This window comes from Onychomys torridus, chromosome 11 (assembly GCF_903995425.1).
Source record: "Onychomys torridus chromosome 11, mOncTor1.1, whole genome shotgun sequence".
Classification (NCBI taxonomy): Eukaryota; Metazoa; Chordata; class Mammalia; order Rodentia; family Cricetidae; genus Onychomys; species Onychomys torridus.
The window spans coordinates 40,700,559-40,842,028 of record NC_050453.1 but is presented as its reverse complement, the minus strand read 5'-3'; the positions used below and the strand labels follow the sequence as shown (position 1 = coordinate 40,842,028).

The window sequence follows — 141,470 nt, the reverse complement described above, 5'->3', positions numbered from 1 at the left end:
TGGACTGTCATGGTTTAGACAGATTTTCTGGTGTGACATCTAGTGTTCTTTCCACCTATCATTGTCATGGCTAAGATGGAGTTTTGGAATGGGAATTAAATAGTATCTTAGATTCTTTCCAAAAAGGAGGTATCTGGAAATGACTAGATGGCTGTCACTTCAAGGAGTTATGGTCCACTGGATTTTAATGGCTTAAAAGAAGGTTTTGGAGCAGAGTGATTGCTTTAGGTTTTAAAATTGAGCCTTGTTATCTGACTTGAATATGTCAATCAAAATGTCCATGTGTGAAGCATACCCAATACAAAATTGAATCATTTCATTAAGTTGGACTTTCTGTGAATGACTTGTGAGGTCTACAATAGAACAGATGAATCAAGCAATTCCTGGGTACTTTAAAAAACAATATATATGTATATACACACATATACATACATACATACATACATACATACACTTTGAAAGGATTAGTCATAGAAAGAAAGGAGAAACACTACATACAAATAAATAAGCAGTGGACACTCCCTGTCTGACCCAGCTGTCAGCTGTCACCCTATTATTAATTTTGTTGTGTGAAACAATTTTATGTATGAGTTTTCAGCTTGTGGGCTTTTAAGAAATTGAGTGGGTGAAATATCTAAACCTCACCTCTTGAGTATGTTAGGAAAAAAAACCTTTCTTTTCTATCTTGTATACTATAAGAGAAGAGGCTAAAAAGATACCATATATAAGAACTATACATGGAGAGATGAAAAGACACACATGCCCAAAGTCATCCTCTGGCTCTTCTGAAAATGGAGTGGACTTCATTTTCATAAGAGAAATATTATCCTTTTAGTAATCACCTTTTATGCTTAATATAAAAATACTCTTGGAACAATAGAATTTTAAATATTCTTTAGATAAAACTGGGATGTTTTGTGTTGGTGAAACATCCTGCTAAGCACAGGCCCCTGTACAGGTAAGAGAGACATCCTGCTAAGAACAGGCTCCTGTACAGGTAAGAGACCTCACCTGCAGGGGAAGTGACACACAGGTGAGATCATACAGCTCTCACAGAATGCCCCACTCTGCCAGCATCACAGGGAGAAATCTTTCTAAATGGTAATTGTTTTTGAGATTATAGCTACATCATTTCCTTCTTCCCTGATCTCCATTCAAACCCTTCCATATATCCCTCCTTGCTCTCAAATCATGACCTCTTTATTTTAACACATGCATGATGCACACATACACACATACATACATACATGCACACATACATATATACATGTATAAATGAATAAACACACCTTGCTCAGTCCACAGAATGTTACTTTTATGTATGTGTTTTCAGGGCTGACCATTTGGTGTGGGATGACCAACTGTGTGCTTTTACCTGGGGAAGATGGTTTTTCCTGAGCTCTGCATTGTCTAGTTGCTTGTAGATCTTTTGGTAGGGTTGAGACCTCATGAGTTCTCCCTCTTTTAGTTAGCAGGCCCGTTGGTGTCAATCTTGTTCAGCTCATCCTTAGGCAGTCATGTTGGTGACAGAAGGACTACTCTGACAATCCTTCTAATACCTACCACTCTAATACCAAAGCCAGGCAAAGAAACAACAAAAGGAAACGACACCACCATCCCTGATGAATGTAAACTCAAAAAATGCTCAGTAAAATGTCTGCCAATAGAGTACTGACACATCCAAAAGATTATCCACCATGACCAAGTTGGATTCATCCCTGAAATGCAGAGATGGTTCAACATATGCAAGTCAATGAATATAATAAGCCACATGACTGGACTTAAAGACAATCACATGGTTATCTCAACAGATGCAGAAACAGTCTTTGATGAAATCCAATTGCTTGCATGATGGGACTACAGGGGCACACACCTCAACATAATAAAAGCTATAGATGAGAAACCCACAGCCAACATCATCCTAAATGGAGAAGAGCTTGAAGTGAGGAATGAGCCTGGGCTGTTCACTATCCCCACACCTCCTCCATATTGTGCTCAAAGCATTAGCTGGAGCTGTGAGGCAAGGGAAGAAAATCAAGGGGCTACAGATAGGAAAGAGTTAAACAATCCTTGTTTACATATATGAGAAATGCCAGATTTTACCAGAAATCGTCTAGAAACAACACACAAATCCAGGGTATGTTTAAGGAAGAGCACCTTGTTCTTTAAAAATGTGAAAAGGACAAACTGGGGAGATGGCCCAGTGGGTCAAAGTGCTCGGTGTGCAAGTGTGAGGAGTTGGGTTCAATTCCCAGAGTTCACATGTGAGTCAGATATATAGAGCAAATGTCTGTAATCCCAACCTTGCTACCAGGAGATGGGAGGTGGAGATGGGAATTCCCAGAGGCTTTTGGGACAGCTGATCTTGTATTCAAAGCTAAAATAAAACAAAGTGTAGCAGGAATCTTAGAAAGTTCTTATTGAACCTGAGGCCAGTTATTGGGGTGAATGCTGGAAGATCAGAGAAGCAGAACAAGCCACAGATTCCTTACCTTGCCAGTTCCTCAGCTGGTCTTGTTTCCTCACACTGCAAGCTTCTGAGTCCTCATCCAAATGAGTCTCAGCTGAACTGTTGCTCGGAAGCCTAACCGCTTAACCAGCCAAATGCTTAACTAGCTTAGTTCCTGGTCCTCACGCCTTATATACCTTTTTGCTTTCTGTCATCACTCCCTGGGATGAAAGGCTCACTTTCTGGGGATTAAAGGCGTGAGTCACCATGTTTGGCTGTATCCTTGAATACACAGAGATTCCCTAGCTCTGCCTCCTAAGTGCTGGGATTAAAGGTGTGAGTGCCACCATTTTCTGGCCTCTGTATCTAGTGGCTGTTCTGTCTCTGATCCCAGATAAATTTATTAGGGTGCACAATATTTTGGGGGAACACAATACCACAACAAAGGCCTTGTCTAAACTGAGGTGGGCACACGCACACATACTTCATCCTTTATTTCAGTTCTCTGAGCTATTGGACAGACATCGAGAAAAAAAAAATTCACTGGGTTGTCACCATCACAGATATTTCATTGGGCATGCAGCTCACATTAGTTACTGCATTAAGCAAGGTGTGGTTGGCCTTGCCGTGCAGAGGTACCAGTACATGTTAAGAACATGCTGGACAAACAGCATAGATGGGAGGGTAAAAGTTATAAAGCTACCACTTTCCAGTCTTCTGTTTTCTGTGTGCTATCCATAGATGTCCACACCTATGCCAGAAGATGCTGTCATTCCCATCATGTAGAGGAGGCAACTGATGCTCAGAAAGCATTGATGCCATCATTTGCGCGCATAGAAAACAGAAACGTCAGGATGGCCATCCAAGTTGGTGAGGTCTTAGAGGGTAGTCTTTCTGGAATGGCCAGTGTGTAAATTGAGGCAGGTGGGACTGGTCATGGTCACTGTTCAGATGTGTGAGGATTTCCTCAGTCCCTCTCCTCAGCAGCTCTTGGGTGACTTTTGCTGGGGAGACAGGAACAAATGCCTACCCACCCCAGATAGGGCGAAGATGACAGATCTAAGAAACAATCCCACCCAAGTCTAGCTTGGTGAATTCATGAGGCTATGGGGGTTAAATACCAAAGCATAGGTGAGGGGCTACTTACAGGATTATAGATGTCTCCAAGGTAGCTGTATTTGAAAAAACAAAATCCCATCTCAGCATTGGTGGTGGCTCACAAAAGCTGGCAGTTCCACTGAAGGGTCTCCCTCTCCCAGTAAAGTTTTACTGTTTATGTGGCCACAGGAGAAGGCTCCTGAATTTCATAACTTCCTGAATCTTTCAAGTCTCCCTCCTTCTTTCAATTCAGAAGAAATAGCTGGACAATGGCAGCCTGGGGGTCAAGGTCACCACTGCCTTTCTTATGGTTGGTGTGTTATGCACAATCATATGAGTGCAGGTATCTGCATGTATGGTGTGTATGTGTAGGCCAGAGGACAGGCTAGGGTGTTAGTCTTTACCATCCATGTTGTTTGACAGGGGGTTTTGTTGTTGTTGTTTGTTTGTTCACTTCGCTAGCTGGCCTCCAAACTTGTAGGACTTCTGTCTCTGCTGCCATCCTGACATAGACGTGCTGGGCGTACAGACACATGCTACTACATTTGGTTTCACTTGGGAATTTGAACTCACATCCTCATACTTAGGTAAAGCACTAAGGGCTCTCCATACCGAGGCATCTCTCCAGCCCAGGTATTGCTGTTCCAAATCACTGTTGTTGGGTGAAGGTATGAAGTAAAAAGTACGAAGCTCCCCAGCCTCTGGACGGTGTTTGGAGACGGTGTTTGGAAAGCAGTTAGGGCTAGAAGAAGTCTCAGAGTGAGATCCTCCTCATGAGCTCTGTGGCCTAATTCATACAAAGGAAGAGAGAACGGTCTTTTCCCTCTCCTTGCCGGAAGGGCACAGAAAATGAAGACAAATACCTGTACAGCACAAGGAGAATGAAATGGTCGACAAGTTCTTCTTGGACTTTCAACCTCTAAAACTGAAAGGAACGTAGCCTGTTTCAGCCACCCAGTCTAAGGTGTTTTTATGACAGCCTCCTAAACTGACATGGACTCTGGTTTCTCTTCAGGTTGTATGAATATTTTACCTTTTTTACCAAACTGACAAAGCCACCCACTTAGCACACAACCGACCAGCCCCACATGTTTATAAACTTCCTCTTTTCGGTCACAGGAAACAAATGTTACAGGAAAGAAAACAAAAATGATGCAACCTGTCATCGCTGTGTGTAGTTTCAGGTCACCTTATGGTCTATACGCTCAGACTACGATCATGAGATGCTCTGACAAGGGGCAGAGCTGCGTGGGAAGAAACCAGGTGGTTGGGTTGTTAGAGACCCTAGAAAACCATGAGCAGATTGGATGTAAACAATATTTATTTTTATTCTTAAGGTAGCAAAAAACAACGCCATCAGGGTTAGGGATTTAGCTCAGTGGTAGGCGCAAGGCCCTGGGTTCTATCCTCAGCTCCAACAAACCAAACCAAAGAACAATAACAACAACAACAACAACCCCCCCCCAAAAAAAAAACCCCATCATCACTATGCTAGTCATCATATTGCCTTTCCACACTGAACCCCTGAGTCCCAAGGGAATTTGCACTCTACAGTAGTGTGAACACCAACCTACAAGAAATATGGAGATTTTCCCTTTCTGTTTCCTCAAAAGGCTCCCTTGTCTGAGTATCAAGAATGTGCCCTTTTCTCCTTGGTGTATGTTTTATAACATTGAGGTCATCAGTGTTTCGTTTACACCTTTAAACAGAGACCCATCGATAATGACTCTCATAGGCGGAAGGTTTGCTTCAGGTGTGTGTGGGCCTTGGTTGCTGGGCAGGCCAGGGAGTAGAGAACTATGTTGTGAGTCATCTACAGAACTGGGCTATCCTGCCCTCCGTGTTCAAATACTCCGTGTTCAAATGCATCACAGGGTGAAAATCAGGTCCTGACCCCTGACCTCACAAAACCTGGCTGGGTGTGGGGCTGGGATGAAGATGCTAGCAAAAGTACATTATAGAGATGTGCCAGTAAAGATGCGGCTTGCTAGATGGGAACAATGTGCAGGAAGAAACTCTAACCAGGCTAGAGATGGGGTTGGGTAGTCAGGGCAGATGGAAGCTAATGTGGCAGTCAGCTGGGCTGCAGCAGAGGGAGCTGATTAAGTGAAAACCCGAAGGAAGCAGAAGAATAAGATGCAGAGGTATTGGAGGGATCAAGGAGTGGGAACAGCGAGTTCAAAGGTCCTGGGCCACACACACACCTGACCTGCTCATGGAATACAAAAGTGTGGTGATCACATGCAGAGGGTGTTTAAGAGAGGCCCACAGCAGCGAGGACAGAAAACCAATGAGCTTGGGCTTTGTGTGATGTGAGATAAGAGCCCTTGGTGGACTGTGGGCAAGAGTGCATCTGTTGAAAAGCAGGATACATTGAAATCTCAAGAGAATCACAATCTTCATTGTGAACAGACTGCAGTGGGCAGGTATGAAAACAGAAAGGTCAGTTAGAGATGGAAGATGGTTCATGTGGAGGGGTTTGTTTGCTTACGCTGGATGAGAGAAGGGGCGTTGAGTTCTAGCAGTCAGACTATGGATGTGTTTGGAAGAAGGATGTGTTAGTAGGATTTGCTAATAGAGGCACGGCTGCAGGAGGGATGAGGAGTGTGGGTCAGTTGTGGGCATCCTGGCCTGAGGGATGGGGGCAAGTGGACTGAGGCTAAACTGCATGGAAATGGTTTTGGAAGAGTACATGTAGAGGAAAGACCAGGGCGTCCATTTGGGATATGCTGAACGTGATTTTCCTACTAGATAATTAAGGGCAAAGGCCATTTGAGACATATCAAGAGCTCAAAGACAGACTGGCTGGGGATGCATGAGTCAGCTAATGATGCATTAAAAGCCTGTGTCAAGAAATGGTTGTTGAGAGAGTGAGTGCAGATAAATCCCAAAAGAAGTGGAAGGCAAGTAATGTTGTTCCTTCTGCTGGCATCCCTAAGTCCTCCCCGTCTGGCTGCAGAGAAGGTTGAGATAAGATTCTAGTGGCTGACTGACCAGGGACCTGGTTCAGACACGCAGTTCTACTATGTAAAGTAAGAAGAGAGGAGAGAATGAGGGACCAATGGCTTCCAGCCCAGAGGTTTATGGTGCATCTAATGAAAAGAATAAGCAGGAGACCAGGAAGGAAGTGGTAAGAACCAGAAGAACAGGAGAAAGATGCCCATGGCTGAGCTCTGGGACCAGAAATGCAGGGTCCAAAGGCACCAGGGGATTAAACAAGATGTGATGAGCCACGGGCAAGCGTGATATATTTTATTTTCTCTAGACAAAGGCACATGCCCTCGGTCTTAAGGACATTTCTACAGAGTCACACAAAAGTGGCATCTTGCCAGAACTGGTTACATAACCAGTTATTTAACAGTAACATTTTTTTTTTTTTGGCACACTCATGGTTCCCCAGATATCATTAGCTGCCATCCTAACAAAGTCATTCTGGATATCCATACCCGCTGTTGTCTAAACCCTTATGTGGCTCTTATGGCCATTATTCATTTTTGGTGCCTTGTGGATGCATGGAAACTGCCCTTAGAAGGTTCACCATCTAATCAGGGAGGTGGTCTGTGAATCATAGTAGCCATTTGGTGCGGTGGGTGATATCCTAGGGGACAGAAACAAGCTAGGGTCTCCATCTCCTGGTGTGGAACACTAGGAAGGCTCTGAAAAGAAAACAAATCCTTAGGAGGAGTAAAGGCAGAAGATTTGCAGTGCAAAGCACAGTTTGGACTGACTGAGATCGGTGCAGTGGGTGAAGGAGTAGGGACCAGGTCCTTTGGGGCCTTCGATACTGTGCAAAAAGACTTTGGGTTTCATCTGCGAGCAACAGGGAAAGTTCTGGGTCTTTAGTATAGAAGTGAAACACTCACCTTCACCTTTAGGGAGGAGGAGATGGGAGGAGGTGGGGAACAACATCTCAGGCTACTTTCCTTGAGTTCACAGAGAAGGAAGTATCCACTTCTACTAAACCCAACATGTCCTATGAAATGGGCACCCTGGTGACTTTTGGCTCTTTGTCTAGAAGCTTGAATGAGGCCAATGGCTGTGTCTGCATAAGTTAAAGCTTATTTATAGCCATTGTTGTCCAGAAAAGGGTCAATATAAAATAGACTTTCAGTCTTGTGTGATCGGACGGCTCAGTGTATCTGTATCTCTGTGTGGGTCAAACAATGCACTCAGAAGCATGAGTGCACTACACATTGGGATACAATCACTGGGTCACTATATTTTTAGGGACAATCCTTTCTCCATTTCCCATCCTACTCTATCATCTTTATGTCGATCTGACTCTTCTGGACCCTCAGGGCCAGGTCCACTGCTTAGGCTGGGACCAGCACCTTAGTGAAGCCATCTCTCATATTTTTAGGATCAGAGATCTTAACACAGGTGAGTCCATGTATACACTCAGTCATGGCTATGGGTCATGTGGCTCTTCCCACAGAGCTATTCCTTGACACTTAGAGACTCCTGAGAGAGGCTTTCTCAGTGTAGATAACCGTTCTGCCTCCCTCAAGCCATCCTCAGGGCAAGCCACTGCCAACAGCCAGTGACCATGGCTCCTGAGCTACTACTATCCATGATACCTGTAGCTCTGCCCCCCTGGTTGCTCTGGTTTTCTCCTGTGTCAAACCAGAATGAGAAGAAGGTTATACTGCAACCACATTCCAGGTTCTCTTTTTGGAGCTGAAGACGCGGCATTTTTTTAGGCATGGGAATGGTACTGGTGGCTGCTGGCTGGAGAACGTATTTCCAGGTTCTTGACATCTTGTTCAAAGAACTGAAGAAACATACACAAATAGCAAAGTAGCAAGATTCCCCCCCCCCCAGAAGCAATGTGAAAGTACAGAGTAGTAAGTTTCAAGAGATCAGGCAGCTCTGAGCAAGATTTACTCAGGAGCCCCTGGTCACTGCCCAGGGCTTCCTTTTGTGGGCTCAGGAGAAAGAATGGTTGCAAGGGGCGGGGTGTAGGTGACTGTGTTTGGATGACTAGGCTTGGGTTGTGCACATCTTTGTTCACTGTGCATATTCTTTCCCATGATGCAAGTGATTGTCATCATATGCATTCCCAATCATATACACAGGCATAAGACAGTAAATACGGAGTTTCCCTAAAAAATACACTAAGAGGGAGGGCATGGTGGCTTTATTCCAGTACTTGGGGAGCCGAGGCAGGTGCATCTCTGTGATTTTGAGGCCGGCCTGATCTACATAGTGGGTTCTAGATACACAATGAGGTCCTATCTAAAAAAAACAAAAACAAAACACCAAATCCCCTCACAACACACCAAACTAGTCCAGGCTGGATCAGCCCATTGCCTCTAGCTCTGGGATGTGTTCCAGGATGTATTTGACCACAAAAGGGTGCTTACTAAGGAACTGTTAGGGTGAAGGGGCCATTGCTTTGTTGGGAGAAGGGTGAGCATGTAACTTGATCCAGGTAGAGGGGTCATGGGTTGCCAAGTGAATCCCTTTACCTGACTCAGGGATGGGCTGACCATGAACTCTTGCTGTTAATACATATGATGCTATTCAGAGTGGGAGTCTGCAGTCCAGCAGGCTGAGGCTTATGAAATAGGCTCCTAAGTGCCCTCTTATAGGAAGGCCAGTTCACACTGTGATAGGTAAAGCCATGGTCAGTGGTTTAGCATATTGCTAAAAAAAAACCGTTGTTCTGGAGAATATGCCTGTTCTCAGTTCCTTTTCAGAGCTGTGACCAAGAACTTAGAGGTACTTTTTGTCCTTAATTTTGCCAGAGAACCCACTTCATACTGTCACTGTTGTTGACAAGTCACTGTGCTGGCAGAGGAATGCCAAGAGCCTGTCCCTTTGTATTTTCAGATGCTTCTTGCTGGGATATATACCTGTTCCATGTAGCTCCATTCTTAGTACACAGACTAAGGAGAGTCTTAATGAATAATGAGAGCCTACTAATAACCCAGGAGCCCCCCAGACCCCTAACCATCCTTTACCTCAGGGTAGATGGGGAAGGGCTGTATTTTAACCTGTACCATGCCTTGAGTCAAGTGGTCCTTATCCAACCACACCAGGCCTAGGAATTTCAGGTGGGTCTGAGTTCTGAATTCCAGAGCTTTATTGGAGTTGACAGCTCACCCTGTCATATAGAGGAGCATGCAGTCTCCCATGAGTCTCCTCATCAGCTAGCATGACATCCTTAATATGATGGAAGCAGATAATGTCAGGAGGGAATGAGAGAAGGGTGAGGTCTGCTACCAGCCATCAGGGTGTAGCAGTGACAGGTCTGTGTAGGCATACCAAGGCATGCCTGGACTGTTCACTGCCTTCCCTCCCGGGTAAACACAAGCTAGTTTTGCAGGTCTGTAGTTATTCTAGTTGGATTTTAAATTTTTTTATAACAGCCACCCAGAGCTCTTGAAGGTACTGAACATGCCATAAAATCTCAACCTCTTTTAAATCTTTTATGGTCTTTCCAGTCTCCACTGTGTACCTGACAGCTCACAGCACCTGCTATCCACCGCCTCCCTGGAAGCCGTAAAGCTGACATTTCCCCATCAATATTGCCTATACTACCTGAACTTTGAGTCCAACTCCACCCCTCCCAACTCCCCAATCCCAGAGTTCCTCAGTCTTTCTCCAGAGAAAAACCATCCCCGGAGAGTTTTCCAGGACAGGGACATTGGTACCAAATTCGGAGTGGGGGTCCTCTGCAGAGCAACAATGCTTGTTGTATCCTGGGGCCCTTCCCTTGTTTTTGAGGAGCCAGGAAACAGAGATACTTGTCTCTAGACATCCCTACAGCCCTTATTCAGGGTGACTTCTGTCCCATCTCCAGTTGCAGAGGACGAAGGGCTTTATCCTCGTAGCCAGCAGTGATTGCCAGAGGGAAGAGATGGGGAAGAGAGGTTGTTCGGATTTTCTCCACGAAGCCACCAAGATGTTAGTAGCTTTCTCTCTCTTTTCTTGGGTGGTGCTGGCATGAACCAAATAATAGACCATCTGCTTGATATCCTAACTGGCTCATTTCTTTCTTTCTCATTTTCATTTGCTCATTTTTTTTTTCTTATCAGATCTTGTGACAATATGCCCTCTGTCCTGAGCACATTTCCCTTCTCCCAGGCCAGCAAACAGCCTTGCCTACATCTTAAATATCTCACTCAACAACTGGGCTAATGAAGCAGAGAAAAGGGACATACTATTCTTTTCAAAAGTAATTTCTAATTTATTCTTTGGCAATTTCATGCATGTGTATAACATATTTTGATCATATTCATCTCCCATTCCCCCCTTATTTCCCTCTCACTCCATTCTGGTATCTTTCTTCTTCCCAATATACATCCCTCCTACTATTATGCATTTTTAATAACCCAATGAGTTTAGATAGGGTTGCTTGCATTGTATGGGCGTGGGGTTATTTACTAGGTCATGGGCAACTTAACAGTGGCTATGCCTCTGGAGAGGACATACCATTCACGAAGGGGTGCCATTTTTATTTTTTATTTTTTATCATTCTTGTGTAAAAATGAGCTATATTGGGTCCTTGAAACTTTTGAACATGAGTGATTCACTGTACGTCTAATTTCCAAGGAATGCTGTGGGATTCTGTAGTGCTGTTCTATGGACTACATTTTCCTGACAGTTCTTTTGATTTGATCATGCCTTTCTGATGGATGATGCCATTCTGTATTCTGTGAAAATGTGTTGCTCTGACTGGTTGATAAATAAATCTGCTTGGCCAATGGTGAGGCAGAATAAGGTTAGGCGGGACATTCTAAAGAAAGAGAGAGAGGAAGGAAGAAGACAGAGCAGGGGAGACACTGCTAGCCGCTGCCAGGTAAGCCACAAGCCACGTGGCAAAGTAGAGATTTATAGAAATGGGTTAATTTAAGATATAAGAACTAGATAACAAGAAGTCTGCCATGGCCATAGTTTAAAAATACTATTAGTCTGTGTATGTTTATTTGGGTCTGAGCAGCTGTGGGACCTGCAGGTGAGAGAGATTTGTCCTGACTGTGGGCCAGGCAGGACCAGAAAAACTTTCAGCCACACCTTTCTCATGCTTAAGCTAATTCAGTCTATAAGCGGATATTTCTTTGGGTCTGGTAGAGATGTGTAGGTGTTTTCTAAGGCCCTAGTACAGTGGTTCTCAACCTTGTTAATACTGGGACCTTATAATACAGTTCCTCATGTTGTGGTGGCCCCCCAACCATAAAATTATTTCATTGATACTTCATAACTGTAATTTTGCTGCTGTTATGAGTTGTAATGTAAATATCTGCTATGTAGGATATCTGATATGTGACCCCCGCAAAAGGGTCTTTCAACCCTCAAAGGGGTCATGACCCACAGGTTGAGAACCACTGCCTTAATAGCTGTACTATTACTAATTCTCTCAGATTCATTTCTGATGAGAAATACTACCCCCTATCATGCCACAGACTCTCTCCATGTGGTCAGACAGACTCTCACAGGGGAGTTTGGAAGTTGTCAAAATATCTAACAGTTCTGCAGTGGCAAGGTCCCAGTCTTAATCCTAGTTTCTTGAGATGGACAGCTCCTTCATATAAATATCATGTCCCTTTGCTCGGGCTCCTAGGCAGGAGAGTCTCTAACCCCAGCCACTTCAATGGCAGGTTGTTCCTCACTCTTCCAGGCATTCAAAGTCTTTGCGTGTCACTGATCGTGAAATGGTTGGTTTTGTCTGTTCTCCCTTCCAGCTCTTCCCTGCAGTCACGTGAAATGATAGGCTAAGCTTCCCCAGGCAGGCTAGAAAGCATGAGAGAGGGAGACAGATGCATGTCTTTTGCAGATTGCTCGAATTTCTTTGCTCTCTCTGCAGTAGCCACTGGGCATTGATGTGCACCTGACCAGCCTACAGCCATGGCCACCCTGTGCAGTGGCAGAATGCTGCTACCCTTTCTTTCCATGATAGCTGAACAGTACTCAGCAAGATGGCTGCTTCTAATTCCACGGCAATGATAGGGCATCCGATAGCCACAAGGCAGGCAGAAGACACTTAGCATATAGCATGCTCCTCCAAACACAGCTCAGATGGCAAGCCTGAAATTTTCCAGGAAGTTTTCTTTCCCCAAACTTATTTGCCTGGTCTACCGGATGGCTTCTTCCCACATGTTCTGTAACAACCTGGTTGCAGTATGTAAAAACCAGCCCCCAAGTGAGGCTGAAGAAAAGAGGCAGACAGATATACAATTTATAGGCATGTCACTGATAAAAGACAGGTCCTGGGCAGCAGCAAGACCAAGTAGATCCGTGTGATTTGAACAGAAAAATGAGAGCTTAAAGGTGGTCAGGGCAAGAGTGACCTCATCCCATCCTGAATGTGTCTGGTTTATCTCAAGAAAGAGTCAGGCAATTTGTTGGCACCAAGGGCTGGTTGTAAAGCTCCATATACTGATCTAATGGTTCTGTGTATTTGTAATACGCTGAGAAACTATTCAGGGGAACTGACCAGAGTTACTAAGGAGCAAACCTGATGGCTATGTTCCAGAATAGACACAGTCATAAGCCCAAAGTCCATTTCTTATATGCCAGCAATGAGCAAGCAGAGCTGCAAATGAAAAACCTGGTACCATTAATGCTAACATCTCCTGATGTTAACATCCTAGTTACAAATATTAAAGTACACAAAAAGAAGCATATGGGGACAACTCTGAAGTCAAGAAAGCAAATTATCCCTTGTTCATGAATAGGCAGATTCAGCATTGTAAAATGTTAAAATTTTGACACAGTACAAATATGGTTAAGACAACAGTTCTTTCTTTGGCCTTTGTAAACAGTCCTTTCACTAACTAGCAAGGGGTTACCCTAAACTGAGAACATCACCTCTCTCCTTCCTGTGTTTCCTTGTGGTCTCCATCCTTCCCCACATCCGCTTACCCCATGTAGGGTTCTACTTCTCGGTATATCAGTGACTTTCTCAACTTTTGGACAGATCATAGTTATAAGCAAAACCAGAATGGATCCGGAATCGTCAAATGAGGTCATCAAATGTCCGTTTAGACCAACACCTAACACAGTGACCTCGTTTTATACAAACCATTCTCCCCCAACCCTTCCTTAAGATGCCGATTCCTCCTCTTTCCCCATGGCCTTACTTTACCCACAGGCATCCAGCACTTGTGGCTCTCCATCACCCTTAGAAAATCCAGAACAGTGCCTCAGAAGACAGGCTCGGAGAAGGGAAATGACCAACAAAGCACAGCCGTCCATGTTGAGCACCCTACCTCAGCTGCTGCTCTGGTGTTAGGGGTTCAAACTCTCAGGCCCATGCTACTTTTGGAGCATTGAGAGATCAATTATAGATCACTAAATTAAATTTGAATATCAAGCCAAAAAAACCCAAGTAATTCTTCTAGTATGGTTATTTGTTCATATAGCATTTGGACATGCTGAGGCTAAAAATTACTCATTGCTTATCTGAAATTTATATTTATCCAAGTTTCTATGTTTTATCATAGTTGTGAAAAAAAATCTGAGAACAATTTAAAGGGGTATTATTTAACCTGGCTCACATTATTTTTTTCATTTCATTCTCATTTATTTTTTTAAAGATTTATTTATTTATTATGTATACAGCATGTATGACTGCAGGCCAGAAGAGGGCACCAGATTTCATTACAGATGGTTGTGAGCCACCATGTGGTTGCTGGGAATTGAACTCAGGACCTCTGGAAGAGCAGTCAGTGCTCTTAACCTCTGAGCCATCTCTTCAGCTCCTCATTTATTCTTTTTTATTTTAAACTTTTTAATTTTTCTTTGTGTCTTTCACATCATGCATCTTGATTCCATTTATTTTTCTGCCCCTTTGTATTCACCCTCTGCTTTTACAACCTCTCCTCCCAAATAAAATAAAATTTAAGAGAGAGAGAAAAAAAGAAAAATCTCATCTTGGAAGCTGTAGTGTGACACCGTGAGTCACACAGTAAACCCTTTAGTCCATACATGTTTACTTGCAAGTGTTCATTGCAAAAAGTCATTGGTCTGGTTCTGGGCCTCTGGTTTCTGCTACACTATCAATACTGGAATCTCACTGGGACTCCTCTTGGGTATCCTGTTGTTGTCCTGTGTCATGTAGAGCTTTGGGTCTACAGGATATGACCCTTCCCATGCTTCAGCAGATCACAGATGGGGTGGATGTTAGGGTAGGCCAACTCATAACCCTGGTTCTGGGCCTGGGTAGTTGCAGGGTTGGTCAGCCTGCCAGCTCTCCCTGTCCTCACCACCAGCTCACCCTTTACAACAATAAACAAGGAGTGGGACCCAGTCTCCTGCTCTCATGCCCTCAGGGTCAGCTTGCCCACACCTACACTACACCATCAGGGCCTGTAGATGTAACCGTCTTGTTAAATAAGAAACACAGAGCCAAATGCAGAGCTAATAGCCCAAGATGTCAGAGCAACAGCTGCTGAGAGCTAGAAACCCTTTCTTACCCTTCACTGCCACTGATGTCCTTCCTTTCTGTAAGAGGCCTACTTCCTGTGTTTTTCTCTTTTTTATAGACTTTCTGTTCTGCCTTCTCATTGGTTGTAAACCCAACCACATGACCTCCTCATCACTACCTGTCTGTACAGACCTCCAGGTCTTCTATGGTTGGTATTGAGATTAAAGGCGTGTGTCTCCATGCTGGCTGTATCCTTGAACATACAGAGATCCGCCTAGCTCTGCCTCCCAAATGCTGGGATTAAAGGCGTGCACCACCACCACCCAGCTTCTGCTATGGCTTGCTCTGACCCCAAGGCAACTTTATTAACATACAAATAAAATCATAGTTCAGAACAAATAAAAAAAAATCACCATAAGGGCCAGCTCTAATGTACTGCCCAAGTGAGGTGCAGGGGCCACTCTCCAGAGTCCTGCGGCTGGTGAGGACAGGGACAGCTCTCCTGCTCTTATGACCTCAGGGCGAGGTCTCCCACCTGCCACAGGTGGAAAGGGGGGCATCTCTCCCCACCCAGGCCACCATATGGCAGATGAGGGGCAGGGCCAGATCTCCCACATTCTTGGCTTGCCCAAGCCCTGTCAACAGAGTCAGCTCTACTGTGATGCCCAGACAAGGTGCAGGGCCTGCTTCTCCAAGGGCTGTATCTGGTAAAAGGGAGGGTCAACTTCCTAGCCAGCAGCAGGTGCTAGGGGAGAGGGAGGAGGACATCTTTCCCTCACCCTTATCATCCCACTGCAAGGGGGGTGCAATACCAACTCTCCCATTCTCATGCTCTCAGGGCTGGCTCACCCATGCCCTTGTCTACGGGGTCAGCTCTGCTGTGCTGCCTAGGCAAAGTATAGGACCTAGTCTCCTTAGTGCTTCAGGCAATGAGGACAAGTTCTCCACAGTGTTGCAGTCAGTGAGGGGTGGGACCAACTCTGTAGTTTTCCCCTCAGTTTTTGGTGATATCAGGAGCCAAGGACATTAACACAGACCATGGCTGCAACAGGGTCATGAACCCAGACATGGCTCTGCATGGCAATCAAGCCATCCACTTCAGACTGCTCCTCATCACTTTCACCTCTTCAGATATGTCTCTGTCCACAGTGCATGAATCATTCTGTCTCTCTCTCCCATACCAGACTATACATTTGCTCACCATAATAGTACCAACTGCCTGGTACCTTGTGGTGTGTTTTTCTCTTCAGATTTCAGGGTGGACCATCCCAGGCATGTGGGTCTCCATATCCTGCTCCCTGTCCCATAGTTTTAATGAGTTAAGTTCACAGTTGCTTAGCCCAGGTTGGGCAGGACTTCATGGTGGTGGGAGTGTGTGGTGGGGAAGCATCCTCAACTCATGTCAGAGGGAAGCAGAGAGAGTAAGTGCAAGAAGGGGCCAGAGGAAGCTAGATTTCCAAATGACCTACTTCCCCCATCCAGGCCCACCTTCTAACCTTCTACCACCTCCTGATAATGGCACCAAGTAACGGGTTCATCGGTGGACTGACCCCTCATCAGGTCAGAGCCCTCAGGATCTACTGGTGGCTGGGAAAGCCATCACACCGATACAGAATTAGAGGCCTTTCTAGTCTCTAAGGTTGCTCTCAATCCAATCAAGTAGACAAGATTAACTACCACACTAGGCGTCCTGCCTTTAAAAAAATGAGAAGGGGTATAGGGATTAAACACAGGGCCTTGTTTTAAGTGCAGGGCCTGTATGTACTAAGCAAGTGCTCTGCCATTGAATTACCTACTTTGACTAGTTTTTTTTTTTTTCCCAAATGATTTGTAATGGTATGTATTTGTGGGGCACAGTGAGATATTTCCACTCACATATACAATATGCATGGTCTGTATCAGGTCACTGTCATGTCCATGACCTGATATTTATTATTCCTTTGTTGGGAACATTCAAAATCTTTCCTCCTATTTAGAGGTATGTTGTTATCAGCCATAATTACTATGCCGCCTTATGGAATTTTGGACCTTTTTCTTTTGATTGAACTGCACCCTTTGTTCTAACCACTTTGAGTCACCCTGACTTCCCAGCTTCTGGTAACTGATATCTTATCCCTTATTTCTGTGAGCTTAGCTCCTTTCATTTCAACATATGAGTCAGAATGTAAGATAGTAAATAGGGTGTATCCTTTATTCTGGCTAATGACCAACAACCCTGATTACTGTGTCGGGGTGAGGGCTGGCACCTCAAGGTGCTGTACACACAAGCCATTCCCCCTTGTTGAGGAAATATCTGGGTCCAGTGGCAGTGGAACAAGACACACATCATCACACCCCTCCTGTTGCTCCGCGATGTGCACACCTGCCAAGTCTTCTCTGGAAGTGGAGGTATATCCTTCAGTCTCTCTTGCCTTTCTTCTCTCTATCTCTTTTGGTCACTCCTTAATCTGAATGGGCTGTATGATTGGACTATAAAAGTACCCACCGAGGAGACAGTTCTTGCTGTTTCCTCTTTGCTGATCATTGATTGATTTTCTGGTAATAGGTCAGGAAACTCTATGGTCAGAAAAAAGCAGAAACATGACTACCTTGTTTATTTTTCTCTACTACATTCCCAGCAGTGAGCTCATTTCATTGACTCGTGTATTCAGCACCTATTTATGGGGAAACTATTAATGTGTTGCTCTGTCAGGTACTGGAGGTACAAAGAATAATAGGACATGGCCTTTGCCCTACAAATTATACAGCCCACACTTACAGGCAAAGCTATAGGAGTTTATCTCTCTGTTAATGATCAGTGAGAGAACAGCCCAAAGATCTTTCTCTCAAGTGAATGAAACCATCTTCCCTTTCCTTAAGTGAGACTCATCTGCTGCCAACATGTAGTTCAGCTGTGTTTTAATCTACCTGGAGGGCATTTATCACGTGATCCCAAAGTTGGCATTTTACTAGATCCCCATTAGTCATCTTGTGGGTATCCTCACACCCTCTTCAGTCTCATGTTCAGACCTCTTGCTCTTTTTTGATTAAGTTCTTTCCTGGGATCTCAGTCCCAGTAACCAGGCTCTTCTTCATTCCTTGTCTGTTATGAGCTATTGCAGGCCATGATGCAAACCCAACCTATAGCGATTGATAATTCAGATGCCAATCACCAGAGGAATATGTCTCTGATGGAGCAGAGTCCTATCCAGGCTTGTGGGACCACGGACTCTGGAAACTGTTGCTCCTGTCTGTAATTTCACATGTGCAAAAGCAGCTGTGGTGTCTCCCCAATACCTGCACTGTAGTGTGTAATTTCATGTGATATGTATATGTAATCTCACAATTGCATCTCAATCTTACGGGCACATACACCTGTGGATAGTCAGGAAGATGACTTCTCATTAAGCTGCATAATTCTGATATATAGAAAACATACTAGAATATGCTTCATAACTAGACCTGTTGTCCTACAAGGACGGTAAGACACTTGGAACCCTGCTTTGTTCTTTTAACTCAGACTAACATAGGAAAACAACAATTTCTCTCCAGTCTAAGACAAGCTACATACATTTTGCTGATTTGATACCTCAGAGCAGTTTCAAACTAGACTCAATGTTTCTGTAAATGGATCATAAGTTAAAAACTTTTACAGATATGCACAAGGTCCGAGTCACAGATGTCTAACCGAGGTTATTAACACAAAGCGACCTAATGCCGATTCTTTACTTGTCAAGTCTGGCTGATAGCACAGACCACGATCACTCCCAGTGTGAAACCCTTTAGTGGCTTGTCTTACTGGGCACTGTGCCCCTGGCTTCAGGTCACAGTTTGTACACAAGGGACCTTGAAGTTAGGTGTTGCCATGGTTACTCATTCCCCTCACATACAGCCTTTATAGCTTATTTAGTTTTTTTTTTTTTTTTTTAAGTGTTGCTGTTGAAAATGTATATAAACTGTGGAGAATTAGAGCAGGGGAGATAGAATTGGAACTAAAGAGAACTGGAGCTAGAGAGAACTGGAACCAAAGATTTAGAACTACAGAATTGGAACTAAAGAATCAGAGCTAGAGAATTAGAGAGAATTATAACAAGAGAATTAGTGAATAGCCCTCAGATCATGTGTGAAGTATTATAGATAAGAAAGTTTTCTAAGCTCCTCACATTTAAGAAGCATTATCTGAGTAACCCTGGGTGGCAGTTCTGGGAGCTGGACTCCCCAGGCTGCTGAAATTGCTGGGGATCTTAATCTTATCTGATTTTAACAATTAGAATTCTGTTTCATTTTCATTATTCTTGTTATAAATTGAAGTCTTGTTCTTAAGATTAGCCCTGTAAGGCAAGGTAAGCTTCATTTCTTTTTTCTGAGTCTTTCTTGTGCTGAATCCTTGCCTTGGATGGGCTGTCTTGGGGGCTTTGAGGCACTCTACCTGAGCCTTACCTGTCTCTGATCACCTCTGAGGCCAAGTGTGCCTATTATCTTTCCCTGCCTGCTTCAACCCCAGTCTCACCAGATGGCTTCAGTCCCAGGGGTCATAAGTCCTGTTGTAACATCATAATGTGTTTCATCTTTTGGAAAAGTTTAGGGTAAAGACCATCAGTACAGGACACATTTGTGGGCATTTGAAAGGATTCTCTAGTAAGCTTTGTAATTCTGTATTGTGTAATCCCTATAATCATTGAGCTAGGTGTTCAGTTCCTGCCAGTTGAAGGACTCACTTCTAGTGGTACTCAGTAACATCTCCATCCATCCATCCGTCCATCCATTCATCATGAGGCTTCTTAGCTACACTGAGCCAGGATTTGTACAAGGTTATGGAACTGTAGAGAATGTCTTAGGCCCAGGTCAGGTGACTTAACCCACCAACTCATATGTCCCCCATCCCCAGCCTCAGGGAAGGCACAGGGGCCATCTCTCATACTCTCTGTCCACATCTTACCCATCTCAGTCTGGTCTTGCTGTGTCTGGGCTGCACCTCTTACTTGATCTTTGCAGATGGTGTCAGGACATTTCATTTCTGACCAAAAAGGGATCTGTCAGTGTTTGAAGGCTGCTGAGAAATGATTTGCCTCTGTTCTGGGCCTGATTTGATTACTTTTTCTTTTTTGATGTAGGACAGTTTTGGTCTGAAAGAGATAAAAAGGGGGAGCAGGGTGAGGATAGGGAGGTGGTTCAGTTGGCAAAGCGTTTGCTGAATAAATATAAAGACCCAAGTTTGGATTCTAAGCATCCATGTCAAAAGCCAGGTGTGATAGTGTGTGCCTGAAATGCCAGTGCTGGGGAGACAGAGACAGGATGATTCTCAGGACCCATTCACCAGCTAGGTTAGCTGAATGGGTGAACTCCAAGTTCAGTGAGAGACAGTATTGCAAATAAATAAATAAATAAATAAATAAATAAATAAATAAATAAATAAGGTGGAAAGTGACTGTGGAAGATACCCAGTGTTGACTTTTGGCCTCTACATGCACACCCACAAGTGACAATGTGCACCTGTATACAAATGCATGTATACATGAAAATGTACACATATATGAGAGAGAGAGAGAGAGAGAGAGAGAGAGAAGAAGAAGGAGGAGGAGGAGGAGGAGGAGGAGGAGGAGGAGAAGAAGAAGAAGAAGAAGAAGAAGAAGAAGAAGAAGAAGAAGAAGAAGAAGAAAGCAAATAAAACAAATGAAATTATACAAGTGCTGGTGTGTTGTAATTTGAAATGCCTGTTCTGTTGGGAGGTGAGCAAAGACCCCTACAGAAATCTCCCTCCCTGACTTCTGGGACTCCAGGTGTACTAAATTTCACTTGGTTCTATATGCAGGGCAGTGTCGGAACATGGAGTTGGACTCTGGGAAGGTTAATCCTGTCACCTATTATGCTTGTAGACAGAACATCTCTAGGCCAAGGATTTCTAGCTCATACCTACCTCAGGCCAGAAGGACCCAACTGCAGAGAAGAGATGGCACGTCGGCTTGGCTGGGTGAGGTTGCTAGATGAAGCTTAATACAGATACAAAGGAGAAAGTCAGAATTCATGGCACACTCCACATTCTGCCAAAAGAAAGACTCCCTCCACCCACTGCTCCTCCTGTACTCTTTCAGGGATCAACTGCTGTGAATAGATCAGATAAAAATTTGGCTTCTTATTCATATTCATTTCTAGATTAGGTTATTTTCTTGTCATTTGAGAAAAGATTTTTATTTAACAGATTATGTTTTACAGTGTATGTAAAAATATACATAGGCTTGGAAGAGAGAGGAAAAGGAGTATATGCAGTTATATAAAGAAATAGATAGTTTTAAAAAATAAAGTCTTTAAAGAGTCAGTAAGAGTAATATAAAAGTTAATCCATGTAAAGAGGAAAATCACACAGAGTCTGGATTATATTGTCTTTGGGATTTTTAACTACAGAAAGACATTTGATTGTAAAAGCTGCTGAGTTAAATCAGTATATATATCTTGACTTAAAATTTCATACCTAAGGATATGTTGCTTTGGAAAAGAGGTTCTGCTTTTGTTTCCACAGAAGATGAGAACCTGTGGATTGCTTCCAGGCTAATATGGTTTGATCAGCCAAGACCCCCTGAGAGGTCTCCAGATGAACCAACATCCAGAACAGCTTCAAAGCAACTATCTCAAAGGATACAGTGTCACAGACAACTCTAGTCAGGACTTGACCATAATCCTAAAATTTTCTTTGTGCCCCTATAAGACTACCAGTGCCCCCAACCAGCAGGAGGTAGCCTAGAACACTATACCCACATTCCCCCAAAATGGATTATGGATGTTTGTCTTTGTTTAGATTGTTGGTTACAAATTATTATTAGTCATAGTCAATCTCTTTCTAAAAGAAGAAAGGGGGATATACTATAGAAATGTAGGATATAGATATGGTAGGATGAAAGGGTAGATTATCGAACCTACTTTTAAAGAGCGACAACTTGTTTAAAATATTTACATTGTTACGGATTTAGTTTATTGATACAAATTTAAAGTTAATTTTGTTATACTGTATGTATTTTTTATACAACTCATTTAAAATTGTAATGTATCATTAAAAATACAGATTAATAGTTAATCATTTATGATAATCAAACTTATAATCATATTAGTTGTTTTCTAGGTATACAAAGACATATTTCAATTAGGTAGGTAATCTTCAAACACTTCAAAGACTTACAGAATATGCCATTTAAAGTTTTTTTTTTTTTTTTTTTGGTTTTTTGAGACAGAGTTTCTCTATGTAGCTTTGTGCCTTTCCTGGAACTGTCTTTGTACACCAGGCTGGCCTCAAACTCACAGAGATCCATCTGCCTCTGCCTCCTGAGTGCTGGGATTAAAGGCATGCGCCACCACCACCCAGCAAACTGTTTTAAAAACTTAGACTTTCTGGACAATGAGACCCATCTGCTCCTGGCAGTACTGACTTACTTCAAAGAGGAAGATGAGCATTGAAGACACTCCATATAAGTTTATCTTCTTCTAGTCAAAAATAGCCATTTGGGCAAGAAACTGCTTTTGCCTGGACTGCTGATAATATGTCATATAAACTGGACATACAAGACCAATAGAAAAATGACCACTAAATTTGCCAAAATAAGGCAAAATGGTCCTTCAGATTCCTGCTTCATAGAGGAGACTTCCAGACATTCTACAGAGAAAAATGACTGAGAGACTCTAGGCCTATAGGCTAAAAACAAATAATCCAACTTGCAGAGGAACTTTAGGTGACTGTCCAGGCAGGCAGCTCTCTCTGTCATTCTAGATTTTTGAAAGCTGCTTACAATGCATTTCCTGTTTATTAGGTAATATTATATCCTTTGGGGGTCTTTGATGTAGTTGAAGACTAGACTAGATAGTTATAATTATAGTTTTCTTTAGTCATGAAAAAAGATAAATTAGATATGAAACCTTAGACTTACAAATATAGGATAGATAGAATATTTGATTTTGCCAAATACAAAGCTAGATATAGTAACTATAATTCTTATGTGATAACTGTTCTATTATATTTAATTTTACTATGTTAAAGTTAAAAGCTTCCTTTTTGATTAGACAGAAAAAGGGAAATGTTGGGGGATATCTTTCTGTATGCTGTGAATATAAGTTGTTCCCATTGGCTAATAAATAAGCTATTTTGGCCTATGGCAAGGCAGCTTAGATCCAGGCAGGAAATCTAAGGAGAGAGATAGAAAAGGGAAAGGCAGGTCAAGGGAGATGCCAGCACCACCAGGAGACACAGGATGTGAAAGTACCCTGGCTTCTGATAGATTAATAGAAATGGGTTAAGTTATAAGAGCTAGTTAGCAAGAAGCCTGCCACAGGCCATGAAATTGGTCATTAATATTAAGCATCTGAATGATTATTTTATAAGCATCTGAGGGACCATGGGGCGGGTGGGACCTGAGGAACCTGCTGGCTACAAGACTGAACCACTCTCCAGCTGACCAGGAAACCTTTGCAATCGGTGAAGCTCCCACTCACAGTTTTGGATTGAATTTGTCACTGCCTGTTGAGGTCGAAACCATTCAATACCTCTGAGCAAGGTGAACCTTAAGACTGCATGGTCACCTAGGAAGAAAGAAGAAACACATTAAAACTCTACAACATTAGCCCCCCCGCCCCCCACCCCCAAAATAAAACCAGTCTTCTCCAGCAAAGCTCTTGTTACACCCACAGGTTCTAATGTCAATGATGGAGCATTACTGAGAGGCGGCAAGCCTTTGTATCTGCGATGGGGGTCTGGGCTGAGAACCAGAAGCAGGACTCAGGGCTTCTCAGTTCATGTGACTCTCATTTTCTCTGATGAAGTCTAATGAACTGGGTCTCAATTCCCTGCTGCCCCTAGAATCCTATTTGCAGAAGCTAGCCCTTGTTGGCACATTTTAGAGGCAGAAAATTCCTTGGACTTTTCCTTTCATGAGTTGCCAGCTTAGCTGGGTGGGTTCTTGCTGTGAGGGGGGGGGGGCTCCCCTCTGCATCTCAGTGCAGACCAGGCCTCTACTAGGTCTCTTTTAGCATAAGACTTAGCTCCAACGTTACATTTCTGGGGGCCAAGATTTCCATGACCAAAAGCAACTTGGGGAGAAAAGGGTCTACTCCATCTCACAGCTCACAGCCCACCGCGAAAGGAAGTCAGGGCAGGAAATGAAGACCGGAACCTGGAGGCAAAAACTGAAGCAGAGGCCACAGAGGAGTGCTCCTTAGTGGTTTGCTTAGCTTACTTCCTTATACTTCCCAGGCCCACTTGTCCAGGGGTGGCACTGGCCCTCGTGTAGTGGCCCTTCAGAAGCAATCATTAATTAAGAAAAGGCTCTACAGACTTGCCTACAGGCAGTCCAGTAGTATTTTCTCAATTGAGGTTTTCTCTTCCCCGATGACTCTGGCTTGTGTCAAGTTGAAAACAAACAAACAAACAAACACCCCCCAAACTAATCAGCACAGTGACTAAGAAAACACTACCTGAGGATGAGAGGACTAATGAGGTAGAATGCTGTGTGTGTGTGTGCGTGTGTGTGTGTGTGTGTGTGCACAGTCCTCCCCGTGTGTGTGTGTGTGTGTGTGTGTGTGCGCGCGCGTGTGTGCACAGTCTTTCCCGTGTGTGTGTGTGTGTGTGTGTGTGTGTGCGCGCGCGTGTGTGCACAGTCTTTCCCGTGTGTGTGTGTGTGTGTGTGTGTGTGTGTGTGTGCGCGTGTGTGCAGTCCTCCCCGTGTGTGTGTGTGTGTGTGTGTGTGTGCGTGTGTGTGTGTGTGTGTGTGTGTGCACAGTCCTCCCCATGTGTGTGTGTGTGTGCACAGTCCTCCCCGTGTGTGTGTGTGTGTGTGCGCGTGTGTGTGTGCGCGTGTGTGTGTGCGCGTGTGTGTGTGTGCGCGTGTGTGTGTGTGCGTGTGTGTGTGTGTGTGTGTGTGTGTGCACAGTCCTCCCCGTGTGTGTGTGTGTGTGTGTGTGCACAGTCCTCCCCGTGTGTGTGTGTGTGCACAGTCCTCCCCGTGTGTGTGTGTGTGTGTGTGTGTGTGTGTGTGCACAGTCCTCCCCGTGTGTGTGTGTGTGTGTGTGTGTGTGTGTGTGTGTGTGTGAATTGAGCTGATGACTTTGGAGGGTCAGAGTCTATGACAGCAGGGTGAAGGAACAGCAGAGAGCTCACATCTTAATCTACAATCCTGAGGCAGAGGCACACTGGGAATGGTGAGTAACACACTTCCTCCAACAAGGCCACACCTCCTAGCTCTTCCTAAACAAACAGTTCCGCCCACCGGGGGACCAAGTACTTAAAAATATGAGCTTATAGGGGCCAATCTCATTCAAACTACCACATACATGTGGCATATACACATGTATGTACACACACATACACACATGTGTACACGCATGTGTATATACACATATATACACACATATGTATCTATATAAATATAGATCAATAAAAATATATCTCAATAATTATAGCACCCAGAGATAATCCTACCAATACCTTTAATTTCTACATTTCTCTAACATTTTCCTAAAACTGTGTGTATTTGTGTATATATGTGTACGCATGAAAACATGCACACTTATCACCATGTATCTAGTTTTCACACCTAGCTCTATAAAATAGATAAGTCTTGAATGGTAGGGTATCCATGGTGATAGATGGATGAGCAGAAGCCCAAGAGGTCATCACTTCCAGGCGCTCAGCATGTGGGCTGGGACGGGTGTGCCCAGCAGCATCCTGGGAGGCCCTCCTAGGGCATTCCTGGATAGCACTCATGTTAGCACGAGTACTCCTGTTTCTCAGAGGGCCAAGTTCAGATGCTGACCACTGCACTAGCCACTACCTTTGTGCCCTGGTAGATCTTAGAGTTAGCCCTTCAGATCCGTGGTCTCTCTTCACATGTCTCTGGCTGGAGAGATGGGGCTGTGGGTCCGAGGTGGACTTACCTCCGCTCCATGGTGGGTACTTGTATGTAGTCTTGGGAGGGGTTCTTCCATCCTTAAATTTCTTCCCCATGTACTCGATATAAGAGCGTGTTGCCCGCCAGTTACAAAACCTGATGGAAGAACGGCTTCTGGTCACACAGAATGGCTGGACCAGTCCTCCCAAACTGTGGGGTGTCTGACACAGAGATCGCTGTGCTGGGATTGCTGCCTACTGAAGACATTCTCTGTGTCCAGGCCCAGCCCCAGTAAAGGACTGACCTGCACACTGTGTGGGAGACTTCCTTCTGGAACCATCGTGGATGGAGTCTGTGGAGAAGCCACTATGCTCAGGCCTGGGTGGTAGTCAGCTATGTTCACCTGAGTGTCAGACTGCACAGTCTCTGTCTAATCCCTACCACATCATCAGGGGACCTCAGTGGGGTCTCCACGCTTCCTTTCCTGAGAGCCATGCTCCTTCCCTGATCCCAGCAGGTCTCCCCCGGTAACTGCCTCCTCAGCGCCGTGCACTTACTGTCATTGAGAAACCTTGCTTCTCTGATGCTCCTGAAATATTCATCACTCTCTCTCTGGCCCCTTCCTCCCAGGACTCCTTAGTTGGTAAGACTAGGTTTAATAGTCTGCACTTGTGCTCCCTTTGCTTGACTGGGGGGGGGGGGTATGGTCCTTGCCGGCGCCCGTCTCCCTGCTCCCCAAGGGTCAGACTATGTTACTATGGTTGCTTTGCTCTAATGTGCAAAGATGCATTGTTTATGGAGGCAAGAGAACAAAAGGCTGGAATCCTGGTCTTATCACTTTCTAAGTGATGCTAGGCTAGTACCCGAGCAACTCTGAACCTCAGTCTCCTCATGTGTAACCTGGGGACCACAAAAAATGCTTTGTCTCCACCTTCTTCTCATGATGCTGAGTGTTCGTATGTGACGAGACACAACACCACAGCATGCACAGTGCAAGTATCAGTAAGTATATAAGCGGTGAAGAGTCAACTCCAGAACCTCCACAAAGCAAGTCTAAGTTTCCTAAGGACATAGTAGGGGCAGGGAAGCTGAGCACTGAGTTAAACAAGGAGACACACACAGTTTCTAGAAGTTTCTGATGCCTCCAAAATCGTCAAGGTAAGTTTCTATGAAGCCCTGGATAGGAAAAGTAGAATTAAGTTCTGAATAACAAATGGTATCCAAAAGGGTTCATTGCTCATCTTAAACCAAGATTTTGTGTTTCTTTCAATTTTGGATAAAACAACTTGTCTTAGGGTAAGCAACCTTTATAACTTTATTATTCATTAGATACTTTACTTTTATTTTATGTGTAGGGGTGTTTTGCCTGCATGTATGTCTGTGCACCATGTGCATGCCATACCCATGAAGGCCAGAAGAGGGCATCAGATCCTCTGGAATTGGAGTTACAGACCGTTGTGAACTGCCATGTGGTGCTGAGAACTGAACCTGGGACCTCTGAAAGATCAGTCAGTGCTCTTAACCACTGAACAATCTCTCCAGTCTCAAATATTTGTTTTTAATATTTATTTTTTGAGATACTACAATTATATCATTTCTTCCTGCCATTTCCTCCCTCCAAATCCTCCCATATATCCCTCTGTCCTCTCTTCCAAACTCATGATCTCTGTTTTCATTAATTGTGATTGCATGCATATATGTATATGGACATAGACATATATTGTTAAATATAATCTGTTCATTCTGTATAATATTACTTGCATGTTATGTTTTCAGGGCTGATCTCTTGGTGCTGGATAACCAGTTGGCATGCTCTTCCCTGGAGAAGACTACTTCTCCTGCACCCAGGCGTTCCTTAGTTGCCTGGAGTTCTTTGTGCAGGGTTGAGGCCTCATGGGCCCCCATCCACTTTAGCATGCCTGTTGGTGTTGTCCTTGTTCAGTTCATGTTTGAGCGGTCATGTTGGTTAGTTTTTATGGGTGTGGCTTCTGATATTGCTAGGAGACATAATCTCATAGAAAACTTCACCTTTATTTTAATTGAAGGGCACATTTAAAAACTGCTTTTTTTGTTTATGTTTATGTGTGTGTGTGTGTGTGTGTGTGTGTGTGCGCGCCTCTTTGCCTGTCTGTGCTCCATATGCATAAATGCTTACAGAGTGGGCAGCAGAGGGAGTTATATCCCCCAGAACTGGAGTTGTGGTAGATGGTTGTAAGCTGCCTAATGTGGAACTGATTTTAGGTGTTCTAAATGCTTTTAACTACTGAGCCTTCTCTCCAGCCCCAAGGTCACCTTTTTTTTTTTAAATAAAGAAAAAGGGAAGCCTACCAGCCAGAGTCACAATATGATATAAGCGTCATCATTAGGCTTCTTTGGTGGTCTGAATGAAAATGACCCCCAAAGACTCATAGGGAGTGGCATTATTGGAGGCGTGGCCTTGTTGGAGGAGGTGTGGCCTATTCCTAGTTTTAAGAGGAACTGTCACAGGGGTGGGCTTTAAGGTTTCAGATGCTCAAGCCAGGCCCATTGTCAATCTCTCTTCCTGCTCCCTGCCAATCTGGGTGTAGAATCTCAGCTACCTCTCCCATATCATGTCTGCCTGCATGCTGCCATGCTTCCTGCAGATGATAATGGACTAAACCTCTGAACATGTAAGCCAGACTCAATTAAATGTTTTCTTTATAAGAGTTTCCGTGGTCATGGTGTCTCTTTACAGCAATAGAAACCCTAACCAAGACAGCTTCTCTAGGAAAATTTTGGCCAACTACTGTTTCACTGAGGCTGCAGGAAACAGAAGAGGGATCTCTCTGATAGAAGGCCAGAGTTTGATAGTCAGCCGAGACATCTCAGGCCAGATGCTAAGCACAACTCTTGGCGGGACAGGTTATGAACCAGGACACTGTTATGAACAGTCTGAAGGTGTTCTGTTCATTTCAGTTTTGAATTTTGGCCCTCATAGGCTCCTTGTCATGTTTCCATTTTGAGTTAATTGCTACATTGGTCACTGGGATCTGGGGAGAGAGGTCCCATGAAACTGAATATTTGATTTTTCTCCAAGTAACTGTGCCCCACCCAAGTGGTGATTTTGAGAACTGGATAAAATGGTAAACTGCTCTGATCTGCTTCCTCCATGATGTTCTTTATTATACCAAAGCCTTGGCAGACTTTGTCCCTCAGGAGCTGTGGTCTACCTCATGCTTAGTGGAGAAGTCTGGGCTTAAGTACATATCATGCCCCCAACCCAAGAAAGCACACAGAGAGGTGTGGAGCCAGCATTCTGGTGTGGGTTTCTTCTGTCTGTCCCTTAGTTCAGTGTGGGATAGAGTGTAGTGGGTAGGGTAAGAGCCGACATCTTAGTTCCTCACAAAACTGGACATTGTGGGACATATGAAGACAGGGAACTATTGGACTTGGTAGTCACTGGGTGAGAGAATTTAAGTACCTTTTCCAGAAGTACATAACGACAGGGAAGATGGATATGATAGCCCCATGGAAGATGGTGCGGTCTAGGTGGCCTTCCGTAATGGCAGCAAAGATGATGTCCTTCTGAGACTCAGAGATGTTCACCTACCCATAGGATGGGGTAGGAGTCACTGTTAGAGGCTCTTGGAAAGTAAAATGACTTCTCTTGACCCCTAACGTCCCCTGAAATGCCATCTCCCCAGAAGTCAGTTTCCTGTGCATTTGCTAAGCAATGGGCATCTCGTTGACCTAGGACTTATGAGGAACCCAGCAATTCAGTTTTAGGGTTTTTATGGGGGAAAGGGTCAGAGTGGAGCTGGAGACCACCTTACCCTCAGCTTTGGAGGGACATCAGAAACCAGGAAGAGCTTTAGAATAATGTTAAGTTTAGAGCGCATCAGGATGACGTCATTCTCATTGTACGCTCTGTTGATCTGCAGCACGTGAGCTGAACTCACCAGGTCGTTAAATCTACGAGAGAGGCATATGGAAGAATTCAACAAGAGAAGACAAAAGCAGGTGCTGGCTAGGATGCCTGGCTCAAATCTATTTCTGGCAAGAAAAGGGCAGGGCTGTTTCTGAGCCAGATTGTGATGTCATTCACACAATCTCAACACTTCCATTAGCAAACACTGAGCACAGACCACAGGTCAGGTTGTATGCCAAGTGCTCTGTCTAGGACATTTCTTCACCACAATCCCCACCTCCACCCCCCCCTCTTCATTTCACAGTCCCCTCCTAGTCCGGAAGTGTGTCTCACCGATGACTAATTCAAGAGCTTCAGATCTGTTCTGCTGTTTGCCCTTTGCTGCTGGCTGGAGGCCAACACTCAGATGCAGGTGGATTCCCTTCATGGGGAGCACCTTAGGCAATGGCTTAAGACTACACCTCTGTGGTGACAGGGAGCCACCAAAACATTCCCAGCAGGAGAATAACAATTGGTTTCATGCTTTTTATAAGGGTTTCCAGTTGCTCTACAATGGTGGTTCTCAACCTTTCTGACACTGCAACCCTTTAATTCAGTTCCTCGTGTTCTGGTGACCCCCAACCATACAATTACTTTTGTTTGTTACTTCATAACTGTAATTGGCTACTGTTATGAATCACAATGTAAATATCTGATATGCAGACCCAGTGTGGTCGCAACCCACGGGTTGAGAACCACTGCTTTTCAAAGACGAGTTTGCAGAGGGAGAACTAGGAAGCAGAGAAGAAGGGGGAGAGACCAGGAGCAGCTGCAGAAGTCGCTGGGGACTGACTACTCTCTCTCTTCATTTACCATGGCTTTCCTTAACAACCTTGTTATCTCACTAACCCCCCCTCATCCTTCAAAGCTCAACCTGTCTCTTGGCTCCATGTTGGGGGCTAGCTTGGGCTGGAGACAGCTGGGAGGTTCTGATGATGGGAGTGGATATTTTGCTCCTTACCTAGCCAGACTCCTGCCAGACAAGGCCAGCTATGGACCGGCACCAGGGCCTGGGTGGTGAGAGGGCGTGGTCCGGGAACTGGCACTAGACATTTCCCCCGGATGAATGTAGTCAAATATTCCAGATGCTGAGATGTGAAATGCTCTGAGTGCCACCCCAAAATGTCGCTTGCTAAAGGGGAAATTGAGATATTCTGAGCTTCCTGCAATTCTGCTGTCTGAGGAATGTTCTTTACTGACTTTGTTTTTGCTTCTCAGTTTGAGGGGTATAAAAAAGAGCTGTGCTGTTAATACACTCTCTGGCTTGGGTCAGGCTTTGCAGTCCTCCCGAGCCTAGATCCTTTCATTATCTCTTTATTTCTCTTTCATTCCTGGTCCTCCCACTGGGGATCCCAGTGTGGAGCCCCGATAAAGCTGGTCCAGGTTAGCTCCAAGACACCATGCCTGAGGACTCACCATCGTTTAGCTATATTGCCTGTGCCCAATTCTACCTAGTACCCGTCATCGCAAGAGACGTCCCCACCTTGTATGCGTGTCCTGTCTGCATCCTGAGTCTGTGGGCTGACAGACATACATGTCTGTGATGACAGAGCCTGTGCTCAATAAGAAGACAATTTAGAACGGAGCTGAGTGTCTCCATGGAGTACAGCGGGCCACAGTCCCCTGATATGTTAATACTGGATATTCTACATTTCTGAGAGTCTCATTAACTGGCATCCCTGGCATGGCGAGAATAGACTGGTATACGCTCCTTAGTCCATTCCTCCACTTCTCCCAGTGGAAATGTTTTCTAGGAGTTACTATTTTTTTTCCAAATAATTTTCTCGGTTGTACTTTTTACTCTAAGTTTTAACTCATTCATACAACAGAGCAGCATCTAAAAATAAAAATATTTATTGTTTCTATGAAAATAAGTTAGAGCAGAGCACGCTGGCGTACACCTATAACTGCAATCTTGGGAAACAGGGAAGTCTTGTGTTCAGGTCAGCCTGGGCTACAGAGTCAGACCAGTTGGAGAGAGAGAGAGAAAGGAGGAGGAGGAGGAGAGAGAGAAGGAGACAGCGAGGAGAGAGCAAACATTCTCTGAGATGTTGTAACAAAGATAAGTATTATAGCTTCTGTAAATTTAAAAAAAAAAAAAGTTCAGTCAGGTACAGCAAAGGAAATTTAAATCACTGAAAAAAGCCAATTTGAGAAGTAGGAGGATTTGACCAGGAACATAGCTCAGTTCTTCAGCTCTTGCCTCGCAAGGGTGTGGCCCTGGGTGAGATCCTGTGCCTACAAAATACAGACACAAACAAACAAACAAACAAAATCCAGAAGTACTGAGTTATTTCCGAGTGACCTTTACAGTTTTGTTCCACTTTGGTATTGGGGGGTAAGTCTGGCCTTTGAAGCCTGAGCCATCTCTCCAGCCCGCGTTTCACTTTTAAGAAATTGAAATTAGAGTTGGTTGGACATTATTTGGAGCATAATTTAGAGTTTATACAAGAAAGATACATTGGCTCTTTATTGGTAGGTTGACTTTAAATTTGAAATTTGGCCGGTGAGTGAATATGCATTAACACATCTGACTTATCTGACTTAAAAATATCTACTTAATGGTTCATGCACACCCATGTACCGCCCCCCCCCCCCCCCCCCCCCCCACACACACGCACACAAACACATGCTTTCTCTTATAAGAGTCTCTGGTTTTAAGCGAAGAACTGTTGGTCCATGGGTGTTACCTGAGTAACAGGAGACAACTTCTGTCATATTTATAAATAGAGAAAACAATCCGGTTACCATCGATAAGTGAGTGGCTTATAACCTTTGGATCTCCAGAACATTGAAGAGAGAGACCTGTAGGACCCAGAGAAAGGTGGAAACTGACAGGGTAACAGAAGCCCCAGAGTCTGTCAGGACCATCTTCTCTGGCCGAGCTGAATCACTGCTTCAAACACATGCCAATCACTGAGGCTCTGAAAGGTCAAGGCTCACTTTTGCTGGGAGGTGTGTGTGTGTGTGTGTGTGTGTGTGTGTGTGTATTAGAGAGAGAGAGAGAGAGAGAGAGAGAGAGAGAGAGAGAGAGAGCTGTGACTTCCTCCATCACCCTCCACCTTGGCTTTTGTTATCATCTCTCACTGAACCTGGAGCTCATCTCTGGCCATGCTACTTAGCCACCAGGCCCCAGGGAAGCTCCTGCCTCTGTCTTCTCAGCACCAGAATTGTAGATCTGCACGCTGTGCCCAGTTTCCCCTCACCCCACTCCATAAGTTCTCATACTTGGGAGGCATCTCCCCAGCCCCTGCTGGGAAGTTTTAAACGTGAAATCCACAAGAAGAAAGAAAGATGAGAACTTACTTCTCCATTTCAGAAAGGAAATATAGATCATTAATGGCAAAATTGATAGTGATAACTCTGTGTCCATATATCCGGCGTTTTATAAGGGCTGCTTCTCCGTTCTCCTGTTCTGTGCTCCGGGCTCCAGGGGAAACGGGGGTGTGACGTATTGGTATGGTAGTGGGTGATGCAGAGAAATCTATTAGAGAAACAACAAGGAATTATAATCTGGTTTCATCATATTTCTCTCAGGTCCTTCACCCTGGGCGTGCCTCTCTGGACTCATGTTCTGTAGCTGTTATAAGTGTCATGCCCTACACCTGGGTGCAGCCTCTTATTCATACTCGAATGACTGCTGAAGAACTCACCTGCTCAGGTGTGTGACAACACTCCTATCAAAAGATATTAATAAACTAATTCATTACAAGAGCAATTGAGTGTTGAAGGTTGTTTTCATGGCACTTGCCTAACAGAAACATTCATGGCTGTGACCATGCTAATCTAGAAGGCTTTCTGCAGAGACAGTAAAAACGGTGCATGCAGACGTGACTTTTCAAATGGGAGTGTGATTCTGATGGACGGTTACTCAGTTTATCAGGGAGGAATCAATGTTTAGCATGTAGGTGGGAATTTGAAAAACAACAAACATCTTAACTAAAGAAATGTTTGTTAAAGGGAAGGAGAATAGAAAGTGAAAGCAGAGAATGAAAGATCTCAAATTCACGGTTCCGAGGGACCACCAGACAGACTCTTGGGGGCTAGACTTTTATCAGGAGAGTTATCAGCACCTCACGTGGGGAGAGATGGCTAACAATATGGTGAGGACCCTAAGCAACTCAGGCCACGGTGCCATGGGCAGAGGGCACTGAGGGGGAGCTCTAAGGAGAGTTAGGGTTGGAGTTTTAAAAATACACCATAATCTATGTTGGTAAGAATATGAAGGAGTATACATTAGCACAGTGGTTCTTGAAGGTATTTCTTCCATAGGAGCACTGTACATCTGAGTGAATGTTAGAGTCACTCAGAAGTCCAGAGAGACATGATCTGTCACTGCCAATTTCTTCCATGGTATCTCAGGTACTTCCCCCATCTCAACTCTAGTCCAAGCAGCCTGTTTGAAGTTTCTGGGTTACACTATCCTTCTTTCTTGTTTTAGGGTTCTGTGCATACTCTCTTCCCACTATACCTGCTTAATTTGCTCATTCCTGAAAACCCAACTTCATGTCATGTTTTCAGAGGTGTTCCTCCCAGACCATTGCCAGTACTAACTAGGTAGGGTCCAGCTACAACCATTATTGAAGTCACTCATTGTCCTTACAAAGTAGGGACAATAGACTTGCTAGTTATTCTGTTGCAAAGTACTGCTAAGCATAGTTCTCCTCACTTAGGCTTCACCACAGCTCTGTGAGAGAAGGATAGTTATGCCCATTCTAAAGGTGAGGAAATAGAGGCATGCAGTGGCCTTTTAAACTCATACAAGTAAAAGTGGTAGGCATGATCTTTACCACCGAAGTCTCAGCACCTGGTGAAGTGCACCCTAAGGCATTCTTAGCAATGGTCATGAATGAATTAGTGGATGAAGCAGTTGAATAAATCTATGCAATGGACACTTTATGCCAGTCAAAAGCTGAGCAGATAGAGGTCTACTGTCAGAAAGTGATGTTCAACATAAAACGCTAAAGAAAAAGGCAAATTATAAATGGAAAGTTTATATATGTACGTATACACACACACACACACACACACACACATACACACACACACACACTTATGCACATCATCAGATTGTAGGCTACAACCAGAATGTAAGCTTCAAAGCACTGGTGATGTTCTCTCTAAAGATTTTCATTTCTGTCCTACATATTCTTGTAATTTTGTTGCCTCTTTGTTACTAACATGTAGTAATTACACAGCTAGGCAAACTGTAGAGTCATTTTAAAAGACCAGATAAAACAGCATAAGGAAGTCATTTTACCAAGAGTGAGTCCTCGCGGGGAAGACAGTCAAGCTGTAGGAGATGGCAGCACACATAAAAGGGCAGCACAAAGCAGGAGTGGTGGGTTGTAAAAACACAAAGCACATGAAGTTGGGAGAGGCTGGAGAGGAAGGGAGTACATCTGAGAGGGACCAGCAAGAGGCTAATGATCAAAATATAGTGTACACATGCCCACAATTCTCAAAGAGTTAATAAAAGCATTACACATTTAAAATGTGAGCTTTCTAAGTGCCTTTGTTATCATCCACATTTGCTGGCTCTTTGAGAAGCATCACCGTCCCGGCAGGCCTGGCCACCCAGGTTCTGTAGTGGTGTTCACTGGGGCTGATGCAGGCCTGACACAAAGCCTTCTGCTTGAGTTCTTGCGTGGGCTAGCCATGATGGCAGGGGAGTGACTCACTCTCCTTGGTGTTGTACATTTCCAGGCGGATAAAATCTAGAAGCTGTAGGCGTTTCTTGGGATTTTTCATGAATCTGCGGTAGCTGCAAAAACTCCTGATGAAGCTGATCATTTTTATCCATCCTTTCCTCTGGGGAAGGAAAGGGGCATTCATTAGCATGGCTGCTGTTGGCCAAGAACCTACCATGTGCTGCAGACCTGCTATTGGTTACAGGTAGTGTCCTCCCTTCTCCAAAGGAACACTTTTTTTTTTTGAGCTCCCATTTCAAGGGTGAGGATACTCGTCAGTCTGCCTGAAATGAAGTGGTTGGTGAATCGAGGAACCCAGCTCCAATCAGTCATGCCAGAGCCTTTGCTCAAACTCCTACCACACTGCCTTCCAGTAGCGAGGGTCAGCACTCCAAACAGGAAGGAACAGAGGACCCAGACTAGTTTCTGCTCACAGGAGGAAGTGATGGCTTAGCAGATTGTAAAGTGTTACAGAAATAGAGAAATGAGTAAACTCATTTTCTAACCCTTAAAAATGTACACATACCCACTCCCACCCGCCTGTCCCCTCCCCCATGTAAGCAAATGGATTCTGCTTCTACACTCCTTTAGTAGGCACAAGGAGGCTGTTCTCCAGTTCATTTGCCTCTGGAAACTTTGAGACTTCAAGCCAAAAAGCATCTTCTTGATGGGAGTGCTCACTCCTGTACCACAGTTCTTGGAGAGAGATCAATGCAGACATGGCTGTAGGGAGCCAGTGGGGAAATACCAAATTTACACTGGATTTGGGGACTAGAGACTTTCAGAGTAGAGCCTAGCTTCTCCTTAGATATGTAATTTGGGCCAATTTACTTGCTCTGCATCCCTGTATAAGACAAAAACAAGGGCCTTCCAGGTTGTGGTAAGCCTTAGTGTGTGTGTGTGTGTGTGTGTGTGTGTGTGTGTGTGTGTGTGTGAAAAAGTGTGTGGCCCACAGCAGGCGGTGAGAACATTTGGTGTCTTTCTATCTGACCTGGAAGAGCTGAAATTCAAACAAAGCTCTCTGGTTCTCCATAGATTCTTTCCAACATCCAGTCACTCATTGTGACCTGGCAGATTTGGTTCACACACAGAAGGGATGGGGAAAGAAAAAAAAAGCAGCACATTTCTGTGTCTACAGTATTGGGGTTAAATCTAATTTTCAGCTATATCTTAATTTCATCTTTGGAGTCTGATAGAATTAGCCTCAAACTTTTCTGTCAGACCAACTCAAACCACAAGAAAAGACCTCCCTGAGTACCATTTCCATCTCTTTCTCCTTTCTCTCTTGCCACAGGACAAAGGATAAGAAGGGTAATTGTGTTGGGAAGAAGGAATGGGCATTCTCGGTGCCAGACATTAACATTATCTCTCTGGGGATTGCTGGTCGGTGGGACACTTGGTCCAGGCCTATGCAAGGGGAGGCTTACGTTGCCAGTGACTGGATGTATAAGTCAGACTAATCTTGGTGTAGAAAGATTAGAGGACTATTTGGCTGATGGCCAACCCACACCCTCCCAGTAAGCACTGGCAGCAGAAACACTAACACATTCATTTCAGTGTATCTAACCCTGTGCCTGTCACTTAGCTGGTGACAGAGGGGCAGATCAGAAAGGGATTTCCCAGCATACTTTTTCTGAGCCTCAGATTATCCTTTGTAAAATGGGGCTTAAAACGCAACCCTGCCCCAAGAGTGATTCTTCCAGTGACATATCCACTGGCCCCACAGAGGTCATCTTTCCACTAGCCAACAGTGTCTGACAATGGCTTTTCTTTCCTCCTCACTGACCTGGGAATCCTGCAGGTGGATCGTTGACTTGGAGGGCTTCCTAGGGGGAGAATGTGTTTCACTTTCCAGCTCCAAAGGACGTGGTGGGAACATTTCTTGATACTCTCTAAACCTACCAGAAAGGAGACCGAGAATATCAAAGAAACAAAACCATGGTGCACGAAACACACAAAACAGTCTTGTTTCAAGTTGGCATCTACATTCCTCTTGCTATCCCAAATCTTGTACAGAGTCAGTCTGTCTTCTTAACACTGTATTCTTCCTTATCCTCTGTGTGTGTGTGTGTGTGTGTGTCTGTTTGTGTGTGTCTGTTTGTATATGTGTCTGTTTGTGTGTGTGTATGTATATGTGTGTGTCTGTGTGTGCATATGTGTTTGTGTGTGTGTATTTGTGTCTGTGTGTATATGTGGGTGTGTGTCTGTGTATGTGTGTGTTTGTGTGTGTATGTATGTATATATATATGTGTGTGTTTGTATGTGTGTCTCTGTGTGTGCATGTGTTTGTATGTGTATGTGTGTATATATGTGTGTGTTTGTATATGCATGTCTGTGTTTTTGTGTGTGAACATTTGTGTGTATTTGCATGTGTTTGTGTGTGTATTTGCATATATGTTTGTGTATGTGCATATGTGTGTCTGTGTGTATGTATGTGTGTGTGTGTGTGTGTGTGTGTGTGTGTGTGTGTGTGTTTTGCACTGGTGTTGGCAGGCAGGAGATTTCAAAGTAACTTTGGCGTTTCTCTTGGAGGAATACTCTGGCAGTACAATGTGAAGACTAGGAGACCTTTGCTTAATGTGGCTTTTCAAAGCCAGGAAGCAACTCCAGAAAGGAGCCACCTTCTCTGAGCATGCTTACCACTTTTCTTCGAGAGATTTCATGACGTAGCCCTGGAGCATCAGCAGTGTGGAGGTGGTGATGTTACGCATGTGAACAATATCTTTCAGAAGAGGAGCATCGCACTGCAGTAGTTCTTCTAAATGACAAGAAAGAGAGAGAGGGAGAGAGTGTCACTTCTGTTTCCTGCTTGGCCATTTCATGTGAAAGTCTCACGGCCCTCTGTTTTCACTCGGGCTTCACTCTGAGCCTTCTACAATCTACAGATCTCTAAAGAATATTTCAAATGTTAAGAGAAATTGTTTTTGTAGACAAAATACTATCTTAGTCCCATTTCAAAGACAAAAGCTTAAAGGGAAATAAAATCTTAAATTTTAAACCTGTCTCTATAGCTGGGGTGAAGTTTTTTAGTTTAGGGGGAGGCTTAGGAGGAAAGGAAGAAAACGTAATCTTTGGGTGCAGAAGGAGGGCCCAAGACACAAATACCAGTGCCGAGTGCAGCGTGGTGCTCCTTGTGTTCAGAGGCCGGAAGGCTGGCTACTGAGACTTGAAAGTGTATCAGAGGAACATCTAGACGCTCCTTTCTCTTTGAGACCCCCCAAATAACTATATATAGAACTCATGCTGAAAGTCAGTAAATAAGTATTTCTTATATGTGGCAATGCATTATGATAAAATAACTCTTCCATTCTAAAAGGCGGGAAGGAATGTTGGTTGGGCTGCACAGTCAGAGTTAACAATGTACCTGAGGTCACTTAAGGCTTAAGACTACTAGAGCTGTGTACTTGGGCTGTTAACCTGCCCTTAGGGAACACTGTAACAACTAACCTTCCTTGTCTTAGATTTCCCATGTAATTCATTTTAACAAGGGAAGCTAATACACAGTTGCAGTCTTACACATATACTCTGCCATGCTCCTGTCCCAAGATTAATGCATGTGTGTATGTATGTTATGATAATCATTTGCTGAGGACAGAAAAATAGGACCAAACCAGCTTTATAAAATAAATGTCCACTATAAATGTTGGAGCAATGTATGGATATTGCTTATAGCGTTGGATGGCTTGTTACCCGGGTTAGGTGGGCTCCGTTAGAATCTGTGACTCCATCCCTTGTAAGACTGCTAAACATTTCCGTTAAGTACCCTGTTCCTGGTACTTTCTGTGCTGTTCAGTAAGAGAGAGCAAAGCCCTTTGCTAGGACACATACAGGAACACGCAGACACAGGGTCAGAGTCACAAGATAGCATTCAGACTCAAACGGGTAGACAGAGCATGATGAAAGACACAGGGAGATTAGAGAATTCAAATCTGGGCTCCCTCTTGTTTAAGTTACACCCAGGGTAAACGCTTTATAATTTCTTATAATTCCTCAACGTGACCCCAAGGCAATGTTGGTGATTCCGAGGTCATTATTACCACACTCAGATCACACCTACAAACTATGGCATGCTGGACTGGGGCATGTCTGTAAATCCTTTCAGGCGGCAGGCAGAAGTGGGAAGGAAGTGTGAAAGTTTCAGGCCAGCCTGGAGTGTGTGGCAGGACCCCGTTTCAAAACAAACAAATGAACTAGAGAGACTTGTTAATTGTGAACTCTTTCTAATTTTGTATTTATACCCTTGTCATGGATTAAAACAAAAACCAAAACAAAAACGAAGAAAGCCAGCAAACAAATAAACAGCGAGCCCCCTCCCTTCCCACCTACACAAACTCCGCCTGCTCCTCTGAGACAGACAGAAAGCTTGGCTCTACCACCTCGCCAGCTTGCCTGCTTCCAGGCGGCACTTGCTCACTCCCTTTTTCTAGAGCTATATGCTAATACTTCACTTGCCAGCTAAGAGGAATTCCCATGGGTCAAGTTTACCACTACCTCAGACAGGAAAACAAGACAGTTCATGAACGATTTTGAGATAGACCATTCTCCACCCACGCTCAACTTTCCGCTCCTGTGCTTGGAGAGGATCACCTGTTTGCTTAGAGCGAGTCCTATGCTAATTGATTTGATGGTCACGTGATTTGAATTTGTGTTAAAGTTCCACAGATCGGGTAAGCTAGTTAACTTCAACACGTTCTGCTTTCTTTGTTTAGGAAACACAGCACTTTATCTCTCCCTTCCAGGGATTAAGGTTCGATTTCCAACATGAAGTGAAACTAACGAGCATGTACATGAATTTATCTTACACGTGGCTCCTTTTACTAATATTATGGCTTTAGGCTGAATATTCTCTGCGTTCATTCTCCCAGCCTCAATATTTCTCCCATGTAGCGACTCCCCTGTTCTGCTTTCTTGGGGATCTCATGGAGCCAGGCTATTTCCCTAGACTTGTCCTCCCAAGAAACTGAAGCGAGAATCCGGAGAAAGAGAGGCGTACCAGGAGCGACCTTGCCGTGGAAGTAAGTCTTGGTTATATTTTCCAAAGCACTCTTATAGGTCTTTTCGTTCGTCTCCATCATGATCTTCTGGATGGCTACCAGGAATTGCAACGGGGTTTCAGACTTCCGATTCTTGAGGAACTCCCGGAAGTACTCCAGGTGTGGAGAATTTAGGAGGACTTCTGTTATGTTCCTGGAAAACAGAGCAGTGCTGGTGACCGTGGAGAATTCCGAATAGGAAATGGAGCCGGGCACCGGCCCCAGTGCCACCTTCAGGCCTGAGAGATGCCTCTGCCTTCCAAGGGCTGGGATGAAATGGGTGCACCACCCACGCCCGGCTGCTCCTTTGAATGGAGATAGCGCTAAAGTTTTACCTACAATCCTCTTTCCTTTTCTCTGCAGTCTCTTTTCTGAGTAGGCTGTACTCCCGGGTTTCATCTTCAAGCGCGTGGTGCAACGGTATCTCTATTTGCTTCTCTCCCCAATTTTAACCGGCCACTTAATCTCATTTTATGTCACAGTTATCATTTGAAACTCTCTGCACGTACCCATCTTTTGACCAGTTTACCCATCTCCTTTCTGTACGTATGCCATTTTATTGGGTATTACCAATAGGCTTTTTGTTTGTTTGTTTGTTTGTTTTGAGCTGAGGATCGAACCCAAGGCCTTCAGCTTGCTAGGCAAGCGCTCTACCACTGAGCTAAATCCCCAACCCTCACCAATAGGTTTTTGATAGATATCCTTTATCAGGATGAGGTAGCTTTTTTCTATTCTCATTTTGAAAGTTTTTCTTTCTTTTTTTTTTTAAAAATCATGAATAGATGTTGTAAAGAGACTTTGTGTCAATTGAGATAATCGTGTAAGTTTTCTACCTCATTTATTTAATGTGGTATATGTGATGGTTAATCTTGGTCATCGAATGGACTGGATCTGGGATTGACTAAAGGTAAAGTCACTGGGCTCTGCTGGGAGAGGTTTGCTTGATCAGATTATCGGAAGTGGAAAGGTGCATCCTAAATATAGGTAGTGTCGGGGCTGGACCTACTGTTCTTCCAGAGGTCCTGAGTTCAAATCTCAGCAACCACATGGTGGCTCACAACCATCTGTAATGAGATCTGGCACCCTCTTCTGTATACATAATAAATAAATAAATCTTAAAAAAATATATATAGGTGGTGCTTTCCAGCATCAGCCCAGATAACAGGGAAATGAAAGAGAAATTTTGTTCTTGCCTACTGGCCTTCACTCTCCCTGGCAAGTTTATCTATTGTTACTGCTGTAGTTCCTCACTGACATTAGAATCAGCTTCTCCAGGTGAACAAATGAGTGAGGACCAGGAAGTCTCCATGTCTGCAACACCAGACTGGGACTCCTGAGGCCTATGAACTGAGCAGTTACTTCATTCTCAACCTCTCCAGTGTGAGGTGACCATTGCTGGACTGCTCCAGCTATACTGTATAAGACAATCTAAAAAAAAAAAAAATCTCTTTTTAATATGCACTCATTCTATTGGCTCTGTTACTCTTGGGAAGTCCAACTAATACAGAATATTATTTTGATTTTTGGATGCTAACTCAATCTTGTGTTATCCAGATAAATTCCAATTGGTTATGCTACACGACACTTTTATTGGTTACTGGATTTAGTTTGGTATTTGTTGAGCACTTGTATGTCTAGATTCAAAGAGAAGTACTAGTCTGTGTTTTTTTATTTATTTTTTATTTTTTTATTTTTTTTATGCTGCCTCTCTTTTGAGACTCAGGATGACATTGGCCTCATAGGGTAGGTGAAAGTCACTCCTGTTTTCTCAAAGAGCAACTGTGATGTTGGTACTGTCTTTGCTTTAAATATCACAGAGTTCTCTAGTGATATTGCCCACGCTCTGCTATATGAAAAAAAGTAAATTTCCAAACACTTACCACGTTTTTGTTTTTGTTTCGAGACTGGGTCTAACTGTGTAGCCCTGGCTAGCTTGGAAATTGCTCTGTAGACCTTGAACTCTCAGAGATCTGCCTGCCTCTGCCTCCCAAATGCTGGGATTAAAGATATACACTGTAGTGGGTAGCTGATCCAGCTTTGACCTGGAAGTACTACCTCCACTGAGGCTTCAGTAACTGTCAGTCCTACAAGGCAGGGCTGAGACAGGAGCCCTTAAGACCTGAGATCCAGATGTGCCAGCTCTCTTGGTTCCTGGATCCTGGACCCTGGAGGTAGACTGAGCAGAGTTTTCCAGAGAACACTGCTGGACTGCGCTACAGCTTTCCCAGACCCTGTTACCTATCCCTTCACTTGTAAGTTACCCCACAAAATAATCCTCCCTTTTAACTTCGTGGAGTTGCCTTAATACTACAACCAATAATACACCATTACACCTGGTAAAAATACTACTTTTTTGATGGTGCTTGAAGGAGACCCAGTTTTTAATCACTACTACTTTTCTTTTCTCTTCTTTTCTTTCTTTCTTTCTTTCTTTCTTTCTTTCTTTCTTTCTTTCTTTCTTTCTTTCGAGCTTTCAATTTTGTTGTTATTTCTATAGATTTACCAACACTTTCAAATTGTCTTTGAGTCTGATTTTAGAAATTTGGGCATTTTTAGAGGTTTATTACATTAAGTTGTTGAATTTGATCCATTTTCTAACAATGTCAACTTCCGTACAATCCTTTTTTTTTTCCAGTCCTGATTTTTAAACAAAATTTAAATTATATTTATTTTTGTGTGTTTGTATGTGTGTCCACGTCTGTCTTTCCACCTGTGTCATGTGTTCCATAGTACACATGGAAGTCAAAGGATAACTATTGGGGATTGGCTCCTTCTACTGTGTGGGACCTGGTCCTCCAGACTAGACCCTGTCTGTTGATCCATCTTCTAGCTCCCTGACTCTTTCTCCAGGCTAACTCTGCTGATTCTGTCTAGCAAGCTTTTCATCCAGTTGGTTTGCTTTTTCTAAGCCAGATCTGAGTTTGGTTGGATTATAACTGGTCTCGTTATTGGTTATCTCTAGTTGACTAATGGTTGCTTTCATGCATCCTTTCAAGTCTTTAAACACAATTTCCTTTACTTTGTTGAATAGTTTCTTAGATGTTTTTGTCAAGTCCAAATAGGAACCACCTGAGAACCAGTTTCTATCCACTGCCTGCCCCATGTGTGTTCTGTGCTTCCCTGGTTTTGTTTTGTGTGACTATTGTAGCTTCTCTGGAAGCAAAGTCTACTCTCTCTCACTCTTCACTCTCCCCAAGTTGTTGCTGTTGATGGTTTTATTTTTCTTTAACTGACTCACCGGGTTGAATTCTAGAGAGCACTGCTCCCCATGGTGTGTTTCCACAAGGTACCTGATCTGCTTTTTCTTAAACTGCCTTTCATCCTTCTCATTTATTTTAAATGTTATAATAAAAAGAATGCAAATTATAAAACATCACACACTGAAACTAAACAGACCCATCAAAGACTGTATATCCTGGTGACTTTTGTACAGTCCAAATAGTAATTCAAAACAGAAGCTGTGGAGCTTCACATTACATTTTATACTTTTACTATTGAATATATTTTTGTGCATTTATCCATCACAAAAAACATTTTTAAGGATATATTCATTATTGCTGTATATGTATGAGTGCTTTGTCTGCTTGTCTGTGTTAACACCTATATGTCTTGTACCAGCAAAAGCTAGAATAAGGTGTGGGAGCCCTGAAACTAGAGGTTGTAAGCATCATACGGATGCTGGGTACTGAACTCAGGACCTCTGCAAAAGCAACAAATTCTCTTAACCAATGAGCCATCTCTCTAGGCACCATTCTTTTCATTTTTAATTAAAATTTTAAGGCCTTATGGGAAGCCAAGAAAAGTAGCTAACTGGGTCCATTTTTGTTCTATCTGGGATTCCAAACCTATACATGATCCCATTTCTATGCAGTTGAGTTCCGACATGCAGTTTAGGAACTTTTCCTATAGTCTAGCTTTTTAAAATCTATACTTAAAATTTATTTCTCTTTCTATTATGCTCTCATAGGAATCAGACCAAACTTTATCACAACACTTAAAAGTCAGATTTGCATTTTCCTTAGTTTATGTCTTAGATTAAGAGCAAGAACTGCCGGGTGTGATGGTACACGGCTTTAATCCCAGCACTTGAGAGGCAGAGGCAGGTGGATCTCTGTGAGTTCAAGGCCAGCCCAAGGTCTACATAATGAGTTCCAGGAGAGTCAGAGCTACATAAGACCCTGTCTTGAAAAAAGAAAAAAAGCAAACAACAAATAGAAAGGGATAAGAATTGTCTTATTAGTATGATACATATTATATTAGCATTATCATCTATATCATTAGAATGGCCAAGGCAAGCATATGATCAATAATAACTCACACTGAATGGGGGTTAGAGACAAATTTAGAAGAATTGCGACTGTGGAGTCCTTGACCCTGGTTGTGATCTTACATCATGGTCTGTATGACTTCCAGGATTTAGGAAAGACTTGTATTATTTGTGGTCAACTAAGTTGGAAATATTTCTGTGGTCTAAGTGGAGAACAGTGATGAGCACAGATTAGAACAGCAGGAGGGATAGGTGACTGCATGTCAGGAAACTGTTTCCATTTTCCAAGTGTGTGCCAGGGGTTGGAGGGATGGAGGTGAGGGTGGGGTGGTGGTTATTCAGAGTGTTTGGAATGGACAGAAGATCCACAACCACTGGTGAATGCTACAGTAACAGTAGCATTCCTGTGGGCATTTATTTTCTATACAAAATATTTCTCCAGAGATTTGACTGTCTTTTTGTATACTATTATGTTTTCATAATCTAGAGATGAACTTTTCTTGTAGCTAGCCATTAGTCAAAAATGGAGTAAAATGAGTAAACTGGCCTCAGAGAAAAGTATAGTCAGGAAAGAAGGAAGCATGCCTAAAGTGTAAAGTACTAAAAAGTAGCACATAGGTGGTGGTCTGCTGTGGATATCGCTCTGTATGAAAAAATGCTGACTGGCCAGTAGGCAGGCAGGAAGTATAGACGGGAGAAGCAGAGAAGAGAATTCTGGGAAGTGGAAGGCTGAGTCAGGAGTTGCCAGCCAGACAGAGAGGAAGCAAGATGTTAAGATACCAGTTGGCCACAAGCCATGTGGCAACTTACAGATTAATAGAAATGGGTTAATTTAAGATATAAGAACTAGAAAGCAAGAAGCCTGCCATGGCCGTACAGTTTATAAGTGATATAAGTCTCTATGTGTTTACTTGGGTCCAAGCAGCTGCAGGACTGGTGGGTGAGAGAGATTTGTCCTGATCACCAGCAGGCTGGGACACAGGAAAACTCCAGCTACAGTGGTCTCTGGGGATGCAGTTTCAGAGCAGGGAATTACAGCAGATGTAACACGTAGGGAACTTTTCATGTCTAAGTGGCATTTGTGCTAAGGGAAGCGGAAAGAAAGACAGATGTAGCCTCTGCAGGAAATGTCACAGAATCTTCTCCCAGTGGAGACGGACTCTTAGACTGATTAGAAAATGGAGAGACATGAAGTAAAAGATCAGTTGTGAGGATGGGGTGTATATGCTATTTACAGCAGTGAAAAATGAGAGACAATGTGAATACTTAGAGGAAGGAGAGGACTCAACAAAATATGTTTCATCTACAGTGTGGATGATAGTAGATCTATGCAGGCTAATGTAGAAGAGTGTCCATGACAGTGAGAGTTAATGTGGAGACTCATAATTATCAAAATGTTCAGAATAAGTCGCTGGCAAGTGCTCAGCCCGAAGTGGAACATCTGTGTCAGCCCTCTCCCAGGCTCAGGGAACATCTCAGAAGAGAAGGCAGAAAGAGTGTAGGAGGCGGAGGACAAGGAGTGCTGGAAGTGCTGTCAATGACCATGACATGGCTGTGGCACCTGTGCACTCACAAGACGGCTAGGACACCAGGCCCATCAACATGCCATCGTGGGTGGGGGAGGGGCTCATAAGGCTCCACCCCTCCCTGGGGGGCTCCAGGCATCTAGGCAGTTAACATTGTTGAAAGAAGAGGAGTCATAGTCCCTAGTGGTTTATCCACTGGTGCTTTGCCCTTGATCAGATAAATAACTCTTACCTATTCTCATGCAAGTAAGTATACTGGATCTCTCTCTCTCTCTCTCTCTCTCTCTCTCTCTCTCTCACTCTCACACACACACACACACACACACACACACACGGTAAAAAATGAAAGTAGAGAAGAACAAGTTAAGCAGAACAAGTTTGATGAGAAGGGAATAATAGAAGTTATATATATTTGGTGTAATTATATATATAAACAAAATTTTTTAAAAGTTGTCTCTGATAGTTTTAAGAAGTTATTTTGTAATATATGTTACACAGTAGTCTAAAGTAAACAACTTAACATGCAGAATGTCTTGTTCATATGCATATGATCTACAGAGAAAGGTCTGGGACCCTCCACAGAGAAATGAACCTAGAGATGTTGCTATAGCCAGATCCCCTATCTTACCTTGGTCTCATGGAAGGCTTCCTTATGACAGCTTTTTTAACAAAGGATGTTTTCCTGTGTGAAGGTGTATGTCTTGGCTGCTTGACAATTTCTACTGTATAACCTGAGAAAGACCACAAAGTTAGGTAACAATATTTTATAAAGAGAGAATAAGAACGGACATTTTTCAGGCATCCGCCACAACTACTGTGTCAGGCCATTAACACATCAGGTCAAGGTGTGTTAGATGTGCATGTTGGTCATCAGGCCTAGAGCCCACCTTCCTTAGAGACATTGGCCATCAGGCCTAGAGCCCACCTTCCTTAGAGACTGGTGAGAGCAAGTTCACTAAACTTCTAGGTACATTACTAAAGATGAGATGCCACCTGCCTTCCAATCTGATTCTTTCATTCAGCCACAATGCATATGTGGTCTATCTTTATTGACACCTTGGCTGTCCTCTCAGAAGCACATGTCATTTGAAAGTTTTACTTTGTAATCACCAAACTTATTGACTATTGACCTCAACTCTAAGAGGCTCCACTCAACTTCTTGCTTTAACTAAAGCTGTTTTCTTTCCAAGGATGTGGCGTTGCAATGTATTCTGGCAACTTACACACAATTCAGAACAGGTGTCTTGCCTTGTGGTGTACTTTAGGACAATTATTCTAAGAAATGTATTTAACCGTTTTTGAAAAAATAATAGATTCCATGGATCTCACCATTATCAAAGCCCTTTGGGGTTTGGGATGTCATTTAGTTGACAGAGTGCTTGCCTAGCATTCATGAAGCCCTGGGTTCAATCCCTAGCATGATGTGATGTTCTTGCCTATAATTCTTAGCATTTGCAAAGTGGAGGCAGGAAATCTAAAATTCAAGGTCATTGTTGATTACAAATCGAGTCTGAGGCTAACCTTGACTACCTAAGACTCTTTAATTTTATTGAAGACAAAAACTGTCCATAAAATCATCAAGGCAGAAATAGAGTCATCTCACTGTTCAAAATGAGAACATGACCCAGTTATACAGTCAATGGCTTAAGATGCATATTTAGAATGTGCATATGCAGGGTATTTTTATGTGATTTGATAATATTTTTGTTATAGGCAGCATACAAAAATGATTGAAAGCCATATATATATAAAAACGAAATCCAGACTATAGAAGGCTTGATATAACAGAAGAAGAAACCTCACCAAGCTCTAAAAGAAAAATCCTTCCTAGGAACAAACACTGAAAATGTTGGGTTAAAAAAAATAACATTTCAAAATCACAAATCAACCAATAAGAAATTCAGTTAAAACTTGAAGATTAGAAAAAAAGATGGTGAAAATGGGAAGAGTATGTTGAAATACTAATGTTCAGTGTTTAAGCCACAGTGAGCATAAATAAAGCTCAGGATTTGAAAAAAATGGAAGAACTTCCCACTCCACATTTTTCTTAAGATAGCTGGCAATTTCGCAAAATCAGGAAGCTTAAGAAACTGGAAGTTCCTTTAAAAAACACAACAAAGAGGAAGACTCTTCTCTCTTGACTGTGGGTGTGACTTGTTCCTCGAGTTCCTGCTTTGGCTTTGCCTGGGTCGAAAGCCCAAGAAGCCTTCTCTCCGTTAGAGCTGCTCCCGCCAGGTATTCCACATGACAGCTGGAAAGAAAACTAAAACACCCGCAGAAAGGTGGTATCCAGTCAGCACTGCGGCCAGGATACCCAGAATGTCATCATGGCCTCTCACTAGAGGACAGCACCTATCAGAATTAGGGTTTAGATGGAGTCCTGGACCAGGTCCTGTTCACACTGGCTCTACTGGGGCCCCAGATGTGTATAAAAGTCATTTCTCCAGCCCCTAAAATGTTTACTTGGGGTTATTTGGCAATCAGCAGGCTGGCCATATCATTTCTTTAGTCCGAGGTGTGCTATGAGAGTAAAAATGACAATTGAAATTACCTGGAGCACTCCTTACACTTCCAGTTAGGATGACAAAATCAGAACAAATAATGACAGATGCCAGTGAAACGCTTAAAGAAGCTTAAAACTTAAGCTTTGTATTCTTTCCTTTAAAAAACTGATTAGTTTTACTTATGTGTATGAAGTGTATTGCCTGAATGGGTGTATGGGCACGATGTGTGTGCAGTGCCCATGGAGACCAGATGAGGAAATCGGATCCACTGGAATTGGAGTTGCAGACAGTTGTGAGAGGCCATGTAGGTGCTGGGAACAGACTCCAGGTCCTCCGCAAGAGTAGCAAGTGTTCTTCATTCCTCAGCCATCTCTCCAGCCCTGGCTTCATCGTCTTCATATAACCATTAGTAGTAAAATCCTCCAAAAGGAGGAATAAGCCACAATGACCCAGTGGGATACCAGATCCCCAGCAGAGTAAGAAGAACTTCCCTATAGGAAGCTTCTTTGCACTGGCTCAGAAGCCCAACCAAGGTGAACAGAGGTCCATAGGAAGAAAGACCATGTAGCTGGAGAATTCAGAACAGAAGCAGAAACTGCAGGGCATGGCAAAAAGGCTGGCACAGTGTGAGGAGTCCAAGTGGGCTGGACTTTCCAAGTGGGAAAGAACGTCCATATAAAAGCAAAGAAAGCAAGCCAACATGGACCAGCGTTCTACCTAAGTCAGCAAGCTAGGCAGAATGAAAATGATAATCCCCTAGGTGTGGGCCTGCATGGGATGTTGTCGGAAGCTGAGCAAACTGAGGATATCCATGTTAAGGAGTCATTGCATGTGGAGTAAGAAGGTCCAGGCAAGATGAGGAGAGAGCCTATCCAGGGGATGGACAAGGCCCCTAACAAGGATGAGGAGCACATACATCCCCATGAAGGGGTAGATGGGTTGAAGATGGCGGTCAGAGCCTTGAGTGGCAGGAAGAGTGTCTACATGCAGTGATGGCCTGACATAAATTGTTAGATGTGGGGAGCCAGACTGATCCAAGAGGCCTTAGAGGCCCCCACGAAAGAACAAAAGCTGGAGCCAGTGCCCTGTAGAAGTCAAGGTTGTGGTTTCTGGGGACCCAGTTCTTCCCCCTTGGCTATGATTATCAGTCCTTAGACAGCTGTGTCTGAGATATCCTGTATTCTCTTTGCCAACATGGAAGTAGCTCACTGCTGACCTTGGTCATTTTACTCCCCTGCAAATAGTATATATGATGCTGTAGTTCTGAATAAACTTGCTTGGCATGGCATCAGCTTATGCAAGGCGTTGTGGTCCCAGCTATTGCTCTTGTCTTTATTTCTCATCCTGGGTCCTCCCACTTGACACCTCGCCCTTTGGAACCCTTGTTCCTGCCAGTTCGGGTTCATTTGAGTGAGCAGGAGGAGGAAGGTTTTCCCTCAAAGGATCAGCCTGAAGGTGACTGTGGAGTTCTAGCCCAGTAAGGAGTTGCTCATGCGTGAGGTGCTGGTGCAAAGCACTGAAGAGTGGGAGAGGGGAGACGGGCATTTGTGAGAACAAAGGGGTGGTAGTGAAGACAGGCTGCTCCCACGATGGGGCTATAAAAACAGAAGTAAATTCAACACAATGGGAATCAGGATTCTCGTGATCAGAGAAGGGAAGCATAGATATGGAAAAGGAGGAAAAGAGAATGAGCCCAACCTGTGGGGATATTAGGGTGAAGGGACCATTTTCATGCTGCTCTTTGGTATTCCTCAACCCAATATTGATGATATATCATCAAATGAAGCAGCAACAGCCAGAGAACTCATGACCATGTGGATCTCAGACACATTAGGGATGAGAATCCGGGTTATTCAGCCCTCCCTGCCTGGTAGGCTCTCCAAGTCCAGCAGAGGTACCAGCTGAGAGGGATGACGGCCCAACATGGGGAGCAGAGAAGGGAGAGGAGAAGCTTTCCCCTCTACACACATTGCAGTGGTGCAATTTTCTTTCTAGAATACATTCTCCAAGAAACCAAACGGATCTCTGGAGAAGCTGCTCCAAGATACAGCGGAATTTCCATTTAAAGCAAGTGGGCACAAAGGTTGAATTTTCATCCTTTGGGATGAAACTACTCTTTCTCCCAGCTGTGTTGGCTACTGATAGCTCATGACTGCCTCTGTGACCCGAACCACAGGATATTGAGTGACCCCAGTACAAAAGCCTAGGTACCTTCCCTCAAAGAGGGACAACTGTAAAGGGCCGTCCTAACTTCTGAGCTTCCCTGGTATTTGGAGAGTTCTGCTGTCAAAGCCTCAATGCTTTCCTCACTCAAACATTCTTCCACAAATCCCAGGCTTCAAAAAGAAACAACAAAATCTCTGACTCCAGGAAACTTGGCAGAAGACAAAATCACATTATTTTAAAATGTCTATTAAATAAGAAAGACAAAATGAATGACGGGAGTATAGCATGAAGGTCCTTGCACCTACAGATCTCCAGAGAAACCAGGAATGTTAAGCACACAGGATTGTCTTTCAAATGGGAAAGATGAAAAACCTGTTCTTCCATCCAAACAGCAGAGAACTGGTCGAGATTAATAGCGTGGTGATCTGTGTTATCTGTTGGGCCATGACATATCAAGCTCATACAACCAAGACCAGAGGTGGATAGTAATCTAAATGACCCTGATAGCCAGAGGCTTCCCCAAGATCCCCCAAACAAAACCAGAGGTGGCTAATAGCCCAAATGACCTCTATGCTATCTGTGAGGCTAGGATAGACCCTGAGGCCCTTAAGCTAGTACAGGTAGCCTATCTCCAGAACCCATCTTCTTGAAGAAAATGACATGTACCCTGAGTTGAATTTCAATTTAATTATGCTTCTTTGTACACTGGAGATTGTATTACACCAGGAGACTTTTTTTTTTCAAATTGTATTGAGCTTAAATACATTGGGAATAACCACCTGTTATTAGACCCCCTGAAGTCTGATCCAGGTTTTCATTTTTATCTCTGTGTGGTTCACTTCCCTGTATGACACCTGCAGGGACCCCCTCAAGTGATCTTAACTGTCACCAACCTCAATGATTTATAATTGCCTTTGATTTGCATCACACCCTCTAGGACTCTATAGGAGTGGGGACACATGGTGACTATCTCTGAAGTATTACCTCCTTGCAAACAAGGTATGGATCCTCTTTGGGCTTAGGCCTCCAGAGTTTGGAAATTCTTAGGTTTGAAAAAAAAAGCATTGGCCTTACATCTAACCTTAAACACTTGCCTTTTACAGGTGCCTTTTCACAGTATATTTTAAAGTCTTCACTGATCTTTTCTATGGCCAACTTTGGATTCTTATAGGAGAGCTCCTCAAAGGTCATCTTGTTCACATCTGTGAAGGAAAAAATAAAGACAAAGTTTAGCTGTCCATTTAGGGTCAAATATCCATGTACTTTTCTTGAAGACATTGCCTTTAAAATATTATTTGATTTACATCGAGTATCTACCTATGAGTGAGTACAAACCATGTTTGTCTTTCTGAGTCTGGGTTACCTCACTCAGGATGATTTTTTTCTAGATCCATCCATTTACCTGCAAACCTCATGATGCTATTGTTTTTCTCTTCTGAGTAGTACTCCATTGTGTATATGTATATTCTTCAGTTGAAGGGCATCTAGGTTGTTTCCAGGTTCTGGCTATTACAAATAATGCTGCTATGTACATAGCTGAGCATGTGCCCTTGTGGTATGATTGAGCAGTAGACAAACATGGTATGTACTCATTCATAGGAGGATACTAGATGTAAAACAAAGGATGACAAGACTGCTACTCACAACTCCAGGGAGGCTACCTAGTAAAGAGGACCCTAAGAAAGACACAGGGATCACCCAACGACAGAGAAATGGATGAGATCTACATGAGCAAACTGGACGTGAGGGGGGTGGTAATGAAGGGCAAAGGTCGAGGGAAAGAGAGCTTAGGGGAGCAGGAGATCCCAGCTGGATCAAGAACAGAGAGGGAGAACAAGGAAAGAGAGACCATGATAAATGAAGACCCCATGGGAATAGGAATAAACAAAGTGCTAGAGAAGTCCCCAGAAATCCACAAAGATACCTCCACTATAGACTACTGGCAATGGTCAAGAGAAAGCCCCAACCGACCTACTCTGGTGACCGGATGGCCAAACACCCTAACTGTCGTGATAGAACTCTCATCCAATGACTGATGGAAACAGATGCAGAGATTCATGGCCAGGCCCCAGGTGGAGCTCCAGGAGTCCAATTGGCAAGAGAGAGGAGGGATTATATGAGCAAGAGATACTGAGACCATGATTGGAAAAAGCACAGGGCCGAATAACCAAACTAGTGGAAACACATGAACTATGAACCAATAGCTCAGGAGCCCCCAAGTTGATCAGGCCCTCTGGGTAGGTGAGACAGTCAATTAGCTTGAACTGTTTGGGAGGCACCCAGGCAGTGGGACTGGGACTGTCCTTGGTGCATGAGCTGGCTGTTTGGAGCCTGGGGCTTATGCAGGGACACTTTGCTCAGCCTTGGTGAAGGGAGGAGAAGACTGGACCTGCCTGGACTGAATCTACCAGGCTGAGCTGAATCCCCAGGGGAGTCCTTGCCCTAGAGGAGATGGGAATGGGGGGTGGGGAGGGGCGGGAGGAGGGAGGACAGGGGAAGAAAAAAAAGAAGAAAAAAGGAAAAAGAAGAAAAAATATTATTTGAATCATACAATCGTGTTTAAATGGGCTACTTACACCAAGAATACAAATTATCTAAGTTAAATTAGAGTTAAACATAGACTCTTCTCCATTCTAGAGTGTGGGTTCCACTGTCTTTGCTAGTACAGAGATGACATTGAAGGGACTATTGTTACTTCAATATAAGAGGTAACTCATTCATCTGAATGGTTTTTGATCCCTTCAAAACAATCACCACTTGAAAGGAGGAGATGCAAATGAATTTCAGATATTCTGCTATTGCATTAACTTTTTTGCATACACGTCAAATAATTGGTTAGGATTTTTCTTGTTCTGGGCTTTGACTTTTTGTGAATTAGTTTCAGAACTAGCAGCTCATAGGCCGGGATCATGTAGGGTTTTTGAGAATGACAGGACCTTTCATGGTCAAATTGTACACGACACAAGGACCTAAGACGCTAGATACTGAACAGTCATGGAAGATCAACCTGGATTAATGACTCATTGTCTCATGCCAATGAAAGTGAGAGACACAGAGTCTCATGGGAAGTGAGCAAGCAGAATAGGCTTTATAAAGAATTATTACAAGAAAGTAAAACATTGAACACAACTAAGTGGGACTTCTGAGAGTGAGAGAATGGTTCTCAAGAGTGGGGAAATGGTTAGATTTTCTTTTGTAGGACAACAGTAGAAACTGAACAGAGGCTCAGGTAATCTCTACTGAAATCGCTTAGTTCTCTGGGCTACTATGGGCTGAGACAGTGGAGGGCCCACATGCCCTATGCGTGTGTGTGTGTGTGTGTGTGTGTGTGTGTGTGTGTGTGTGTGTGTGTTGGTTATATGCTTCCTATTCAGTTAGGGATAGTTGAAGCCTTCTTTACCATCTCCAATGCCGGCTGTCTTAGTTATTAACCTTGGCTATTGGTTAGCTGTTGGTTACTTGCCGAGTCCCACCTCTCTCAAAAGCCCTACATCATCCTGGTTTATGAGCATCTTGTTCTGAAATGATGTCACAAAAATCAAAGCTCAAAACAAATTATTTGATACAGACATCAAAAGACCGAAGCAAGAGCAATTACAACCTCTGACCTTGTAGGCATCTTGTTATTGATTATGCTAAGCTCTCTGGCTTTGCTAGTTATTGACCCCACTGGGCACTAGTTAATGGCTGGGTGCTGCTAGCTTAGCCTTACAAGTGTCCCAAATGCTGTGAACAGTCTAAGCTCTCTTTGTTCTCACAGCTACCAAGAAGTAGCTGCAATGTTCATGGTAATCTCTTTGTGTATAGAATGGTCTGGGGTCTCTTTCCGAGATGGAAACAGGTTCCTTAGGATCCATTCTTACAGCTTAGACTATTACAATTAGTTCCATTAGAAGCACCGTGTTAAAAGTAAGGCTATGCAATAAGCAACAGTGCCTAGCATGGGTCTCCTAGTGAGAAAAGGGCTCCTAGAAGCTAGCCAGTCAGCCCGCCATCACCGGCCTTGCTTCCTCAATCCTGGCTGCCTCTTATGAGGGCCACTAGCCATCTCATAAACGACTGGAAACATCTTTGTTTCTCATCCTTAGTGCTATGGCGTCAGTGTTTTAAGCTTCACATCCCCCCTTTTATTATAACACCCATTTCTACTGGAGGGTATGTGCAAAACTTGTAGTTTTTGGTAGGCGTCCCTTTCCCTTACTGCACTCTGTGAAATAACTCATGCCTCAGAGATACTAGCGATAATTGCAAACCCTTGCTCTTTGGAAGTAGGTTTCTTGTTTCTTTTTCTAGAAGCAGCCACATATGAATTCTCATCACCTGTGGTGAACTGGTACTACACTCTCACAATGGGCTGTGACAATAAGGTTACAAGAGCAAGAGATGTGACGATGTTCAGGACAACAGAAGCGGATAGCAGCCTCCTGCCTCATTTGGTGTTGAGTCCTTGGGTTTGTTTGGAACTCTCTGGATCATCCAAGAGAGCCATATGGATGGGAGTTTCTTCTTTCCATATGGAGGAAACCAGGGGCAAAGTTATAGACTGCTCCTTGGACCCAGCTCTGAAAGCTGTGGTGGAGTGGGAGTTCAGATGGACGTCACAGAGTGTTCGGTGCTGTGGCCATGCTTCCGTGGGCACAAGTTTTCCAACTTCAGTGCCCCGGCTTCCAGAGATCACAGTACATTTGCCAGGGTTCGGATCCTGATGGCCATTTTCAGTGTAACCTTGAAGGGTGACATTGTTTGGGCGTTGGTTATTAGTTACTTGATGAGTTGTTTTGAAGATCAGGTGAGGTAATCTTTGCAGTGCACAGTGCTGATTCATAATGAAGGATCACTGATAAAATGCGTTTTATATTTTCTAGTTCTCTAAGTGTAATGATAAAGTAAAGAAAAGAAAAGAAAAGAAAAAAGTGACTGCCCTTACCTTGTAAGAACACTGGAGATGTCGTCAGTTCTACCCGGATAGAGCCTCCCTGCTTCAGGTTCTCAGTGGCCACTTTTTCCCACTGCATGGACTCCATTTCCTGCATGTTAGCCAAACCCTGGCTTAACCTCAGAGATTCCTGAATCCTTTTATACAGAAGAATGTTCTCTTCTTTGCCTGTGGCTTCTCTTTTATGCCACCGGGCTTTGATGAAGCGTGATTGAGTCTGAGAGGGGTTGGGAGAAGAAGGAGAGACAGTTGTGGGGATCAGCCAGAAGCAAGAGAATTGTGACAACTCAGCCCTCCATCTCTATGCCTCCTGGTCACATAGACTTTGCCTGATGGTCCTTAGAGTGATATGCCATGCCCGCCTCATCCTGTAATCCAACTCATTTTCTCTAAGAGAGAACTGTACGTGAGCATAACTTCCTCAGAGTTAGCGATGTATTGAGTCTTTCTCCTTGAGAGCTCTATGTTCTTTTAAAATCTCTCTCTCTCTCTCTCTCTCTCTCTCTCTCTCTCTCTCTCTCTCGTGTGTGTGTGTGTGTGTGTGTGTGTGTGTGTGTGTGTGTGTGTGTGTGTGTGTCTGTCTGTCTGTCTGTCTGTCTGTACAGGCATGTGTGGTTTCAAAGGCCAGAAGAAAGCATCAGAAATTTGGGAGCTGGAGTTACACACAGTTATGGGCTGTCCAATGCGGGTCTTGGCAACTCGAGTCCCCTGGAAGTACAGCACATTCTCTGAAACCCTGATCCATCCCTCCAGTCCCTCAGGTTCACATTCTTTAGAATATCGGCCACCTCCAGTTGCCTCCAGGAAAAAGTCCCAATTTCATTTACTTTGCGCCTCTACAACAGAATCACTCCGCCCCCCCCCCCCCCCCCAATTACCCACAACCCAAAGTCCCTCCTACTGAGAAAACGAGAAACCAGTAGTCCTCTTCATTCAGGAATTCATCATACCAGGGACTGAGCACCTGAAATCCAAGCACAAGGTGAATATTATGAGATGGGCCCTCAGCTGGCTACGTCTTTACAGCTTGTGACTAGCCCACACAGTAGACATCAGGGTCTGGCTTTTTTCACAGTGGGAGATCTAGTGAGGTGGCAAGCATGAGCTACGACATCTGGGCGACATTCCCTCATTTTATTGTTTTAATATAGCAGCCCTCATAGTCTCTCTGTAAACATCAGAGAATAGCAATAAATACACATTGAAAGGGCAAAGTGGCTCATAGCCCTTAACATCTGCATCCTGCATGCTGCCTACTGCCTTCCCAAAGCTCTGTCTTTGAATCTCAAAATGGCTTTGAGAACCAAGCAACTCTGCTCTTGCCCTCCCGACTTGGAGACCTCTCCCGATGGTGAGTACTGTTTCACACATTCGGGCAAACAAAACCTATGAATTGGTGCTAGGCTGAATTTATTTATTCACATTCTTCCTTTACTTGGCAAATATTTTCCAAGTGCCTCCCATGTGCCAGGCACTGTGCAAATTGCTGGCCCTAGACTTGTACCAAGGAGCTCACCTCCCAGCAGGTGGGCAGCAGTGTGGTACTTGTGATGTGTATGAGTGTGACAGACATACAGACCAGAGTTCTCTGGGAAGAGAGAGAAGGCAACAGTTGTATCTGATCAAGTCAGGAAAACCCAAGAGGAGTTTATAAAGGCAAGAAAATGTCAACTCAAGTTTGCACCTTTCAGGATAAGTAGGAGTTTAACCAGAGGCAGCCGAGGAAAGGGCATTTCGGGCGGCAGGAGGATCTTAGGCAAATGAGTAGAGAAAGGGTGTGTTGGAGGACAATGGATATTCTCTGAAATACTTCTGAGGAGTCTGGGAGATAGAGGCATGGAATGAGACGAGGCAGAAAAAATGGGTTAGCACTTTCTCTCTATGAGGGGGTTCAATGACTTGGCTCAGTGGCGTGGGCATTATTTTGCCAACGGTGAGGTGCCTACGGTGTTTTTAAAAAACTGTCTGATGAACTCTGTAAAGCAGTATGGTGAAATGGCTCAGTGGTTAGAGCGCTTGCCACTGCCACCAAGGGGACCAGAGTCTGGATGTCTAGCGCCCACACAAATGCCAGGAAGGTGGCAGGTGACCTGTAAAATTTCAGCCTTCAAAGATGGAGACAAGGGACACCCTGAAGCAGCTGGTTATCAGGAGTAGCTCTATCCATGAAGAGTAACTCTTTCTGTGAGCTCTGGGTCCGGTTGAAAGTGCTCGCCTCAAAGAGTAAGTTCTGGAAATGGGGTCCACTGGGGCTGACCGTGTAAGTGAAGAAAAGCACCCTAAATCGAGCAAGCGGTGTGGGTACATTTGCTCTCTCTGCTCTTGAGTGTGGATGGGAAGCTTCAAGTCCCGCCTTGACTTTGCTGAAATAATGAATGGCAACCTCAAACTGTAAGCCAAATAAACATTTTCCTGCCTTGTTGCCTTCTGTCGGGGTATTTTATTACATCAACGGAAATGAAATTAGAATGAGAAGACTCTACTTCCTAGTGCCTAAGAGTTCTTAAACTTCCTTCAGTAAGACCCTTTGAATTTCGTGGTTTGGGGAGGCTGCATTTGAAGAAGGAATGAACAGCAATGGAAGGTGGATATTTGACTACACATTCCTCCACTCAACTTTGGAGTTTTTGATTGCTTCGAGAAGTCACCAAACTTTTTACCTTATAAAATTAACTAGAGCCCCAGTGTATAAAGGCTTGTGTGGATTATTCTGCCTTTAACAAAGCAAGTACAGATGATCAGACAGCATTTTTTTTTTTTTTTTTTGGCCTTGACCTAGTCTGCCAGATACTAACCCATTTCTTTGAGACACAGCCTACCTTGCAGATCTCTTTCTGGGCTTTGGGGATCCAGGGATTCACATCCCCAGAAGGCAGGAGCTTCTTTAGGCCCTGAATGGTTTGAGGTTTGAGCGGCAAGGGTGGTCCAAACTGCTCATTCAAGTAGAGCTCACAGATTCTGTTACCCAGCATGTGACGGAAGAGGGCTTTTCCACTCCTCCTGTTGTTCATCAGAACACTGAGGAAATGCTGCAGGTCCTGCCAAAGGTCCAGGAGTTGCACCTCCACCTTCAAGTTCAGCTTCTTCAGGTAATACCGGAAGGGACCCCCTGCACAGGCATCAGCACACAGGGCCCAATGAGTGTACCCAAAAGGGAGGCCTCGCTTGAGGGACTTCTTGACTGCCAGTGGGGTAGTGTGATTAATGATGGGAGTGGAAGTTCTCAGGTGGTTAGAGAACTTTGTCTCGAAGAGGCCCCCCATGTGGAGTTGGATCTTGGATCGCTTCTTCATGATGGGTTTCTTGGCATGCTGAGTATCCTTGTTCAGGATATGGATTATTGACTCCTTTGAAGAATCTACTCCTGGAAAAGGCTTTCTTAAAACTACCTTTTCTGGAACACTGGTCTCTTCTTGGGCCTTAGTGGAGACTTCTGGCTTGAGGTCCATTTCCAGAGGCCACAAGACAGGATCAATCAGTTGCCACAACTTCCTCTTGGCCTTCCTGCTTGAGTACTTCTTTTGGGAGTGGTGGGATTTCTTGATGCTCATGTTGAGAGGGAGCCCCCCTGGATGCTTGTAGCAAATGCTGCACAGGCGAGTCTCATATTCCTGCAACAGGTCATGACACGATTCCTCGTCGGCCATTGCTATCTTGGCATGGGTGTAAAAGTTGGGAAGCCAGTAGCTCTGGATTTTGAACAGAGCCACTTTCTGCATGTGGCTTAGGATCTCCCTTCTGGTGGTGGACTGGTTGGGATGCCAGATGGAGAGGTTCAGGAGGGACTCTGGAAGAGTGGAGAGAGATCAAGGGTGAGAAGGAAGAGGTGTAGGCCATGATGGTGAGAGGGGATTTGGAGATTTTCTGAATGTTTTTGTGTCTAGTATGTTGCTTGTTCTGGATGAAACCCTGGGGGACAGCTGCGTCTCAGGAAGAGCTGAGCACCCTAAGCATAGCTGGTGTCTTCCAGCCCTTTCTCTGTTACAGATGGTGAGTTCCACTTGCGCCCCTGACACCAAGCAGATGGAGAAGGTAGCCGTGTAGAAAGCAAAAGATGGGGGATAGCAGATACCAGCCTGAGCTGTTGGTCACATCCCACAAGGATTCGTCTCACGCATGCGCTATAATTCTTACTGATGTTCATATTGCAGAGAGTCACCACTGAGGAGCCTTCCTGCAGATGGGTGGCCTTGAGCAGGAACAGAAGGGACAGATAGTAGTCTCTCACATTCACGTCTGTCTCGTCTATGCTCAGGATCTTCTCAGCAAGGATCCAGAAATCCAGCAACTCTTCACCTACAGGCCAGACAGGATAGACACAGAGCTGCACTCTAATCCCGCCCCTTGGGTGGATGTATCTGAATGCAGCTGCTCATGCCCTCCCAAGGCTTGCTCTGTTGTGCCAAACACCATCACTAGCCAACTTCCAGTTAAGACAGTGTCTCCAGAAAGTCTCTAGGGTGTGAGGATGGGAAGCATGGGGAAAATGGACTTCACAGGAAAGAGACCTTCATGTCTTTCTTTGGTTTTGCTTTTAAAAAACAAAACCACTTTCAGGGAAACTGTGACATTACAAATCACGGAATATTGTGTGTTGTCAGAAAAAGACCTCAGGAAAAGGATATTCCTAGATCATGGACTCTGACCAGCCTACAGATGGGCTGCAGTCCAAGGGTGCCAAAGACCATGTCTGTTTCCTTCCATAGTGGAAGCTTTAAGAAGCAGGAACTTACCAGGCAGTGGTGGTGCCCTTTAGTCTCAGCACTCAGGAGGCAGAAGAAGGTGGATCTGAGTTCGAGGCCAACATGGTCTACAGAGTGAGTTTCAGGACAGTCAGGGCTACACAGAGAAACCCTGTTTCAAAAAACCAGAAAAAAAGGAGGAGGAGGAGAAGGAGGAGGAAGAAGAAGAAAAGGAGGAAGAACATATGGCTCCTGTGCATCTTTGTATTCCATCCAACTATCGAGGTGGCTGCCACACAGACATGGTTAGCAAATACTGTTACATAGATGAATGAAAGAGAATTGGATGGCTTTTTTTTTTTTTTTGCACCTTATTTTTGGATCCTAGTTCCCGAAGGCTTTCATCCAAACTGCATCATTAAATACATCTAGATTTTCCACAGACACACATAGCTGCCATCTGGGGTTTGCACAGCCTGGAGACTGTTAAGAGCTTTTTGAGAAACCTACCTGCACTGCCCCTGAGGTAGGAGTAGAAACGCCATATCCCTCTGACTCCAGCGACACATTTTTCCAGAAGCCACTGGTCTGCCTTTTTCCATCTCATCATCTTGGCTGCCAGGAAAAGTCCGTGAGAGAGGGGCTGGGAACTCTTCCTTTTCTCCTTCCTTCTCTCAACCTTGCACACCACCAGAGCCCCATTCACTCTGTGTGAGTCAGTTAGATGAATGGGGGCCCTGGCTGTGATGCCTTTGAAACTAGTCACTGGGCCATCTGGTAACAGGTGTCGGGGGCATATGCAGGGACTTCATGTGTGTCTATAATGCACAGCTCTAAAATACCCTCTCCCCCACCACAGTCCTTATCTGACAATGGTATTGTCCTTAATATCCATTTGAATCTCTCCTCTCTCCTTCTCTGTCCCTCCTGCGTGTGTGTGTGTGTGTGTGTGTGTGTGTGTGTGTGTGTGTGTGTATAAAATGTAACTGAAGTGATAGTTGAATATAGCAGGGGGCTTGGTACAATATTTGGCTCCACAGATGCCCCTGAATGTAGCCTCCTTTGGTTAATGAGTCAAAAGTTGCCAGTTCAACCCTATAAGGAAATTTTGTTCATTCATTCAATAAATCCTGATAACATGGCCACCAAATGCCAAGCCCTGTTCCAGATACTCAGGATATCAAGCAAAAGTTCCTGCCCCTGAGGAGTTTATATTCCTGTGAAAGGCATGTGCCAAACATATGTATGATGAGTACATTTTTCAACAGTATTGAAAGTGGTAAGAACTGCTAAAATATATATATAGTAAAGCAAAGTAAAGCATGTTGGGAGTTCTGGGTGAGCAGATGGACAGGATTCCATGGGATCGTTAGAATAACTTTCACTGAAAGTGAGATTTGCATGAGCATTTGAGAAGGTGACAGAGAGAGAGCTCTCTGGCTATCCAGGTGGGGACAACTGGTACAGAGCAGAGCAGTGGGAAGGTGTCCAGCATGCTTGATGAACTGGGAGTCAGTGAGGCTGGAGTGGAGTGACTGGAGGCAGGGAGAAGTGATGAGACCCAAGATGAAAGGGAGACCGGTGTGTAAGCCCCTAAGAGTACAGGGGTGCTGGACTTGCACAGAGACAGGAGCCATTGGTGTGTGGGGGCAGGTGTTGGGGGTGGGGCACAAAGGCACCGCCTGATCTGAATTACATTTCTCCATTTTTATTGTATTAAAATACATTCAACAAAATTACTATGAACTATCTTAAGTGTACAATTCAGTCACATTAAATACATTTGTAGTGTGCAACTAAAATGACCGTGCATCTCCAAAATTCTTTGTTTCCTTGTAAAACTGAAATTACTGCCATGAAATAACAACCCTTCATTTCTCAGTCCCTCCAGCTCCTGACAGTTACCAATGCACTGCCCTTCCTGTGATTTTGGACTCTTAATATGTCATATAAATGGGATGTACAGTATTTTTCCTTTTCTAATTGCTTACTGTGGTCTCTTCGACTTTCACCATGTTGTAGCTAGCATATGTCAACATCTCCTTTTAAGGCAGCATACCACTCCACTGAAGGCGTGTGTGATGTTTTGCTTAGCTACTGATTTGTTGATGGACATGAGTGGCTTCCTCATCTTAGCTGTGTGAACAACGCTGTTGGGAACATGGGTGCATCAATAACTCTTTGGGACTCTGTATTCAACTCCTCTTAATATCCACCTAGAAGTAAAATTACTGGATTGTATAGTAATTTTGTGTTGTTATTTTATTTTATTTTTTTTTTTAGGAATTGTACTGTTTCCCGTGGTGACTCTGTCATTTAACATTCTGACCAATAATGTGTAAGAGTTCCAGTGTCCTCACATTCTGCCCAACAGTTATCATTATATAGGTTTTCGTGGGAGAGTGGTTGTCCCGTAGAGATGGTAATGGATGTGAGGTCATATTTCAGTTCAATTTTGGTTTGTATTTCCCTTGGGAAATGTACTTCTTAGCTATCTGTATATCTTCTGTGGAAGAAATGGCTTCACATGTTTTTGTTTTGTTTTGCCTATTTTCATTTTACATTTTTGTTGTTGAGTTTTAAGAGTTATTTATATATTATGGATTTCCTTTATTAAATAATATAGCTTTCAAGTATGTTCTTACATTCTTTGTTGTTCCTGCCATTCCCACTGTTGATAGTTTCTTCTGACGTTTAAATGATAACATTTTTCTTTTTTATTAAGTCCAGTTTCTGTTGTTATCTCTGCCACTGATGCACAGTCAAGAAGTCACTGCCAAATCCGATGACGTGAAACCCTGGGCCTGGACTTTCTATTGGCGTGCAGTTTTAGATCTAATACTTAGGTCTTTGATTTATGCTAGTTATTATTTCCCGTGTTTTATAGAGGTCAGACTTCCTTCTCATGCATCTAGACTTCCATTTGTTCCAGAAACTTGTTCTCTCTCTCTCTCTCTCTCTCTCTCTTTCTCTCTCTCTCTCTCCTCTCCTCTCCCCTTCCCCTCCCCTCCTCTCCTCTCCCTCCTCCCCTCCCCTCCTCTCTTCTCCCCTCCCCTCTTCTCCTCTCCTCTCCCCCTCCCCTCCCCTCCCCTCCCCTCCTCTCCCCTCCCATTCTCCCCTTCCTCCCCTCCCCTGTCCTCTCCTCTCCTCTCCCCTTCCCCACCCCTCTGTGTGTGTTTATGTGGATTTGTGCACATGCATGTGCACGTGGAGACCAGAGGACAACCTTCAGAGCTGTCCAGGACCATTACCTTTGCTTTTGAGACCGATCCTTCACTGAACTGGAACTTACCTAGTAAGACGACAGGCCGGCTGAGTAGAGTGTTCCCCAGAGATCCGCCTGTGTCCCCCTCCCTAGTGCTAGGGTGACAAGTGTGACACATTGTGCCAGCTGTTTCTGTGGTTAAACTCAGGCCCTCTCCCTTGTAAGGCAAGCATCTTACCGACTAGGCCATTTCTCAGCGCTTAGCACTGCCCATTGAAAGACTTCTTTCACAGAACACTTTTGACATTCCTCTCAAAAGTCATTGATCGTATACTTGGGGGGTTATTTCTTGGCTTTACGTTGTTTATCAGTGGTCTAAAGTTCTGTCATTATGCCCACACTAAACCATTTTGATTACTATAGATCTGTGTTAAGTTTTAAAATTAGGATGTATGAGACCTCCATTTTTTTTCTCTCCAATTTCAAAATTGTTATAGCTATTCAGGGTCCGTTGAGATGCTATATAAATTTTAGGACTGAGTTTCCTATTTCTGTAAAAGATGCTATTGGGTTTTTATAGAGATTTCAGGAATCTGTGTTTTTAAGAAGTACTGATGTCTTAGCAATATTTGTTTGCCAAACTATGAACATGGGAAGTAGTTCTATTAATTTATTCCTCAGTTTGTTTCTGCAATGTTTTGTAATTTTCATTGTGCAAGGATTTCATCTCTTGGCTGAGTTAATTCCTGAATATTTAATATTTTATTATTTTTAATATTCTTATAAATTGGATTGTTCTTATGATTGATTTTTCAAATTGCTTATGGAGAGTATATATATACATGGACCTGTTTATGTGGCTTTATATCCTACTACTTTAAAGAATTCATTTATTAGTTCTAACAGGAAATATTATATAAAAGTTAGGGATTTTGTTTTACATAAAACATCATGTAATGTGAACAGTGATAATTTTAGTTTTTGCTTTCTATTATCTTCTATTTTTCTAAAAACAAAATCTTTTTTCTTTTCTTTATTTTCTTGATTACTCTGGTAAAGACTTCCACTACTGTGCTGAATCAGAATGGCGGACGTGGGACTCTTACTTCATTCTGTTATTGTGGTATGCTAAAGTGATTAAATTTTCCGTGTTGAACCGTCCTTGGCCTCTGTGAATACATTCTGTTTGTTCAGAATGTATAACCTTCTCCTATGCTGCTGAATGCCTTTTGATTGTGAAATTTTGCATCAATAGTGATAAAGGTCATTGAGCTGTTTTTTTCTATACAGCTTTTTGCCTGGCTTTGGTATTAGGGTAATGCCGTCCTCATAGAATGAATTTTGAAGTAACCCTGTTGTTAAATATTTGGAATTATTTAGAAAGAACTGAGGCTAGTTCCTCAAGTGTTTCATAGCTTCTGAGAGAATATGAGATTGGGTGCATTCGAGGTGGTATAGACAGATGAGTTGTCTGGTTTTGATTTAGTTCTATAAATGTTTGCTTTGGATATTTGGATGGTCTCCAAGAGAAAAGCAGAAGTTCATAGTTATTATATCTTCTTGATGTTTTGGACTTTGCTTGCATTGACATATGATGTCTTTATGTGTCTCTTCTGATTTAAAGTCTTTTTTGTCTGATTTTCTTATAGCCACTCCAGCTCTCTTTTAGTTATTATTTGTATGTAATATTTTTCCATTCATTCACCTTTCTTTCTCTAAAAACCGTGTAAGCTTGATATAATTCATGAATATATGCTAAGTCATACAAGTATAAAACAGTTAACAAACTTTTGAGGAAATATATATGTATAGAAATTAAAATCCTATAATAGAAAATACTAAAATTAACTAAAATACAATTTGATCTGAAGAGACAAAGTATACATATAAAAGATAAGTGCCTATCACATGAGCCAATCAAATATCCTTTATTCACAATTACTTAAAAGCTACATAAAAATTAAGTCTGTAAGTATACTAGATATTTCAATTCACTTATGGAACTGTTGTACTTCAACATTTATTTTTAAAAATGAAATTAGACTGCATATTCCAGATGTTTACCATAAGAATGAGTGACTGACATATTTAAAGTTTTTATAAAATTTATTGCAAGTTATGTAATTTCTAGAGCATTCTACACAAATTATTTTGAATAAGTCTTTTGTATTACTTATGTTTATACTATTCCACTATAGAAGGTTTTTCTTCAAGTCTATGCAATTGTTTGATTATAGACATATTTCTTTTTCACATTTACGAAGTCCTGACAGTGTGTATCATGTATATTGGGAAACTAAAGACTTGTACATCTCCATTTCTCACCATAGTCTACTCTTTCAAATTTGCATTTGAGTTGGCTAGAGGTCTTCCTAAACATTTTATGTTGATGTGAATTTCTTCATTATGCGTATTCATGTTTGCTATAAATATATTGTGATAATGGGACCTACCTACATAGTATATTTAGATATTTTTCTCAGTTGTGACTTTTCACATATTTTCTTTTTTAAAAAAATTATATATATTGTTTTTCGAGTCAGGGTTTCTCTGTGTAGCTTTTGCGCCTTTCCTGGATCTCCCTCTCTAGACCAGGCTGGCCTCGAACTCACAAAGATATGCCTGCCTCCTGAGTGCTGGGATTAAAGGCGTGCCCTACCACCGCCCGGCAAAAATTTTATAATTTAATCTAATTTTACATACCAGCCACAGATTCCCATGTCCTCCCTCCTCCTGCCCCCCCCCCCCAGCCCACCCCCCATTCCCATCTCCTCCAGGGCAAAGACTCCCCTGAGGATTCAGCTCAGTGTAGTTGGAGAGCTTCTCTCCAGGTCCCACTAAGCCCCAGCAGTCCAGTAGCCCACTTATAAAATGAACACACAGACATTCATATTATTTAAACTTCTTGGCCGTTAGCTCAGGCCTACCATTGTCTAGCTCTTACTCTTATATTTAGCCCATTTCTATTAATCTATATTTTGCCATGTGGCTTGTGGCTTAGAGATGGCTCAGAGGTTAAGAGTACTGCTTGCTCTTCCAAAGGTCCTGAGTTCAATTCCCAGCAACCACATGGTGGCTCCCAACCATCTGTAATGAGATCTGGTGCCCTCTTCTGGCCTGCGGGGATATGTGCAGACAGAACATTGTATACATAATAAATAAATAAATCTTAAAAAAAAAAAGTTGATTAAAAAAAAAAAAAGCCCAGCTAGCTCAGTCGGTGGAGCATGAGACTCTTAATCTCAGGGTCATGGGTTCATGCCCCACGTTGGGCACCAGATATTGGTCCAGCGGCTCTTGGCTCTTGGTTCTGGGATGCTGGAGGTAGACCGAGCAGAGTTCTCCAGAGAACACCGCCAGACTGTGTCATACCTTTGCCAGACTCTACAACCTATCCCTTCATTTGTAAGTTACCCCACAAAATAAACCTCCCTTTTAACTATGTGGAGTGGCCTTAATAATTTCACCAATAGCTCAGCCTGGTAGATTCAGTCCAGGCAGGTCCAGTCCCCTCCTCCCTTCACCCAGGCTGAGCAAAGTGTCCCTGAATAAGCCCCAGGTTCCAAACAGCCAGCTCATGCACCAAGGACAGGTCCCAGTCCCACTGCCTGGGTGCCTCCCAAACAGTTCAAGCTAATTGACTGTCTCACCTATCCAGAGGGCCTGATCCATTTGGGGGCTACTGAGCTATTGGTTCATAGTTCATGTGTTTCCACTAGCTTGGCTATTTGTCCCTGTGCTTTTTCCAATCATGGTCTCAACAATCTCGCTCATATAGTCCCTCCTCTTTCTCGCCAATTGGACTCCTGCATCCACTTCCATCAGTCATTGGATGAGAGTTCTACCATGACAGTTAGGGTGTTTGGCCATCTGATCACCAGAGTAGGTGGGTTTGGGCTTTCTCTCAACCATTGCCAGTAATCTACAGTGGAGGTATCTTTGTGGATTTCTGGGGACCTCTCTAACACTTTGCTTCTTCCTATTCCCATGTGGTCTTCATTTATCATGGTCTGTTATTCCTTGTTCTCCCTTTCTGTTCTTGATCCAGCTGGGGTTTCCTGCTCCCCTAAGCTCTCTTTCCCTCGACCCTTGCCCTTCATTACTTCCCCCGCCCCTCACATCCAGTTTGCTCATGTAGATCTCATCCATTTCTGTCATTGGGCGATCCCTGTGTCTTTCCTAGGGTCCTGTTTTCTAGGTAGCCTCCCTGGAGTTGTGAGTAGCAGTCTAGTCATCCTTTGTTTTACATCTAGTATCCACCTATGAGTGAGTACATACCATGTTTGTCTTTCTGAGTCTGGGTTACCTCACTCAGGATGATTTTTTCTCGATCCATCCATTTGCCTGCAAACCTCATGATGTCATTATTTTTCTCTGCTGAGTAGTACTCCATTGTATGTATGTACCACATTTTCTTGATCCATTCTTCAGTTGAAGGGCATCTAGGTTGTTTCCAGGTTCTGGCTATTACAAATAATGCTTCTATGTACATAGATGAGTATATGCCCTTGTGATATGATTGAGCATTCCTTGGGAATATGCCCAAGAGTGGTATAGCTGGGTCTTGGGGGAGATTGAATCCCAATTTTCTAAGAAAGTGCCATATTGATTTCCAAAGTGGCTGTACAAGCTTGCATTCCCACCAACACTGGAGGAGAGTTCCCTTTGCTCTACATCCTCTCTCTAGCATAAGCTGTCTTTAGTGGCTTTTTTTGTTTTTGTTTTTGTTCGTTTGTTTTTGCTTTTTTGAGACAAGGTTTCTCTGTGTAGCTTTGTGCCTTTCCTGGAACTCGCTTTGTAGACTAGTGTAGCTTCGAACTCACAGAGATCCGCCTGCCTCTGCCTCCCGAGTGTTGGGATTACAGGCATGCACCACCGCTGCTGGGCTCCAGTGTTCTTGATCTTAGCCATTCTGATGTGTAAGGTGGTATCTCAGAGTCGTTTTGATTTGCATTTGATGAGCAATTCCTTAAATGTCTTTCAGCTATTTGAGCTTTCTCTGTTGAGAATTTTCTGTTTAGCTCTATAGCCCATTTCTTAATTGGACTGTTGGGCATTTTGATGTCTACTTTCTGGAGTTCTTTATATATTCTGGATATCAGCCCTTTGTCAGATATGGGGTTGGTGAAGACCTTTTCCCATTCTGTAGGCTGTTGCTTTGTCTTGTTGACTGTGTCCTTTGCTCTACAAAAGCTTCTCAGTTTCTTGAGGTCCCATTGGTTAATTGTTTCTCTCAGTGTCTGTGCTACTGATGTTATATTTAGGAAGTAATCTCCAGTGCCAATGTGTTCAAGACTACTTCCTACTTTCTCTTCTCTCAGGTTCAAAGTAACTGGATTTATGTTGAGGTCTTTGATCCACTTGGACTTAAGTTTTGTGCATGGTGACAGATATGGATCCATTTGCAGCCTTCTACATGTTGACATCCAGTTATGCCAGCACCATTTGTTGAAGATGCTTTCTTTTTTCCATTGAACAGTTTTGGCTTCTTTGTAAAAAATTATATGTTCATAGGTGTGCGGATTAATGTCAGGGTCTTCAATTCTATTCTATTGGTCCACATGTCAGTTTTTATGCTAGTACTGAGCTGTTTTTATTACTGTAGCTCCATAGTAGAACTTGAGGTCAGGGACTGTGATGCCTCCAGAGGTTGTTTTTATTGTACAGGATACTTTTGGCTATCCTGTTTTTTTTTGTTTTGTTTTTTTTTTCCACATGAAGTTGAATATTTGAGGCTGTGAAGAATTGTGTTGGTATTTTGATGGGGATTGCATTGAGTCTGTAGATTGCTTTTGGTAAGATTGCCATTTTTACTATGTTAATCCTGCCTATCCATGAGCATGGGAGGTCTTTCCATTTTCTGACATCTTCTTCAATTTCTTTTTTCAGGAACTTAAAGTTCTCATCATATAGGTCTCTCACTTGCTTGGTTAGAGTTACCCCAAGGTATTTTATATCATTTGTGGCTATTGTAAAGGGTGATGTAGCTCTGATTTCCTTCTCAGCTTGCTTGTCAATTGTATATGGGGGGGGGGCTACTTATTTTTTTGAGTTAATCTTGTATCCTGCTATGTTTTTGAAGGTGTTTATCAGCTGTAGGAGTTCCCTGGTAGAATTTTTGTGGTCACTCATGTATACTATCATGTCATCTGCAAATAAGGAAAGCTTGACTTCTTCCTTTCCAATTTGTATACCCTTAATCTCCTTATGTTGTCTTATTGCTCTGGCTAGAACTTCGAGTACTATATTGAATAAGTATGGGGAGATCAGACAGCCTTGTCTTGTTCCTGATTTTAGTGGAATCACTTTGAGTTTCTCTCCATTTAAATTTGATATTGGCTGTTGGCTTGCTGTAAATTACCTTTATTATGTTTAGGTATGTTCCCTGTATTCCTGATTGCTCCAAGACCTTTATCATGAAGGGGTGTTGGATTTTGTCAAATGCCTTTTCAGCATCTAGTGGAGTAGAGGTTTTTGAAGTATGACCTGATGATTTTCTGGATTTCTTCAGTGTTAGTTGTTATGTCTCCCTTTTTGTTTCTAATTTTGTTAATTTGGATTCTCTCTCTCTCTCTCTCTCTCTCTCTCTCTCTCTCTCTGCCTTTTGGTTAGTTTGGATAAGGGCTTGTCTATCTTGTTGATTTTCTCAAAGAACCAACTCTTTGGGTGTTTTTTTTTGTTTGTTTGTTTGTTTTTGTTTTTTGGTTTTTCGAGACAGGGTTTCTCTGTAGCTTTTCACCTTTCCTGGATCTCGCTCTGCAGATCAGGCTGGCCTCAAACTCAGAGATCCGCCTGGCTCTGCCTCCCAAGTGCTAGGATTAAAGGCGTGCACCACCACTGCCTAGTAAGAACCAACTCTTTGTTTCATTAATTTTTTTTTGTATGTTCTTTTTGTTTCTATTTTATTGATTTCAACTCTCAATTAGATTATTTCCTGGTGTCTATTCTTCTTGGATGACTTTGCTTCTTCTTGTTCTAGAGCTTTCAGGTCTGCTGTCAAGTCACTAGTGTGAGATTTCTCCAACTTCTTTATGTGGGCATTTAGTGCTATGAATTTCCCTCTTAGCACTGCTTTCATGGTGTCCCATAAGTTTAGGTATGTTGTACATTCGTTTTCATTGATCTCTAGGAAGTCTTTAATTTCTTTATTTCTTCCTTAACCCATTGGTGATTCAGTTGAGCATTATTCAGTTTCCATGAGATTATAGGCTTTCTGTAGTTTTTGTTGTTGTTGAAATCGAACTTTAAACCATGGTGGTCTGATAGAACAAAGGAGGTTATTCCAATTGTTTTGTACCTGTTGAGATTTGCTTTGTGGCCAAGTATCTGGTTGATTTTAGAAGGTTCCATGGGGTGCTAAGAAGAAGGTATATATATATATATTAGGATGGAATGTTCTGTAGATATCGATTAAGTCCAATTGAGTCATAGCATCAGGTAAGTCCTTTATTTCTCTGTTAAGGTTTGATTTGGAAGATCTGTCCAGTGGTGAGAGTGGGATATTGAAGTCTCCCACTATTAATGTGTGGGGTTTTATATGTGATTTAAGCTTTAGTAATTATTCTTTTACATATGTGGGTACCCTTGTGTTTGGGGCATAAATGTTTAGAATTTAAACTTCATCTTGGTGGATCTTTCCTGCAATGAGTAGGTAATGCCCTTCTTGATCTCTTTTGATTGATTTTAGTTTGAAGTCTATTTTGCTGGATATTAGGATGGCTACACCTGCTTTCTTCTTAAGACCATTTGATTGGAAAGACTTTCCCCAGCCTTTTATTCTTAGGTAGTGTCTATCTTTGAATTTGAGGTGTGTTTCTTGTATGCAGCAGAAAGATGGGTCTTGCTTTTGTATCCATTCAGTTAACCTCTGTCTTTTTATAGGTGAATTAAGTCCATTGGTATTAAAGGATAGTAATGACCAGTGATTGTTCATTCCTGTTATTTTTTGGTGGTAGTATATGTGTACTTCTCTTTTTGCGGTTTACTGCTGTGGTGTTATCTATTGCCTGTGTTTCTGAGGGTGTATCTGACTTCCTTAGGTTGGAATTTTCCTTCTAGTGCTTTCTGTAGGGCTGGGTTTGTGGATAAGTATTGTTTAAATCTGGCTTTGTCTTGGAATGTCTTGTTCACTCCGTCTATGATGATTGAAAGTTTTGCTGGGTATATTAGTCTAGGCTGGCATCCATGGTCTCTTAGTGTCTGCATTATATCTGTCCAGGTCCTTCTGTCTTTCAAAGTCTCCATTGAGAAATCGGATGTTATTCTAATGGGTTTATAAGTCACTTGGCCTTTTTCCTTTGCTGCTCCTAATATTTTTTCTTTATTCTGTATGTTTAGTTGTTTATTATGTGGCAAGGGGACTTTTGTGTGTGTGGGTCTAGTTTGTTTGGTGTTCTATAGGCTTCTTGTATCTTCATAGGCATTTCTCAATGGAGACTTTTCACATATTTTCAAAGGGAAGCAGAATAAGAAAAGGCTTTCCCATATTGCTTACATCCATATTGTTTATCTCCAATATACTTATATTAATGTGTTCCTGACTTACTCAAAGGACACAAGGATATCTTACACCCTAAGGATTTTCTACACTATGAAACCTTCCATGGAAATGAAGGGGACTGTGATGAATGAAGTCTTTCCCACATTACATAACTCTCAGTTTCTCTACACTGAATCATTCTATTACATTGAAGAAAATTGGAAAAGATGAATGTTTTCCTACATATATGTAGGACTTCTCACCTTTGTGAATCTTTTTGTGGCATCTAAAGGAACTGTGATCAGTGAGGACTTTCCCACATTGATTAGATACATAACATTTTTTCCCTGTGGATCTTCTTATGGCATTAAGAGGGACTGCAATTTGTAAAAGGCTTCATTTCACCACAATGCTTACACACATGGGGTGTTTGAGTCCAATGTGAATCCAATGTGGTATTGTCTTAGTCACTGTTCTATTGTGGTGAAGAGACACCATGACCAAGACAACTTTTTTTTTTTTTGTTTTGTTTTGTTTTGTTTTTCAAGACAGGGTTTCTCTGTAGCTTTGGAGCCTGTTCTTGACTAGCTCTGTAGCCCAGGCTAGCCTTGAACTCACAGAGATCCACCTGCCTTTGCCTCCTGAGTGCTGGGATTACAGGTGCGAGCCACCACCACCCAGCGACAACTTTTATAAAAGGGGGAAAAAAAAAAAAGAACTAAAACCTACTGTTTGGTTCCATGGTTATCCATACAGGAATCCTCTTGGAGTTAGGGTGAGCAAATTTGTGTACCATATCCCAGGAAGCAATTCTTGTTATGTAAATAAGAGCATTTCTGTGGCATCAGGTTGCAAGTAATTTGGATTAGCTGTACAAATCTACCATTCTGTGGCTGTAGTCGGGTAAAGGGGAGACCCATGTTTTCTTTCTAGGGAATGCTTTCTGGAGTTTGGTAGAAACCAGGACCTGCATATCCTCATCTGTGCTATCACTCTCCTGTTATGGGATAATCTTTTTGTACACTGTATAGATGTGTCTCTGCCAAGACACCTTCTGACTTGTTTAATAAAGAGCTGAATGGAAAAAAAAGAAAACATTTAATTGTGGGCTGGCTTACAGTTTCAGAAGCTTAGTCCATTATCATCATGGAGGAGAGCATTGGTGGCACACAAGAAGGCACTAGAGCAGTCGCTAAGAGCTTTATACCTTGATCCACAGGTAAAGAGAGAGAAGGACACTGGGCCTGGTGTGGGCTTCTGAAACCTCAAGGCCCACTCCCAGTGACACACCTCCTCCAACAAGGCCACACCCACTCCACACCTCCTAATCTGCAGTTCAATTGGGGACCAAATATGCGAATATATGAGCTTATGGAGGCCAATCTCATACAAACCACCAGAGGTATAGAAGGTTAAATGTGGTCATCAAGGGCTTTTTCATATTGGTTACATTTATAGAAGTTCTCTCTGTTGTGAATCCTTTGATAGTACTGAAGTAAACTGAAATAAGGGGAGGCTTTACCTCATGGATTTCATTCATAGGTTTTGTCTTCACCGTGGCTTTTCCCCTGGCATCAGAAGGACATGGAACAAGCTAATGCTTCCCCCCACATTGCTCAAATTCACAGGGTTTCTCTCCAGTGATTCCTTTCAAAGTTCTGAAGTGGAAAAGGATAAGTGAAGGCTTTTTCACATTTCTTACACACAGTTTTTTTTCACTGCAGCTTATTTCATGACTGAAAGTGAAAACTGGTTGTGCATAGGCATTTGTGTGATCCAATGCTGGTGTGGGTTACATGGCTCATGCACATAGGTTTTTTTTTTTCCTAGCATGATTTCTTTGAACATAACTATGCATACTGAAGGGTTTTCTACATCGCTTGCATCTGTAGTCTTTTACATGTTTCAGAAACCATTGGGGAGAGCTGAGGAAGTTTCCTCATTCCTTACATTTATAGTTCCTCTTCATATTTGTGATACTCATCCGGCTTGTGTTTACTCTCAAATGTGATGTGAACACTTGGGAACAAATGAACACTGAGAACATCTCCACACATCTATCTTCCTTTTACATGGTTTTACTCCACAAGGATTAGTTTTGTTCATAAGAGGATCTAGAACACAGCTGAATTTTCTCCCCATTGACTATTTCCATTATGTTCGCATAATCTCTCTATGATTTGATGTCTTAATGTTTCTTGAATTGTTGCAGTCATCTTCAGTATTCTGGTCTTCCTGTATTTTTTCCCATAACATCCAGGATCCTGAAGGCTTCTTGAATCGCCTTTCAGTAGGGCTCCTCTTGAGAATGATCCAGGAAAGTCCTTTCTCCAGGGTGACGTTCATAATCACACTCAAAGGTCACAGACTCCACTGGTGTCTCCAGGTCTGGTGCTGTTCTCACCGCTGCTCCTGGGATCCATATCCAGAACACAACAACCGGCTAACCACCCAAGGCCTCTCTCGGCTGTCAGGGTTGTGTCTTAACTATGGTGGCCCCAGAAAGGCTCCATCCACTCACATTCAATCATGTGTATCTCAAAAGATGATCATTATTATTACCAACTGAACTTGCTTTTTGACAGTTTCACACATGTATATACTGCATACGGATTGCTCTCACCTCCTCCAGTCTCTTCTATTTCCTTCTCGCCTTCCCTCTCCCTTCCTATAGATCTCTTTCTCACATTTCCATCTATATTTGTTTTGTTTTGTGATCTCTTGAGTTTAACCAGGCACATCTCTGTGACCACAGTTTTGGACTTACCAAACCCACTGAGAACCATTTCTCCCTTTCCCATAATTTTTCAATATTCGATAGTTTAGTGGTAAGGGGTAAAGCCTTCTCCCATCCAAAATTGATTGTTGACGGGGTCAGTACTACACACACCTACAGCAAGTAGCTGAGGCTGCTGAGTCTCATGATGGTAATAGTTGTGCCATACCTAAAGGTGGCATTCCACAACCTGTCTCCCTATGCTCCAGTTCTTACTTTCTTCCCTAAAATAATGAACTTTTAAAAAGATTTATTTTTTTATCATTTTTGACTATGTATATGCATATAAATGTGTGGGTATAAACATGTACCTGTGTGGGTATAGACATGTATCTGTGTGGGCATAGACATGTATCTGTGTAGGTATATTCATGTACCTGTGTGGGTATAGACATGTACCTGTGTGGGTATATTCATGTACCTGTGTGGTTATAGACATGTACCTGTGTGGGTATAGACATGTACCTGTGTGGCTATAGACATGTACCTGTGTGGGTATAGACATGTATCTGTGTGGGTATAGACATGTACCTGTGTGGGTATAGACATGTATCTGTGTGGGTATAGACATGTACCTGTGTGGGTATAGACATGTACCTGTGTGGGTATAAACATGTATCTGTGTGGGTATAGACATGTACCTGTGTGGGTATAGACATGTACCTGTGTGGGTATAGACATGTATCTGTGTGGGTATAGACATGTACCTGTGTGGGTATAGACATGTACCTGTGTGGGTATAAACATGTATCTGTGTGGGTATAGACATGTACCTGTGTGGGTATAGACATGTATCTGTGTGGGTATATGAACGTGAAGGCAGATGCCCCTGGAGGCCAGTGGTGTCACCTCTTGATGCCACAGGCGTTTGGCTTCTTCCATGTCTACAAATACAGGCAGGATCTGTATCCTACCATAGAACTGATAAGCATAGGATCATTATGCAGTATGGCTCCCCATATTTCTCCACACGCTCTCACATCTATGCTTACCTCCTTCTGGGGACTTAATAAAGCTGATGAGTTCCTGACAGAGAATGTAATGGAAACACAAGTCGGTTTTGCAGAAGAAAGGTAACCGGTATTTTTCCAACCAGGTCAATAAGCCTTTGTACTTGGCAATCTAGAGTTTAAGCAAAACGACACAAAGATAAACAGAACTGAGCCCTTCAGAAATGCAGCGTACAACGGGAGATCAGGTCATGTTGTATTGGCCATATCTGGCTGGAAGGAGAAATGTGCTGATTAAAAGTTATGCCTAAGGGGAGAGGAGACTTGAGCTGACGTTCCCAAAGATGAAAGTCGTTAAGTCAGAAAAAAAAAATTAAAACACACACACATACAAAACAAACAAACAAAAACTGACGTGTCTTCAGAAAGTTTTCCTTATTCCCAACTTTGTTTAAGAATTAAGAAAACAGCTATGTTTTGTTTGGGGGGAAAAAAAGGAATAGCAAAACTCTTGTTCTGTGATGTCAGGTTCAACTCTGATAACTTGCTTCTTTTTTCAAAATAATTTCTCATAAAGCCCCAACCCATATCAACTGCATAAAGAAGCCAAGTGTGAAGGTGCATACCTTTAATCCCAGCTTCTAGCAGGAGACTCATGAGTTCTAGTCTAGCCTGAGCAACAGAGTAAGTTCCTCTTTCAAGAACTACACAAACACATAGAAAAAACATAGACATACCACCATGTGTGTGTGTGTGTGGGGGGGGGGTTCCTGAGGGACAGTCTACCAGAGAAAGAAAAACAGCAAAGCTTTGAACTATAGTGGAGAAACCAAATGCAACAATTGAAACAGGCTGGCTCCTTTCAGGTCTCTAGAACTCAGAGAGAAACAAACTCCTGCTGTGAGGAGCAGTGTGATCTCTCCAGTAACACACACTTCTAGCATAGAACAGAAAGCCACTGGCAGGTCTGAAGTCTCCATAATGGAAAAAGAGATGAGAAGAATAATTTATAAGAAAAAGGAAAAAGAAATAAGGTGAAAAAAAGTAAGGCATGCTTTGAGAAGAAAGAGGCATCTGGCCTTGGGCTGCTGTGCCTACAGCGCGCAGCTGATCACAGCTATGCCACAGCTGTGGCCCAAGTTTCCTACCTCACACTGTGTCAGCTAAGCCTTAGATTCTTTCTTGCTTAGGTGTGTGACCTCAGACTTCTTCTCAGCATCGTGTTCAAGCATTTCCTCCCCAACCATCGCAGCAGACATGAGAGATTTCCTAACTGTTGACTAGAGTGTCAAGAGAGACTTCAGCAGCAATTGCTCGTTCTGGGATGGGTAAAGCTGCGGACTGTCTCCCTGGCTGAACACTACTTCTCCTACTCACCTGCTTTGCATCTTCTTCCATGGTTACCCTCTACCTGTCTTCTTCCTTCCCACTTCCAAATTCTTCAAATACACACCCCCCTCCCTCTGCCCCGAACCTTTTGCCATGTGAGAATCTTACCAAGTCATAAGGTATGTCTGGCCACAAGCTCCACTGTGAATTCTCAACATTGTAAAATGGTGTCTGACCAAAGACCTGCAAAATAAAATGTGACGATTTGAATAAGAAGACCCTCTGTAACAGGTGCGGTCCTGATGGATACATCTACAAAATACTCCCACACTTAAGGCTCAGGGAACATGGTGTAAGAGGAGGCAGGAAGATTATAAGGCCAGAGGAGGAGGAGGGACTTTGCTGTGAGGTTGTGTCTGAATGTGACATCAGAAGTTATCCTCGTAAGTCCCGCCAACCCGACTGCCTAAATGTGAGCTGAACAAGGAGGACGAAATGATCATGCCAAAGTGGACGGGACGGGGAAGCTTCAACCACACAAACTACAGGTGACTGTGAAACGCCGCAAGTGGAGAGGTGGTCCTGCCTGGGAAGGAAGCACACCAAATGGGTGAACAGTGAGTGCCAAATGGTCAGTCATGAAAATATACATACAAGTAACGTCATATGGATGGAACAAGTTCTTTTTAGGAATATGTGTGTATATTTAAATACACATATGCATGCAATAACAATTAGTGAAAAAAAAAAAGGCCATGAATCTGAAGGAGTGGTGGAGGGGTTTATGGAACAATTTGGAAGGGAGGGAGATACGTTGTAATTAAAACACAGTCTCAACCACAACAACAACAGCAATAACAACAACAAAAGGATATTGTCCATAGGCTCAGATATTTGAATGTTTGGTCTCCAGTTATCGGTGGCACTATTTGGATAGCTTTAGATGGTGTGGCCTCCCTCCTCTCTCTCCTGTGCCCTCTCTCTTTCTGTCTTCTGTGGTTGAGGTTCAGGATGTGGCTCTCAGCTTCTACCCCAGCCACCATGCCTGCCTCCTCCCCGCCATCGTGAACTCTTATCCCTTTGGAACCATTAACCAAAAATCAACTTTGTCTTTCTTAAGTTACCTTGGTCATGGTGTCTTATCACAGAAATAGGAAAGCAACTAGTTCAAAAAGCTAAAGAAAACCTCCCAAAGCAGAAGAAATCTTCACATATACAGCAAGTTTCATCTGCAGCAGCCATGGGGAAGAGAGGCTCCCCAACACTATTATTTCAAGAGATATTATTCTCATTTTTTCTACATTAACAGCTTTCCCTGCACAAGAACATTAAGTTGACTTAATTCCACCATTCCTTTTTCTTTAAAGATTTATTTATTATTATTATGTATACTGAAGAGGGCGCCAGATCTCATTACAGATGGTTGTGGGCCACCATGCGGTTGCTGGGAATTAAACTCAGGACCTCTGGAAGAGCAGTCTTAACCTCTGAGCCATCTCTCCAGCCCCCACGATTCCCTTTTCATTTGGATATACCCTGCGTAGACCTGGGAGCTACCTTGCTTATATGTAAAATCTAAGACTCTTGATAGTAGTATGTATTTACCAATGCATTGTAATACTTACCTTCTTGTGGACTTAAGAGAGAGAAAACAAAGTCCTAAATCTTTTTCTAATTAGAAACAGCTTTTATATCTGCCTATACTCCCCCCCCACCCCCGCTAGAATGACACTTTCCCATATCACTGTTTCAAGAACATCATTGTGAACTATGTAAATTGTATTAGTGAGTTGGATAATTAACATGTTTCAAAATGGCTCCTGAGAACTGAGACAGTGTCAGAGACAAGAAAAGATTCTGCATAGGATGATTTGATTGGGAAGTTCTGGGAGACTTGAGAGCTGGTTCTGGTTCCTGTTTATTTGCTCAGATTAAATTCAGGGCCATCAAAGTGACTCAGTACTTAAAGCTACAATCCACCAACCTCATGACCCGGATTTGACCATTGGGTCCCACATGGTGGAGGGAGAGAACAGACTCTCACAAATTTCATTTTTATCTCCACACATGCCTGGTGCTTGCATTCGACACGCGCGCGCGCGCACACACACACACACACACACACACACACACACACACACACGCACACACTAAATATAATGAATTTTAAAACAGAAAAAAAAAATCTCAATTTGAAAAAGAAACTAATAAAACAGAACAGACACTTAGGCATGTCAATGGAACGTTTGGATTCAGGGCTGAGAATGCTTACCGGGAGAGAAAGAAATGTGTTGAAAAAATCAGCAAAGATTTCATCCTCCAAAAGAATGATAAGATTTGTAGAACCGATGATCTCTGCGTGTGGAGAAAACAAACAATACAGCCATGATGGGGGTGTGTCTGATGGAGAAGACAAAGCTACTGGACAGATGACCACATGCCAGGTCTCAGCACCGTGGCCTTTGGATCTGACCCCATGTCCCTCCTCCAGGGCCCTCTTTTCATTGTTATTCTCTAGCTGTGGGGAACTCACCGCCTTACACAGCAGCCTATTCAACTTATGAAGAGATGATAACCAAGAGGTTTTCTTTTTTGGTTGTTGTTTTTTAATCTCCCTGTGCACTGCCTTTACCTTCTGCTTGGGGGCAGTCTGCCCTTCCAAGTGTACCAGGACTCACCCAAACCCCCTTCCACAGGACAGGACTCCAGCCTTTCAGAGCCTCCTCCCCCAGCCTTCCACTCATCTCTGTCTTTCATGATGGCCTCTTTTCTTACCCACTTCCTCTCTTATTGGCTGGAGCTGCCCCAATAACCCAAGCACCATAGACACTTTCCAGGGTGGTGCCCAGAAGAACACTGCCTATGTGTAAGCATGTAATATTAGTGTGTCCCAAGTCAGGGGGCTCTCATGTGGCACAATTACCTCCACCATCCTTAATCTGTTGCCTTTCAGAAAACTAGGGAAGGAATTTGTGTGTGTTCCAATAGAAATTCACCTGGCTAATTTAGGCCTAGTATTCTAGCTTTCTTAGATACTGACTTGCACTGGTGAATCATTTGTTCCTTGGCTTAAATATGGTACTTGTTTTGTTCAAATAAATCAGAAGATATGGATGCTAAATGTGGGCTGGTGAGGTGGCTCATGGGTAAAGGCACCTGCCACCAAGCCTGAGTCGAGGGAGGGAGAGAACACACTCCTGTGAGTTGTCCTCTGACAGACACGTGCGTAGCACACACAATAAATAAAAACCGTAAAATAATAAAATAAATGCTAAATGTCATAAAGCCTAGCATGAGGCTAGATGACTCCTTTAAGGTTGTTGCAATTCACTGTCTAAGCTATTGATTGATTGATTGACTGATTGACAGATTTTTTGAGGCAAGGATTTGCTGTCTAGCTCAGGCTAGCCCAGAACACGTTATGTAGCTCAGAGTGGCCTCAAATCAGCCAAGTGGTGGTGACACACACCTTTAATCCCAGCACTCAGGAGGCAGAGGTAGGTGAATTTCTGAGTTCGAGGCCAGCCTGGTCTATAGAGCAAGTTCCAGGACAACCAAGACTACACAGAGAAATCCCCCCCCCCCCCCCAAAAAAAAAAAAAAAAAAAAAGAAAGAAAGAAAGAAAGAAAGAAAGAAAAATAAATAAAACTCACAATAATTCTGCCTCAGCTTCTCAAGTGCTCAGATTACAGGTGTGAGCCACCATGGCAGGATTTGTCTATGCTTTTTAGATCTTAAAGTTTAGTGAATAGCAAACTAATGGCTGTATCAGTAGCCCAACAGTTTCCTATCACACCCAAGGTTTATACTGAAAAAATGATCAAAGGATAATCTAAATAACCCAAACTAGGTCCTTGTCTCAGGATAGTTAAGCATCTGATAAGAAAAATTAATGTCACCGAAATGCAGTTTTGATAACATAAGAAAACTGAGAGCAAAAGATGTAACTCAGCTGATAGAGTGCTTGCCTAGTAGTCATGAAGTTCTGGGTTCAATCTCCAGCCCTGAATAAACCAGGCATGATGGTTGCAGGCCTATAATCCTGACTCCTAAGGGTAAAGGAGGCAGGAAAATCAGGAGTTCAAGGTTACATTCATCTACATAGAAAGTTTGAGGCCAGCTTAGACTATATGATCCTTTCTCCAAAAATAAAGTAAAATAAAATGATAATAATAAAATGGCAACAGTAACAACAATAGTAATAAAATTAAAAAAATAAAATAACTTGGCATGGTAGCCCATGCTTTTAATCGTAGTACTCAGGAGACAGAGGCAGATAGATCTCTAAGTCTGAGACCAGGCTGGGGTACATAGCAACTTTCAAAACAGCCAGGGCAATGTAGAGAAACCCTGTCTTGAAAAATAAATAAACAAACAAATAATAAACAAACAAATAAATAAATAAGAAAGAATAAAGCCACCTGAGCAATAGCCTCTGGCATTTTCTCTCATGACTGAAATCAGGAAATGTTTATCTTTGAATAACAGAAATAGAAACCCAATCAAACTTGGCTGTGTGCAGCAGAGCTGGCATTGACCCTCGTCTTCTATCCCAGAGACAACATCCTTTCCTGAACAGTACATTTCCCTAGTCTTTGCCTGTATGACCCACGAGGCCCTCTCTCCTTTTCCTGAGAGCACCTGATTTGTTTAATAAATGACACACAGATCATCCCAAGGTCTGTGTGTTCAGACCATGCATCTCCCTTTTCTTTTTCTCCTTCTCTTTTATTTGTAACATGAATCTTAAAAGGTCTTATTAATAAAACAAACAAACAAACAACAAAAAACCCGGAGCCAAATATTGAGGTGAAAGCTGAAAGATCAGAGAAACAGAACAAGCCAGCCACATTCTTACCTCTACGAAATTCTCAGCTTCAAGAGAGTGAGCTCCTGTTTCCTCAGGCCTTATATGCCTTTTTCTTCCCTGCCATCTTACTTCCAGGGATTAAAGGTGTGTGTGCTTCCCAAGCAAAGACAGGAGATCTCAGGTGTTGGGATTAAAGGTGTCTCCTGAGTGATAGGATTAAGGATGTGTGCCATCACTGTCTGGCCTCTAAGTCTAATCTAGTAGCTGGCTCTGTCCTCTGATCCCCAGATAAATTTTATTGGGGTGCATAATATCACCACATTTCTTCCTTTTCTTCTTTTTCTCTTTATTTTGTCTTATTTTATTTATTTTTATTTCTCTTCTCTTCTCCTCCTCCTCCTTCTCTTTCTCCTCCTCTTTCTTCTCCTCCTCCTCTTCTTCCTCCTCCTCTTTCTTCTCCTCCTTCTCTTCCTCCTCCTCTTTCTTCTCTTCCTCCTTCTCTTCCTCCTCCTTCCTTCCTTCTCCTCTGTCTTCCTTCTCCTCTTTTCCTACAGCATCTCATGTAGCCCACAGTAGTCTAAAGTTTACGTTGTAGTCTGAGGATGACCTTGAAGTTCTGGTCGTCCTGCCTCCACCCCTGTAGTGCTGGGATTATAGGCATGTGCCAGGATGCATGCTTACATTAATTAATTTTTAAAATAATACTTCAATGTTTTGGAGTCTCGATACATTTATACAATGTATTTTGATTGTATCTGTCTGCTGCTGGCTCCCTCCAACTCCCCTAGTACCCCTTCCCATCTACCAACTCCATGTCTCCTTTTTGGTTGTTATTGAGAACTCCCCAAGTCTAGTTAGTGCCTTCCATCTGTGCATGAGTGTGGGGCCATCCATTGGGGTGTGTGTGCTTGCTATATGCTGCGGGCACTTGAACTCAGGGCTTCATATGTGCTCAACCAATTGAGCTATAACCCCAGCCCTATCATCTAGTTTAAATAACCCAATGAACATTAATCATCTAATTCAGAAAACATTCTCTCTTTCCACTCCTCCAATTTTTCCTGTGTCTCAGTCTACTCTGCCTCCCCCACACAGTAGTAGTCCATGCTATGTGGCTTTTCTCCTTTTGCATATTTATGGCACCTTCCCCTCTCCTCCATCCATAGAGTCCTTCTCTCACTTCAGACCCCACCGTCTCTCTTCTAGACTATTGCATCAGTTTATTAAATGGTCTCCATGCTTCCAGGGTCTTCCCCCTAAGTACCCTCACACAGTCACTGGAGTGTGTTAGTGTTGTTATTGTTAAAGCCCTTCACAGACTCCTCAGTGTCCCACAGGATGAAGCACAAACTTCCCAGGACTGCTACCCACGGTTACTCAGAAAAAGACTTCTCAAGAGTGGGCATAGGAAGACCTCTTATCTACAGTAGTTCACACACGATCTGAGGGGCACCCTCTCTTATTCGTCTTCAGTTCTAATTCTTTTGTTCTAATTCTGTGGTTCTAAATCTTTGGTTCCAGTTCTCTAGTTCCAGTTCTGTTTAGTGCCATTCTCTCTCTCACACACCACCCTCACACTACTTCATTTATCCTTCACATTTCTCTCACACTTCTTCATCTCTCACACTGTTCTCTCTGCCCATTCAGCTACATCCCTCACTCAGCACACACACATCCTCACCTCTGCCCAGCTCTTTTTACACAACAGCTCTCTACACAGGCCCTTTTCACAGCCAAATTCTGCACAAGTACGACTTACATTTTCAGGGTCTTCTGAAGGATGTGAATTCTTGAGTAAACAATCAGAGACAGAGCCAAACTGATACACGTAAGGATTCACTTGGTTTCTCACAGGCTAAGAAGGTCCCATTGAAAGGCCAGTAAGTAACACTTGGCCATGCATGTAGTTCTTTCCCAGATATAAAATGGCATTGAAATCCAGGATTTAACAATAACAGTTGGCTGAACCTTGAATGGTAGGGGTACATCCAGGAAGAGAATTACTGCATGGGGTTATGTCTACCAAAGTTGCTTCATGTCTGACCTTGATTTAGCAAGAAACACCTGGGAATTTGTCTTTGTGTATTCTCTGCAGGGGCAGCTAGTCTGTTTTGAATTTGTTCTAAAGTCTAAAATTATCTCTCTTTATGATTGAAAATACTGTTACTTTCTTGTGTCAGTTATGAAAAATATTCTAGTATTTCTGTTTATCAGAATTATATAGCTTAAGCAGAAGTCATTTTCCTGACCATCCATAGCTACATGTATACCCAACAATGGAATATTTTCACGAAATAAACACACAAGTAGTAGGAAAACACCCATAGCTATTCTTAGGGAAGAAACGTAATGGCACATGAGAGAAATTACAGAGAGGAGCAACCGGTCTTTTAAAGTCAATAATTACATGGCTTTGTCCAATGGGGCCCCCTACCTGGTGGACCAAACTGTTAAATACTCGTTTTCACCTGCTGTATGCTCCCATAGCCCTCAGCACAAACTCCTTAGCATGGTGTTACAAGCAACGCTTTTTCTGCTTTTGGCCTCCCACCACTTTCCACAATGCTCACCCCCCTTTATAAGTCCAAACCAAGACACTGTTGCTTCCTGAGCGTGCTGCAAATTCACTTCAAACCCCTTGACGTTGTTCTGGATTCTCTTTGCCCAAAATACCCCCTCAACTCAAATGACATCACAAATCACTAGCTATCCTCCAGAATGGGCTTATCTTCCTGCAGAATCTACCACAATGGTACAGGGGCTCACTCCACCCCTGCACTATCCCATATGCTTGCCATCAGTACAGGTAATGAGTCCTGTTTTCCTCGTTGATGTATGCAGCTTCTTCCCTGGTCTGAGCTCCAGGGCAAGGGGGATTGGATCTTTTCATCCTCTACCCCCAGGCATGAAAAGTACTTGTTTATCTAAGATCTGGCACAGATGTATGAATTTAAAAGAATATTACACATATGCTATGATATGTATGTGTCCATGGAGACACAAAGAGGGAGTCAGATCCCCCGACACTAGGGTTATAGGCAGCTGTGGGCTGCCTGATATGAGTGTTGGGAACTTAATTCACATCCTTCAGAAGACCAGTATATGTTCTTAACTGCAGAGACATCTCTATCTCTCCAGCCCCGTAAATGCTTTTTGTTTTTTAGCATACCCCCCCCCCCCGAGATGTGTTGAATCTTCTGGTTTGGCCTAGGAAAATGGCTCATGTGGTAAAAGTGCTTCATAAGACAAACCCAAGCTCAATCCCCAGAACCCACATAGAAACTCGATATGGAAACATCCATCCCAGAGCATCTAGGGAGAAATGGAAGGGAGAGAAAAGAACATCCCCTCCCCTCCCCCCCAGCTCCTGAAATTTGTAGAAACAAGAGAGCTGCTGCCCCCAAGATAAAAGGCTTGAACAGGTTCCCAAAAGTTATCCCTCTGACTTACACACACACACACACACACACACACACACACACACACACACACACAAATAAAGTTTTGGTTCTTCTGTTTTTCAATTGTTTACACTAATCACTTCTTACTAATGAAGCAGATGTTTATTGGATGAGAATGCCATGGAAACCGTCTGAGTGCAGTAAAGTGAGGCTCAGCAGAAGTTTCCCGTTCATTGTCACAGGCAAGACAGCCTCTTCACGCTGACATTTCTGCATTCCTGTTTTTCCACTCCTCACCCCATTCTGCCTCCAACGTATAACTGTGCTCATCCCACACCACAGCAATGTAAATCTGACAACAAAGGAAATCCCTGGATAACCCTGAAGCCCACGAGGGTCTTCTTCCTGGGGGAGGTAAGGCACATGGTGACTGGACCTGCATTGGACTTCCTCCCTCTTACTTTGTCTTATGATCAAAGCCTTCCTGTCCCCTCCTTTAAGGTGTGAGGACAGGAGCAAGAAAAGGCAAACCAAGCCCAAAGGATGACATCCAAGTCACATGAGGTGTCTCCAAGCGGCTCACTGATGTTTAGAGGGAGGGCGAGTCGTTGGCTGTATTTGAGGGCTCAAGGCCTTGAATCCGTCCACTGCTATCAGAGACTCACCAGCGTTACTCATGTTGCCATGCTCTTCCTGCCGCGGCTTGGCTAGGAACAGAATGTGAACTCACAGTGAGCCCTCCACGGTGTTCCATCCCAATTCCATTCCATCCAGCTCATCTCCGGTGCAGACCTCAGGGTGAAGGTAATCATCTTACACCATCTCCGGGATGCCCTTGAACAAGCCAGACCCAGCCTGTACTTAGTTCACACTCTGGGCATTGAAAGCTTCTTTCCAAGTCTGTCTCCTACCACCAGCTGAACTGTCACAGTACTGGACTTGGCCTCAGCCTTGGTCCACTTAGAGCAGTGGTTCTAAGGCTGCAACCCTGGATGCCGTGGTGACCGTGTGTTGTGGTGACCTACAACCATAAAATTACCTTCGTTGCTGCTTCACACCTGTAATGTTGCTACTGTTATGAATCCTAATGTAAATATCTGATATTCAGGATTTCTGATATGTGACCCCTGTGACAGGGTCATTCAACCCCAAAGGGGTTGCGATCCACAGGTTGAGAAATACTGACTGGCCGCATCGGGCTTCTGTTATCTCGAATTCCCATCTCTGAAAGTTCATCAGGCACTTAGTTCTTATCATCAATTCTCTGCTTCTCTGTGCCTTTAAATTGTTTACTTTTCTCCCTTTTTCTGATAGGAATTGGACATTAAGATGAAAGACCATCAGGCCTATCTATATACATCAATGACTTAACCAAGAATGTCTCCCAGACTCCTGAGAACAGCATTGTTCAGTATCACACCTGAGAGAACTTTCAAGAATGTAAAAGATCTGGCATGATTGGGAGTTCAAAGCCAACTTGGTCTACATTTCCAGGCCAGCTGAGGCTACATAGTAAGACCCCACCTAAATAAAATAATAATAATAATAATAATAATAATAATAGTAGTAGTAGTAGTAGTAGTAGTAAGCTCCAGAGGAAGGACACCGACGTATGACTTCTGGCTCCCACATCCTGGGGACACAGGAAGACATACTTTTTTTTTAATTGAAAACATAAATTCTATTGCTAGAAAATTTATCCAGCCCCCTGGGATACCACGAGTTACCAGAGAAATTGGGATCCCATCTCAAGGTTCTTAGTTTCATCAATAAAAGAATTTAAGACAGACACAGAAAGAAGCTCAGGGACAATGTTATTTGTGTTTAAAAGAAAAAGCACAGTTCAGGAAAGCTAGAAATCTCAGCATCTGCCTGGAGGAGTGAGATGAAGAGGAGAGAAAGCCATGCCTGTTTTGAGTTTTCTGGGAAGGAAAAGTACATCATCTCATTAAAGGGGTAGTTAGTCATCTCTTTAGCCGGGCTTCAAGAGAATCAGCCTTCCTGAGGGGTGGTCTCTGCTGGGTGATTGACAAGTGCAGCTTTATTAACTCTTGGGGTGTTAGGACTCTACCCAGGGCCAAGATAGAACTTGGGTTTCTTTCAACCCAAGTCAGTAGCTTTGCCTTAATGACTTCAACAGAGCCCTTGATCAAGGTTGTGGTAATATTCCCCCTTCTGAGGGATAGCCCTAAAATCATTTTCAAGATGGGTTGTGCTGTGGAATGATGCTTTTGTACACTGGTTTAATAAAATGCTGATTGTCCAGTAGCCAGGCAAGAAATATAGGCAGGAGAAGCAGAGAAGAGAATCCTGGGAAGCAGAAGGCTGAGTCAGGAGATGCTAGCCCACTGTTCAGGGAGCAGCATGTAATGGCACACAGGTGATTCCACGGAACATGTGGCAATTATATAGATTAACAAAAATGGGCTGAGTTTAAGTGTAAGAGCTAGTCAGTGGTAGGCCTGAGCTAATGGCCGAGCAGTTTTAATTACTATAAGCCTCTGTGTGTTTACTTGTGGGATTGGCGGGTAAGAAAGATTTGTCTTGACCGTGGGCAGGACACAGGAAAACTTTCAGCTACACGGTTGAAATTAGGGAATGGATATAATCCATTTTCTCCATGAAGGCCCGATTCTAAAGCTGTTCACCAGAAGGATTGGTGTCTAAGCTGGGGTTCAGTCTTGCTCCCACATTTAGCCTCTGGGCAGAAATGCTTATTTCTGGGTGGAGATCTCAAGGACTGTGGAACCAGAGTCCTGTTCTGCAATCCTGGCTTCCTGCAAGGACTTTCCTCGAACTGTTGCTTCAACATGTTCCCTTTCTTCTGTGTGCTTTCATTCATCATCACCAGAACTTTTCCCTGGTAATTTCGGTGATAAGAGTTGGGATGAGATCCAGGAGGCCATATTACTTACAAGTACCCTGGATGATTATTGTCATCAGGCAAATATAGGAAATAGTGGTTTATAAATTAAAAAGCTGAGTTCACATCTCAGCTCTGCTATTTACTAGGTGTGATTTGTACCAGGTCCTACACACAATGATTTCCCAAATTCCGAGCTTCTCCTTTACCCCCTGTGCACACTTACCCTGGAAATGACAGTAGGTCCTCAGCAAATATTAGGAAGAAAATTCATAACAAATGCTTGACAAAACACTGCAAGCCTTTTGCAAAAGGGAAAAATATTTTGCTTTAAAGTCTGAGTAAAGGCTGCAAACCAGATGAGGGTCCTGATTCTTGCCCTCTTCTAAGGCGGCTCATGTCAGCCTTTTGTCTGTCAGCTCACCCACTCAACGCTTATTCATTGAGCACTCCATCTGACAGAAACTTTCCAACATGTTTTGGATGCACCAATGAAAAGAACAGTCAAAAATACCTTCCATCACAAAGCTATATTCTCCATAATGATTCTATTGGACCCTTATGCCATTCCCACCCCCCTCCCCAAGGAAACTCCATGATCAGTTATCACTAAAATGACACTTGGTTGGATCATTCTCATATCTACACTGCATAGCTGCTTCTTACTATAATCATGCGATTCTGTTTTTGTCAGCTTGCTCCACCTTTCCTTTGACATCGGAGCCAGTTTTCAACTGCTGCATGTTCTCCCAGCATGCTCCCTGGCTCTGCTACCACTGCTGGCTTATTACCATGGAGTGAGTACTTGTTGCAAATGGCGCCACCCTTGGTGTTTCCTCTCTAATATATGCTCCAGGTTGTGCCAGTGGTTGCTGGGTCTAGGATAGATGTCCTTGTCCAAACCCTCCCTCCTTGAGCTAAGAGAGAGATGTTTGATTCCCTCTGGCATCCATAGCATGAAACAGTTCCTTGAAAACCCATCCAATTATTTTTCACACGAATTAGAAGGGACTTTCAGAGACTAAATAACCAAGAGGTTTCTCTCTCTCTCTCTCTCTCTCTCTCTCTCTCTCTCTCTCTCTCATCTTGTCAATTTAATTCTGTGCTTATTTGTTGTGGGAGCCCACAACTGACTCAGTTTCCCAGTTTGAATCTGAAGTCTATTCTGAGTCAATAGAGTTCAAGCTTGCTTGCTCCAGGGCTGTGAGAAAGTCCCGATCAGCCCACAGGAAGGAACACACTAGCTAGCTAGATGCTGGCTGCTGATGCCAGCCGGAGGTACATCCGAGATAGAAAATGAAACTGCCTGCTCCTTGGCGCAAGGCAGGATAGATAGTGGCTGAATGCCTGTGCTGTGCATTGTTCTGTCTCCGTCCTTCAAGACTGTATATAAGCTGGGCGTGAAATACACTAGGGACTGTCCGGCATTGTCTGGCAGACCTCTCGACTCTTTTCTGTCTTCTTCATTGTCTCTACAATCTGAGCACCTCTAACCCAGCTAGACTGTTGGCAGGCCCCGACAGTTTGTGTCCACACATCTATCAGGAAACAGACCAGCCCCATGTGTCTGCATGTTTTCATATTTGATTATGTGTTTTCCTGGCATCTTCCTGTCCCTTCTTATTTGTTTATTTATTTATCTATTTTTTAATTAACTTATTCCCCTCTCATATACTGCATCAGCAGTTCCCACCCCTCCCCTCCCCTCCCCTCCCCACCCTGCAGATCTACTCCTCATCTTTTCCCTTCAAGGAAGGGCAGGCCTCCCAGGGATATCAACCAAACTTGGCATGTCACGTTATAATAAAATTATGCACATCCCCTCATATTAAGGCTGGACAAGGCAACCCAGTGGGAGGGAAAGGGTCTCAAAGTCGGCCAAAGAGTCAGAGACAGACCTGCTCTTACTGTTAGGTGGTTCAATACCAGCTGGAGAGCAAGTGCCTTTCCAGCTCACGTGAAGATGGTGCCCTCTGGTGGAAGGCGAGAAACATTACACCATTGTCTTGAAACCTGTAATGTCGTTTTGATTTCATTGTTGATTAGGATTCATTAATGCTCTTAGCGACTGTGACAAGAGAAGTACAGGAAGTTCCCTGTCAGGAGTGGAGAGATGGCTCAATGGTTAAGGGCATTTAGTGTTCTTCCAAAGGACCCAAGTTCAGTGCCCAGCACCTCTGTCAGGTGGCTCATCAATCCAGGGGCTCTGAGGCCTCTAGTCTCCTTAGGCACCTGCATTTCCATGCACACATTTAGACAAAACTAAAAATAATTTTTAAAAAACCCAAAATAAATAAAGATCCTTGTCTCCCAAACAGCAAACCAACCAACCTCTTTCTCCCACCACTCTGTCTGGCTCCAACTATAATTCTTTGCACTTTGACATTTATTCCTTTACCTAGAAAGAAGTTATGTGTGAAGAGACATGACAGCATCTGGAAGCAGTGATCTACCACAAGAGATGGGTTCATCAGTATTTATCAGAACGTCAAAGTGTTCAGTGTTGGGCAAGCCCAAGCGCCGACTGGTTTGGGTATCTCGTTCACCTTATCAGAGGTGGCATTTGAAGTACTAATATTTAGGCCTCACCTCTCAACTTTCACGTTAAGACTTTTCCCCTGTTTAGTCAAAGACACCACCTTAGAATATCCCTGAGACACAAGTAAGCACAGGATTCAGTTCATGAGATTCTCTCTCTCTCTCTCTCTTTCATGTGTGTGTGTGTGTGTGTGTGTGTGTGTGCATGTGATGAGATCAAATTACAATTACAGTGAAAAGGGTTAATTTTAAATGAAAACAAAAATAAAAATGCTTTTGTGTAGTGCTAGAGTTTGAACCCAGGGCCTTGCACAACTGGGCAAACACTGAGCTACACCCTTAGCACCCTACCCCCATTTTTTAAAAATGGGGCTCACTGTATAGCTCAAACTATCATTTGCTTTGTGGTTGCTTTGGGGGTGTGTTCTGTGTAGCCCAGGCTGCTCTTGATCTCCTGGTTCTCTTTCATTCACTCCCCAGTGCTAAGATTACAGGTGTGTACCACCATGCCCAGCTGTGTAGTCCAGGATGCCCTTGACCATGGAAACATCCTTTGCCTCCAAAGTGCTGGAATGACAAGTATATATGACCATCTCTGGCTCCAACATATGCTAATAAAAGAGGCGAGGTCTGAGTGGGCAGAAACAGGAGTTGTGCTACATCCATAGGAAAATGTGTGGAAGAAAAGTGGGTTCTGAACCCAGCACCCTAACCTCAAGACACAAGAGGAGGCACAGGGCTCAAAGATTGAACCAAAGCCTGAAAGGACATCCATGGTGTGGAGAAGAAACAAGGGGCTAAGATTTGGCTGGGAGAGTTGGGAAAAGGCAGAACCTTTTTAGGATGCTGTGATGTCCCAATGGCCCCAGGGCTAGGCAGAAGCATGGGAACTGGGTTTCCTGAGACATACCTTCCTTCCACACCAGGGCCCCCTCCCCTCCAGCAGACATTTCAGCCTAATGATCCTACCGATGCAGGAAAAGCCACTGTGGATTGTTGGCCACATGCTAGAAGTCTAAGTGGTTCTGGAAGTCACTTCTCCTCTTGGCAATGGACTTCTCATGAGCTCCCCAAACAGGAGGAAGAAGGTTCCTGACCCCCTGATAACAACTTACTCCTCACACACCTTGACTTCCAAACAAGAAAATTAACAAGAAAGAATGGGTCAGAAATAGAGGGCACATCTAGTTCTCTTAGAAACCAGAATAAGAAATAGATAAATAATAATGAGGATGACTTGGAGCATGCCTTGCTCCAAGCTCACTTTGTCCTAACTAGACATTTTACTCTCCATCTGGAGTGAGGCACATTCTTCATACCTTAGCTCCCCAGAGCTTTAGCTAAGCTCGAATTTCACTCCCCTGGCACCCAGCTGTAGGATTATGGAATGCAGCGCTTAGCTCTTCGAATGACATTCCCCAACAGGATTGTTGCCAGGCATTAGACTTTATTATCCATGGGAACCAGAAGGGGCTGGGCCCCGCAAATCTACTATTTAGAAACTGATGGAGATGGGTCCAGGGCAATGGGAGGAGATGCTGAGGAGGAGAACCTGACCATGCTTGGGGAGGCCCCTGTGGCCTTCTCCCATGTGTAGGGGCTACTGCGTCTTACCAGACCCTGCAGAGGAAGCCGCTGTTCACCAGGGTCTGACTTCCAGTCCGATGAGTCAGAGTGGTCAGAGGAAAGAACCAGGACTAGTTCTGAGTTTCACATAGCCAAATCGACAGCCTGGATCTGGAATGAGCATCCTAGAAGTCCAGGTCAAGAAATGATGAGGAGATGGTTATTATGATGGCCGAGTTAGGATGGGTTCAATGTGATGAAGTAAAAGATATTTACCGAAAGTTCCAAAGACAGATTTCATAAATTTGCTATGTTCTCATGGAGGGGAGTGAGGTGTGCAGAGTGAGGGATGCAGGGTGAGGGGTGCAAAGAGACTCAGGGCAAGCGGGTGCTGTGGTTGGCGGTAGGAATGGGAGAGGAATGCAGGGAACTGAGAGTGAAGGTCAGAGGGTGCCTTTCTTGTTTCATGCATCTTTCTTTGCTCCCTTCAGCAAATTAGGTGAAGAGGAGCCGGAGAGGAGAGAAGGTATACCCATCCCACCAGTCTGCTGTCTCAAGGTGGGGCGCCTCTGAAGGATGTCTGAGCCTCGTTTCTGGCAGCTTGCTTCTCACACCACTTCTCATCCAGATGTCCTGGGAGCATGCAGGCAACAGGAAACCACTTGGGCACGGCCAGGTTCAGGCATCAACCGCGAGGTAACAATACCACACAATGGAGACGCCGTAGATCCAGATCATCACGAAGGCACTGAAGGCCACGTGCCAGCAGAAGAAAGTGGTGGCAAACGCTATGTCATTGTCGTCGTCGTCCATCCATTTGTAGCCAGAGATTGGTTTGTAGAGCATGAAGCCTATCTGCATGAGCCAGGAGCCCGTGACGAGGTACAGAAAGGCCTTCAGCACCCAGATCAGCAGCATATCGGGCGCCCACAGCTCTACCATCACCACGAGGGTCAGCAGAAACAGGGCCTGGATGAGCAGCGCGTGGGTCTGCAGCTCCACTCCTTCTATGTCCTGCATATGAGACACCATCAGGGGCAAAAGGAGGCACGTGCCCAATGCTTGGGCACCTTGCTCCAGAACTACGCACCTCTTCGGCATCAGGTTCTGGCTGACCACGTCGACACACCCACTCAGAAAGAAGGACATGTAGAGAGTGAGATGCTGCCACTGTTTGCGGAACATGAAGTTTCTCTGGTGATACATCTTGCTGATGAGTACCAACTGCCAATGAATGCTATTCAACTCTTGGGCTACTAAAATGCAAGAACTCAGTATCTTCAGAAAGCCAATATAATACATTTGCCGTAACCTCGCCCATCTTCCTTTGCTCCAAGGAGGCCGTGGTGGGTATTGGACAGGGGAGTTACATATCACGGCCCTGGAGAGAAATCTTGCATGATAAAGTCCATAGAGGAATAAGGACAGGCCAGGGTACAGATGACCCTCAAACCCTCCCATGGATTCCAAGGCAAGTGTGATCAAAGGCAGAAGCAAAAGCAAATGGCCATTTGCTCAGGGCTCGAGAACGTGGAGGGAGCCTCGTGAAGGTACTTATAACCTCTACCCAACCCACTACATCCACTTGAAGGAGGGAAATGGGTTTGGAGAAAACCCAGACTTAGGGTGGGGTGGGTGTCATGGTTTCCGTTACCGTCTTCTGCTCCAGTTCACTGATAACTGGCTAACCATGGATAGACAATGAGGTCAGTATGTCTCCAGCACAATGCTTGGGTACCAGCTGTTCTCATCTCCTATGACCTGGGCCTTCTGTCTCTCTGTCCACCTGTCCCTTGGTCCTTTGCTATCTTCTTCCCTTTCTTCCTGTCTTGGTCCATTCAGGATGCAAAATACTGTGAATAATACCAATGATTAGACCATGTGGCTTATATTCAACAGAAGTTATCTCATTTCTGGAGGCTGGATGTTCAAAACAAAGATGCTAGAAGATTCAGTATCTGGTGAGGCATGCTTCCTCACAAACAGCACTTTCTTACTGTGTTCTCACATTTTCCAAGCACCAAGCCTACTCTCCAGGGTCTCTGTAATTGGGGGTGCCTATACCATTATAAAGGTTTTGCCCTCATGACCCAATTACCTCCCGAGAGGCCTCATTTCTTAATCTTGTATTAACACATGAATTTAAAAATCGTTTATTAGCACAGAATAACTGTACATAATAATGGATTTCATTATAACATCTTCACACATATAACATTTCAATAATGTTAACCCCCATTGTTCTCTTCCAGCTTCTTCTACCTTGGGCCAATCTTCCTTTTCCCAGCTAGTCTCATCCCCCTTTCACCTCTTTCTATGTGTGTGGTTCAGTGAGTTTCATTAGGATTGTTTATGGTGTGTGGGGATTGCTTCACAGGAGCATGAGCACCTGCCAGTGGCTATAACATGGAAGAAAAGGTCTCTCTTCCTCTGCCATTAACCTATAACCCATATAAATCTTCAGGGAGGGGTGAATCTCATGAGTCCTTCCTCTTCTGTCACAGGCTGTTGACAGGCTCACTTTTGCAACACATGAGTTTTAAGGGACATAAACTTCTGATCATGACATCACTAAACTCACAGACTTTGAAGAACTCAGAGAAAACATACCATATAGTGTATGTCCCTTGAGATTCCCTATTAAGGGCTGCGGTTGTCATTCAGTGGGCATAGTGCTTGCCTAGCATGAAACCCTTTAAGCTAATAACTTGGTGTGAATTTTCTGTGAAATATTGTCTCTCATAAAGTGAACATTTATTTAGAATTTGGTGGTCATGTTGTCCTTCATGACAGTCAACCAAATACAGGGTGTGTCTCAAGTTTTGTTTCACCAAGATCCCACGGATTTCCCTTTGGGTTTGTCTGTTGATAAATTGTATTTTGTTGCTATTAAGAATGTTCCATTTTAGCCAGGCGATCGTGGCGCAGGCTTTTAACCCCAACACTCAGGAGGCATAGTCAGGTGGATTCCTGTAAGTTCCAGGATGGACAAGGCTACACAGAGAAAGCCTGGAGAGAGAGAGAATAAGAGAGAGAGAGAGAGAGAGAGAGAGAGAGAGAGAGAGAATGTTCTATTTTGGTAATTATTGCTTATATGAAAACTATAATTTTGTATTGATATTCATGTTAATTATCTTGTTGAATTGCCAGTGTTCTAATTTTTAATAATTTAATATCAAAATGTAAGCAACAGTTAAAATATCTAATAATCTATTTTAGAGTGAGTGAGTGAGAGAGAGAACCTCTCCCTCCAAATATTTTTTGTAGGGCATAAGCTTTTACTCTCTCTCTCTTTCCTTTTGTTCATCCATATATAATTCACTGGAGAAAGAACTACCATAAATGGAATTCTCCTTCTACCCACTCCTCAACCCATTGCTCATCACATGCTAAGCAAGTGCTCTACTGCTGAGCTACATGCCCAGCCCAAGATTCAATGCCTCATGTTGCTTGAATGGGATCACTTCAGCCAATATTGATTTGAGGAAAGTGTTGGCAGCTTGCTAGTCACTTTTTTAAAACGTTTCTTTTTCCACTTCAGACTTGATGCTCAGCCCAGACTGACCCTGAACTCTTGATGTACCTGTTTTAGATACCTATGTGCTGGGTTTCCTGGCAGGCGCCATCTTGCCCAGCTCCTCACAACCTTATTAGTCAACATGTTTCCCTTTCCAAATAACTTCCTGGCCAGTTTCTTCTACTTCACCCTTACTGGCATCAACAACTCTGTATTACTAAAACATCTCTCAATCAGATTCAAAGCCTCCTTTATTCTTACCTCAACTACAGCCAGGTGAGCATGGAGGAAAGAAAGCTAATCATGGCAGCGGCTGATCTGGAGTCTCCAGTGGCATCCCATCGCTTCACAGGTAAGATGGGAGGCGGCACTTGAATAAACTTCAAGGCACCTGGTGCTTTGGCTGGGTCTCATTGCCAGTCCCTTTTCATGGGTGTCTGAAGTTCTAGGTCAGCTTGTTTATTTCTGTCCCTAATTCATTCTGTCTGGGAAGCTCCTCTTCCTCATTTGTCCTTCAAGGCTCATCTTAAGACACTGTGTGTGTTTATTCTCTTGGGCTCTTTAGAAGCTAATCTAAGTCTGGAGATGCTCATGAATGATGTAAGTCAATCATCAGGTGTGAGCATATGGCCTCTGCCATAAAATACCTCATAGTGCAGTTAGAAAGACAAAAAAGATACATGCAGATGGAAACTGACTGACGTGGGGGAGGCCGGCTAACAGCGGTCCAGAAACACTGATACTAGAAAAGCAAGAATGTATCTGACTTCACCTAATGCTGCCTAAGCAGAAGTGCTTTATTCATGAGAAAATAAATTTTGTACCCCAGAAGTGAGCTCTTTTCACGGAAGAGTCAACTTGTCAAGCTGTTCCTTCATCTGCTCTAATCCTTCTATGTGACCATACACTTATTGATGTACCAAGGCAGTGTGGATGGACGGGACTATTTAAGTTATCCCTACAATCAAAAGGACAACGTTCAAACAAATTTAAATATCTCAGTCAGTTTTTGTGAGTCTAGAGTTGGGGAACATCCCATTCTATAAAGTAGAGGGAGTGTGCTGGTAAACAGAGCAGACAAAGGGGCCGAGGGCAGCAGAAATGAACAAAAATGGGTTTAGTCATTGCCTAGTCATTTTCTTTGTAAACTTCGGAGAGAAACCCATTCATTATCATGTTGGCTTAAGTTGGCAGCATTTGTCAGTTCTCTCTCCAGATCTCTTGGGATATCAGACAAGTTGATGGCATGGAACTTCATTATGGGTTGACTTCATTTTGGTTTGGTCTGTTGGGCGTGATATACAAGCTCAGTCCCAACTAGTGGCCTCCTATAAATTATATTGAATGGTAGTCACCTTGACCCAGGGTTTGAGGAGGAGGAAAGTGTGTGGGTATAGGGGGCAGGGGTTCTCCTAAGCAGTCATGAGTATTCAGCCACTGGAAAAGTATCCTTCAATGTTGACTAATAGGTTTACTATCAGCCAGTCCCTTTGGAACATAAAGTAATACGGTAGGGTTTCTGGATCTGTAAAGTAACTGTGCTGATTTTGCTTAAAACTTATCCTTGCTCTTGTGGACCCAATCCTGCCCCCAGTCTGTCTTTCTGCCATCCCAGCTGTAAGAACCCTGATGCTGTTCAATAATATATTTTCTTTAAAAAAGGAACATCCCAGCATCCCTGGTCCTTCCACTGCAGCTCAGCAAAGATGTGCGAGTCACCTGCCATTAGCCAGCACTGTGCTGGCAGCTGGTAGTAGATGCAGAAGATGTTCCCACTTGCCTTTGAAGGAACTCAGAAGCTGTAACCTCACCACTCAAAGTGGTCCCGAGGCCTCCAGTGTCAATATCACCCAGGGTATGTGGGATATGTAGAATCACAGACCTGTTGAATCCAAACCTGTATTTGACCAAGTTCTCCAGTTGATTTGGGTGCATAATAAATTTGAAAAGCATTGGTTTATATTTAACTAAATTAGTCTTGATTTAGATTTTATGGTGGTGATGTAGTCAGAGCATATAAGTGTGATTAATGATCTTTACAAAGCATTTGACATTTGTTTTGAAATTGGAGTTGAACAGATGGGTATCTGGTAAATGGGGAGCAGCTAGGGTGGGGGTTGTCTGGAGGTAAGGGTTGTTGGGGGTGGTACAGGGGCAACAGATCACATTGGCAGAATAAGACAAAAGTATTTCAAGGGCTCTCACATCTCTCCCTGGCATAGATAGCCCTGCCCAACCTGCCCATATGTCCTTGGCACTGACCTATGCGGTAAGTCCCTCCAGACCCTTGTCACCTGACTTCCTCTCTTGTTGTCCACTGGTGTGTGGACAAGGAGAAACTTCCTAGCTCCTCACCCTCGGTGACCCCTCAGGGAAAAGGGGCTAATGTTTGCAATCAGCAAAGGGTACCAAGTCTCAGATCTCATGCCAAGCCATCTGGTCTCTGGCAGCAACTCTGAAGATGTGGTAAGATGTGGGTACAGGATCCACGTGTATTCCAGGTAGATCAAACAGCCTATGGGGAGAAGGTTTCCTCTCATGCAGATCATAAGGGAAATTGGCTCTAGAGAAGGTAGAAATCCCAGTGAAAAAGCAGGGAAAAGGAACACTGGCCTGGGCTCTTGTGCCCTTCCAGGCCCTTGAGAGCCTAGAGTTCTGGCATCTTCTAGACAATCTGGGAAAGGTCTGCCATTTTTCTCTTTTTCAAAGTACTTACATTTCCTCTGAATTCACTTACCAGTGTCAAAATCAAAACATTCTTCTTGGGGACATGATCTCCATCCACATCAAAAAGGCAGTGTTTACATTGGGGTGTTCATCATGGTTACGGCTGGGGGAAAAGTCTATTGGCTAATGATATGTATGTTATTAACTGTCTTGTGAGCAAATCTATTACTTCTATTCATAAAACTAAAAAAAAAAATCTACTGTAGTGTTTGGAAACTGAGTATGTTTGGGCCAGTGTTCTGATGCATGCTTTTCGAAGAGTCTGATATTAGAAAAGAAGCAACAAAAAGTTCCACAAAAGTGTTTTATTAATAACTTTAACATTTCACAAAGCTGAACACTTTATAGGAAATACTTCATTTGTTCCACACAAATCAATGAGATAACTCATTTTGTGTTATTTGGGCTATAAATAATAGGAAACCCTGATTTCATTGGCTTGAAGTTTTTTTGTTTGCTGTTTTTTTTTTTTTTTTTTTTTTTTTTTTTTTTGAGACAGGGTCCCTCTATATAGCTCTGGCTGTCCTGGAACTTGCTTTGATTGGCCTCAAACTCAGAGATCCATCTGGCTTTGCCTCCTGAGGGATTAAAGGTATGTACCACCACAGCCCTTCTAGAACTTTAAAAAAAAAAAAAAATTTACTTTAATCTAACAAGCGTCCTAGAGGAAACCTACCATTTGAGCTGGTTAATCTGGTTGGAGAAGTGATTAGGATCCAGGTTATTTCTAGTTTTTTTTTTTTTCCTCAGCCATTCATACTAGCCTTTGTCCTCAGATTAGTGAGCATCAGTTTCAAGATGGCCGCCACTCTTCTAGCTACCACATCCACACAGCTTCATTTTATGTATGTCAGGCTGTCTGTACTGAGACATATTTCTTCACGACCCTCATATATGTGATAAGGGAAGGCCTCATCCAGAGGCCCTGTAGCAAATTACCATTTCTGTTACAGTATCTTCGTTTTACACTTGTCCCTGAATTTATCACCAGCGAGGGAAGTCATGTGACTGACCAGGTAAGGATACCATAACATGGAGGGTTGTCATAGTGCTAAATAAGTGGACATTATTATTTTGAATGAACTAAATTTAAAATTAAAATCTGGCATGGTATATCACAGTTTTCAAGGTGCTCGCTTGGATTTTGTCAAGTTCGATCTTTCTAACCACTGTATGAAGTGAAGGTTGCTCTCTCTCCCTTACAGCTGAAGCACCTGAGTTTGAGCCTGAGTGGCAGAGACTCTCCTTGTTCAGATTGCTGCATTTCTTGACCAGGGAGTTTCTTTTCCATCATGAGTGTATGCCGGCTCTTTGTGGATTCACTCTGTTATGAGGTAAATTGTGTGTTCATATACTGAAGTCTCCAGCGCTACAGAAGATAATCTTATTTAGAAAAAAAAAAAAGACTATTGCCGATGGGATTGTCTAAGTTGGGTCCTGTTGGAGTAGGGTGGGCCCCTGATCCATATAGCAGGTGTCCTTATTAAAAGAGAAGATTGAACATACATCCAGGGCATGTGGACCAACACACAAACAATCCGGGTAGTATTTCTGTAGCCTTCGGGAATCAGTGTGCTGATGCCTTGCACTCTTTCTTACTCTTTGCCTCCAGAACTAACAATAACTTCCTGTTGTTTAAGCCACTCTGTCTTTTGGACTTTGTTCCAGAGGCCCTAGCAAACTCATAGGTCAGAGCTATGTAGCTGATCAGGAAACCCACAGCAGCTGAGGGTGTTTTGTCCTTTGGGAACCTCCTCTCTTCCTGCTAGGCACCTCCAAATTTCACCGATTAGACTTTTTTTTTTTAATTGTGTCAGATCATCACTGTCTTGGTTGGGATTTTTGTGCTGCCTAAACTTGAATAGCATGAATTTGGAGAATTTCCAGAGTCTCTGCTTTGTTGGTTTCTTGTTTCCCCCTCTTTGATCTTGCTGTGTTTCCAAGGATGACTTTGAACTTCTGGTCCTCCTGCCTCCACCTCCACAGTGCTGGAATCATAGGTGTGTGTCACTGTGCCGGATGTTGAGGAGGGAACCCAGGGCTTCGTGCATGCTGGGTAAGCAAACTCACACCCGAGCCATATCCCCAACGCCTTATATTGTTTTCTGTCTTGAACTAGCAAAGAGCAGCTTCCTTGTCTTTTGTGAGCACATGGGTTTGTTTAGTCTTTCTCATGCTGATGTGGCCATATTTCCAAGCTTCCAAATCCAGCCTTTATGTAGGAATTCTGTTCCCAATCACTAAGCCTGTACCTCCTACCCATCAACATTAAATCCCTGTATGTAGGTCCATTATCACTTGCTTTGCCCCAGAATTAACCCATAAGATTGACATCTAATTATCAGTAGTGTTTAATATTTTATCACCTGAGGATTGGGGTTTTGATTTTGACAAACTTTTCTATTCCATCAATCCATCATGTCTTTTCCTGAAGGGGTGGGTAGGGGCAGGTTAGATCAGTCAGCATAGGTCTGTGGAGCGGGATTTAGGGAGGGTCTTGTTTTCTAGGGAGAACAGTGGTGTTGGGGCAGTCTTCACATTTATTTATATGGGTCTCTTCTTCCTTCTCAGGGCAGGGTCTGTGGGTGCTTCACAGTCTGGAAAGAGATGCTTCTGGGGGCAGAAGTTCCTCCCACATCTCCATCACAGGCCTTTGGTACCCAGGGAGTCAGAAAACATTGATGCACAGCTACTGAGTCTCAGGTCACCTAAAAAGGATTTCTGTACCTCCTCACTTGGGAGGAAAGACTAAGGAACCAAGAACAGAATATCCCAGCCACTTGAGTCAGTATTAGAGCCAGCTTGACTATATCAGGTGAACCCCGTAATCTGTTAAAGGTCATGATTAAGAGGACCTTCCCTGTCTGGTTAGCATCACTCTGACCTGGATCCTCTCATGTGATTTCTCCTGCAAGGGAGGGGTGAGTGTGTTCTCCTGTTAGGTCTTGAACACTCTCCAGTTGCATCAATGTAGAAAATGCTGGGCCATGACTTTGAGACTGGACCTTCCTGTAGTCCTCTGGGAATAAAAATGTTCAGTACATGCTTCTTAGTGATCAAAAACCCAACTTAACCACCACCAAATCGCTCAGAGAACTGGAATTGAGGCAGAATAAGGGATAATGAATTTCTTTTTTTCTTCTTCCTTAATTTTTATCCAGTTTCGAGATGAACTTGAAGGTATTTGGACATCTCTGCCACTATTTTTTAAAGATTTATTTAAATTTATGCATGTGTGTCTAGTGTATGTTTGTGCACCATGTCCATGCAGGTAGGTGCCTGTGGAGGCCAGAAGAGGGCACCAGATTCGCTGGTACTGGACTTACAGGCAGCTGTGAGCCACCTGCTGTGGGTTCTGGGACCCAAACCAGGGTCCTCTCAAAGAGCATCAATCGCTTTTCCTGCCCAGCAATCTCTCCAGCCCTTCCACTAGTAATTTTTTTGGCAGTCCTGGGCCTTCCTGCATGCCAGCCAAGTGCTATACCCCTGTCCTGATATCTTTAATAAAGCGTGTTGGATCTCGTCTAATTTCTGTTTCTTCTGGTGCACTTACTTGTCCTGTTGCATTGTATGGACTGGACTATAGAAACCAGCAGTGAGGGGGGCAGGATGGGGGTGTTCTGTGATCATCTACACAAAATCCCAAACTTTCAGTAATGTTTAGATTTTGTTCTGCATCTCAGTTTATTCTTTTGCCAGTATATTATCTAACTCTTCCGGCTGCCAATTTCAATTGTATTCTTCAATTAATATGCATCTCACAATCCCCCCAATCTTGGGAATGAATCAGTTGGCTAAACTGGTGAACACTGTCTAAAGAGTGAGTGGCCTGGCTCCAAGTTATGGGATTATCTTCACGCGATGCATGCTTACAACTTAAGAACACCGCAGTTTGTAAGGGTGACCTCCTGGTCTCTTTGGACATTCTCACTATTCGGGAAGGTTTCCTAGAAACAACCTATCAGATCACAGTAGCACATAACTGCATTTTCCCTCAAATGTCCTACTCCTGAACATCGAATTCTAAGCATATGAGTACAAATTTGGGGCACCTTTTCATTTCCCCCTTCTGTGTTTACTCCATCTTCCACTTAACACTGCCCTATGCCGACATCATAAAATCAGCTGTCAAAGCTGGACCATGAGGTTCAGTTCCCAATCTTTTTTCACTACATAAACTTGGAAAGCAGCATAGCTCAGCTGAATGTCACAGTCACCATCTATTTAAAAAGAGTGCTAACTCAGTCACCAGGGTGTTGCGCAAACTGAGAGGACAGTGCTTACAAAAACATGATTAAGATGCCCTGCTTCCCTCTTGGTACCTCTGTGAGCTGTGCACTTACACACTCCAGCCGCACACAGTCTGCACTGTGAACTGGGGCATGAAGTTCAAAATGAAGAGGACTGGGTAGGGTAGGTATAGAGATGGCTCAGCAGTTAAGAGTGCTCACAGCTCTTGCAGAAGACCCGGGTTTGAGTCCCAGCACCCATGTTGGGCAGCTCCCAACTACCTGTAACTCCATTATTTTTTGTGCATGTGGACTAGTATATTAGTGATGCCTGCTAATGTCTAAGTAAAACAACTGTTCTTGCTGTACAGCAATGTTATCTCTTCTTCTGCTTTTCATTTAAACAAATGCCTGACAGAACATTCAAAACTTGTGGGGGACATCAAAGATCCCTTTTGCCTGGGACGGTCTCATACGTTATGGAATGATCAATATCTCTAGCCTTGGTTTATGTAACAGCAGTAACATTTCCAATCATTATGAAACTGAAAATGTCCCTTAAAGCTTTCAAAGGGTTCCCAAGGAGAATGCCACCATCAAAATGTTGGGGAATAATTCTCCATGGAGCCTGTTTATTCCTTTTTCCAACACACACATATATATTCTATAACAATATGGTATATATGTATATATATCACATATATATGCAAATATAGGCTCCACCTGTCAAAGAATGTTTATGATCCTGTGTCTTGCTTATTTTACTTAATCATTTTCAGTTCTATCCATTTTCCTACAAATGTCATGATTTCATTTTTCTCTTAAAATTGTTATCACATTATTTGTTTTGTGTAGATGTGTGTGGATAATTTGCATGTGGAGGTCAAAGGAGAACCTAAGGGAGTTGGTTATCTTTTTTACCATCTAGCTGTGGCCTTTTCATTTATCTCCTTTGTTGGATGGCAGCTTTTTACTGTTATTTTGCTTGTTTGTTTATTTTCAAGACAGGGTTTCTCTGTGTATTCCTGGCTGTCCTGGAACTTTCTCTGTAGACAAGGCTGACTTCAAACTCAGAGTTCTGCCTGCCTCTGCCTCCTGATTGCTGGGATTAAAGGTGTGCACCACCACAACCAGCTAATACTTTTTTTTTTATTTTTTGAGACAAGATCTCACTATGTAGCCCTGGCTGGCTTAGAAGTTGTACGCAGACCAGGCTAGCCTTGAACTCATAAAGCTTTGCCTCCTTCTGCTTCCCAAGTGATGTGATCAAAGGCATGTATCACCATGCTTGTCTGAAGACACACTGGCTTCAGTTTGGACTTTTCTTCAAGGATTTTGAAAGGTAAACATCATTGGGTCTGGAGATAGGGCTCTTATAGCAAAAGGTAGCATGCTGCAAAAGATCCAGTCTTGCTAAGCTTGGAGTTCCTTCCTGTATGCAGTCTCTTGTGTGGCTGTCTTCTGATATTCTCCACACTGTCCCTGAGAACTGTGGCTGGGAAGGGGGCAGGAAAGCATGGGTGCTCTGGTTTCTGCTATTGGCATAAATAAAGTTCATAGTTTGTGAACCAGGGACCTCTTGTTGCCTGCAAACACACACGAGACTGCAGGGCTAATTTCCAGTTTTCAAACAGGGTGAAGCTTTATTCTTTTACTGTTCTTGACAACTACTCCCTTGAAAATCTCCAGAGCCAGATGTGCTGGCTCATTACCTGAAATCCAGTACTCAGGAGGCACAAACCAGAAGATCAGGGCAAGTTTGATGCCAGCGTGGCCTATATAGCAAGACCTTGTCTCAGAAAGTCAAAACCTAATAAACAAACAAAAAGAACTCATCCAGAAGCACAGTTAACACCCAAAAGTATGTCAGCATATCTATTCCCAAATTCCCGGCATTTATAGCAGACTGCCATCAAAACCTGAATGTCAGACTTAGGGTATCTCGGGTAAACTGGCCCATTTGATAACCTCCCAAATCTTACTGTTCCATCTTTGTGCATTTCAACACAATGCAGATCTGTCTTTCCAATTTCTTGCCCTTGTCCAATTGTTTTGCCATTTCCTCCATGTTGCTCTGTCTCCCACACCAAACACCTGACTCCTCTCCACGTCCTCTTGACACTGCCTTCAAAAACACACAGGATTTGAGTCCTTCTTTTCCTCCTTTCCCTCATCTGGGTTCTTAACCACCCCCACCCCACCCCCTGTTCCCTTCTAGACAACTGCCAACACCTCCCAACTGCTCTTCTGTTTCCTCCCTGGCTCGCTTAATGCCTTTAAAAAATTAAATATATTTAATTATTTTTATCTTATGTGTATGAGTGTTTGCCAGCATGTATGTCTGTGCACTACCTGCATGCCTGGTGCCTACAGAGGCCAGAAGAAGGCCTCTGCTTGCTTATATTTTGTTATCAATATCCTCCCACTTAACCTATCACATTACAAATCATTAGATCTTTACAATAAAGATTGGCCTAGCCCCATCTTACTTATGAGGAAACCAAAGATAAGCATGCCTGAGCAAATTTTCCCATAAAAACATAAATAAGGGGCTGGGAAGAAAGCACAGTGGGTAAGAGCACTTGCTGTATAAGTGAGTGGAGATGAGTTCAGATCCCCAGGACCCATCAAAAAGTTAAACATGGCTGCCCGAGTGCCTGTAACCCCGATGCTATAGCGGTGGTGGCAGAGGAGACTGGAGGAGGATTGTTTGGGGCATGTTAGCTGTCAGCTGACTTGAGGTTCAGTGAGAGACCCTATCTCAAAGGGACTAAAGAGAATGGTGGGTTAGGAGAGAGGATATCCTTCTCTGACCTCTGTAATGCATAGATATACACATATATCACACATACATATACCATGCATATTCATATCCCATGCCAAAAATATTTTAACACCACACATAAATCCAGGTATGGTGGTGCACACATATAATCTTAGCACTTGAAATAGGAAGATAATGAGCTTGTGGCCAATCTGAGCCAAGGAGCAAGAGCCTGGCTACACACACACACACACACACACACACACACACACACTCACTCACTCACCCCAGACCAAATAACAAAAAGCAAAGATAGAAGAACCAGGGAAGGTGCCACACCTTGTGCTCAGAACACCCTCTGGACTTTTGAGGCAATGTTCATCGCATGTGTTCCCCTGGCACATTGGCTCAGATTCTGTATTCTTAAGAGGTAGTGCCCATCTGACTTCCTGCATAGAACTTCCCCAGTCCCCTAAAGTGGGTGCAACTGTGCACTCCTCTACTGGATGGAAGCTTGCGTCTCTTTTATGACACTCCATGGCCCCCTCTTCTTGGGGAACCATGTGCTGCTTGTACACATTCCATTGTCTTTCTTGAACATGGGATTCTTGAGAACTGAGGCAGTATCTTCTTCATCAGGCACTACTACATCATGCAGTAGGGGAATCAGATCAAGTTTCTTGCTTGAAGCAGATGTCTGGCTTTTGTTTGCTCAGTGCGGCACACAGAGGCATTGCAAAAGGTGGAATCCAGTCTTCTGGTACCACAGCCCCTTGTTTTCAGCTTAGATGGATGAGATCTGAGGGTTTGCTGTCATCAAAAGCAAACGCTGGTCGATTGCCAGAGGGCATCTACCCCATCCTGGCTTGTGCTTCAAAGGTCCCCCAAGTCCCAGCCGCGGCTCTCTTGATCTTTCTTTGTTTGCTCATTAAAGTTAATTTGGGACATGAAAAGATCTGGGACTGAATATTTCATTAAGGCCAGGTCTTCCTAATTCAGCAACTGCAGATTAAACAGGTAAAAACTGGGCAAAAGTTAGAGGCACAAGGCCAGTCACTCTAGCACCTGCTTAACTCTCAGGCCCTCTGTTCAAAGGCTGCAACTTCAGCGATGCTAAGGACACTGAGGGACATGCCTGTGTCTTCACAGAGACACGATCAGTTTTCAAGGAGTCCTGCTGCTGTCCTTGGGGAATTTCTGTGAAAATGGTCATGTCCAGCATCCTGGGCTTGGGCTAACACGCTCAATGTTGCTATCAGCCACCATTTCTGGAGTTCTTGCTATATGCCAAGGGTTTTGTGGAGCATTTTTTTAAAAAAACAACAGAGTTTCTGTGATTGAAGTGGGATTCCAGCATATGGGCAGACTCTCAGAGTATACGTAACTCACTCCCTCACTCCAATTGCCTCTTAAGAGTCTAAAAACATTTCAGTCTTTCTTAGTGACAGAGAAAACACTAACTAGTAATGGTTGTGTTTTGTGCTGTTGCTTTGAGGTGATATAACCTTTTGTTTAATTTCATTGTTTAAAATCTTTTTAAAATTGTGGGTGTGTGAAAGTGAGGAGAGAGAGAGAGAGAGAGAGAGAGAATATGTCAGGGGTCCTGCTCTATCACTCTCCAACTTACTTCCTAGCGTCAGGGTCTCTCACTGAATCTGGAGCTAGGCTGGCAGCCAGCACCCTTTCTCCAAAGGCCTTTTCCCAGCGGGGGCTTGGTGTTGGAACTCACATTTGCATATCGAGTGCTTCTATCTGCTGAACCATTTCTGAAGTCCCCCAAACTGCATTTATTTGAGGAACAAAAGAACAGAGACTGTCACACAAATTCTTGGTGTTCTGAGAAGCCAAGAATAGCTCTGCCTAGGTGACATGTCATAATCTTCAGTGACAAAGTTTTACACAGATGAGAAGTGATGAATGTAAAGACGCAATACATGTAACTAGTCTAAACTTACTGGACTCTCTTTCAGTGTGTGTGTGTGTGTGTGTGTGTGTGTGTGTGTGTGTGTGTGTGTGTAACTGTCTGGAACTGCTATGTAGATCAGATCAGGCTGACCTTAAAAACTCACATAGGATGGCCTGTCCCTGCCTCACAATCCTGGGATTAAAGGCTTGAACTATCATGCCCTACCTGGTTTCCACCTGGTTTTTAAAGGAAGAATTGGGGCTTAAAATTCAACAGTAAATCCAAATGCATCAATAAGCACAATAAATTTAAGTTCCTTAAATTCTGCCAAAGTAACACAATTGTTTAGAACAACGTAAAATTCTAAGTCAAACTACATAGTATTTGTGAGGCACACGATTAAAACAGTGGAACACACACAAAGTAGAAATGTAGGCCTTAATGGAAAATTATGATGTTGCTGTAATACTACCATGAGACAAAAGAAAATGCAAGGTAAGGACATTAGCAATGCAGAGGGACAAAGACATTGTCCTTTTCTATTATGTTCACTCACCAAGAAGATGTAACAATTATGAACTTTAATAAGTTGACAATGTGGTGAGGTATTTAAGCACATATGCATATATTTATATATGCAGAAAATAAAAATGGTAAAAATAGACAGAGAAGGGAATAACCCAGTCAAAGAGCAGAACATACCCACCCAGACTGAAATGTATCAGGTTAAAGTCGATATGAATATAGATAATTTGAATAATGCTCAAGGAACAGATATAATGAAAAGCAATCTGTATATTTAAAAAAATGAAGAAATAACATCAACATAAAAGAAATTGAAAAAGGGATGGTGCAATTTATTTTGAAATTAAAAGATATCTTTCTAGGACCAGTGAGATGTCTCAGGGGGTAAAGGTGCTTGCTATAAGTCTGACTATTTGATCCCTGGATACCACAAGGTGAAGGGAAAATCAAGTCCCTCAAGATTTCCTTTGACCTCCACATGATCTGTAGCATGTGCATGCATGCATGCATACATGTGCATACATGCCCCCGCCCACACATACACTAAAAACCTGTAATTTTAGAAAAGACATTCTTCTAGATAGTTTGTAGGTTAAAGAGCAAATACAAACAGAAATGGAAAAAAACTACTCCTCAAAAAAGATAGTAACTCCATGTATCAAAACCTACATGCCTACAGAATGGTTATCCTAAATGTATAGAAGTTCATTGAGGTGTATATACTTTGGGTCTGATTAATTTTGCTGTGCAATATTTTTTTGTTCATAATCTCTTTATAAGAAATTAAAACAAAAATAACAACAAGGATCAACCAGACAGGTGAAGCCACAGTGTGGTCAGAAGAAAAAGTACTACAAGTCCCTATGATTGGGGCGAGGGATGGCTGAACAGCTTATTTCACCCAGGTGCACTCTCCAGAACCTTCCCACTCCTGACACTACGGTGTCACAGTCCAACAGAGCAGCCGCTAGACATGGGTGTTAAGGAAATGTATTATGATGAAGTAAAATGTGAAACTCAACCCCTTAGTTGTAATGGGCGCTTTTTACTTGTTCAGTAACCACAACTGCTACAAGATTTGGAACAGTACAAATACTAGGAAAATTCCCATCACCGCTGAAAATTTAATCTGACAAGAGCGACCGTGTTTTGATATGCCAGTTTCACTAAATGTAGATAATGTAGATAGCTACTTCTCATTATTTTCTCCTCTTCTTCCTCTTCCTCTTTTTCTTCTCCTCCTCCTTTTCTCCTTAATCTTTTTCCTTTTCTCCTTCTCTGTCTCCTTCTCCTTTTCTCTTTCTTCTTTTTGTTGTTTGTTTTTTGAGACAGAGTTTCTCTATGTAACCTGGCTGTCCTGGAACTTGCTTCGAAAACCAGGCTGACCTCGAACTCACAAAGATCTGCCTGCCTCTACCTCTCGAGTTCTGGGATTAAAGATGTGTGCCACCGCTGCCCGACGATAGCTAGTTTTTAACTGGCCCACTCAACAGATGACTTACATCTCTCTTAGATGTCTAACCTCTTGTTGATAACTGTGGTACCATCTGCTCCTCAGTTTCACTGCATACAGTCAAACATTTGTAGAAGTTATCTGCATCCACGCTGTCCACACTGGCCAATACTGACCAAGGAGGTCTAATCATTAGTGTATTGATTTCCTATCCCACTGCAGACCAGGCCTTGTCTATCCTCTCTTGGGCCTTGCTGGAACCTACAGACATGGAGGTCATCAGAGGCTCCAGCCTCTGGGTTACATCCTCCTGTGGTGTCAGTCCCCCATCTACAGCTGCTGGGAGGGATCTAACTGGAGAAGGCTTTCTCCCTCTGGTGGGAGAGTGTTCTCAAACAGAAAGAGAGGACCTGGGGCGGGGGGCGGATACAGGGAGTCAAGGTTCTAACCTCATCTGTTCTTCCCTCCCACATATCTGGGGATCTTCTTTCCTCTCCCACCAGCACCCTTGATTTAATGTTAGACTGGCAAAGGCAAGCACTTATTGGATCTGCTATACATACCCCATGTAACATGACACCACTTTACCACATCTGCCTTACCACTGCAAGAGCCAGCAATCCCTTTGGGAGAGGCATGCATTCATCTTCATCCTCTGCTCCTCTGAGTAGGATGTTTCAGGCTTTCACTTTGTCGTCTTGCTCTGTGCACTATCTTAGGTTGCATTGACCCCCTTGCAATAATAAAGATGGTCCATGTCTGTGCTGTGCTGTAGTACGGCGTTCACTTGAACATTTGCCACCAAAGTAACTGAATTTTATATTTATTTCACCTTTAAGTTAATTTAGAAATTCTTAGTTACTAATTTTTGTGTGTGGAAGCTAGTGGACGACTTTCAAGAGTCACTTCTTGCCTTTCTTCGTGGCTCCTGGGGGTTGAACTCAAGTCACTGGGTTTGCACAGCAAGAGCTTCCACCCTTATATACCTTCCTGCTTTCTGCCATCACTCCCTGGGATTAAAGGTGTGTGTCACCGTGCCTGGCCTTGAACTCACAGAGATCCAGAGGGATTTCTGCCTCTGGAATGCTAGAATTAGAGGCGTGAGTGCCACCGCCTCACCAGCTCTAAATAAATAGTTTAGGTTAGCATACAGAGTCATGGGTTTCATTATGACATTGTTATACATGAGCATCTTTGTTCTAATTCATCCCCCTTCTTCATACATTTCATTTGATTTTAATTAATTAATTCTAATGTAAATAGTCACAATTAGTGTCTACCCATATTGGACAGCATAACTGCTGTGCACCACAAGCTGATCCCCAAATGTTTGGAATCACTATTGAGAGGCATCATCGAAATGCCAGGGTCATTTCCTCTCTCAGCCCTCAGTTCTCCCAATTGCAATTCAAGCTATGAATAATTATTAATCAAATTAGTAATCAGGGAGTAATTGTGATGTCGCTATATGGTAAAAGTTAAACGTCACATTTTTTTCTGAGGAGATTATACATGCATTTCTGAAATACCTGAGGGACTATAGTAGATAGTTTTATATCAACTTGATACAAGCTGGAGTCATCAGAGAGGAGGAGCCTCAACTGAGAAATGCCGCCATAAGATTTGGAGGCAAGAAAGTAGGGTATTTTCTTAATTAATGATTTATGGGGGAGGGCCTAGTTCATGGTGGGTGAGGCCATTCCTAGGCTGGTGGTCCTGGGTTCTATAAGAAAACAGGCAGTAAACAGTATTTCTCCAGGGCCTCTGCATCATCTCCCGCCTCCAGGTTTCTTCCCTGTTTGAGTTCCTGTCTTGAATTCCTTCAATGATGAACTACGATGTGGAAGTATAAGCCAAATAAACCCTTTCCACTCCAAGTTGCTCTGGTCATGGTGTTTCATCACAGCAACAGTAACCCTAAGACAAGGAGCTTGTCCAGAATTCCATCTTGAGGGTCACTCCTGAAGCCAGCCACTCTTGATATCTACTACTGTATCCTCCACTGATCCAGAATTCCATGTTCCAATTGAGTAACAGTATTAAATACATTATCTAAAGAAGCATTGAAGGCATGCTGGCATGGATGCTAAAAGCATTCAAGGGTTAGCAATGGTGAAGAGCTATTAACTGCATCTTCCTGATGTCCAGGGAAATGGGCAGCTCGAGCTATGGGAGCTATGGCCTTCTGTAACCATACAACCAACCTGCCATGAGGGACTCCAGGGAAAGATTGCTCACCAGAGTCCTGCCAGAAGCACAGCGTGAAGGTCTTTACTGCTGTCCATAAGCACCGACTCCTGAGGTACAGAAGCAGACAGATAGGGTGGAGAAGGTTCTAAATAGTAAGCAAGACAGCCCTTATGCTTTTGTTTTTTTGTTTTCCTGTGCTAGCCTAAACCTCACTATGTCCTCAAACTTGTCCTCAAACTGATGACATTCCTGCTGCCACGGCATCTCAAGTGCTAGGATGATTACACACACGAGCCACCATACTTGGCTCGGTATTCTCTAACTCTAAAGACTCATTGTTAATGGACATTTGTGAAGTGTGTGTGTGGTGTGTGTGTGTATACACTACACATTTAAGCTCTGTGAGGAGCGTGCCACCGCAGTTAACAAACTCATTTAAAATGAATTCTGAGGAGCTTTCCCCCGATTTTATCACCTATTGGAGTCAGACAAATGGCATTGGCTATACCTGGAGTACTCAGAAACATAGAGGGTCCTCAGGTGAGGGAGGCAGGTCTGAGAGGAGTGAAGGACTTCCATGGGTTTCTGTGGTCAGGCTATTTCCCCTCTTAGAATAACTTTCCATGTATTGTACATCCCCAGATTTTGGAGTTGTCTGGCTGTTCTGCTAATCATTCACCACATTTGGCTTCCTCCTCGGCCTCTGTGGGTAGCGTCTGGTTTGGGATGAGTGACTCCTATCTTCAAAGTCCTAAGATCAGAATGCTCATGTTTTAATGAACAGCACACAGCCTTGATGTTAAGCCAACGCGCAGGACTAAATTTCACAAACGGAACATTACGTGGGGTTACTTGTTCTACATCCGTGCTGCTGTCAACCTTGAACTTCAGGTGTCCTGGGGAATGTTCTGTTCTCCTCCCCTGACTGCTGATATTAAGAGATGAAAGTGGTGGTCAAGAGATGGGTGGTATTTGCTTGTGCCCCCACGTTCACCGTGTCCCTAGACCTGACAGCCCCAAGGTACAGGAAGTGCCACTGGTGGCCAGTGGGAAAACACGGCCATTCCTCACACTGCCGTCTGTCTGTCCGTCCCAGGTAGAAGCGGGATGCTCGGAAGCATGTCTACTCATGGAAAACACTTAGTGGAACCGCAGATTCGGCCACAAGGGACCGCTTTTACCCAGAGTGGCTCAGAATTTCCCAGAGCAAAAGAAGACTACCGGGGAACTTTCCTCTCTGGTCCTGTCTGTCATCACATTCACACTTCTGTTTGTACTTCTGTTTGGATACTCACCCTGTGGAGCTTTGGGGGTTATTATGATTACACAGTTTTCTTAATATCTTTTTTATTGGCTAAAATATAAAACTTGGTGGAGGTGGTAAACACTCCTTTTTATTCTCTATGTATATATTTTTTTCCTTAAGGACAGTTAAGAATACTTACTTATATAGCTGGACATGGTGGTGTACACCTTTAATTCCAGCACTCATTGGATCTCTGTGAGCTGGAAGGTGGTGGCAGGCTGGTCTACCCAGTGAATTCTAGTTGCCTTGTTTTTTTTTTTTTTTTTTTTTTTGTCTCCCCTCCAAGCTAAATTCTCAACCCCAACCCAGTGAATTCTAGACTAGCAAGGACAGTGAGACCCTGTTACAAAATTTTTTTTAAAATTACACTCTTACTCACTGAGAGGACACAGATCTCAAAACTCTTACTTTCTATGGTAAAGAACCAGAATCTTTAAAAATATAAGAAAGAGAGGCAATCTGCTAGTTGGGAGAAATTGGGACTGGAATCCTGAGGTAATTTCCAGTCTTTTTTTTTTTTTTCTTTCCTTCTACAGCCCTGCCATCCACAGCTGTATTCCTACAACAAAAGGCTAACACTGGTTATCATCAGCTATAATACTGCAGATGCTTATATTTTTTAATCACATTTTTGCTTGTGCACTAGTTCAGACTTTTCTAGAAGACTATGTATCAGTTTTGCACCTTGGTGAGCTGTTAGCTCTAGCAAAGTGGTAATTTCCACTCCTTAACAATTCCAACAAAAACTTTTATTCACATGTGTCCATCAGACTCTTTATTGCTTTGGGAAGCACCCAAGATCAACAATTTGAAGGAGAAAACTTTTTTTTTTTTTTTTTTTTTTTGGTAGATCCTGTCTTCAGAGGTTTCTGCCTAAGTTTGACTTGACAACAAACTTGGCAACAAAGAGTATGTGTCAATGGGAATGGATGGTAGAAAAAAGCTGCTCACCCCACACCTCAGGAAGCAATGGGGAATAACAGGAAGGGACCAGAGATAAGAGCCACTGCAAGATCCGGGGAATCCAATGCCTCTGGGATCCGTGGGCACCTACACTCTGCACATACTCACACTCAAAAGACACACATGCCTACACAGAATTTAAAACCATAAATTTATTTTCTTTAAGAAAGAAAAGAAGTCCTGTAACTTGCTTGCCAGTCTACACCACAGGAGTGGAAAAAGGGAAAAAAGAGATTCAAATAAACGTAGGAAAAAGAGAGGCAGTTTCCTCTGAAGCACAATCAAAAACACTCATGGTATTTTTCACACCCAAATCTACTTTCACTGGTGAAAAGGATGGCCTGAATTCCCCTGACACAATCGTTTCACCTTACCTATGGGGGTCTGCTCCAATGTTTCTAGTGGATGTCTGAATCTAAGTGAATAGAATCAAGCCTTATGCATGCTAGAGGTTAGTTTACAGAGATGCTGTGGAGAATGCTATCTTATTCAGCTCTAAAAAAGAAGAGTCTGTCATCTTTAACAATATAGATGAATCCAGAATGCCCTGGGTTAAGACAAAGGCAAATGCTGCATTTTCTCATTATCTGTGGAATCTTTTTCTTTTTTTCAAAGTTGAATTTGCAGGAGCAGAGAACAAATGCCAGTTACCAGGGACAGTGGGAAGGGTTCGGAGACAGGGAGATGTTGGTCAAGCTGTAGACTTCAGTAACGTGGGATGGATGAGCTCTAGAACACTAAGGTACAGCATACTGATTATAGTTCATAACAATATGTCACACATTGGAAATTTGCTGAGTGTAGCCTTAGCTGGTCTAGCCACAAACAAATGTAACTATGTGAGATGATGGACAGGTGAATTGTTTTGACTATAGTCAACATGCCATAAAGTCTATGTACATCAAGACAATAGATTAGACACCGTAATTTACACAAACACACACAGACATGCATGCAGGTGGTGCATGTCTGTCACCTCAGCTCTCAGGAGGTAGAGGCAGTGAGTGGGATCAGGAGTTTGAAGACAGCCTTGAGTATGAAGACTCTCAGCTTGGTTGAAATCCCAAGTATGCAACTAGCTGACATCTAGTGCCTAGAGCTCTTTCTGCCCTTTTATATTAGACACACAGCGATTATAATTAAAGAGAGAATAAAGTTGAGGTGGTACTTCTCAGTAAAATATAAGCAGCTGACCAGATTCTTATGTCTTGAGATATCTGTATCTGCATTTGGCTAGAATATTCTACCACAGTGCTCCAAAACTGACCTCAGAGGCTGGCTTGGTGAGTTCATCTATTATCCAGCTATGAACCACGGAAGGGCAGGGGAGGGGCTTTCCTGGTGGCCCTTAAGCTTCCCTTGTAAAAGAGCAAAGGCACCAAGTAGGAGCTCAGTAGGAGATTTACATGTATGAGCACAAACCCACATATTTCCTGGTTAGAATCCCAATGCTGGAGAGGCTAAGACAGGAAAATCGTGAGTTAGAGGCTAGTCTGAGCTACACAGCAAGGTCTCCATCAAACAAAACCACAAACGTTTGCCCGGAGTACATGAGCTGATAAATGAGCAGGAGTCTTCAGGGATGCACACAGACTTAGGAGTTAGCCAGTCCATTCCCAGATACTCTCCATGCTCAGGCACCACCCAGCTCCATGAACTAGACAGAGTCAGGAGGAATCAAGCCAGGAAAGGGGGACAGAGCTGAGTAGAGGCTCCAGCAGGGCCCCAAAGCAGAGCTAGAGAGCGCGCACAATCCTGCAGGCGCACTTTCCGAAACATTCACGCCCCCTCCTTTGGCTTCAGTTAGTCAATTCACCCTGTACTAGAAGAGAATGAGACAATGAGACGCCCCTCACCCAAGGTGTAGGGCTCCTGTCCAGAACTTTCCATTATGTGGGAGACAGAAGTGGGCAGAAGGAGATGATATAAATAGGTAGACATTATCTCCATGCATACAACCCAAACTTGATGGGCCAGTGAGGGAAAAGAAGGCTGAGAAGTCTCCAGTTTCATTCTTTACTTTCTATACAAATAGACCTATCATTTCATGGGGAATGGAAAGTTTGGTGGCCATTTCTGCCCGGGTTATACATTTTCTTCAATGGACTGTATCAGGCAACAGTGGTCTTCAAGGCCATGATAGTTAATGACTCTCCCATGTATCTTGCATACCTTCCCAAGAATCAAAAGAGATGTTCCAAGCTGTGGAAAATATCCTTTGCAGGTTGGCTGAAGACAGTGATTGGCCCCTTCTTAACATTTCACGTGGTCTTCTGTCTTAATGATAGGATGGTGCTGATTAACAAAGAGATGCCTCCAAGGTTTACGTACCCTCAAGAGTGGCAGCACCTCACCATATTCATCCTGCTCACCCTTGATGGTTGTGTAGAAGTCATGAGCAAGAACATGCTGTGGCAGAGGAGGGTGGTCCTAGAAAGAGGTTCCACAGCCCTGGCCTTCTATGTGCTCCTGCTGCTGCTGGTGTTGACAGCAGAGCTGTGGACTTGTGGGTCCTTTTGTCTCCAGCTGATCAAGAACTTTCTGATCCTGATGATGGGCTCATGGCTGATTCAAGCAGGTTTCATTCTGTTTAGAACCGGTCTCTGGCTACCCATGGGAGGACGAAGACATCAGTGACATCATGTTTGTCACCTCCTTCTTCTGCTGGCATGTGATGATCAATGCCTTATGCCTGGTGGGAGTCTATTCATTCTGGCATCATTATTACAGTCCCAGCTTGAGGCTGGAGGGTTCCAAGGAAGTGCTGTATCATGAGAGCTCTTCAGGAACATTTTACCAGCTGCTGCAGGCTGTAGAGCAGCAGGACAAGGATGACCAGGCTCTTCTGCCTTCAAGGAGCTCTTCCAGTGACAGCGCCTAGAATATATACACCACCCCATCTTCCTCCTGTGGGCTCTCTTGGGCACTTGTAATGCCTCCTTTGTTTCTCAGTGAAGGTAATGTCCCTGGAGGATGGTAGGTAGTCCCAGCTATTATGCCTGTCACTGACTCTGTAACCAATGAGGGGGTAAAAAGATGACCTGGAAAAGTGACATAGCCTAGATTATGCTGGTCAGGAGAAGTGAGAGGAGAGAGTGGACTAAGAGGACTGAGAAGAGTGGGCTACAAGAACTATCCACTCGGGAAGATACCGCAGGAAGCCTGAAAAGACATCAGAGTTCAGCAGGGATTCTACCACTAAGTTTTAGCCAAGGAATAAAGCCTTCCCACAAATGGAATGGCAGTGGTGGGTGTCCCTGTTAGTCAACTAAAGCGGTGGTACTGTATGGAAACAGCATGACATATAGTATAATTCACTACTGCATTGTTAGAATGCCACGTATGTATGGGATGTGCGTGGATTAGCATTGTTTCAAATACAAATAAAGTTAAGAATTAACACTTTTCTATCTCACTTTTTAAAGTTTATGTGAACAAAATTTTCATGAACCCTTACCATATTTCTTATTTTTGGCTCCTAGTCCAGGCAAAGCAAAATTTTTAGTGATGATTTACGACCAGCTCAACCAGAGTTTACTAGAATCTAATTTAGTTAATCTCACATGTGAGTCTTTCCCAAACAACTAAACCTGCTGCTAGTCACATTTTTACCACAGTTATTCTACAACTAGCATCAACTTCCCCTATATTGCTATTACCAAGAAGGTCCCTTCCACAAAATTCTCATACTCCCTTGATCTGGATCCCGGTAGCAACTCTTCTAAGCCCACTGTCCCTTTACCCATGCGACAGACACATTCTTCCTTGTCTTGTGTCTCATGTTCTTTCTTTTGGGAAGATTTTGTCTTACCACCTGAAATGTGGAACCCTTACAAATGGAGAACATATTGCAGTGCCTCCTAGAGTAGCTATTTGGGTGGAAGAAGGGACAAGAAAGAAGTAGGAGGAGAAATGGGGGCCGCTAAGGGGTAAATGTGAGCCAAGTACAGTGATGTTTCTCTATGAAACGTTTATACCAGAACCACTGTTTTCTATACCAACTAACAATTCGTTTAAAAACACATTCTCTATATAGTTTATGCTTAATAAAGTTTAGTTCTGCAGCCCTTTTTTCTGCCCCTTCTAAATGTTCTGTGAACCCCCCTCAACAACATGAAGCATAAATCATGTAAGTACTAGGCCCATTTGCTTCCCTGTTCACTTGGAAAATGAAAATGAGTTACCAAAAAAAAAAAAAAAATACACTGAATGTCAAAAGAGATGTATGTGTTGGAGAGAAGAAGGAATCTAGAGGCAGCTGGAGGGACATGAGGGGAGGGGTCGGGATGTGTGACTACGATCAAATACATCACATACATGTATGTAACAGCCAACGAATAAATGTATTTTAAAAATAAATTGTACGACTTTTGATAAATATATGTAGCTGGACAATAAATATAATAATTACAAAAAAAGATTTAAAAAAACCCAGTTTATTTAAATCTGTGGTCAGAGATGGGTGGGGTAGCACATGTTTGCAATTATAACACCTGGGACACAAGTTTGCAAGTTTGAGGACAGCCTGGATTACATGGTGAGTCTGAGGGCCACCTATGCTACATAATGAGATGCTGTCCCACAACGAAATGGTAACAGGACACTATGAAGAAATGTCTTCATCATATACAACAGTCAAAAAAAAGATTTTCAGAATATATAGATGCATTCAAATATTAACAATGAGGAAGGTAAGCTAAGAAAGAAAAAGATGTAAGCAGATCTATCATAGGAACACTAATCTCTGGTGGTCCTCGTGTTGTGGTGAGGGGGATGATCAACCCAGGACTTTGTACGGGTTAGGTTCGCAAACACTCTACCATGGAGGTACATGCCCAGCTCTTTCAAATACTTCTCTAAACTTTTATGTATTTTAAGAATGTGTGTGTGTGTGTGTGTGTGTGTGTGTGTGTGTGTGTGTGTGTGTGTGTGTATCTGTATGGGGTTATGCACACATGAATGCAGAAGCCCATGACTGACATGGGTGCTGAGAGATGAACTCGGGTCTTCTCTAAGAACAGATCAAATTATTAGCCACTAAGCCATCTCCCCCTAGCCTAACCTCATCTCCACTGCTTTAAATCTTTATTGTTGTTGTGTTACAGTCTCACTAAGTTGCCTAGATTGGCCTTGCACTTATCCTATAGAGCTTGTGATTCTCCTGCCTCCATCTCTGGAGCAACTGATACCACAGGCCTGCGTCACCAGGCCTGCCTAAGAATAATACTTTTAACTTAATTGCTTTGAGAAAAAACAGATTCTAATAAACTGAGATCTCTTTTTCCATTATCCCATTGTAAAACACCAAAAAAACAAAAAACAAAACAAAAAAACAAACCCTATTTTTATCATGGTAGATGTAAGGAGAGGGGATTCTACAGTGTGGGAGAATCGGTCCATATTTTTATGAAGTTGGTGTGACAGCATGCCAAAATGTTAGGTGCAAATATCTTTTGAGTAAAGAATTCCATTTCTTTACCAGCTCCACACTGTCGGGTCCACTTCTCCAGAATTAGGGTTTGACTCTGATGTATCTGCCAAGGCTCATGTATTCAAATGACTCTATTTTGGGAGGTGTGAAATTTTTAAGGAAGTGGAGCCTCAATGGAGAAAGTAGATGACTGTGGCATGCTTCTGAAGGTTATACCTGACCTTTGGTTCCTGTCTGACTTTCTGCTTTCTGCCCATCATGATGTGAATAGCCTCCTTCCACTCTGTGTCCCCACCACCAGAATGTTCTGTCCATGTGCATGAGAGCCAAGCGACCATGGACTGAATCCTCAGACACTGGAGCCAAAATAAAGCCGTCCTCCTTCAAGTTGTTCGCTCAGGTATTCAGACAGAGCGGTGGAAAGGAACATACTGGCAGAATTTTATTTTTAGTAAAATAAAATTATTCTTAGCTAGCATGGAGACATATGACCAATCTGCTGATATAATCTACTCACGACTTCACATGAGGAAACTAGATCTGCATGACACTTCCATTCTACAACACAAGAAGTAGCAAAGATGGCGGCCTCTAGAGGTTCTTTCAGCTTAAGTGCATTCAATAGTGAGGTATTAGACATGGGCCTTTTAAACTTAACCTGGAACCCTTATCTGTCCCTCACAATAATGCTGTTAACGAACCTGTTTAATACACTCCTTTTCTCTTACAGCAGCCAGGATAGATTCTTGCTGTCTGTGGATGATAAGCCTAATATCTATTCCAGAAATACACATATACACCAAGGCATGCAAAAGACAGTCACTAAAACAGTTTCCATGGCAAAGTTTAAATAATAAATGCTCACCAGCTTTCTTTTAAAAGACAAGCCAGGTGTGATGGCACTCACTTTTAATCCTAGCTTTAGCTACATTGTGAGGTCAAGGTCAGCCTAAGCTAGATAAGGCCCAGTCAAAAAGCCAATAAATATGACCTCCTGTGAGGTATGGAGCACATACCAAAAAAAAAAAAAAATAACCAAGTTTCTTGCCACAGTGTAGTATGCATGGCCTCTAGTTAAATCTACAGTAGAGTCCTCATTCTCATATGTAATCCCTGAGTCCATCTTCATATTCCTATCTGTCCTTGTCCTTGAAGCTCCCACTAGAATTACCCATTAAGCTGAGCTAAGTGTATTCTAAGTTTATCTAGCCCTTATCCTTAAAATTTTCCAAATCTTCTTTTAAACAATTCCAAAGCTTCTGTCCACATGGTCTAGCAGCCACAGAAAAGACCCCACTTCTGGTACCAATTTTAAATATTCATCATATTTTTTACCTCTGTGACAAATACCTGAGGAGAAACCATTTAAAGAATTATTTATGTCATAAATGTTGAATACTGTAGGACAGTCAGAAGAGAAGGTTTGTTTGTTTGTTTATGTTGATGATTGTGGTGGCTTGACTCACCATATCCTATTGTAAGCTCTGCTTCTATTTAAATAGTGATATAATTGAATTGTAACTTATAATTAAAGTGACCACATGATTTATCATTGAAAACTGGACACTCAGAGTAAAAAAAAAAATCACTCTTTAGTTGGGGAACAGAGAAAACATGAAAAAGCCAAATTGCTCCAAAGAAATCAGGGCTTATGGTTCCTCTCCATAAGCCTCATTTCTTCAACAGAAATGAGCTGTACAGTTTATCTCCTGCTAGTCCCAAAAAGCCACCTTCCACTCCTTTCCACCTGGCTCTTTCTCCCAGAAGGCTGACTGACTCTCTAGCACATCAGAGAAGGGAGAAGAGCAGCCCTGAGCTCACAGCAATGAGAAGCTGGAACTGGTGGGTGTTCAGGGCATGTCACTCTTTGAGACTGCTATCTTAAATGATCAGATCCCCACTTTGACTAGACATCAAAGGATACATATTGGTCACTAGCATGTGAGCACAGTTACACAGTCACACATGTACCTGGAATACTGTGACCTAACCTGTCTTGAGAGGTATAATGAGTATAAAATAGAAGTACTGGAGTTTATAAGATCAGTATTGATCAGTTATTAAATGATATATAAATTACTTGTTGAAATAATGTTTTATGATGAAATATATGATAAATATATCCTATGGCATATTGCTATACCCATAGATCTGTACATGGACCAATCCTCATCACAGGAGAGTCTTCTTTCAGTAGATGGGAATTAACACAGACACCCCCAACTGGACAATGAGCAGAGAATGAGAGACTTTGGATGTCTTTATCAACCTCTCATCTCAAGGCTCAGGGATTTTGCAGAAGAGGAGACTAGAAGATTAAGAGCCAGAGGTGATGGAGAATTTTAAGGAAACAGTATCTTTCAGACACAATAGGACTGATCCACATATAAACTCACAGAGACTGAGGCAGCATGCACAGGACCTCCACAGGTTGAAGCCAGATGGGGTCCCAACACCGAGAAGGGGAAGTAGATATGGAGGTCCCGCCACCATCCAAGAAGCTATTCGCAATTGATAATTGCTGATAAAGGAAAAGTCAGTTTTCTCCAATGGAGTGTCACTGGGTGTATCAACAACACTCCAGGGCAGGCCTCATGCTTAGGACTAGTCGGCCAATACAAACAGTACTCCATATGTTTGTGTGTGTGTGTGTATGTGTGTGTGTGTGTGTGAGTGTGTGTGTGTGTGTGTGTGTGTGTGTGTGTGTGTGTGTGTGTGTGTGTGTGTGTGTGTGTGTGTGTGTGTGTGTGCATGTGTTTTGTGGACCTTGCTTTGTTTTGGTAATTTTTATCTTTTGTTTAATTTTCATTTTTTGTTTGTTTTTAGGGAGAAAGATAGAGAGAGAATGAACATGAAGTTGGGTGGGCAGGGAGGTTGGAGGATCTGGGAGGAATTGGGGGAGCTGGGAAATCATGGTCAAAATATATAACACATTTTTAAAAAATTTAAAGTAAAACAACTATAATAGTCCGCTAATTCTATCTTTTATATTTATCTAATGTGGTGGTTAGAAATGTAAAGTATTTTAATTCTAGGGTGTATAGACAGTGTTAGGGTATACATGTTTGTATAAATGCATTGTGCTTTCAGCTAAATTGTAAGCTCTCTGGGGGTAAGAACTATATCTCCCAGTTCTTTACATGCCTTCACACACACAGCAGGATTCCAGCAGCCAGTAATTCCTGAGTGCCTTCTTGCTCACTCTGGAATCTCCCGATGTAGCTAGTACAAATGGCACCAGCCACTGACAGACTCTGCTGAGTCCAAGTGTGTAGAGGCTAGACGATGTGAGACCTTCACAGGTTTCTGTGGTTACGCCTAGCTTTCCCAGCTGAACACCTTTTCAGTTACTCCATGTCCCCAGACTGTGCAGCTGTCTGGAAGTTCTGCTAATCGCTCACCACACTCAGCTTCCTTCCACACGCCTGTGGGCAGGTCTGGTGCAGGATGGACAAGTCCTGTCTTTGAAGCCCGGAGATCAGGATGCTCATGTGTTAATAACAGGATGGATCCTCTGGTGTTGGGCCAAAGTGGGGATCTGATCACCCCAGATGGGAACCTCAGAGAACGACTTGCCCTGCACACATGCCAGTTCCAGCCTCTCACTCCTGTGAGGTCAGAGCTGCTTTTTTCCCCTTCCTCTGACCACTGGTGCTCTACTCACAGCTGTAGGCACAGCTGGAGAAATAAGTCCAGGATGGGGTGAGTTCTGACACCCCACCTTACCACAGCCCTAGCAGATGAGAGGCAACAGTAAGGGCTGGGCATGTGCCTCAGTTGGAAAAGTGCTTCCCTGATGTTGATGAAGCCCAGGTGTACTTTCCAGCCAGCACATGAGCCTGGCCAGGTGGTGCATGCCTGTAATCCCAATACACAGGAGAAGTCCAGAAGGATCAGAAGTCCAAGGCCATTCTTCATTATATTGGGAGTTGGAGGCAAGCTGGGGCCACATGGGACCCTATCCCCACAGGCTGATGATATGCAGAACAAGGAGTGCTATGCTTCTTCCAGGGTGAATCCAAGAACTGAAGAGAGCCCCAGAGTCGCCTCCCCTGGTTAACTTCAGATGTGTCACTGTAGATTGTTCCCTTTGAGTGGCCTCCTGCTGAGCATTCATGCTCTACCATGCTTGGTGTTTGGCTAATTCACCCAAGGGAAGAACTTACTTCTCACCTCTACACAGCAGCACCTTCTCACTTCTACTCTACAGAAAATGAAGTCCAATCTACCTCCTCCTCCTCTTCCATCTCAGCATTTGGAAGGCAGAGGCAGGGAATCTCTGTGAGTCCAAGGCTACCCTGGTCTACATATTGAGTTCCAGGCTAGCCAGAGCTGCGTAGTAGAATCCTGTCAGACATTCAAGAGAAAGCTAATAGTAGAATCCAAATTCTAGCTTCCAGATGAATAGACAAATGTATTTCCCACTTGCTTGTGCTTTTAAGGGCGAATTGCCACCTCACTGGTGACCATAGTCATACCAGACTGTAAGATTACAGGTGATCTTTAGTTTGTCTTTTAAAAGGAAGCAAGATGGGTTGGGGATTTAGCTCAGTGGTAGAGCCCTTGCCTAACAAGCGCAAGGCCCTGGGTTCGGTCCTCAGCTCAAAAAAAAAAAAAAAAAAAAAAGGCAGGAAAAGTTTAAGAAGAAACAATTCCCTGGAGCCAGGAGGGGGCTGGAAAAACAAAATGGGTTGCCCTATGGGCAAATTTCAATGTTCTTTTTGCTTATATAGTTTCCCGGATTTTCCTACAACGACTACGCAATTTTAAACTCAAATAAGCAAAGCAGGTCTATTTAGAAGGCAGAATGGAGCTTTATTTTCCCAGTTTGTCTTTGCGCTCATTCCCCAGCCTACCAAATTCCTCAGCAGCCTGAAGCAATCTGAGTAACTGTCATCTTTAAGGGCAGAGGGAGACGTTTCAGTTTTCTGGCGTTAAGCCACCTTGAGAAAGAACAGATTACAGAGGTCCTGATCTAGAATGGCTTGTTTTAGGATTTTTTTTTTTTTTCAGCACTTGGGTAGACTCATAACTCCTAGTCATCTTGAGATCACAATGTCGAACAATGATGTTTACCGTGTACTTTGTTGTTGTGATATTTTGTGGTCTGTCTGTCTGTCTGTCTATCTGTCTCTCTCTCTCTCTCTCTCTCTCTCTCTCTCTCTCTCTCTCTCTGTGTCTGTGTGTGTGTGTGTGTGTGTGTGTGTGTTTTCATGGGGGTATGTGTGCACATATGCACTTGTGCAAATGGAGGCCATATTGGGTGTAGTTCCTCGGTTACCATCCATCTTGTTTTTTGAGGCATGCTCTCTTATTGGCCTGAAACTCACCAAGTAGGATAGGCTGACTGGCCAGTGAGCCCCAGAGATCTGCTGCCTCTGCTTCCACAGCATTGGGATTACACGCACACGTCACCATAACTGGGTTTTTCTTGGGTTCTGGCGATTGAACTCAGGTCCTCATGCTTGTGTGGCAAGTACTTTAGCAACTGAACTACATCTCTAGCCTGATGCTCTGTGGATGAGGTTCACTCATGCTGTGATAGGCTTATTAGAAACGTCATATTTGGCTAGGAGTGAGAGCTCAGGAGTGGTGCTGTGATGTGGGGATAATTGTCCTTCCTCCCCAGCTGGATACTGTGAGCACACAGATATGGTAGCCTCTGCTCTGCCTTTGCAGGCAGCATCGTGAAATGATTAGGAAGAAGATGAATGTCAGCTTGGCTCATGATCATTGATGAAGCTCCTGTTCTCAGGACACCCATTCTCCCTAGACAACTCCCATTGCATGTGCCCTCTGCAGTAAATCCAGAACCAGGTGTGTACTGCACACATACCATTCCCTGTACCTTGTCCCCCCACAATCCCCTCTGCCTCTGCTCAACTGGCAGATAACTGGTATCAGAGAGAAAAGAAGTAGGTGGACTATTTCCTGTCCCACTATACACGACCCTTGAGAAAACTCTACCTGTAGCCAACCTTCGCTGGGAGCCATTTGGGGGAAGGGATTTCTGGAAAACATCATGCAAACTTAGTTTTGCTGGCACATGTACACCACCACAGTCCCTGGGGAAAAAAACAAAAAACAAAAAAACCTCAGAATGCACCTCTGTAGGTTTGTCTACAGGCCATAATGATGGTGACGGCTTGTTGACAGTCGTGAAGGAGGGAAGGGGAGGAAATTTCTCTGAGGTCTTTAAGATACGTCTACCACAGAAGAGCAGAGAAGCCAGGTGGATGCTGTTATACGGTCTCATAGCTCAATGTTTAAATGTCTGTGCTCAGACCAAAGGCATCTGCTTGTACAGATAGACTGAAGTGGGGTCTAATGATTAGGTCTGAGGATCACTACAGGATGCCTGGGAGTTTAGGCACACACAGGCTTTCTCTGAGAACCTGGGCAACCCACCCCACCCTCTCCTTCCCTGCCTTTCCACTTGAGCACCAGGCTCCTTGAGAGGAAGTCAACTTGAGCCAGGGACAAGCATGAGCTAAAGCCCCTCAGAAGTCATGGAGATGAACCCCCGAAAGCCCACTCAGTTCTCAGTGCGCCAGAGTGGAACGGTATAATGAAGCCATATTTCCACCCAATGTGTAGGCTTGTCTCAAGAAATGTTTCCTCTCTGTGGGAGAGCGGTGGGTGAAGTGAGATGATAAAACTAAGTGGAAAGCAGTTCTTCCCAAAGCCTAGAACCTGAGGCGCCCATACCTGAGTTTTGCATTTTGTGAGATTAGTAGCTCAATGGGAGACTTTATTGGTCATGTGTATCCAGGCTTATTTCTGGCCTTATATGGGCTGTATCAGGCAATAGTAGTCTCCAGGGCTATGATATTCAGTGACTCTCTTCTGTATCCTTCATACCTTTCTAAGAATAAGGGGAGATGGGCCAGGCTGTGGCAAATAGCCCATACAGGCTGGTTGAAGGCAGTGACTGGCTCCCTCTTGATAATTTACGAGGTCACCTCTGTTGAAGGGGGGTTGAAATTAATGAGCAAAGAGATGCCACCAAGGTTTATGTTCCCCAAGGAGTGGCAGCATCTCACCATGTTCGCCCTTCTTACCCTTGACGGTTGTGTAGAAGTCATGAGCAAGAACGTGCTGCGGCAGAGGAGGGTGGTCTTAGAAAGAGGTTCCACGGTCCTGGCCATGTATGTGCTGCTGCTGCTGCTCGTGTCCCACGTTAAGGATTCATCTGGGGTGGAGCTGCAGGTCCACTCTCTCCTCATCTTGGTGGTGTTCCTGCTGATGCTGGTGTTGACGGCAGAGCTGTGGGCTCCTGAGAGGTTTCACCTCTGGATGATAGAGACCTTCCTGTTCCTGATGATGGGCACATGGCTGATTCAGGCAGGTTTCATTCTGTTTAGACCCGTCTCTGGCTACCCATGGGAGGACGACGACATCAGTGACATCATGTTTGTCACCACCTTCTTCTGCTGGCATGTGATGATCAATGCCTTATGCCTGGTGGGAGTCTATGGTTTCTCTTCATTTTGGCATCATTATTACAGTCCCAGCTTGAGGTTGATGGCTTCCAAGAAAGTGCTGTATCGTGAGAGCTCTTCAGGAACATTTTACCAGCTGCTGCAGGCTGCAGAGCAGCAGGACAAGGATGACCAGGCTCTTCTCCCTTCAAGGAGCTCTTCCAGTGACAGCACCTAGAACACCTGTACATATAGGCCGCTCATCTTGCTCCTGTGGGCTCTCGTGGGCACTTGCATTGTACCCTTTCTTCTTGGGGAAGGTAATGGTCCTATGGGGCAGCAGTTGGCTCCAACCTGTTGGTGCAAAACTCCCTGTCTCTGAGCCTCCAGTTGATGCTGAGGAGAAAAGTCTCAAGGAAAGGATGCTGACGGGACTTGCTAAGCGGGAGGGAAGAAGCCAAGCCAGGGGAAGAGCACGAAACAAAATGGCTTCCAAGGGAGGAGTCTCTGCCAGAGCCCAGAATTCTATGGTCAGAGCTGTTTCTCTGGGCACAGCTGATTGCCTTCACCCAAGGGAATAAATATTGCTCACAGCTCAAAACCAGAATCAGTTGTCTCATTCTGTAAAGTAGATCCAATCTTTTTATTACTTTATTTTTTCAGACAGGATCTCAAGACATTGCCCTGGCTGGCTTGGAACTCAATATATATGTAGACCAGGTGGGCCTCAAACTCAAGAGATCGGCCTATCTCTGCTTCCTGAGTCCTGGGATTAAAGGTGGGTATGACATGGGTTGAGATTATATTCTTTTGGGCTGGTATCAGAGCTCTGTTGGCAGAATGCCTACCTAGCATGCACATTGCCCTAGGTTCAAGTCCCAGTACCACAAAAACCAGGCATGGTGGGGGTATACTTGCAATCCCAGTCCTCATGATGGAAGCAGGGGAATCAAGGCATATTTGGTCACATTTGGATTTTAGACCAGCTGGGGTAATTCCTATTCCAGAAATAAACCAGTAAATCCCATCTTTCTTTGTGACCCCATTCCTTGATCTCTTGGACCCCCTGATCTTTAATGATTGACTTCATTTTGAACTTTGCAGTCATTAAAAAAATGAATTTAATAATAGCATAAATTTGCATAATCCAACCTTTATTCCGTGTCCATGCTTGGTACTTTCCCAACTCCGTGTTTTAGCGTGCCTACTTTTTCGAAGCTGGCTTTGCCCCCTTTCATGTGGGATTTACTACCCAGCATCCTTGAATGTGGGGACTTCCCCCCTCGCTTCTCACATCCCAGGCACCATTTTGCCTGTCAGCAGATGCAGACTGTAACCCCTTCCACCCCGGAGGCAGCTTTCCCCGAGAGCTCAAACGGACTTCTTTGCTGGAGTCCCGGGGGCACTTACAGAAAATCTGCCTTATTTTTCCGAAACAGCTGACACATCTGGCTTTGTCCTGGTTTTGAAATAGTTTCCCTTGGGGAGTTTTTCCTCACCGACTACTATGTAGGTTTCGGAAGAATAAGGACTTTGTGGTATCCAAGTTACACAATTCCTTCTGTGTCTTCCAACTGTGTGACTCCTGGTTACTAAAGGCTCATCTGGTCCCACTGCCCACCCCCAGCACTCCTTCCTTCTAAATGTGTTGCTCAACAGGTAAGAGGCTCTGCCAACCCCTGGGCAATTCCAACCTTCCTAAAGCCTGACATCATCTTCTTGGGTCATGGCCTGCTCTCTTTGTTCTTGGGGAGAGTAAACACCCCAAATCGGTGCCCAAACTGTTTGGTCTTTTGATGTTGGTGGCGGGGCTTTGGTTGTTTAGTCTTGAGGGTCAGACCTGAGGCTGCTAGAACTCTCCCACAGAGCCCACTCCCAGTCCTCACTATCAATCATCACTCCTACTGTCAGTGCTTCTGGATGGAGATTCTAGACAACTGTCTATTGCGGGTCCACTTGCTGCAGACAAGAGATAAGCCAACAATTTAAGCCCTGGGTCAGACTCAAGTCTATGACGGTATCACCCAGGCTACAGAGACCCCCCAATGGCAACGAAGAAGGAAGTGACCCCCAGAACTAAACAAGGACTGAAGGGAAAGGGGGAGGGAGGACAGGTAGGGCCAGACAGAGGTCCTGGTAAAGGAGGTGGCACAGTGGACATACCACAGACGCCCCAAGGGCCTAGTTTATGCTAGACTTTCTGCCTAACCCCACTTGCCCTGAGAACAGAGTCTGGCATATTCTCAAATGTTGGCTTGGTTTGTTTCTGGGCTCAGAGCCAAGTGAGGGCTGAGGGTGAGACCGGAGGGTGAGCCCTGTTCATGACCAAGTCCTTGAATCAGTTTCTCCTTTCTTCTTGGTTCCTGGGCTCTTCTTTGTTGATATTGCAGACAGTCCTTTTCTCTTCACCTGCCTCCTACACAGATGTGGGTGAGGTACAAGTGCAGTTTGCTGCCCAGTTCTGGATAGCTGAAGATTAATTTTATGGTAAACTTCTGGTAATGGGGCAGTGATGAATAAAACACCTCTCACACAGTTGGTATAGGCATAGCATTGGGCACTGTCAATTTATCATGCATATAACATGTAACAGGCCGGTGGAGATAAACCTTCACACTCAAGCCTTCTGGGGAGAAGTTTGAAATTCTCATAAAACTCCACCAGGGGGCGCTATGTCACCATCACCCGGTCCAAGCACCTGGCGCCGCAGCCCCAGGAAACAACCTTTCAAGAATCAGTTTAAAAAGAAAGGAGGGAGGAGAAGAGGGCATAGAAAAAGTCCAGAAGCAGGCTGAATGTTGCTCAAGAATTCAAAGTACCATAGGGCTATGTGTTTCCTGTTAAAAATTTGACAAACACGAAATAAACAGGGGTCCAAACAGCTAGTGGGGTGAGGGATAAAAGGTTGTGGGTAGGTCTAGCTGAGACGTCCTTAGAGAAAAGCACCAACTAAAGGACACATTTTGATCCAAGCAATTTTTCTACCACAGACCAACTTTTCCTAAACTTTCAAGTAAGCTTCAATAAAGCTTCCAAACCATCTAGAGGTCAATCTAGAGAAGAAAGGTAGAGCTGTATATCCACCGGGAAATTAAAAAAATAAAATAAAAAAGTATGGCCAGTAAGATGGCTCAGTGGATAAAAGCGTTCACTGTGTGAGCATGCCAGCTTGAGTTTAGTCCCCAGTACCTACAGTGGAAGGAGAACCCTGACTCCTGGAGCTGTCCCCACTTCCATACACGTGTGCCTCCTTCTCCTCCTCCTCCTCATCACACACGCGCGCACACACACACACACACACACACACACACACACACACTAAATTAATTGATTTAATTAGTGACAAATTATGGTAAATGAAAATTTGCTCAAAACGCAATCTTCCTGTAAGCTGGGTGGTGGTGGCACATACCTTTAATCCCAGAACTTGAGCGGGAAAGCCAGGCAGATCTGTGAGTTCAAAGCCAGCTTGGTCTATTGAGCAAGTTCCAGGACAGCCAGAGCCGCACAGAAATCCTGTCCAAAAAAAAAAAAAAAGACTGGAGAGATGGCTCAGTGGTTAAGAGCACTGACAGCTCTTCCAGAGGACCCGAGTTCAATTCCCAGCACCCACATGACAGCTCACAACTGTCTGTAACTACAGTTCCAGGACACCCCACACCCTTGCACAGACATACACACAGGCAAAAGACCAATGCACATAAGAATAAAAATAAATAATAAAAACCAAACAATGACAGCTAAAAAGATGGGCTGGGAATACAGTTCAGCGATAGAGTACTTGCCGAGCAAGCCCAAGGCCCTGGGTTCACCTTCAGAACCCAGTAGGCTAGAAGGACAGGAAGGTCCAATTCCGGAATTGTTTTTGTGGCTTTCCAGTCTCAGTACGGCTCCCTTTCCCATGATGTCAGATAGACGGACTTGGGTCTTCCTAGCAGAGGTAAGATTTGAGGAAGAGCTCAGACAGACTCAACCTTTCCACCCTAATGTGCAGGTTGAGAAATGGGGAGCTCCCTCTCCATGAACATCTTCACGGAGCATTTGGCAGACTCCAGTCAGGTGAAAGATAGTTGACTTCTAACTTTGAATTTCTTCTCTGGAACTAAAGAGTGTCAAGTAACTAAGCTCACGCTCAGTCTTAAGTTACTGAGTTCAAGTATAATCTGCTCTTTCCTTCATTCATTTTGTAGAGAGGGATTTGAAAAGCTGACTTAATACAGCTTCCCAGAAAGACACACTTTACAGGATCCAGGAATGCTCCCCCCCCCCCCCCAGTGCTCTCTTGCCCTCTATTCTCTTGTTTGAGCTTGAGTTGACACCTGTCAGGCTTTCATGTTTTTGGTTTCTAAAAAACAAAATAGGTTCCATTCTGGGTTCGGTTTTCAGGGTGACGGCCACTCGATGGCCCGCTAAAACTCAGGCTGTGTGCAGCAAACTCCACTTCCCAACAGCATGTTCTAGTTCAAGGTTTGGGATTGACCGGAGCCATATCCTACCTAAGCTTGGCTTCATGAATGCAAGGCGATCAGGCAGGCTTGTACTCAGGACTTTAGAGTAAGAGCTTCAGACACGCAGATAAAGAAGGCAGAAGAACTCATAGAGAAGGGCCTACCCAAGACAAAGCCACAGTGTAGGTGGCCAAACACCACTGATAAGAGGTGTTTAGTTCGGGGTTATTTCTGCAAATCTGGTCCAAACTCTTGCCCTGGAATACTGCTCTCCCACTCCACCCACTCTTGAGACAGAGGAACTCCACTCAGCAAGACCCTCAACTTCAAAGCATTTGCCATCAGACCCCCAGTTAGCTTTGATACTGTGTGGGCCTCGACTGAAAAGTTCATGGGTTCAACCATCTTGCTGCTTTCATGGAGGGGTTAGAAAGCGAGGGTGGTGTCAATTTAGGGAAGAACAAAGGACAGAGACCCAGCAAAGTCAAAGGGGGATGAAACAGGCTGTTCTTTTAACTTCTTTAAAAGTACAGGTCACTTTTCTGAGGGCAACCTGATTAGGGGACTCTGTTCTGCTTTTTCTCCCACGGGACACTCAAAGTTCCCCAGTCTGGTCCTTGAACTTGTCTGGGTCCTGCTTTGGTTGGTTTAAACATATGAGGGGCTGACCAAAGGGGCAAGGCCTCTTGTTTACCCCTGAAAGTCAGTGGTCACGTGAGATGTCCCTGGTCATATGAAAGGATCAAAGCAAATCCACTTCTATTCTTGGAAACAGAGCACATGTTCTCTTGATGCTGCCGCTGACATTTCTGTGCGGTCAATACATGTTTATTGACCACTCAGTCTGGACACTATTGGGGAATATGAAATTGAATAAGCAGCAAAGGAGGTTAACATGTCTCACAAGGGAAGTAGGCACTCGTGTAGCAGAAATGCAAGAAGCCTAAGAAAAAGAGCACATTTGCTGCTGAATATTGTATTTTCTATTATGTTCTCTGTCCCTCCTTTGGACACTGGTTGAGTGCTGAAGACATTGGTTTCTACTTGGCAGCTGGTATCTGGAAGCCAGTCTTTTCTAAAATAAGAACATCATCTCTCCCTCCTTCTGATCCCTTTTCCAACCACCTAAGCTGAAGAGTTAAAAGAAAGCAAGCCAGCCTTGATACCGGATCTAAACTTCGAGTCCTCTATTAAAGTAATGGTGCAGCAAGATACGGAGACAGGAAGTTGCATTTCAGGAGTGGTCATGGAGGGGTGGTGAGATGGCTGAGCTGGTGGAGGACTCTAGTTCAATCCCCAGCAACCATGTAAAAAGTCAGGTTCAACGGCCAAGTAACTTTAATCCAAGCCCCGAGAAGGCAGACACAGAAAGATCCCTGGGATTCATTGGCTAGCAATTCTATCAAAGTCTGAAAGACCCTATGCTGATGCCAGCCTCTGGCCTCCACACACATGCATGCAACACACACACACACACACACACACACACACACACACACACACACACGAGTAATCATGGAGAAAGAAATGGTCCATTCTCTTCAGACTGACCTATAAAATGATAACTGGTGTTTCCTAAACACTCTTCACATTCCAGGCCCCACTGTAATCCCTGCTACATATGCTAAGACTGAGGCTTTGTGTGGCTAAGTCATTTGGCTATTAATCAAGGTGGACCAGAGGTGAGGTCCAGACCTGATCTTGGGTTTGTCTGATCTGGAGGCCCTCTGCTGAGAAACATCACCGTGAAATGCTTCACACAGTACTGAATGATGACATGGAATTTGCAAGGTGCCTTTCCAGTCCAAAGCATACCAAAAACCCCATCTGAGATGAACGCTACTTCTGTGTGCCACCGTGCTAGACGCACTTAAAGGGAGGAGATGGAGGTTGACCCAGGAAGCCAAGTTATGTGTGTGTGGTCACAGGCAACATTTCTTTTTCATATTTGTGGTGCAAAACATAACCAGAAAAAACAAACTTCTTCCTTTCCTCTCCCAAAGGCACTGAGAGCATAGATTTCTGGTATTTAAACAGAAAATCTCAAATACCAGAGCTCCTGAAAGATTAATAAAGCCCACACGGATTTCACGCACTAAAACAGAATGCTCAGGACACCGTACTAATAACAGCATGGAGCCATGTTTATTCTTACAGGTAATTTCTGCACACATTGTAGTACATCTCATTATAGTATTCACACATTATCTCAGCCATCATGGCAGGGTTAAGACAGGGAAAAGACACTAATTTTTCTGATTTAAAACAAAACAAAACAACAACAAAAAAACATAGTAAGTAACTTGGGAAGCAGAAGCAAGGAAATTTTTTTTCATCCCCCCCCCCCCCCCCCCCCCCCCCCCCCCCCCGCCCCAGACAGGGTTTCTCTGGGTACCCCTGGTTGTCCTGGAACAACTTGTCCTGTAAGCAGACTGACTGGCCTAGAACTGGCCATTGTCTCTTGGGTTAACATTTCTTTAGGGAATCTCAAACGTTTGGTTTCAAAGGGGTCCTGGGAAGAACAGCTTTCCTTTAGCAAAGGAAAAGCACACCTTTAGCGGTGTGCACCCTGACTTCAAGTCTGGCGGACAGCTCTCAAAGTCCTTCTGTCTGCTGTACTTTGCAGATCTGAGGAACTTGAGGCTTGAAAGGCTGAGAGACCTGCCTATGGCAGAAACGAGGTGACATCAAACAGGTCTCCTGTCTATGGATCTCCAGAATCCTTTGCATGGAATTAGGGAAACATTGCACTTGTGTTTAAACCATGAAATCACAGTTCTGACCACTTCCCCAAACCCACTCAGGAAGACAGGCTCCTCTAGGCTTTGAGAACCATGTCTCTCTCCAAGCCTGACCAGGGCTCCCTGGCTCCCCCCATCCCAGCCCGCCCCCAAGATCTCACTCAACAAACAAAAGGGTAAAAATTCGGTCCTGGGGTTCTGGATTTTCATCTACTGCTCTCCTCGAAAACCTTTGCACCGTTAGGCAGCAAGAGCCGAGGCCCGAGTGACTCTGAGGAAGCCTTAGCTGGGGTCGGAGAGTCCAGAGGTCGCTCAAGAACACAGGCTGCAAAACCTTCCAGCACCTTCGGCCCCGACCCCGCTCAGCGGCTGCTGCATCCCCCCCCCCACCCCCCTTTCTCTTTCTTTCTTCTCGGTCTCGTTCGCCCCACCCCGCGGTTCCCGCACAGCTCCTTGGCCAATGGCCTCGGGCCCCCGGCGCGCAGCAGCTGATGGGCGCGGGTTTCCTGGCCTGGGCCAGCCAATCAGAGCGCCGCGGGGCGGGCACGAGCTGCCAATAAAAAGTACCGAGGAGGCAGCGTCCCTGCAGAGCCGAGAATGGGAGTAGAGCGGAGCTTCTGAGCCCGACACCGATCTCCGTCTCTCCGCTCTCTTCGCCTCGCTCTCGCGGCGCGTGCACCCCGTCCATCAATCATCCCGCCGGCCACCGCTCAGGTAAGCGCACGGAGGGGGCACTGCACGGCGGCGGCCCGGGGCAGTGGCGTCCCCACTCTACCTCCCATCTCCAGTCTGCAGCTGCGCGGCCCGGGATGCTGCGCTCGTGCCACCCGCGTGCTTGCAGCGTGCGGCCGGGACCGGCTCCGCTTGGCTGTCGTGGAGCGAGCTGTGGGCCAAGCTCGGAGAAGGGCGGGGTCGCGGGTTGTTTTGATCTGCTTTCCGCTTGCGGCCGGAGGCGCCGCCCCGGGAGGCGGACACCCCGGGGTTGGCGGAGGCTCCCGGATCGTGCGGCCCCCCGGGTGGTCCCGGCAGGAACGCACTCGTTTCCCTTGGTGGGCGCAGGCGCCTTGATCCTCTCTTCCTGGGCGGCGCGTTTTGGGTGGGTGGGTGGGTGGGTGAGGGTCGTCACACTATGGGTGGTCTGGTTGAGGCGGGCGGTCTTGAGTGGTGGTGGCGCCACTCGCCGGCTTCCCAACGCGGGGTCCTGATCCTTTACAGTATGACCGAACAATGGAGAGCCAGGGCCCCGGAGTGGCCCGAGGGCTCCGCAGTGGAGACACCGGGCCGGGCGGAGGCAGCAGCGGCGCGCGGTGCCTCCCGCGGTCGTCCCACTCTCCACCCGGCCTCTGCCCTCGCGGGGTATGGCCCCCTGGGAGAGGCCTTGAGGTCAACGCGGGCCCGAGGGTCGGGGCACCGACTTTCCGGACATTTCAGTGGGAAAGGGCTGCTCTCAAAGTGGATTACCCCAACTCCTCCGGGGGCGGGAAGCGGGGATCCTCCCCCAGCCGCAAATCCTCTAAGAAACCCTCTATAGATGATGAAGAAGATGGAGATTCTCGGTCCTCAGAGTCCCCTGCCAATTGCTTCGGCTTCGTTGCCTACTCTGTGAACTCCGGAGAGAAATCGCGGGTTAAGGTTAAATCCCACCAGCCTCCTTATTCCAGCACCTCCCCTTCCGAACGCTCTGGGTCCCCCACTCCATCGCCCTCGCCCAGAAAGCAACGTTGCTTGGACCAGCGAGATATCGAGGCCGAGGAGAGGCACGAACACTGCTCTAGAAAGAGGAGGTCTAGAGAGGGCCACCCCACAAGTACATATAATTCTCTGTGGCTGGGGTGAGTAAAAGGGCAGGGAGAAGGACCCCGGTACGGCTGGTAACAGCAGAAACTACTCAGAACTTCCGAACCCATTCCATGTGCACTTGGCCTCATTTTGTACAATGTACACTAGGTGGCTGGCACCCAGCTGGTCTCGAGGAAAAAGGGTTGGAGGAGGAACCCAGGCTCCCCTCACAGTTGATTAATGCTGAATGTGTAACTCAAAGGCTGAGGGCATAGGTGTATGCTGCAGGCCGTCCAGAATCGCAGTCCTGGTCTCTGAGGGCGGTGCAGGCAGAGGTTTTACTTCTCAGTAGGACTTGACCACGGAGCTTCATCTGTTCCCCAAGGGAAGGGTGAGGCTTTTGGAGGGAGAAGTAGTTGTTTTCACTTGGGCAAACATGGACAGTTGCCCGTAGAAACTTCGCCACTGTACTTGAGAAAGTTGCCCAAGTCATTGGAGAACAATATGTTCCCTTTCCAGCCATCCTGGGCGATTAGGGAGGGGGGGACGACATTTCCTCTAGTGTTGAAGCTGGTTTTGTAGCTTCAGATTCTTAGAGGATTTTTTTTTTTCCACTCCTGTGGCCTGTTAGTCTTGCCCCACATCTTTATTAGAAGTGGGAATTTTCTACTTACCAGAAAATATCACCTAGTGAAATCTTCAGATACTGCTGTTTTTACATCAGAGTTTGACTGTGGAGTAAGGACTTTTCATCACACCATTGAAAAGTCAGCAGTTGAGACCTGACGCTCTTAATCCCAGCACTCAGGGGCCAGACACGGGTGGATCTCTGTGATAGACCCTGGTCTGTCTACATAGTCAGTACCAAGACAGCTAGGGCTATGTAGAGACTCCTGTCTCCAGAAAAAGTAAAGTCAGCAGTGTTGTGCTCCTTGGAGTATGGCGTTACTTTTTACCACCTTGGTGATGGCAAATAGTACAGGTCTTTTTAAAAATTTCCTCCCAGGAATATGTCAGCCTTTTAAATCCTAGTCCCCTTGTTTCATCTTTATGGAGGTGTGGTGGCGGCGCACACCTTTAATTCTAGCGTTCAGGAAGCTAAGGCTGGCAGAACGCCATGTTTGAGCCTGGCCTGGCCTGCATAGCAAGTTCCAGGGCTACATAGTGAGACCTTGTCTCAAATAATCTAAATGTAGGAACTTAGCAGGTGGGGGTGTATGCTCATTAAAGCCATTGCAAGAATAGAAGGCGAAGGAAGACCCCACAGTCTTTATGGCGGTAAGGTATTGGATGGATCAAGACATTCTGTTAATTAACTTTTTGTTCCCTCTTGGCACCTTTCTCAAAGTTAAGGGGTATTAAAATCCCTTAACTTGCCCACCCTGAGGGGGATGATCTTTGTCTAATTATAAACTTTAAACCTCTTGAAAGCAGAGTGAATAATGTACCCTTCAGTGTGTTGACTTCCAAAGGAGAGATCACCACATACTACCGATTCTCATGCCTCTTATTCCTGCAGGGGCTACCTTCTGGGTAGATGTTAATAAAATGACTTTTGTCTCTCCAGAACACCTTCCACCATGGCCACCTCAGCAAGTTCCCACTTGAACAAAGGCATCAAGCAAATGTACATGTCCCTGCCCCAGGGTGAGAAAGTGCAAGCCATGTATATCTGGGTGGACGGTACCGGAGAAGGACTGCGTTGTAAGACCCGCACCCTGGACTGTGAGCCCAAGTGTGTCGAAGGTGAGCATGGGCAGGAGCAGAACGTGCCTGGAAGTGGGCAGGCGGCCCTAGATTTGACCTTCCTCTGTTCTGTTGCAAAGCCTTTGCGAAGCAGGGCTTTTTAGACCTCAGTCAGTCACCCGTAAGCCGCTGGGTAGTCTGGGGGCATAGCAACAATGGGAGCCTTTATGTAGATGGAATCTTGTGTGTGGCTGGTACATTGAAGGAAAGAAAATTGGGTCATATCTGTAGGGGGTGGGAGGTTGGAGTACTGCTAACCTGGCCAACTCTAGGAAGCTCGCCTGAAAGAGCTGTTGTAACTGGAATGTGCTATCTAGTTTATAGAGCAGTGGTTCTCAACCTTTCTATAATGCTTTGACACTTTTAATACGGTGCCTCATGTTTGGGGTGACCCCCAACCTCTGCTAACATCTTAACTGTAATTTCGCTACTGTTATGAGTCATGATGTAAATACCTGTGGTTGTGGATGCTCTTAGGTGACCCCTGTGAAAGGGTTGTTAGACCACCGCTTGAGGGGCTTGTGACCCACAGGTTGAGAACCACTGTTACAGACCCTTTTGAGTGCTGTGTTTAGTACTTCTACGGTGGAATTCTGGATGCAAAGCACATGCTCCAAAGTCGTTTTCCTAGGACTGGCCACTTGTTTTTAGTTGGGGGTGCTTATAAACAACTTTCAAATGATGAGTCAGATATGCTTCTGAGACCTGTTTTATTTTAGTCGTGGCCTTGGTTTGTCCGTATAGGACAAACAAGCCATAGCTGTCCCTCTTCGGGGAAGGGTGACTGTCACCATCTACCTGGTTTAGGATGAGTTGCCCCTCTAGAGCTGTTGGTGTTTGGGTGAATGGATGGCTCGATGACAGCATGGATTGTGTCCTTGTTACTTGGCAGAACTTGGGTAGGTCCTTCGGTCTCTGCCTTCAGGAACTCAGAGGTAGCTGGAGAGACAAACTGGCCTCTGAAACGGTAGTAAAAGGAACAAGTGGTAGGGGAACAGCTGTCTGCTCATCTGTAAGAGCACAGCTTGAGTTACAACAGTCAGGCCCAGTGAGGGATGAGAGGAGGGAGGCGAGATGGCCTAGTGGAGGAGTGAGTCAACGTTTTTGTCTGTGTCTAACTCACTGGAAGTGGTACCAGAGTACCTGGTGCACGGTAGACTAACATGGAGAGGGATCATCTGTGATGCTCAGGGGGTTCTTGTGAAGCAGTGCTCTTGGAGGTCTCAGATGCGGAGGGGCATGGGGATAGGTGGGCACAGGCATCAATCAGGTCGTGCCTAATGATGATGCGTTCACATGCACGTCACTTCCCAGAAAGACAGTAGAACTTGAGCGATGGAAAGATAAAGGAGAGGCTGGCTGCCTTGTGTGTACACTTAAAAAAAAAAGTATGTGTATGAGTGTTTTGCCTCTGTGTGTGTGTGTGTATGTGTTTACCATCTGTATGCAGTGGTGGCAGAGGTCAGAAGGGGGTGTGAGAATCCCAGGAACTGGAGTTACAGACAGTTGTGAGCTGTCATGCGGTTAAGAGTACTTGTTGCTCTTGAAGATCTGGGTTCAATTCCCAGCACCCACATGGCAGCTCACAACCATTCGTAACTCCAATTCCAGGGGATCCAACCCCCTCTTCTGGCTTCTGAGGGCCTCTAGGCACACACCTGTGCAGACATAAATGCAAGCAAAACACCCAGACACACAAAAGTAAATCCATCTCCTTAAAAAATTAATTTTCTGTCTTTATCCATCCAGAGTTACCTGAGTGGAATTTTGATGGATCTAGTACCTTTCAGTCCGAGGGCTCCAACAGTGACATGTATCTCAGCCCTGTTGCCATGTTTCGGGACCCCTTCCGCAAAGAGCCCAACAAGTTGGTGTTCTGTGAAGTTTTCAAGTACAACCGGAAGCCTGCAGGTGTGTATGGGATGGGTGTGGATGTCCTACCCCAGCCTTGTGATTTCTGAAAAGGCAGAGACTAGCCTTTAAAAGGCCTTGTAAGCATCTAGGGATTATTGGATGTCCACCCTTCCACCCTAAACTTTCCTGCCGAAAACAGTGTGGTCCATCCTTCCCTGGTCCCTTTTATTGGCTGTATAAAAACGGTGTTGAATCTTCCTCCATCTGTTTGCTGACAGGAGTCCCCAGCCTCGACCTGCTTGCACATTTAAAAACCTGTCTTCTGCACTTGAGAGTTTCTGGGTTTAAATACTAGATTAGTGACCTGGGCAGACTTTCCGCCTATGCTTCTGTTTTGCTGGATCGTGTGTGTGTGTGTGTGTGTGTGTGTGTGTGTGTGTGTGTGTGTGTGTGTGTGTGTGGAGAGAGAGAGAGAGCGCGCGAGCGAGCGCATGCATGCTTGAGGGGAGGGCAGACCGTGCTGGGTGTGTGGAAGTTAATTGACTGACAACTTGTGGAATTGGTTCTCTCCTGTACATTTGTGGGGTCTGGAGGTGGAGCTCAGGTTGCCAGGGCTGTGTGACTACCTACCGATCTTCCTCTTTTAAGATAAAGTCCATCTCGAAGTCATTTGAAGATCAAGTGGGTGGATTATTTTGTGCAGATCCTTTGGGAGTGCTGTACGCCAGCTGTTGGCTGCTGTTTTATCTCGGCTTGTTGAATCTGTATACTCCCGAGTATTGTGTATTGTGATTCCCGGATAAGCTGTCAGCCCATGAGGCTTTACTGTACCTGCACGTGTGGGTTTTGGTTTGTGCTGCACTACCCGGACTCCGTTCTCAGATAGTTTCTCAGACCTGAGGAGCTCTCACTTCTGTGAAATCTCTTCCAGCACCGCCTAAGGCTTGGTGGCCTTGTGCCTTCGGTGCCCCTGTGTTGAAAGTCTTGTTGGTAAAGGGCGTACACCCTGAGCATGGCAACCATGGGGTCCCTGGCTCTGCTGCTCACCCCTGTTACCTGGGCATGCCACCTGACACCCTCTCTCAGGGCTTCCTCTTCTCATTTGTGAAAATGAAGATTGCTAACACTCACCTCAGACTCAGTTTACATTTTCTAGCTTGGCAATTGTTTTCAGTTACACTCACCACCACCCCCCACCCCCCACCCACACACACACCACCCCGTCAATACTGTGTAACTTAACATTTAAACTCACCTGGAATGTAAACCTAATGGACAGATTATTCTCAGTAAAGTGACAGATCTGGCCTTAAGTGCCCGAGAAACTAGGGGAGACGTTTGACAGCTAGAAGCAGCTGTCTTGTGAATAAGGGTATAAGTGTCTGGCATGTGGTGCTTGGGACGTGGCCAGCATGCAGAGAGGGTGAACACTGTTCTGCTCTGACTCCATTCCCAGGAGATGTCATAGCTGACTTTAATCAGAAAAAGTCTCTCAGCCTTTTCCCGCAAACGTACAATTACTGCTTCTTCCATTTCCCCTGGTGATGGGACACGGTGCTCGGGCCTGGGTCAGTCCAGCTATGTAAGCATTACGAGGAACACTGCTTCTTATAGCATGCCGATGCTTTGTTTCTAGAGACCAATTTAAGACACACCTGTAAACGGATAATGGACATGGTGAGCAGCCAGCACCCCTGGTTTGGAATGGAACAGGAATACACTCTCATGGGAACAGATGGGCACCCTTTTGGTTGGCCATCCAATGGCTTCCCTGGGCCCCAAGGTAAGTTCCCTGAGTGAAAGAAAAGCTTCCTCCCCTAGGTTCTTACTGTCCTGGAAACCCCCTTCCCCAGAGACAGGAGCAACTCCCGAATCAGCAAAGGGAGACTGCCCTTGCATCCCTCAAATCCAGAGGTGATTAGAATTTAAAGTGACAGGGGCACGAAGAGATGGCTTGGTGGGTAAACCAGGCTTGACAGCCCGAGTCTTATCCCAGAAATGACTCCCTCAAGTTACCTTCGGACTGTGCCGCACATACATAGGGCACACACAAAGAAA

At 44.0% G+C, this 141,470-nt stretch overlaps 4 protein-coding genes and 1 pseudogene across 4 annotated transcripts in view; 3 read left to right on the top strand and 2 right to left on the bottom strand.

Annotated features, from left to right (window-relative positions):
- Positions 1-19,898: 19,898 nt before the first annotated feature.
- Rgsl1 (regulator of G protein signaling like 1) lies at positions 19,899-79,990 on the bottom strand. The gene is given in 21 exon segments (XM_036201965.1): positions 19,899-20,023; positions 23,373-23,459; positions 25,809-25,918; positions 29,205-29,329; positions 29,557-29,695; positions 32,997-33,174; positions 35,372-35,501; positions 37,167-37,278; positions 38,021-38,138; positions 40,374-40,567; positions 46,835-46,937; positions 51,971-52,078; positions 55,804-56,029; positions 56,714-56,776; positions 58,632-59,599; positions 59,947-60,108; positions 61,005-61,109; positions 75,947-76,076; positions 77,402-77,476; positions 79,506-79,633; positions 79,912-79,990. Coding segments are annotated over 21 exon segments (3,465 nt in total).
- Positions 79,991-93,090: 13,100 nt separating this feature from the next.
- LOC118592963 (transmembrane epididymal protein 1-like) lies at positions 93,091-93,873 on the bottom strand. Its single transcript, XM_036202080.1, has one exon. It carries the CDS (start codon positions 93,871-93,873, stop codon positions 93,091-93,093), a length of 783 nt encoding a protein of 260 aa, XP_036057973.1.
- Positions 93,874-116,039: 22,166 nt separating this feature from the next.
- LOC118592922 lies at positions 116,040-116,873 on the top strand (annotated as a pseudogene).
- A 9,291-nt stretch (positions 116,874-126,164) lies between these two features.
- On the top strand, positions 126,165-127,082 carry Teddm1 (transmembrane epididymal protein 1). Its single transcript, XM_036201964.1, has one exon. It carries the CDS (start codon positions 126,165-126,167, stop codon positions 127,080-127,082), a length of 918 nt encoding a protein of 305 aa, XP_036057857.1.
- Positions 127,083-134,608: 7,526 nt separating this feature from the next.
- Glul (glutamate-ammonia ligase) overlaps positions 134,609-141,470 on the top strand; it is a 10,004-nt gene continuing 3,142 nt past the window's right edge. Inside the window, exons 1-4 of the mRNA XM_036202125.1 lie at positions 134,609-134,747; positions 137,380-137,558; positions 139,308-139,469; positions 141,049-141,195. Of these exons, the coding sequence (XP_036058018.1) occupies positions 137,393-137,558; positions 139,308-139,469; positions 141,049-141,195 (475 nt within the window). The 5' untranslated portion in view covers positions 134,609-134,747; positions 137,380-137,392. The remainder of the gene's footprint in view (positions 134,748-137,379; positions 137,559-139,307; positions 139,470-141,048; positions 141,196-141,470) is intronic.

Bases quoted from the DNA above. Each gene is read 5' to 3' on its own strand.
- Teddm1 (XM_036201964.1), top strand. From the start codon at position 126,165: ATGGGAGACTTTATTGGTCATGTGTATCCAGGCTTATTTCTGGCCTTA.
- LOC118592963 (XM_036202080.1), bottom strand. From the start codon at position 93,873: ATGGGAGGGTTTGAGGGTCATCTGTACCCTGGCCTGTCCTTATTCCTC.